We start from the raw sequence: 144,179 nt of genomic DNA, 5'->3' as shown, positions 1-144,179 counted from the left end.
AAGCATCTGAATACAATCTGTATCAAAGCAAGATCTCTACTAAACAGAGCTTATCTCAGTATATTCAGTTTTGTAACCAATTTTTGTCCCATTTCAGATGATACTAGTAAAGAAAAATAAGACAGATGCTGTGCTCATCAGCTAGGCAGCAGATAGACAGCAAGCCATAACCCGAACACTGAAAGCCCACATTTATTCCCTTTATCTGCCTAACCTATTAAATGCTATGATACAGCAGCCTGGAATAGAATGACTTCAAATTCTTTTCTTTATGCTATTACAGATTCTGTGCTTAGTGTTTTTATGCTAGTGCTATCACAGACAAGTGTATTTAACCTATTAATATTTATATTACTTCCATTAATATTTCATCTATTGTACTGGAAAATAAACAAGACACGAATTAGGCTTTTTCTTTTTCTTTTTTTTCTTTCATTTTCAATAAGGTGAGAAAAATAAAGATATTTGCATAAAACCTGAACAAAGCCATACGAACCTGCCTGACACAAGCAAGGACAGTTTGTCAATAGGTGTTTTGCCCTGCATGGCGTAACAATGTTCCTTCTCCAGGGTAATCACTTCTGCATCGCAGCACAAGACAATCTTCCTGTACACAGTCAAGGAAATCCCCAGAGGCTGGAAGAGAGCACTGTAGAGTTCCTGGAATTCTTTGTCAAAGGCAACACTCCGGACTTGGTAGGTAACATAAACGAATTGGACGAAGCATATAGCGAACAGTACAAAATTCCAGGAGAATATATCAGCAGCACACACATCCAGCCAAGCCCAGACAGAAGAGCAGAGAAAGCCCAGTCCAAGCAAGCTGAAGACGTAGAGGAGCCCAAAGAATCCACTTCCACCCATGAAGCCCACAACAAAGAAAATACTGGCTAGGTGGTAGATAGATCCCTCTGCCTCTTGCTTCCAGGTGGTACACGTAGGATGTGCATATATCAAACTTTCCCAAAAACTTGCATTTTCTCCCATGGCTGGAATAATTTTTTCATTCAGCTGAATCTTGAAAATTTTTATTTATGAGATGCACCTAGTTTTGGTTTTCCTTTGGTTTTCCATTCTTGCAGACTCTGCTCAATGATCACATAACATCAGGGTCTCTTTTGGTACTGAAGTCGCACTTAGGATTTCCAGCAACTAAGCAGCTAACTTTCTCAGTGCTGTTTCTCATCAGTTCATGCATTGTTTTGACTTTGGTCATGTCATCTGTAGCTTCATCTGATCTGGACAAGTGAAGAAAAGATTAATTACTTACAAAATTATTTTCACCAATTAAATTGTATCAAAGTTTTATTGCATAGAACCACAGACTGCATTACAATCCAATTACCCTTGCAGCTCTGTGATTCCAGGATCAAACTTTAGTATGAATGCAGCTGAAGATCATGTTTCCTGTATCTGTGATCCCTGTAGCAACCATTGAACTGCCACTGAATCCATGTAAAGCTGTGTGTTGCATTCACAACATCCTGTGACAAGCCTTCGTACAGCCTCACTGCTGAAAAGGTAGTTGGATTTGTTGATCCAGACCCTGCTCCCTGAGAGCCTTTTAAAATGTCCTACATGGCTTTTTAACAAGGAGAGACAGCGAATTCTTCTTCCTTGTTCACCTCCTCCATCTCTGGATTTCGGTCAAATCATTCTGATTAACGGGGTGAGCAAAGCTGCTCTCTGTTCCTGGAGACAACAAACTCCATCCACAAACACCACAACAAGAAAAAACCCAAGTGTCACAGGGGATGGTCTTTTCTACTCCAAGGATAACAGGCAAAAAATCCCTGTCATATGTAAGGAAGACTACAAAGCTTAAGGGCATCTTGATACAGATTATGTTATTAGAACATGAAGTAAGTAGTCCTGCAAAATAAGACTCAAGGGACATTTACAAAGCAATTTTATAACATTCAAAGCTCTACATCATAGAATTTCATGCCATGGACCACATATTTTTATCGTTACTCCAAAAGGTGAAACATGCTATTCATTTTCATATGGTGATGTATTCCTAAGAGTTTTAAAAGGAAAACACAACCAAGAAGCCAGAAAGAAACACCAATATAAATCTAAAAACAAAAAATCAAAACCAGCTTTCCATATCTATCTTTTAAAATAAAAATACACACTTCAATGTGAGATTATAAATGGTAGAAATTGCAAGACTAGAATATATTAGTGGTGTAATCAGAATTGAAACCTTCCAAAGCCTTACTGTCTGGTTCTTTTCCTGGTAGAACAGCAAGGAAACTAAGAACTATCTTGTTATCAAAATTATCAGATTCTCTAGAATATCAAAGTAGTTTGGGGTTTTTTTCCCCTCTCAAGAGCCACAGAAGTCAATACTTTAAAAGCACTGCCGTTGCAGTGAAGCATCCAGCATCATTCATCAGGGCTTTCAGAGGTGCTTCTTTTACAGTGACAGGTCTAAGAAATTAATAAAGAAAATTTGTATCGTATTTCCTAGCCACCACAGCATTACTTCTTTAAAGTTTATTCAAACCTCAACATGAATTCTATGATTGAATAACACTGGTGCTAAATAAAGACATAAAATCCCAAACAACTGAGCAGCAGAGCTCAGAAGAACAAGTTAGGAGGAAACTCTCCCTCTCTGGGAGTAGTGATAGGAAAAGTCACTGGTCCATACAAATACCACAGTTAAAGAGCACAGAATCTCTCCAAATTACAATGCTCAAAATCCTCCTGCAGTGTAAGAACCAGCATTACAAGAATATGGTGGTTTACAACTATAACTTTTTCAGTTTGTTTCTTTATCTAAATATTCTCCTCTGGTACAGGATTCCCCTCAGATTTAGGATTTATCCCTTGGAAACCAGGAGATGGAAATTGCATCAGCTATAAAGAAGCTACCTAGGTATGGTAAGATCATGAGGTATTTTGGTGGTACTTCTGCGATCAAGGGGTTTACGATTTTTGAATGAAAATAAAATAAAACTGGAACATGCAGTTCCCAGACCTTGTGTTCTGATTTCAGTCAGTATTTCCATTACATGGTCAGAAATCAGTGGCAGAAATTTTTTGTTTGACTGATTGTTTGTTTTAAAGGGAATCACTGATAACAGTGATTTTGGATTATTGCTATTCTACTCTCCTGCCAACATTTTGCTCCAAGCAGTTTTACTGAAGACCCTAATTTCTGAATAAGAATAATAAAATCCAGTGTTTTGAAGGGAACTATGACTGAGGAGTTACACTGGAAACTGTATGCATGCCACAAACAAAATCACGGTGGATCAGTAATTTACTTTACCAACATTTTTTCATCATGTAATGCCACACATTGCAATAATTTGACATGACATAATAGCACTTTCACAGAATGTATGTACAGTTTTTAATTCACTAACTGCATTCTCAGTCTGCCCACACTACAGCTCACAGAGTTTCTGTAAAGCATCTATTAATGACAAGATGGGCCAAAATAATTTGAAAAGAACAGCACACCACAAGGATACAGATATAGGGTCATAATACGTAAAAAACAAAGTCCTGAGAAAACTGTTCTGCATTTGTAACTGTTCATTTTCAGACTGGGATCTCTCTTCCAAAACCACTGTGTGGAAAATTCCCACTTATTCCATTAGTTCTACACAATGAGAACTTTTACTGTGCTGCAGCATCTCCCAGACTGGAGAGGGCCTCTCTCCTTCCAGGCAAGAGGAAGGGCAAAGGAGGGAGGCCAGTGCTAGCCCAGAGCACAGCATTACCAAGACAACAATCTCCTGAGCTACACAAGGTGTGCAGGCAAAACCAAACCCTCTGGAAATACTGACAAAACCTGCTCCTAATGGGACTGATTTCTCAGGGTTATGGTGAAGGGCAGGCATGCTTGCTGCCAGCAAACTGCTGGCAGAAAGAGAGGATACAGCTCTTCTCAAATAAGAAATTATTCTAATATTTGGGAGCTAAAAATTGTTGGAAATTGTAAATAGAGCAGAGACAATAATAGGTATGGGCCTTAGTATAGTAAAATTTCCAAATTTGAAATGTATTTAGTGCTAGAAAAGGCCTTTCACATTTTTCTTTATAGTTCCTACAAGTCCAAAATTTAAACTCTTGAGGGCTTTGGAACAGTCACTCCAATTAGGCCATTGCAAGTGAGGTTGTGGAGGAGAAAAAAAATCCCCCAAACCAAAAAACCAAACAGATACCAACTGAGCCATCCTCCACAGTAGCACAACATTATCATTTGTAGGCACCTGGAGGGGACACCATCCTGTCACTGAGGTGCTTTGGCCTTCTGCTTTGTTTGATGTCCTGCTTCAATTGCCCAGGCTGTGGTGAACAGTTATTGCTACAAGTTCATCTGATGGTGATGATCCAGCAAGCAGGAAACTGCATTTAAAGCACATGTCTTGGCTTATAAGGCTGAAGAACTGTGTCTTCCCAAGCAAACACTGAGTACCCTCTCCTCCATGCCCTGTCTATGGAGAAGGAGCACCATGCACAGCACAGTCCCTGCCATGGGACTGCCGTAATCAAAGCGACACACACTGACATCTGTAGGCTGCCAAAACCTGAGCTTCATGCAAGATGAGTCCTCCCAGCTCAGGAAGATGTGCCCTGCCAACACAGGCTGAATTACTGACGTGCTTCCAAGTGTCTTGTCCCACCACACATCCCACCTTCTCCAGCAGGAGCAGATGAAGACATGCGAAAAATCAGCCCAGACTAGAGATGTGAGCAATATACAGTGGCATGGACTTCTTTAAAATAAACAGCAGTGCTGAGAGGACTAAGTTGTCCTCAGAAAGTGTTAAAATCACAGAGTTTGCTGGAGTTTCAAAGCAGAAAATGGAATGTTTCACTTATATGCTACCAAATAAATACCTGCTGGAAACTTAAAATTTCATATAAACAGTACACTAAGACAATCAAAACAGGAAGAATTTGCATTGCACAAATACACATTACAACCTTCCCCCTCCTCAAATGGGTGTTTTGCCCCTACATTGCGGTGTTCACACAGTTACCTATTATGTACATTTTTAATTTGCTCAACAACCATGTACTTTACCCCATTTTTGTCGCTGATGATTCAAATTCAACTCTGAGAAGCTCTAAGTGTTAGCTACTGTGTCTGGATCACAATAATTCCTGCAAATAAAGAAACCCTAAAAGTCCTGAGGCCACCAGCAGTTCTCTCTTTGGTCTTTTTTATTTAAGTCAAAAGTAAAGCTATTCAGAGTTTGAATAGTCCATTCTTTAGCTGCCTTATCCCAAGCACTCTGAAAGAAAGCCCTCAGCACTTTCACACTGTACATGTTGACAGGCTATAGAGCTGTACATGCTAATCCCGTAAGCAGACTGGATGAATAGTTTGCTACAGGTTTGGAAGCAAAAGGAAAGATTTTCCTTTACAGCATATACACTCCTTTGCACAAGATGAGATTATGGTGGAGTTAGCACACTACAGTGTGTATGTTTACACATGAGCTAGGAGTCACAGCCTGGCTCAACACTCCAGCAACTCCACCAGGGGCAAGGCATTCCCTCCAGCCAGGGCGGGGTCCTCCTGGCCTAGACATCCCCCCACTTCCAGAAGGATGAGCTCCAAGCACCCATCTAGGCTTACAAATTCTATCTGATGTAACATGATTTAGATTATAAAAAGAAACTGCTCCTTAATTTCATCAAGTAGTTTCACATGCAAAGTAAAGGCATATGTCCATTGAGACACCCCTTCCTTCCACTGCCCCTACATCTCTGGAATCCCCTCTGTGGCCCCCACTGACACCTGTCACTCCTGATCCCCGTTTGTGTTGCACACTTTCCCCAAGCCACTTTCCTTCTGCAGTGGGGCTAGATGCCCACAGGGACCAAGAGAACCAAACCCTTAATTGCAATGCAGTGTCTATTTTAGGGCACATAGGAGCTATGGCTCCGTGCCTCTAGGCAAATATGGGCAGGTAAACCAGCTGTTTTCAGTGATAAACTGTCCCTGGACCCACTTCCGGCGGAGAACATGCATGCAGCAATAAGGACTGTAACTAACAACACAAGCTACATTTAACTTAAACTTCTTGAGACAATAGCCTAGAGAAAGCTGTAATTATAATACCGGAAAACACAAGGTTTCCCCAACAAAATGCAGCCTGCAGGAAGGTGGAAGGAAGATGAGGAAGAAAAGGATGACCCAATCTAAAAGACAAGATATCTAGTCTTGGTATCTTGATATCTAGGTATCAAGATAATCAGTCACTATGAAACGAGATATATTCAGATTTCAAAGACACACAAGCATGCATAGAAAAGGTAATTAATTAGCAGGATGGCTTTAAAGACTTCCTTTGCTAGGAATTAAGTTAAGATGCTGTCTGATCCCTAAGATAAATCTGGGTATATTATTGGGAAAAAATTATTTACTATGATTCTAATTTTTATGCTACAGGAAATCACATTAGATGATGGCAACAATGTCTCCTGTACTTTTGTCTTGAGTTACTTGATATAAAAAAAAGTTGTATGTACCTAGAAAGGTTTGGAGCTGGTCTTCCCAGAGAAATCCAGAAGCCTATCTCAGATACCAACTAACAGCTACTTTAGACAGCAGAAAACACTGAAGACAGGTGTATCTCTGAAATGATCCCTCCTGTAGGCATTATAGATGAAATCTTCATCCACTTGGAGCCAGCATCCCTTCCTGTGAATGGTTTTCAAAGAAAGGGATGTGTTCAAAGAAAGGGATGTGAACATTTTACCGTGAAGCCTGTCTGCAACCTGAGCAACCAAGCCTGAGGATCCTACTCCCTGGGTGAGCATCCTCTTGGCAGAATCAAGAGGGATTGCAGTGCAGTTCTGTGTCCCTTCTGCACAACGTCACAGCTGCAACAAGAAGGGCAGCAAGTGACCCACCCACATGAGTCAAAATGAGCTACTGGGAGCACACTCATGGAAGGAGTGAAGATGGATTAGCACTCTGGTTGAGGCAGGCATCCCATGTCCCATCCATGTCTCATTGCTGTCTCACCCACTGGATCAGTGCTCCAAGCAGAGGCTGCCACATAGAAGGTAAAGTTTCTCAGGCCTTAGGAAAAGCAGTCAGACTACACTCTTCCTGGTCCTTCCAGTACCCACTTGGGCTGCAATTCCCAAACTGGACCTGCCACACCAACATCATCCATGTGACGTGATACCTTCCCAGACAGTAATCCGTCTGGGAATGCTCCCAGCAAAATAGTCAGCTAGGATATGTCCAGCCAACAGTGGTACTTCACTGCCTTCAGGGCAGCACTGAGACACGACCACCAGCCAAGCAGGACTTTCCAGGGCCAAAGCTCTGTTCTGGTCAGGCAGAATTTAGGCTACCATGCTAAAGTTTGTTCATACAAGCAACCCCTTGAGCCAGCAGCTGCCCAACCCTGGAGACACCCCAGTGCCACCTCTGCACTGAAGCCAGTGCTCCACATGAAGAACCCACCAAAAGGCACAAGGCCAGTGACTGCTTGTCCTCCTTGCTAAGCTGGGCCTGTCTCCCATCTCCCTGTTGCAGCAGATGCAGAGCTGCTGTCTCCAAACCACAGCTCTTCAACAGGAGATGTTTCATAGGACTTTCCACTCACTGAGCTTGTTTGGGTGAAGCTGGGAAAGCCTGATTCTGCCTACAATTTGCTTATATTCCTACTAATCTTTTTAGGAAGTGGAAAAAAGCTGGGTGGGGGAGGCCTCAAGAGAAAAAGAAACCCCACAATTGTACAGAAAGAACAGTTTAAGGCTCATTAGGAGCTCTGCATACAATGAAGCTGGTATTTAGTCTTTAATTATTTAAATACCAGCTAACTATACACAACTTCCAGTACTTCAACAATTCCTCATTTATCACTGTACAATATACAATGCAACCCTCTGTGGTTGCAAAGACAATGTTGAAAATGCTATTTTATCATCTAGACAGTGTCTGAAATGAAAAAAAATACATTTTTCTTTCAATTTGAATCAATTAATGAACCATAAGTAGACGCAATATTCCCACCAAATTAAGACGTATAATCCCCCTCTCTCATTTTTTAAAGTTCTTTTGCTCCTAGAAACATTAATACAGAATGGCAGTCAGACTTTTTTTTAAAGATCACCAGCACTTGGATAAATTTGAGCAAGGCTCTTGAATACTGAATGGCATTACCAAAAAACAATTCAGAGAGTCTGTTTTATTGTGTCTTAGAATAAAACTTGAAAGGAAGTACAAGTTCAGGCTTCTCTGCAGTTCAGCTTTTAAATTAATAGTGGAGAAAGCCGCCACAAGGCAATTTCACTTTAAAAGTGGGTTAATGAACTACAGCTGAACTCTGCAGAATTCCACTTAAATGAGTCTGTATGATGCAGTAGTGCCTTTCAGTGGGAATGTATTCCCATGAAACCAACCACCTGACATGAACTTCATTTCCCAAAAAAGAGGCTTGGTTCACCACACCATACCTGCCTGTACAACTGGTTTACAGAGATGTGCCATGAGCCATGACTCCAAACACAGAAACACATCATCTGAAGACACTGACCAAAGCTCTGCTTCGCAAAGTAGGGGAACACACTAAAATGACAAAATAAAATCCCCTCTCTGAAGAGCCCACACTCTTAATAAAAAGATCAAACGTAGCTTCAGTTAACAATGCTTTTCTTGAATCCTTAATAAACAAATTGTTCTCAACTTCTGTCATAAAAGCTTTAAAGTATCTGTGAAGGCAAAGTTTGTGTCAGGAACCACAACTGACCACAGTTACCGTTTTCTTCTGTTTCACTAGAGGACTTGCAGTGTACTCACTATTTTGCAGGCAAGGCATTTCTTTAAAGCGTGACATTTTAAGCTACTTTATTATTTGGCACCACACAGAACTTTGTGGAAAGCCTGAACAGGACCAGTTCTGCAGAAGTGGAAACCATCCCTTTGTTTTTCTGTGGTCAGTGAAGACATTTTAACTTGTATGTATAGAAACATATTCCCATTAAAGAACAAAGCAAGAAGCCCTAGTTCTGGAACCCAGGCTTCATCCATGACATCTCTGTAACACTATCAGGTGGTCTGTGACTCAGTATTACAGGAGATCTGCTACATAAAATATTTGCCCATAAAGTGACTGACAGTCTAAAGACACACAAAGATTTATAGAACAGATGAAAAAAATGTTACAGTTTGGAAGAATGTGTTTGGCAAAAAACCCCTGTAGTTTGGGGAAGAGAAGTGCTTTGTGTTGCTCTTTCTATCTTTGGAAAGGAGCGACTGCAAATGCAATTTCAGAGTTCATCTGCTCTTACCATTAGTTGATGGAGAGGGAGAAGAATCAAATAACGCCAACCCACGAGGCAAACCCCCAGCCGGAGGAAGAAATCCCCGGATTTCGAGGTGGTTTTGTGACAGTAGAGATACTCCCCGAGCCAGCTCTTCTGTCAATGAGCTGCAGCACTCAGGCAGAACCAGAAACCCCGCTGTCCTAAGGGACAAAGCCTAATCCGAGGCACACAGCGAAGGGTCCCACTTCAGACAGAGCCCTGGCGAGGAGAAGCGCTGTGCAGGACGTCGCGCTCCTCTCTAGAGGGGACACGGCAGAGCTCTCCAACTTCCAGGCAGGGCTGACTCGGGAGCTCCGGTTACCCCCGCCGGGCACGCAGGGAGGGAGGGCTTCCCTCTCGGGACAGTGACCCCTTGTAACCCCCGCTCAGGACGCCGCCGAATCCTCAGGGCGAGCAGCCCTCCCCGGACCGCCGCTCCCGCCGCCGCCCCTTTCCCGGCGCGGGTGTCCCGGAGCGCGGCGGTGCCGGAGGCGGCCCCAGCTCCGCTCGCCCCCGGCCCCGGGCAGGGCGGGCGGCGCTCCGAGCGCTCCCTGGCTGGACAGCGCCGGCGGGGGGCGGGCGGAGGCAGCGCCGGGGCTTCTGCCCGCCCCGGCTCGGTTCGGCTCGGCCCCCGCCCTGCCCGCGCCCCTTACCTGCCCCGCGCCCCGGGAAAGTTTCCCGGCCGCCCGGACGGGACGGACTCGGGCTGCCGCTCGTCGCCGGTGGCGGCCCCGCGTCCCGCGGCGGGCACAGAGCCGCGGCTGTGACTAAAATAGGCAGAGGAGCGGCGGGAGCTGCGGGCGGCGCCAGCGGGGCCGGCACCGAGCGGCCGCAGCGCGCAGGCGCCTCCGCCGGGCCCGGGGCTGCGGGCGGGCGCGGGGCAGCCCCGGGGGAGCCCCGGGGAGCGGGGCCGGGCCGGGCCGGGGCAGTCCCGGGGGAGCCCCGGGGAGCGGGGCCGGGCCGGGCCGGGGCAGTCCCGGGGGAGCCCCGGGGAGCCGAGCCGGGCCGGGCCGGGCCGGGGCAGTCCCGGGGGAGCCGCGGCGGCGGGAGCTGCCGCCCGTCCCACAGAGCCCCTCCTGCGGCGGCGGCCCCGCTCCCCCGGGGCTCCCCCGGCCCGGGCCCGCTCCCCGGTGGCCGCCGAAGCCGTCGGGGCGGGGGTACGGGGAAGGCCGGGCCGCCGGCGGCGGGGAGCCCTCGGGGACGGCAGAGCCCTGAACTTGGGCACAGTAAAACCCGCCGCAGGCGCAGCCCAGGTGCCGGGCTGGACGGGCACGCTAAACCTGCCGCTCCTGGCACGGCGGTCTTGGGGTTAAACTGTCTGCAGCTGCTGGTTTGGAAAAAATGAAATTATAATTCTCTTCCCTTTCACCTACTCACCCCGGCAAGGTGGTTCTTCAGCAGGGAGATGCACGCCTTCAGGATCGCCTTCATCACAAGGCTGGCGCAGCATTCATACCCCGTTTTCAGTTCCTTCGTTTCGGAAGAAGCAAATGCCTCCCCAAGAACACAGAGGTGTCGGTGCATGAGCCTTTCAGTGTGCTGGCTACGCACTTGTTCTGGTCACCACTTTGTCTCGGGAAGAGAGAGTTTATTGACGGGGGAGGAGGAGGAGGTGGCAGATGTACAAGTTGTTAAGACAGGAAAAACCACAGCCTATTAAATGTGCAACTCCTGTTACTACAGCAGCTATTTGTCAGTTACTGGAGAATACGCAATAACATGTTTTAAGTAGTAAGAGTGGAGAAGCCTGTGTGTGTGCCGGTGGCCAGCTCTGAGGTCCAGGGCAGGCTGGCACACTCATCGTGCAGCAGGGCCATGCAGGGGCCGGGCGCTGACGGCACCTGCTCCAGAAGTTAAAGGAGAGAGCAGCCTGTCCTGCTCTAGGTAAAGGGATCAACGCTTCTGATAACTTGCTTTCCCGAGGGCGTTCTTTATTTTCAAGGATTTGTTGGCTCCATGTTTGCCAGGGAAGAAGATGCATACAATTTTGGAATAATTGTCTTAAAACTTGGGAAAGCAATGAGCCAGAGCACTTTAAATTATCCTGAGTTACATATATTCAAATCTTCCTTATCTGATTGCAGTACTTATTTTTACATTTATTATTTTTGAGGTAAAAATTATATATCTATAAGAGTACTTATTAAGGTTCTTGTAGTTAATTAAACATTTAAAGGGTTTGCAGTGCAGCTCCAATACTTACCTTTCAGGCATGCTTTTTCACAACTAGTTTATGCTATTTTACAACTAGTTTAATTTTAGCCGGGTAAGTTGAGAAGCTTTATACTAGCAAAACTGAGGCAATACTGATTGTTTTTTCCCTTTTTGTTCTTTATACTTGGGTGGAGTTGAAAGCACTTATTCAAATTTATCCCCAGTTACATTAGGCATTAATTTGTCCATTACATTTACTCTTCACTGGAATGATAACAAAGGAATGAGGGAATATATAATAAAAGAAGATTGCTAAAGTGTTATTTTTGATATGTGTATCCGCTGAGATTACATTATTCCAATAAACCACTGTTACATCAATTAAAATATGTTCCCTTTAATCACCATAAAAGAAGCAAGAAAATACTGGTGGCATGTCTGTAAGATATTTTTTGAGTTGTACTTAGTTGGAAGCAATGCCCATCAGAATCCTCCCCAGATACATAGATCACCAAGGAACAGGAACCATTATTATAGTTTTGAATTTAAATCAGTCAACTCCACGTCAATATTATCTAGTGCTGTAAAACTGATTCTACCTTCTCAATCTAGCCTTGGAAATCAAAGCTGGATGAGAGATCCAAGGGAGGCAATAATAAGATGGCAAAGCTGCCGTGTGGTACAAAGAGACTGGCTCTGCCCAGTGTGCTTTGAACCAACCCCTTGAGTCATCAGACTACACTGGTATTTTTTAAACTGCTGGTTGTACTTATATAAAAGATCGTTTTCTAAAAGGTCAGATAATCTAGTAAATGTAAAGCCAAATTATAACCAATATTATTCTTTGCAGCAGTGTGGCAAGATACAAAAGGTCGTACTTAAAGGTAGACTTACAAGGGAGCCCGTGGTAAGACTCAGAAATCCAATATTGGACTCGAGAAGCCATAGGAGACTTTGTGGCCCTGGATCAAGAGGGAGGCTCAGCTGTGGCAAATACTCTGCACAGAGGGTAGGAAGGCAGCTGGCCAAGAGGCCTCAAGGGCCAGCTGGGAACACATAGCAGAAAGGGCAAGATTAGTTCCAGTTGGTCTGGACAGGAACCTGAACACTTGGATGGGCATCTTTGGGCCAGTCCCACTGCTTAGCCATGAAACTGGGCATCATGAGCTTCTGACTGTTTGTAAATAGCTCCCTCTTCTCACACCTGCTATTGGATTTTTGGACCTTAGAGACACGCCTATACCTGGACATGACTCATCCTATGAGAAGCCTGGCAGCTCTATAAAACATGCAGAAAGCCTTGCTGTTGGCTTCTCCGCTGCCCTGTCTCCACATGCCTCTTGTACTATTGCTGCAGCCAAGGCAGGATTACCCAAGCAGGCATCCAAAAGTGCCCCCTCAGAGCTGGTGCCAGACCTTCCCTTGCGTGTGCTGGAAACTTCCCCCAGAGAGAGGGAAAAAAAAGTTCCGCCTATGATTTCACTCTCTAGAAAACAGGCCCATCTATTTCCTCAGCAAGTGCTTAAGGACGGACTGACTTACAGCATCAGATGGTTGCCTTCTGCATTATCTCTGAGGTAAAGTAATGCTGTTCCCTACATCATGCTGTCCTCTAAGAGGAGAAGTTATCAATAACTGTTTAATGGGAAGTTTTTTTCTATTTCTTAGACTTTTTAAATGTTTAATACATCTCTACTACATTTTTCTTTCCCTGCATTGTCCTTGGTCAATAAAAATAAGTTATGAAGCATGGGGATGTGGTAGCAGGTGGCATGATGAATTACCTCTTTAAGAAGCGATGTTCTTTTCCACTATGGATGTAATGTTCTTCCCAGGTAGTCATAAGAGGGTTCTTCTGTAGGAGCTCTTAGTCATTTTGGAAAGAGAATTAAACTCTCTGTGTACTTCAAAAAGGTTTTAGCAGACTTATGTGTAGTTGACTTCTAACGAAACTCCCCCTCCCTTTATTTGTGAGTAATGAAGTAAATAAAATCAAGTTTGCATTTCTGTAGTGAACTAATTTTTGTTGCTAACACTTACAAGCAAGACATCACCAAGGTGTGTCATAACACAGCGTAGTACTGTAATTATAATATCCAGCCTGCAGAACTGAGCAGAATTAGAACTGGAAACCTTTGTTAAAATGTCATACAACTAACAGCATTTCCTGCCAGGTAAAGATAAAAGAGTTTTAATTTATAGTTTAAATTTTGGGAAAAGGCACGTTTTTCTTGTTTTTTTTTTTTTTTTTTCCTTTACACATCAGTAAAATAAAATGCTAAATAGTACATATAATTTTTTATCTTTCTATGTGTAAAGGCTCTCAGATAATGGACTTGGATTTGGATATCTCTGTACCCTCAGCTGGAGTTAAGGTGGAGAGCCTTAGCTGCTTCTTCACACAGTTTTCCATTAGGAAGGGTGTGGGAGACGTAGCTCACTGTCCAAGGGGCCTCATGCCTTGAAGCAGCCTGACCACATACATTTCTCCTTCTGGAAACTGGCTCTTCGTATCCTGAGCTCATTTCAAACACTACCATCTATAAGAGGTGGAAGAAGTACCCAGTGTAGGATTTGGCTGTAACCAACATACCTAAATCCCAGTCAGTGTCTGCTGTTGGAGATGTTTAAATTCAATTAGTGGGTGCTTTTCTGAGTTTTGGTTTGTAAAGGGTCCTCTCTGATTTCTGTATGTGGCCAGAGTCACTCTGCTCAGGGCACTTTCCATAGCCCTTGCTGGGCTGGACCACAGCAGAACCAGGGTCAGGCTCAGAGCCTGCTTCTCTCACCCTCAAAAATTAGAGCCCTGCAAAAATTTCATCTGATGTCAAATGCAGGAACAAGAGAAGGGTCTAAGAATTCTATGGGACAAAAAGAAGGGTGCAAAACCCAGGGATGTGTTGAAAGCCCAGTGTTCAGAGCACTCAGTGTGGGAAAGACCTGCATTTTTTCAAGATTGTTTCCACTTTGCAGCTAATGTAGTTTAATGCCAAGTTACAGAATCAAATCTGGAAGGTAGCACTAAAGCTGGACTGTGTGGCAAAGCCACTGCCCCATGGCATCTCTGCCTCATTCAGATACATCCCACAGACACTGGGTAAGTCTGGGTTAGGGTTAGGGTGTTCAGAAGCTGGCAAATAGAGCGCAGTAAGTGCTTGTATAGGGTAAAAGGGATTCAGATTTGAGTTGCTCAAGACCTCCAGCTGCTTGGATGGGTGCTTTAACTGTGGGTCTGTTGGGGATGTGGCTGATTCATGTGAGACAAGCTGCTTCACTGGGCTGATGTTTGCTGGCATCGCTGCAGAGCTCTGGTTTAGTTCATCCCCCGAGTAAGGTGTCTGCTCAGGAGTGAGAATGTAAAGTTAAAAATACAGAGTGTAAACCTAAAAGCTGTTCAAAGCATTATGTAACTGTGGAAGATACCAACTGTGAAGGCGAAAAAGTTACATTACAGTCAGGCAAATAAAGCAGGTACTTTCCATCACAAATATTTAAAGACTTCAGGAATGGAGATTATTTCTGTTAGCAGTATCTGAAACTCTCTCTGGCTGAAGTTCTGAGCTGTCATCAGCCTCCTACTAGATGTTGCTGGAAAAAGGAAGGAAACCTTTAATTCCCAGCCTAAGCTTGCATGTCAAATATTCCAGTAGTTACATAAAGTTTTCAATAGTTGTTAGATTTACACCTTTTATTTTTAACTCTACACTCTCACTGCTCATTTTGCTTTTTCACCTTCTTCTGGCTCACCCTTCATTTGTTCCCAGAAGCCTCCTGCCTCAGTCCTTACCAATCAAGCTACTTTCACAAGCACTGTCATTAACAATAGATAAAGATCTTTTAAATAAATTATTATCTTTACTTCTAAAGATCCAGATGACCATATGTGCTAATGCAAGAGATCTGTTTGCCTGGGGGAGCCTGTGTTCTTGTTAAAATCAAGTTTGGACTAGCTTAGATTTGCACCAGTTTCACTTGACACACATGCAATGTCATTTACCTTTTGTTTCATCCATTGTAGCACTGTGTTATGGGGGTGTATCTACACAGATGTGTTAGATTAATTGCAGGTGGAAAGTCTGGGTAACATAAGTCACTGAGCCCTTGCAGCGAACAGAACCAAGGGGAGCCCTGGTGGGCAGGCTTGTCATGGAAGCTTATGAAATCTGAGAAATAGCACGCCAATATTTATCAAAAAGCCTCCTCTTCAAACCAAACTTTTTAAGTATTCAAAGGGAGAAAAACCATGTAGCACAGCAAGCTCCCTGTAGGTACAGAAGAGTGACATGGCACATGGAGAATTCTGCCCATACCTGGACCCATTGAAGTGCAGCTGGAGTGTGAAAGAATCATTGTAAATATCTGTTCTTGCATGTGCTTGCCCTGCTTTAGTTGTAGACTTACCTGCCAAGCAGTTATCAGTAATTCTGAGATGTGGGGCTGAATTCCACCACACATTCCATATTTCTGATCTGAACAGTTGAATTCAATAATCTTAAAGGTCTTTTCCAACCTAAATATTCCAATGCTTCTATGAATCACGGTCATCAATACAAAGAAGACTTCAACCCTGCAAACAGGTTCCTCATGTGATTAACTATCTCCATCATGATCACTGTTCTTACATTCTGCCTCAAACACAAAAGCTTTGCAGAGAGCCACAGATAGCAAGGATGCAGTTATATTTAATTCAACAGTATAAAAATAGGAACTGAGCATTCCCTTCATTATGTTTCTAATGAATTATAAAATGTATATCATCAAAATAAATATTCTTGAAATTGCTTCCTAATGAATCACTTACACAATGTGCCTACTCAGTTGTGTCAATGATTAATTATATTCTTGCCTCCTTCCTGGAATACAAATGCTTTTATTAAAGCAGTCCAACGACAGTAAGACAACAGACTCATTCTTATGGTCATTCATTTGGTTGTGGATTGATAGAGTATTCCTTTCAGTGTCTTTAGAGTGCATCTGAACAGCTGCAAGTGACTGTGACATAAATGAAAGTTCATGTCACCTTAAGCAGAATGAGATGAAAGACAGTCTATTCATCCAGTTTCAGCTTATCAGTGCACAGTCATTAAATACTAATATTATCTGGAGCACTGTGATAAATACAGAGCGTACCGTGCCAGCTGCGGGCGTCATCAGATGAGAGCCTTTTTACAACATTCTGATGCACAGAGGTGAATTATTCCAGATTATTAAACATTTCATTAGTTCTCAGCATCAAGATACAGCTTTAGAAGTGGCCAGTCTCAGAGAAAAAATCATTATCATGGAATGCAATACTTACAAATTGGTATTTGTGAAGTTCAGTGACTATGAAAGAGCCTTAGAAACCTTTGTGTAGGTGAGTGACATTGTTCTGCAAGGCTGAAAAGCAGTTGCTTATTTGCATAATGGCATTCACATCATTGTTGAAAGATTAGGATTCATTTAATGAAAGTGGTCATGGGCAGAGAAAAATGGTTTTGTACTGAATTTAGATAAGCCACTCCTGAGCCTAGGTATTCCTCTTTGGCTTCCTAGCAGAAGTCACATGGAAAACCTTGACTGACAGCTGTCCTTGGCACTGATGGGCTTAATGTCAGTGAAGATAATTAATAATTTTTTTCTGATGCCTAACTACTTAGACGTCAGCAAGCAGGTTCCTTTAGTAAGTCAACATCTGCAACTACATGGAAAGAAAGGAGCACTGAAGAATTCATTTAGTACAGTCTGTCTTGCATAATGCAAAATGGCCAATTTACAGTGACAGGAAATGAGGAAGGGTGGTATTAACTAGGAATATACCACATGTGGCTGTGGGCTGCAATACTTTCAAGGTATATGGTTTAGTTAAAATTGGTGAAAGTTAAAAGAGAAACCAAAATACAATTAGGCCAATTTGAAGAATATCCAGACAAAGAATCCATCATTTATGTACTCTCTGTATTAAAAGCATTTGATATGAGTGAAATTTTAATAAAAAAGTGCTCAGAGTTACCATATACATAGGCTGCAGCAAAACAAAATCAGTAACTTAGAGAAGAAGAAAGCAAAGGTTTTTAAAATGTGAGTAATTTGTAAATGCTTTGGATTAGAAAGAAAAGGCAGAGTGCCTGAACCACAGCTGACTGCATTTGATAGTGCTCTTTTTCTTCAAAGTGCAACAATTACATGTAGGGAAAATGACATTTAAAAGAAAAAAAAAAACCACAGCACAGAAGAACACAATTTCCTTCACCTATTAACATTCCTCTGTCTTGGTTCAATCCTGCCTTTGTTTTTGCACATGCATTTCACGGAATTTAGTTAGTAGCCCTTTGGATGACCCCTCTCCAAGTCCATTATGGAAAAGGAGACTGAGTTCTAGGGAGTTTAGGGGCAGCTCTGGATGAGGAAGGATTTGGGGTAGGTCCTACTGTTGAAAATCACAGGGGGCAGAACCATGCCCTGTTTGCTCTGATTCTGCCCCTTTCAGCAGTGAGGTCCCTTAGCCTGGCCAGCCCAGACAAGGCAGGCTCTCACCCTGGGGGTGGCAGGAGAGTGGAGCCCCCCAGGCCTGTGCATGGTGGGGAGCAAGTCCCAGAGGCAGGGAGAGAGGGAAGAAAAAGCTAAGTAAAGGCTCTGTCCTTACATTCTGCTGGGGTTATCCTGTCCGGGCAGAGCTGCCGCTGGTGTCTTGGTGCTGTGTATGGAGCCATGAGAGGGAGGGGAGAGGTGCTGAATGCAGGGGAGCAGCCATCTCCTCCTGATGCCACGCCCTGGCTTGGTACCATCTCCACAGTTTGCTTGGGCAGAGAAGCCCTTGCAAGAGCTACTCGGCTGTTTCTGGCAAAATCTGCTTTTCCCTGATACTGCCAGGAAGCGCCTGGCTAGCCAGGCTCATTAGCCTGAAGTAGCATCTGTGACCAGCTTCCTGACACATTAATGGGCTTGTGCCTTCCTCATTCATTCAGGTACAAATGAAAAAAGATACAAGCATTGGGGAGCCAGCCCATTGTCCGTGTGGTGTGGCATCAGGACAGCTGCTGTTTCCTCAGAAATACTCACCTGGGGCTTCTGTGGCACCAAAGAGCATCTGGCTCCTGGAGCATTCCCACAGGTCACTGCCTCCTCCTCACCTCCAGATGCTTGCCCAGACTCTGGCCATATGCAGGACCAGACTGACCACGGGAAACAGCCAGAGAAGAAGCAATTACTGGGTTAATGATCTCTGCTGTGACTACAGAAGCAGATTTCTGTGCCGTGGAAATCAGCAGAAAGTACAAGTGCAACAGGATATGAAAATCAGTGAGTACTGGTATGTCAAGGCTTGGGGACTTCTTTTCCCCAAATAGGAAGATGCTGCTGTTCTCACTGAGCAGCATGTCTGTGAAGCACCTCTGCTGTTGGTGTATTAGCTGTACAAATATATTATATTACTGAGACAGCCCGGTGGGAAGGAAAATGGATACATTAAGGGAGGATGGAGTTCAGAATATGTATTTTCATACCAGGCACACATACACAGGCTTAGATAAGAAAATGGATAACAATTGAAATTCAGTTTAGGGACTTCATGGCTTATTTTTTCTGGAAAGTGTCATCCACTTCAACATATTCCTTTATCTTGTTCTCCCTTAATAAGGATATTGTCTTTCAATTGAGTTAACTCTCCTTGTTGCTTAATTACTTTAAAAGAGGATCTCAATTACTCTTTTTATGATCCGCTGTCAGACATGTTTGCCTGCACTTATTTATAGCAACCGAGAAATATTTTTCTTTAGTCTTTTGTGGCGTTATCTTTACAACTTGCAGTGTATGCTTTGGATAAACACATTCAGCCAAAAGAGTAACACAGACAGATCTAATTGCAGACATATAGGCTAAAATGTAGCTTCACTGGGATTGCTCTAGAAGATGAAGCTGTTCAGAAGTATTTATGAAAGTGGCAACTGAATTGTGTTCCTGAAGGCTGGAAATTTGGGAAGGTCATTCTTCTTACTAATGTGGATTGTCTGCCATAATGCCAACAGGCACACATAAAATCACACATATCACTGCACACATAAAATTAATAAATGCTACTAAAATCTGCACTGCTTTTGCGGTTATTGCATGCACAGAAAATTATTAAGAGTATCTGGGCATGGATGACATGCTCAAATACTACAGTGATTGGCTGCATATGGAAATCAAAGGGGAATAAAGAAAAAGTACCATGCTATTCTTTTTTTTTCCTGCTTCAGAGCTTTACTTTCTGAAGTAAACATGTGTGGACAGATACATATCAGAGATTCATCCAAGTTAATTTTCAAATCACAACCCTCTGAGCATGCTAATTTACTGTGCTATGGTATTTCTGTCCAGTAGCTGTAAAGCAGATGTACCTGGTTTAGCGTGAAGCTAATGCAGAGCTGTCTGTGTTTGCTTAGTCCTGCAGGCACATAGATGCACTACAAATCACGTCCAGAACTTTTCAAGAAGCAAGATGGAACCTAGGGGTTTAATATTTTACCTTTTTTTGGTTATTATTTGTACTGGTTACAAAGCATTACACACACTGGTTACAAAGCATTACACAAAAAAAAAAAAAAGAAAAAAAAAAAGAAGAAAAAAAAAAGAAAAAAAAAGTGGAAACACAATTTACTATACTACATTTTGCCAGTCTGTGGACTAAAGCGACAACAAACTAAAAAACAACCTCAAACAACCTCAAGAGACTGATATGGCTGCAGAGCTCGAAAATATTTCCCAGTGTGCTGATCAGCTCATGTTTATCATTAAACAATACTGTAGCACTAACTGTCATACTCTGAATAACACAAGATTCAACTTGAACAGTGTGAGAATCTCATCCTGCTGCAAATTGCTAGGAAGGGAAGAGAAAGGAAGGGGAAGAGCAAACTAATGTGAAAAACATGCAAAGCACAAACATTAGGCTGGATTTAAAGAGCTGCAAGTTATTTTATGAGCATTATAAACTGGATATTTTGTCATTTAAATGAAGATTTTGAGATCTCGGCTAGCTTACATTATAACCCAAGCATCAGCATTAAAATGAAGATCAGTAAGTGGTTGAAAACATTTGCAGATAATCTAGTCTCGGTCTTTACCCTGATGCGCAGGCCAAGCAAGCAGTGCTGCAGCGTGGTGATTAACAGGAAGCAATTCCTCTCTTCGGCTCCGTAGCCTGCAGCTCCATGCCTGGGGAGCGGCCAGTTCTCCTGCTAACACACCCTGTATGTAAGCTTTGTGCTCCTCTTTGTCAGATGAAGCTCAAAGGAAGGAGTATCCAGAAACAACGGGATCACTCCCTATGTGAGATTTCATCCTGATCTTTTATACAGAGATAATAATTTAATGCCTTTTTCATGAGTTTCGATATCTCTTCCTATACTAGTGGAAAACAAGCAGAAGAGCTTTAACTGTGGTGGCCAAACCTTCTTTGGAATCTTGCTGACCTCTTGATGTGGGTGATTTCCTCTGGAAATGAGTTCTGGATAATAAGTTATGTGGAAAATCATCCATTTCCTCAGTGATAGATTCCCTGCATTGTCATTTCACCAAGGAAATTTTCTTGGCTGGAATAACAGCAATCCCTTTTGCTAGAGAATAATTGTTATAGCTTTTATAGATGAACATTGCCTTCTCAGACCTTCAGTTCTTTGAAAATGTCAACAACAATTGGATAAGAAAAAGCTGGCTGTGCTGTCTACTGTAATTTCCAAAAGGCTTTCAGCAAGATCCGTCACCAGAAGCTTTTAAGGAAGCAAAGCAGCTGTGGGGCAAAAGGCAAAGTTCATGTGTGGATAAATAATTTATTAGAAGAAAGAAGCCAAAGGAAGGGAGAAAATGGTCATTCTTCACGGTGAAGTGAGGTTGTAAGGGGAGTCCTGCAAGAAATTCTTACTGGCACCTGTGCTTTTCAACACTGTCATACAGGACATGAAAGCAGGGTGAGGAGCAGGATTTGCTGAGAATATGAAGTTAATAATTTATTCTGGACAGCAAAGATGATTATGCAGACTTGCAGAAGGAGCCTGCTAGATTGAGTGGGCAATAAAATGACAGATGAAATTTGATGTAGACAAATATGAAGGTGGGAGAAAACCAATTCTGTTTTCATATATAAAAAGATGGGTTGACTGCTTCCCTCAACAGCAAAAGCTCTGGGCTATGACAGATAGTGCCATGAAAACTATTCATGCTTGTTATCAGTATGCAATCTAAGGAAAAGCAAGTGTTAACAATTTGGCAGGAAAGAAAGAAAGAGAAGACTGGACGTCATCATCATGTCACTTCATGATTTCTCAGTCCTATTCTGCGTGCAGTTCTGGTCTTTCTTCCTCAAAAGGGTGTAGAGATGCAGAAAAAGTTTCAGAAAAGGGCAACAAGGGTGATTAAAAGTATGAAACTGCTTCTGTATGAAGAACAACAAGAGGAAGGGAGCAAAACAGTCTGAAAAAGAGTCAATGAAATAGCACAGAAGGGAGCCAGCACAGAAATTAATGAAGTTATGAAAAGCATTGAAAAAGAGGATCAACAGAACACTCCTGGTAGAAGAATGAGGCGCTGCCAGATGGAAATAGTAGGAAACAGGTTAAGCTGACAGCACCAGTGTTTGTTCCACCCTCAGGGTGTCCCTGGGCTATGAGACCCTGCTCATAGATGTGGGTGTCCAAAGTTTGCATGTACTCAAGGAGAACAGAACAAACTCAAGGAAAAGGGCTTTTCTAAGGATTATGGGATGCTGTGAGTCACTTGCATTCACTGCTGGACACAAGGCACCACCTTAAGAACCTTTCTGGTCTTATGTTGCAATCAGCAGCTTTAAATGTTGAAAAAAAAAATAAAAACAGAACTTTTTTTTTTCTTTTTTTTTTCTTTTTTTTTTCCCCCTGGAAGTGATTCCTGATCTGAAATTTGGAAACAGAAACCTACAGTGAAAAGACAAATGCTGTTTGACCCTTTACATTTGAGCCTGGTGTTGCACCCTTCCAACTTACTTTCCTTCCTTGTCTGTACCAGATGCACTGTACCAGAGCCCTCATGGGGAATCCCTTATTTGAGTAAAAGCCATATTTGTGGCCACTGTGGTCCCTGAACTTGTTCTACCACTCGACTGCAGTACAATGCAATGTTATTAAAAGCACTCGGTTTTTCAATAAAGGTGGGATTCCTTTGGCCAAAACCACATTAAACATGACACTGAATCAGCCTGGGAGCTATCAAAATGTCCCAATCATTTTTAGCATTCCTACCCACCTCAGCACACGATGCTATCTATCCTTAAGAACTTAGCCAAGAAAATACAATTGTGTAAAAATGTACTGAGCATGATTTCAAGCTGCGCAGGAAAACAGATAACACTATGAATTGGAGTAAAGCCATGCTTTTACTTAGAACTAAAAGCAACCTAAGGCTAACCATGAGTTGGTTAGACTAAGTGCTGGGCTGTGTTTAAGGTCGTGTTTCAGCTGCCATTTGTTAGGCCACTACATTTCCTTTGTGAAGGAGAAGCGTTGGTCTGATCAATTCCTTTGCTGCTAACGATGAGTGAGGGATTTTAGAAAGCATCCCCAGGGTACAGAGAGCCCTGCTGGGCTGTTTGCCTTCCTCCCAGAGCTTTCCTCTGGAAGGGTACAATATAATTCTTTGGTTTTAGCAGATAATTTACATCTGTTGCTGTCTCTCATTTGTTATTCCTACTCCCCACGCCTGAGACTGTCATACTTTGTCCTTTGCATAATGGGTTTCAGTGAGTGTGTCTGATGTCATGAAGAGGATTATTAGCTTCTAAATTATGACAAGTGAGAGCAAATGAAGACTTAAAGCAAAGATATCAGTTCCCTGAGAAAAATACTAGGGCAAAATTAAACCAGATAAGACATTACAGAAATTTGGAATAGGAGGTATAGACAAAATTGTTTATAATTAGCTCATTGGGTTCTTTTTCTGTATAGACTACATGTACTTTGCACTATTTATTAAATAGACTAATGACTTCTCTGTGAAACAATCTCTTTGAAAACAGTCAGAAAGCCTTCTTTGGGATCACTGTTGTATATATCATGCTGGCAAACCTGGCATGCTGCCTGGGAAGCTGCCTTCACCTATGTCACACCTGGGATGGGGCAGGTGTCTGCTCTGGTACCACATCCTAGCTGTGTTTTCATGCAAGGGTTTGTGCGTCAGCCTTGTAAGACACAGGAGCTTAGGTGTGGGCTAAACTCAGAACTCGCATTTGCATGTCCAAAAGATGACATTTAAGAAATTTGTGCATTTAAATCTAGATGCTTGTATGATAGAACTGGAAATAATCCAAGTAAAGATTTCCAGTCTATCTCAGCATTGCACCTGGGGGGTCTGTGGAAACAAAGGTTGGTGCCCAAATGCCTTTTGTGGATCTCTGGGGCACATCAAAGCAGGCGTGGAGTGAGTACGCAAGAATTTTAGCCAGGTGTAGGATGAGATCTCTACTTCTGATCCAGTGAAATGTATTTTCTTTATTCAACAGATGAATGCAGAAAACATGAGTTTAAAAACTCAAGCCACTTATCACTTAGAAGCCAATATACAGCAACTTCAGTTTTCAGGTCTTCAAAGCATTCATAGATGGTTTGTACTCAAAAATGGGCATATGAAATAAACTCTGACAGCAGAGGCAGCATCTGAATAGTTGAACTAAGCTGCCAATCTTTGAAGTACCTTCTAAGCCACCATGAAGTCCACACTCACAACAGTAACCAGAAAGCTTTGCCCTACAAAGCTTCAGATGCTGAGACTTTGGCCTTGAAGAGTCGTCAGTATCCCACCTTAATTCACTGTCATCTCAGGAGAAAAAACATTTGAAAATAACAAAATGCCACCTGATAAATAACTGTATTCATATTTGTAGTTGCTGGACAGTTTCTATTTTTGAAGCCAAGTGGGTGAGTAGAGTATAAATTCTGTATTTGTGGCAGCACAGTAGTACCAAAACATATTTAAACACTTGAATTGTAAAGTTATGAGTAATCTCCTCAGAACAGGCATATTAGTGTCAGAGAAATACGACTGGGCATCCACTTTCAAGTCTGCTCTGTCAGAGAAGGTAAAAATAAATTTTTTTTTTTTGGAGGGTGGCTAATTCTTGGGTGACTCAAGACGTTCCTTCAAAAGTGTATCAGCCTCACTGTCCATGTTGTGGACATAAAGTGCACTTACAGGAGCTTAGATAAGGCTCCCATTATGGGCCTGATGTAAGAAAGTTGTTCAGTTTGAGATGCCCAAGGGCTCTGTGATGTCTCAGCAGGGCTGGCAAACACCTCCCGAAGCCTGGGAAACCTGTCCCCTTTGGGAGAGCCCCTGGAGGCTGAGGCAATGCTCAGGAACACCTCAAGTGTCACCAGACCTGTGTGGGCAACTGAACTGCTCTGCTAGTGACACACCATTGATCAGGCACTTCTTAGCAATCACACATGAGCTCATCTGGCACAAGGGCTATGACAGACTTAATGGGTTACTTTTCTAAAGATCTTTTTAAAAAGTGTATTTATGGAGCTTTTTTTTTTTTTTTTTTTTTTTTTTGGTGCATCACAGAAATATAAAGCACACACACTTGCTAGCTGAATTACATTTTTAACAGGGTGTCCTAGCAGACTTCATGAAGTCTCCATTCTCTGATTTGTTTATCCATAATCCTACCTTTTACTATTCCCATTGTCCCTGCTCTATTTATGAAAGAAAGTGTGCTGAAAACACTCTGGAGAAGTGTAAATCATTGTAGCTTGCTTGAATTTAATGAAGTTATAAGAATTTTTATTAGGGAAGGATTTTGCCTTTTCATCTTCAGTTGTCATGGGTTTCTCCTGCTATCTTTGCTGTGAAACCCAAGGGTGCAAACTTATATGATGAAACAATATTGTGTAGTTCATTCAGATGGTTGTGATTTATCTGTTCATTATAAATCACAGATTTCTGTTCAGAATTGATTAGGTTTAAAGATCTTGAGAAAAAAAATTCTTTGTGATATTTTGATTAATTCTGATGTGATATGAAACTCATCATATGTCTTCCATAGAACACACTCCCATATTAGATGAAATCAAGACTTTGAGGGCAGTAATGGATGTGTGGTCCAAGAGTAACTGTACTGATGTGGAAAAATATTCTTTGTGTAACAGAGGCATCACAGCCTTTAAAGACATCATTTTTTTGGGTACGCAAAATTGAAGAAAACTTTTTCCTTTCAGCACAATGGAATCTTGTCAGGAAATATGAAGCACAATTTTTCTTTTTCACGTTTTAACACATTACTAAAGAAATGGAATTTTTTGCTTTTGACAGAGACAAGAGCTAATAATTCACTGTGAATGAAAATAATACCAAGATTGGACAAATCTGCAAAAGACATTGTTAACAGAGCTGACAGTAGCCGTTAATCTTAACTTTATTTTTTTTTTGCAGCTGGCAAATGAAAAGATATTTTCCATTTCCCTCTGAAGATGTGTCTGTGAGATTCATTGCAGCACTATGACAAGCGGGCAAAAAGAAACTAAAAATGGGATAATATAACCTGAAGGGCTTAAGACAAACCTTCCAGTAACTCCTCATAACATTGTCTTGAGCATCTTTAAACTGAGCTCAGTGCACATGTGGCTCCCAGTAAAGTCACTGGGAAACACAGCATAGCGGTAACTGCATCCCATTGTCAATTTCACTGCTGGAATCATTCCTGCCTTCCCCTGCACGTTCAGCATCACCAGTGTTCCTGACAGGAAAGGCAGCCCTTGCTCGATGAGGTCGGGTGGCCACCATTGAAGGTGAGGCACCCAGGCCTGGATGATGCCTGGGTACAGCTCAGATGTCGTGGGGGAACCACAGAGCCCTGCAGAGGCTGGTGGCTCCTGCACTGCTGCTGCTGCGTTGCTGTGAGCCAGGCTTTGTTCTCTGAAAAATGGAAATGATGAAGGAGGCTGAAACCCACAATTTCTCACTACTGTTTCAGACTTGTCCTGGAGGACCAGAGTTTTCCCTGCTGCCTCTGTCTGAGACTGTAAGAGAAAGGGAAACCAAAGCATTGCAGGAAGGGGAAAAGAAGAAAGCCCATTCACTGGGCAGAACCACTTGAAGATGAGACTTACAATGAGGCAAAATCTTGCATCCAAATATGAATTTAGGAGTACTAAAATGTTACTGCTACAGATCCAATGGAGGACACATGGGGAAGTCTCTTGATCCAGCAGAACTGTCACTGCAGTTAAAATAATAAGCAAGAGGTCACTGATTATGAATGGAGGCTGAGAAATAATCCCCCAAGTGCTGTTTTGAACTGGCAAGAATTTGGCAGGAAGCACTGATTAATGCTATTGTGCTCTAGCTCCTGTTGAGAGCTTATATGTTTTCAGCAACAATCTGGCAGGAAAAAACAGAGGAGCAGCAGCAGACCTGTTCTTTGAAGAAACCTTATAAAGGTAAAGGTGGAAACACACAAAAATCTCTCACAGGCATATAAATGCTTTCGAAAAAGCATGGGAGTCTTATGGTAACGCAGAATTATTTAGAGCAGGAAGGACAGTGAACAGATATGCTCAAACAGGACTCCTTATTTTAGGACCATGCAGTGATATGTTCATGACACATTCAGTGAAGTGTTGGAAAAGAGCCTCACAAAACGTTGGCAAAATCAAGTAATTTCATTTTCAATTTTCCTCCCTTTTGTGATAGATGTGCCTAATTTTTTTTTTCCTGGACAAAAGACAATTTTTCTGCAATTAGATATGAATTTTAGGACATGCGTTTTGGTGAGAGAAAAAAACAAACAGCAAGATATTGAACCCATAACATATGAGTCTGACCAGAATACTGAAAACCACAATAATTTTGCACAAATAGCAGAGGTGGAAAATGGAAGTGAAAAGGCAGAGACCACTGGCATCAATCTACAGCACAGTCAGTTAAGTTAGAAGAGAGAAGGAAAAAGAATGAAAGGAAATCAGGTTGTCAGTTGTCAAGCCAGCTTAAAATTAAGTGTGAGTAGAGCAAAGGATGTTTAAGTATTTAAAGGCATTTCTAGTAACGAGCTGGCACTAGAAGCTTAGTTTTGTTTTGATCAGAAAGCAAAGAGCTCAGGAAACTCCTTGATAACCCTTGCATGAATCCAAGTAGTAAGGAGCAGTACTAATGAACAGGTACACACATGGTCCTTAGCATAAAACCATCTCTGAGCATTTTACCTGTTTCTATCAAAACACTGTGCTGCTCAACTTTCCTACAGTCCAGCAAAGTCACCTCAGATGATCACAGGGGATGAAGACACACAAGGACTGAGTAGAGAAGTGCATTCCCTTGGTTGAAATATCCCAGCAGTGGTGGGGTGTCACATTCAGAGAACATGTGATCTTAGTCTTTATAATCTTATTCCTTTTTATATCTTAAATGGCTTCAGACTGCAAGAGCTGGAAATTGTTTAAGAATGAAGGAAAATGTTTCCTTTCAACAACCATTTCCTCACTTTTCTCCCACCATCTTTCTAGTGTGAACAATCTTCAGGATGTGTCATGGAGACTTGAGAACCATGATGTTTGGAGGTTTTCTTCCCTTCTATTTCAACAGTAAATTGTACATAAAAATGATTTACTCCAGTTCAGAGGAGATTGTCCACTTTTGTGGTAAGGTTCAGACCTCCCAGGACTTGATGTGAGCAGGTGCAGCAGTGATCTCAGGCTGCCACTTTTCTGATGCTGAGCCTCCCCCAGGAGCAGGACTGAGAAGGAGATGCTGTTAGGAATACCTGCAGGGCTCCCTAGGGTGAGCTGCTGGCTTGGAGTCAGGTAGGGAGCTTCCTGGGAACAGGGCACAGCTCCCTGGCTTCATCCCTTTGCCTCGTCCCTAACATGTGTTCTCACCCGCCCGGTCAGTAAGGGTGGCTGTGATCTGCAATTCTCAGATTGTTCAAGGACTCAGTTAAATATAGGCACAAAATTAGCAGTGGCAGAACTACACTACTGAGGTATACTGAAATATCTCAACAGGTATTTGAGGGCTCTTTGGTACCATCTTTGCTGCAGCTTCACAATTACACTAGTGTGAAAATTTCCCTGCTGTTTTTGGGTCTGATCTGAAAGTTCATTGCCAAAATGGGAAGATTCACACGGATTGTTGTGCTTTGATGAAGACTGCCTTCTGCTGCCAGTCATTTTTCAGCTTCCAGTACTGAAAACCTTGTGTTGGGGAGATGGTGATTCACTTCGAGGAATCCCCAAACTCCTCCGTTCTGTTGGATTTTGTTTGATTTAGACCTTGCTGGCTGTGTTTTCCTGAAACAAGAATAGGGAAATGCAGTGTCAGACATGCTATTTGTGTGTCTGCAGGAGATGCTGTAATGAAAACAGCATGGAGTTTGCAGGAGGAGAAGCCCACATTATGCTGGGGGGCCTGTGTCTCTGAGACAATTACTGGTACAAGTGGCTGCTGTAGAGGTGAAATCACCATCAGGGCTGAAGGCTCATGAGCTGCCCATCTTCCAGTGTGGAAAGCATACACAGGGAACATCTTTTCATTTCAATTTCAATTTCAAGTAATGAGATGGAGGAGATGTGCAAGAGGTGGCAGCAGCCTTTGCGGAGAGCTTGCCCCAGTGAAATAATAAACGAAAGAAAAAAACAACAGAAGCTAAACCACAGCTAGTTCCAGCTAGAGGAGCTGATTGATTAAACAGACCAGGAGGAAGTTCAGAGCAGCAGTTATGTCTTGGGCATTGTTTGTTTACTAAGAACATCCAATTCTCACAGAAGCAACTGGAGAGAAGGTTTTTCAGAGCCACAATAAATGTTCCAAAAGTGTTCCTTTAAAAGGCAACAGCTGGAGTTTGCAACAGATGGTGAAAGCACAGTGAAAGCAGGGATTACAACCAGAGGGCAAAATGGGAATTGTTATGCTAGTACCAAACATTCCTGAACTAACATTTGAGTGAAACAGTCCTTAGGAGGGCCAAGTATGTGGCAACCATATGTCACCCAAGGAGAACAGCTAATCTTCAGAAACTGGCTCAAGGGATTTCTGAATTTCTAATCAGTGATCTGGAAACAAGAGAGAAAATGAAGCAAAAGCCCAAGGAAAGGTCTCTCCCTGCATATGAGTGTGTGTGTTAGCCTGCAGCTTGTTTTGCCAGAAGCTTTGTAGACATTCTCATATGCTTAAGCTCCAGGTAATTCAGAGAGTAGACAAAGTTAAAAAGCAAGAAGGTCAAAGAATGAAAAATAATCAGGTGTAATGTGATTAGGAAAGATGAGAACACCTTTTGGAGCTCAAAGGCAAAGAAAATTAGGTATTCCTGTAACACACAAAACAGTGTAGAGAGAATGGGATGGAAGAATTAGGACAAAGCTGTTGCTGTAAGATACGGGCTCAGAGTCAATAGGAGGATCTATGTCAGATAGGCTTTAGGCTTTTTAAGTCTAAAGCTGTCATTCAGAAAACCCTGTAGTTCATTGCTTCCCTTCAAAAATCTCTCTCATGCAGGCTAGAAATGTCTCTTGGTAGCTGGAGGTCTCTGCTGTGCTAAAGGCCTGACCTGAGCAGGACTTCTCTGCATGGAATGACAAGCCAGGCTTAGTTTCCTGCCAGCTTCATGCTTTGCAGGACAGCAGGACAGCTGAAACAAATGAGCCAGTGGTAGTTTTGGTAAGCCCTGTGGAAACTGGGGCTCCCCAGATTTCCTTGCCTAGACTGCTCTTGCTCGTCCAAGGGGTCTCCTTGCTTGCAGCATCTCCATTATCTATAGGTCTGTGTGTGTCCTGGGTTGGCAAGCTAGGGAGATCAGCTCCATGCTTCTGTTGCAGGGAAGACCCCTGGAAAGCTTCTAAACTAAACTGGTATTTTCATCAAAATCTGTGTTGGAGATAAAGATGACATGTTCTCCCAAAAGGTTTGCGCAGCCTTCGAGGGCTTGACAGAAGAGTAATTAGCTTCCCTGGATGTGTGCTGTCATCCTGAAGAGTGGAGAAAACCCACAAATGACGTGAGCAGGCTAATAAACTTGGGGAAAAAATAGCTTTGAGTGCAGATGTTTAAAGAAAGAAAAAGGTAGCCTGTAATTTGGCAGCATTCAGTTCTTTTGCTGAGGCAGGGCAGGTGGTCCTAGAAATCTCAAATTCCAAATTTATTTCCCGAGTTCCTATGTAAGCCCATTTTTCTCCACAGCCAAGACCCAGGTCACGGAATTAAGCACCCAGAATCACTTAGGTTGGAAAAGACCTCTAACCTTTGACTGATAACCACCTTATCAACTACACCACAGCATTAAGTCCAGTTGTTTCTTGAACACCTCCTGGGATGGTGACTCCAACACTCCCCTGGGCAGTCCATTCCAATGCTTAACAACCCTTTCTGTGAAGAAATTCTTTCCAATGTCCAATCTGAACCTCCCCTGGCACAGGTTGAGGTAACAACCTCTGAATTTTACCATGGCAGCCAGGCAAAAATGATTAACACCAGACTTCTTTCTTGAACCTTAATTCAGGAGAGGCATCTCCCACTAATCGGATCCTAACAGGGAACAAGTATCAAAAATAATGAAAGCAATCCAAAATCTCCAATGAAATGTTCTCAATAACTGTCCAACTCATTAGCTGGAAGCAATTTTGTAAATTTGGTACCCCTCCCCCTCGTTTGACTTCCTCTGGCAATCACAGTGGCCCTGGAAGGCTCCACTAAGCAGGAAGAATGGGCAGCAGGCCCGTGGCAGCAAACTATTTAATGACTGGGTTGTTGTGCGAGTGACTGTCATCTGTGAGCGGAGGATGTTTTCCAGTTTGTCCTTGGCAGCCAAAGCTTTGCTGAAGGATAACCACATTGCAAAGACAGGGAATTTCAAGAACTACTTTTGCTTTTAGGCATTTTGAGTGATGTGTGCCCTTATAAAGTTCAGATTTGGATCTGTACTTCCTTGAAGCTCAAGGAGTGCTGAGCATCTCTAATTAGAAAAAGTAATCCCTTTAATTTCAAAATACAGCTGGAGGCTTGTTTACATTGTTTACATACAGTCAACCATAGAGGTTTCTCAAGATCTTCAATTTATAGGCAGTGATCATTTACGGTTATTTCACTTTTTTACTCTAATGTGAAGTTTTTCTAGTTCAATCTGGGAAAAAAACAGCTTTGGGCTGACCTAACTGTGGCCCTTCAGTACCCTACAGGTAGGAAGCCTACAAGAAAGATAGAGAGAGACTGTTTTCAAGGGTGTGTAGTGACAGGGCAAGGCGGAATGGCTTCAAACCAAAAGAGGGCAGGTTTAGATTGGATATTAGGAATAAACTCCTCACTATGAGGGTGGTGAGGCACTGGAACAGGTTGTCCAGAAAAGTTGTGGATGCCCCATTCTGTAAGTGTTCAAGACGATGCTGGATGGGGCCCTGAGCACCCTGGTCTAGTGGAAGGTGTCCCTGCCCAGAGCAGGGTAGTTGGAACTACACGATCTTTAAGGTTCCTTCCAATCCAAACCATTCTATGATTCTACCTGTGTCTACTCAGTGAAACACAAAATGAAGGGTAAACCTTTCAGGATCTGAAACTCAGGTCCCCTATCAATGGTCTTACGTCTACAGCTTTACATCATTTATGATGAAAACATGGTTTTAATGCTGAGAAGCTTTAAACTAAACAAAAAGCAATTTCAGCAGCAGAATGTTAATTATGAACACTAAGTATATGAAGTAGGAAGTATTTAACAGCTTGGCCCAGCTACTGAAAGAAATATCTGTCTGCACTGAAAGAAATATCTGCACATATCTATATCACAAAGCTTGTTTTACTACAGCAGAGCTTCCTCTAAAACAGCAGTACTACCAGAAAACAACATATTTTGTTGAGAAGTAACACTATTTCATTTGAAACAATGAGAAGACAATAAGTATTGTTCATCTGCTTCTGTTACTGTTCCAAAGGATTCTGAAGAGTGAAATGCCCAAGCCCTTTATTCAGTTTCTTCCTCAGGAAGGAAACAACAGTCCAAGTCACAGCATTTTGTCACTTGCTGTCACAATGACATGCTCTTGTTGCACGCCAGAAACGGCCTAAAAGAATAAATCAGCATGGGCAACAGTTTTTCACCAGCTAAACACTCCCAAAATGTCTAAAAAATTGCATTAACTGGTGTATAACTAATGAATAAACTCTGTTATTCAGTATCTACATGGTTGTTCAGTAACTCTTAGGTGGCAAAGCAAACTTTGTTTTTCTACTGCTCTTGTCTTCTGACACCTTCAGTGTCCCACAGCAGAATATATATATTGATAGAACCACTGAAATGCAATGTTCCTTCGTGTTCATCAGTTCTTCTGCTGAGATGTCAGAGGTTAAATATGGCTGTTCACAGGGCAAGAAAAACAGCATAAAAATCATGGTGCTAAGAACTACATGAAATTACTACCTCCTTATTAGTACAAGGGCTACTGCTGAACTTATGCTTTTCTGATTATTTCCCCAGTCCTTTAAAAGTGAGGCTAAAAGATAAAAATGACAGATAATATTTTGGGCCTAGTAATGCCCTGTGGAGATTATAGAGAAGTATCGAAATTAATGCTTAGTTAGCACTACCACATACCTACCTAGTACACATCTAGCTTAAAACAGCATGTGTCCCCCCCCCACCTTAGGGGCTTCAAGAAGAGTAGCTCCTCCCTTTTTGCACAGAGAGGGCCCGAGAGGCATTGAAAGCAGTGCACAAGCACAAATTAGAGTTTCCTGAGCAGCACGTGGCCAGCTGGAAAATGTCACATTTGCAGGGATGTCATCCATCCACTGACTCCAGCTGTCGTGCTGCATCTGCTGTGGGAGCTGGAAATATTTAGTGAAGTCACCACACACTGACTCTTGCTATTCAGACTTTCAGCATTAAACTTCCGCTGCAATGGGTAAGGGCATGAGCACCAAGTTTGTCCCTTGCCACTCTTTCTTCTGGTAACAAGGCAGAGGGATTCTACAGAAAAGATTCTCATAGGTTATTGCTAAGCTTTGGTTTAAAATGTTGAATTTTCAGTTATTCTTATGGAAAAATTAGGAGAAACAGTCAAATCACAGTCCTCCTCATCCAGCATTTTAGTTAATTTCTGTGCCAGTAGCTAGTCCTGCTTCCACTGAGGGACTCCGTCACTAGGATTGCTCTGCCATGAATAAACTGAACACATGAGCTTATTCAGAATTTTCTATTCATGGATAATGTTATCTTGAGGACACACTATAGTTACCTTCAGGCACATAAGAATTGGAAGGCTACCCCACATCACTCTTCTGCAAGAGCAAGCTAACAAAAGCTAGAAAAATGTGGGGATTTTTTGTTTTGTTTTATTTTTTTCTCCTGGCATGCCATATCTGAAGGCAGAAGTAATTAACACAAGGGAAAATGAACCAAGTTGCCAAACCTGGCTGTTCAAACCAGAAGGACCTATCCCTATTCTGAGAGGTCTGGACAAAGAGACGATTACACAAAACTGGTCTACTAAAGATTTTTGAAGTAGAAGAGCTTGGCAGAAAATTGTGTGGTTGTTTATTAGCCTCGCTTCCAAGTCCCTCCCTTGGCCTTCCCTCTAAATCCCTGCCCAGCCTGGAAAACCCCTTTCACAGGAGAGACTGTCAGGAAGTCTGTAAGCAGATCTTTAGGCAATCCTGAGGGGCAACCTCAGACTAAAAATAAATAAATGACTTGGCAACATTGATCTTTGAAAGCTGCTGCTTGCTGTATTGAATCCAGAAGTACTGCTGCTCATGTTTCTGCCTTCCCACAGACAGATGGCAAAGTAGAGTCAAGTGAAGAAAATCCTGGTCAAGAAGCTCTAGGTGCCAGGGACAGGTATCTATCTCCAAACTCTGTCTTGAGCACCCTTTATTCTTACATACCCACAGGCCAGCTGTCCTCTTCCATCCCTAAACTACAAGAGTGCAGCTCCCAGCTGAAATCAGTACATACATACATGCACACACACAAACACATATACCTATCTATCTATCTATCTATCTATCTTTTTAGCAGCTACCAAAATCTAAATTAATTCCAATGCAAAGGAATTCAAATATCTCTTTCTGTAAAGAATATGAAGACTCTCAGCTTTAAAAAATACTTCTGACCTTTTTCACATAAATCAACCCTAATGCAAATGTACACTCAGGGGAGGAAAGACAACTAAGATACCTTTACATTACCTGTGAAGACTATTAGGAGAAATATGTAAAAAAGATCATTCATTTCCACATAAAACCAGATTTTTATTTTTCTTCATGTTACATAAGCCTCTCACACGGCTTTTTTTTTTTTTTTTTGGGGGGGGGGGTGTTTTAAATCTTGGCACAAAACATCAGTATGTGGTTTTCTAAGCTGGTTTTGAAAAAGCAGATAGTTAGGAGGTTACCTTGCCCAGCTTGTGAATTTTGCTTCACATACTGGAAACAGATGCCACAAAACACAAGAGTATCTTCATAAAATAGTGTTTCCACTACTGAGAAAATAACTTAACCTTGAAACTAGACTAACAGAAATTTCATTATGTTTTATACAGCAGGAATGGTTTGGCTCCAGGTCTTTAATCAAAACCCCGAAGGTTTCAATTCCAGTACATTGCAAGAGCATTACTCGTTCAGACTTAATTATAGATTCCAGTTGGAATATGACCCTGTGTGCCTCAAAAGCAGCAAGTCAGATAACAGGACAGCTTTGCAACATCGTTTTTTTGGGACCCGAATCCTGAACTTGGCACAGTGGATTAAGATCAAATAAATTTTGGCATGATGACCCTGTTACAGAAACACAATGCCTTTCCAATACTGACACCAGCATTCCACAAGGGATACTCTAGGACACTTACTTTGTGAGTGGTGTCTCCAGCAAGCAGCTCCACCTTCAGTACTACGGACTGCCACTCAGAGAAATGTTTGTTTCCAAAGTCCCCACATTATGGGTCATCTGTCATGACATTGAGTCATTCAGGGAACTCAGCTTCAACAGAAGGCTTCAGAAGGAAAAGGAGTTACTTTTAACCTGTGCCATAAGTTTTGTGCTTAAGCTACTGGAGAACAAGGAAAAGCATTTTTAGGAACAGACCTAGAGATGACTGAGGTGGCTGTACCCAAGCATGTGCAATTCAATGCACTGACACTTCAGCTCTATTTCTTGAATAGAGAAATAGGTCTGAGGACCATGTTTCCACACACCCTATCCTGCAAAGCTCTTTATCAGTGGTGAAGGTCTGCTCTCTTGACAGTAACTATAAATTCAATAGAAGCATACATGCCACAACTATGAATATTACAAATGGAGATGGCACAGCTTTATGTGCTTTGTTTCTGGGAAGCATGTGGGGAAGCTGTTGAAAATTTCTAGATGATCAAAGAAAGCAGTTCATATTCCTCTGGGAAAAGGGGGATGCTGAAGCTGCACCCTGTTTTCACAGCCTGGAAGGAAAAAATATCAACCCTCCCTCAACTCCCTATTCTGATTGTTTAATTCAATGCTGTGATCAGAGTGCAGAAGTCTACAGAGTATCTTGTAAACAACTGCAATCCCCACGAATCCCAAATAAACCCCGGATCACATACAGGTTTTAGGTGTGGTATTTCATATGAAAGCAGAAATAATTTTTTATTTTCCCCTACAATCAAATTAGGCATACATAATAAGGGCCTGGAAAGGAAGATCTTCCCTGGACTTCAGAGGGAATGAAAAGAAGTTCAGATCATGGGGGAAACAACAGAGTGACTCTGGTACAAATTTATTTTTATTTTTGCTGCTCTTCAGAGCATCCCCCTCTCTTTTAAATATCATTCCCTCCTCTTCCTGCACCAATACATTGTTTGTTTATAGATAAAACTCTTGAGCCCAGAGTAAAAATACAGTCCTTAGGGTCTAAGTATGAATGTAATGACAAGCACGGTTCTGGAAGATTATATCAGTACCTCCAAAAATGAGAAAAAGTGATGTTTTCTGGAGGGGCAACAGCATTAATAACAGTTGATAGAATACTTTTTTTCTCTGCAAAATCAAACTCTAATTGCTGCAGTGCATCAGAGATTAAACAGTAGGCAAATACTCACATCTACTTTATAGCTCTACAGCCTAGATGGGAAAAATGGCAGTTCAAATAATGTGCCTGTGTCAAATCATAGGGGAGTCTGACTGCAAGATCTTGCTGTTTTGAAGCCAAAACTAGGTTATATATATGAAGGTTCAGATTTTGTCTTTTTAGAGAATGTCCTGTCAGAAACATCAGAAAAAAGGTGAACCTGAATAATCTGGACAAAGCTGTGGCTTAGGGTTGGGCTTGTTTTTTCTTTTGTGTTAGTTTATATTTTGTTCATTTATTTAAATCAGTGCCTGGTCTCTTCAGAAACAATTAAAGAAATAATTTCACATGGGTTGTTGGAGAGTATCTGTATAGCTTGACTGAAATTACAGTGCGAATCTAAGATTTCTTCAAGTTTTTCAGCCTCCAGTTTTCTCTTCTGTGTAGAAAAAAACGGCCAAAGAGAAAACTGGTGACATTTTGAAGTCTCTTTGGAAAGAAAGAAAGAACAATTTAGCAACATCATTATTACAGACTGTAACATGTTTATGAACAGAATGTAATATAAGCTTTTTAATAATATTTGACATAACTGGATTACTGTCTTTTCATTTTTTCATGGATCACTGAACACCTTCAATTTACATTCTTAAATAAATTACTGTGTAAATAAAATATGCTCAGAGTTCTTGTTTGTGAACAGTACTTACATTTAATTACAAATGCTCTGGATATGTTTATAGGTGAAAGACATTAAAACTGTTTATAGGAAATAAGCTCAACTAGCACTAATTTTGAAACCAAAATTTTCACAACAGTACTGAGAGTAGCTCAGCTATTTTTTTGAACATGCTTTTCAAAATGGAATTTGGAATGCAATAGAAAAAACATCAGAGAAATGCCAAAAAAGAGGGAAGCACAGAAGATCAAAACTCCCTAGCAGGTTGGATCAATAAAATATTAAACTGCAGTTCTTAAATGTAAGTACTACACCAAGTAGTAATGTGGCTGTTCTTAAGTGTTAAAGCCCTTGTTTTCTAAAGGAGACAGTAATAAGCATTTTGCCTATTCAATCCACTCAAGATTTAGACAGCGTGCTATAAAAGCAAACATGTCTGACACTTCTTCTATAACTTTAGCAGTTGGCTTTCCTGCTCCATGCCCAGCCTTGGTGTCAACATGGATGAGAAGTGGGTTGGTTTGTTTACTGCTTCGGCCCACAACGTACTGCAGGGTAGCGATGAACTTCAGTGAATGCAGAGGGACCACACGGTCATCGTGGTCTGCTGTGAGAAGTAGCGTGGAGGGGTACTGGATGCCATCTTCTTCAGGAAGTTTGACATTGTGAAGTGGAGAGTACCTGAGAAAAACACACAAACGTTTCCGTATCTTTTTCCTCAAGACCCAAAATGATGGTCTTTCCCTACTGAAATCATCACAGTGGCATCTCTTAGCACTCAGAATAGAACAGTTCTCAGTTACATTAATCAGAATTGCACTAATGGAAACTGACACACAGCAGTGGCCCCAGATCTCTGGCTCTGAAAGGTGAAGCAAGTACATTTCTTTATTTTCAAGGGAGACATATGTGTACATCTCACAGGAATGTCCAAAATATCAGGAGTAGCCAGCAAAGAAACTGCAGCAAAACCTGTCAAGTCCATAACAGGATCCATCCTGCTGGAAACAGGGAAACTGAGACTCAACAGAAGCGAAGAAATCAATTAAGATCCTATTATGGTCTAGTGCTATTCAATTCCTACAAGTAAATCCCACCCGCACTGTATAAATATACAATAATTGTATATTGTATTATACAGTGGTGACTGTCTCTCCCTCATGGTAAAAAATACAATTTATGTAGTGGTCCACTTGAGACTGTTCTGTTGTAATAGCCTAAAAGAGTCATTATTCAGAAGAAAACCTTATGAACTGGCAACAGCTGCTAGGAGAACAAGATCTTTGAAAATAGGACCACTTGATTCAACACAGCTTTGAAGACAGTCTTTGATTCAAAACTGACTTGTAAGGAAATGCTGAACTCCTCAAATTCAGTGTGGGAAAGGATGAAGTAATCATTAAAATAGATATTGATCATGACAACCGGAAACTGTTGAGCAGAGTACGTGTTTTAACAACCACAGAAAGTATTTAAAGGCACTTACTTGTGCAGCCATTCAAATTGCTCTTTACAGTCAGAGCAACCATAGTCAGTGGTCCAAGCATGGCCAATGGTGTACTTGTGGAATTTGAGCATGTCCATCACTCCCACTTGGGCAATAGCACAACCAAACAGGTCAGGGCGCTGATTGGCACAAGCAGCTTCAGCAGGAAAACGATTCTGTTAGTATTCAGATCTTAAAGAATGAAGTTCAACAGTAAAAGGTTCACTACCAAGTTGTACTGGGAGTAGTCTGTCAGTGAACACGAGGTCAAAATAGACTTTCAAGCAAAACTGTAAGCAAATACATAAATGGATAAAAAACTAACTCTGAAAGATGATATGTTCAAAAGAACTTAAGAGCCATGCTCTTCAGACACCAAACATGCTGTTCTATGAGCACTGCTGTTCAAACCACCAAATTGGGACTGAAGGAGAAATGAACTTTTTAAAGCATGTGAGATTTTGAACTATTGAACTGAAGGTACCTAAACCATTCTCTGTTTAAACTTTTAATATTAGTCTCAAGAAAACGGCATTAAGGATCAAAAGCTCTTCATTTACTGATTGAAGTTTTCTTCCATAGTTACTATGTAAAGCCATAATAAAAGAGTTTTGATTAAAGCAGACTGTTACAAAATCAGTGGAAGAACCTCAAATTAACAAAGTGAATTTCTGCTGTGTTTTCTTGTTTTACTATTTTTATCTTCCTACAACAGGAAGGGACAATTTATTTAAGAATAATGCTTGCCTCATATATTTTAAAAACAACTGCAGTTGTTCAATGTTCAAGCTCAATGTTCAATGTATAAGAGTGGCAACTGGGAGATATTTTCTGTAAATTATTATCTGATGAACTAGTTATTTCGGTTTTCTCTGAGTTGGAGTTATCTCCTGCCATCCTATAAGAAAGCCATCAAAACACACATTCGCTGTAAATACAACTGTTTCCTCTCTTAATGTTTATTCATCCAGTGTTCATCATATCCTGTAGCAGTAAGTTCTTCAATTCCAGTTCCTGTTTCTTGACTTAAACCTTTTCCTCAGTGATTTTACTAATTCTCCAGCCTTTTTTAGAATTTTAATAAAATTCTAATAAAAAATTTTTAGAATTTTAATAAATAAATAACTACATAACTACTACAATGGATCCCAGAATGCCTTAATTAATTGAGAACTATCCACTGTGCATCCACATGTAAGTATAATCATTCCCAAATTATTCTTATCTCCCCATTTTTGTCCACTGTGAAAATGGATTGATTATTGCCAGTCTTTGCCTCCTGCTAACCATGATATTGCTATGACATGACTTTGCTTCCAGCTCAGCAAGGACTTTCTTTCACAGCCTTATGTGAGGAAGCTTTTGAAAATGCAAGAATAGCTCCTCACCTAGATAACTGTTACAAGCCCCATATGTAGTCTGACTCCTTCAGATAGCTCTAATACATTTGAAAGCTGCAACTTCAGCCTCCAGAATTCTTTCTTTTATGTCAGCTATTATTTATTGGTTTCAACTAGCTTGCCCATTAGAGAAGTAAGATTTACTCATCTGCATCTCGTGGATCACCATGAACCATTTAAAACTTGGCATAACACTTGCCCCCTTCTGTTCCTCAGATATTCAGGCTTAGTAGCCTGTAATTTCATATCAGAGTTCACTTTGGATCCTGCATGTGCACCATCTGGTCCTGGCAACACACTACTTTTCATTGGATTGATTCATTCTAAAACCTCCCCTGATGATGCCTCAACTGGAGTCAGCTCCCCAGAATATTCCCCATGAAGACAGACTAGTGCAGGGAACACTCCCCAACTCCTCAGGAGGGAATATCAATACAAACAGACCATTTAGTTGTTCTGCTTTGCCATTATTTTTCTTTTATGCTCCTTTTACATCTCACTAACCTGCAAGTCCCACAGATCGTCTGGCCAGCTTCCTGCCTCTGATGTGCATAGAAAAATGTCATTGCTAATCTTAATATTGGAAGCAATTTGCTCATCAGTCTCCTGTGGTCTGTCTGTCCCTGCCAAGAGTTTACACTATACCCTATTTTCTTCATTTAAATGTGATTTTTACTTTCTGAAAAATGAAATTTTACTTTTGGTCATCTCTGATATGTAACTATGCCAACTCTTCCTTATTTATGAGTCATTTCCATAAGGTCTGTATAAAGCCTTAAAGAGATGCTGTGTAAAAGATCTTCAGGTTTAAATGGAAGCTTTTGATCAGATCCCTCCCCTTCAAGCTATTTTCTTTTATGAAAATAAATTGTATCATGATTGGAACAAAAGCCAAAACAACTACCAAAATACTTTATTACAATACTCTTTATTTCAGAGTGTCTCTTGAAGCACTGTCTGTTGCTCAGGATTTTGGAAGAAATTGCTCTTTACTAGTTCCTTAAGTAGTTACTTCAGAAAGAAATCACCTATGGAGACACTTATCCATGCACACTGCATCTTTTTAATTAGCCATAACACTTGATTATATGCATTAATAAAGTGTAATCTGGAACAACAATTTACTTGTGAATTTTATCCCTCTATACATGACTTTGAGCTTTAAAAATCAGTATGAAAATAAGCCTTCAAAACATCAGAACTAGTTTTGCCTAGGCAAACATGAGAGGTCAAACACTGCATTTGCAGGAAGGTTTTCAGCTCACAGCTGTGCTGCTCTGCTCAGCTTGGGGATCACACTGCAGGACAAGGAGGTCTTGTTTTGCAGTTGAATGAGGCAAGACAAGCTCAGGGCTCTGCAGTCCTCAGAGTCACCTCCTGCTCATCTGACTGAAAGGAAACAGTGTTTTGGAAGAGTGACAATACTCTTCCTTGTCAGCTTTTTCTTCAATAAATAAGAACAAAGAAAATGTGGCAGTGGGTCCTTGAAGCTAATTCACCTAAGTCTACTCAGTCAAGGAAGATTCCTATCTGGCTCATCAAGAGCATGGAAATCCTGGTTGACTGTAATCTACCAGTAAATTCAAGGAAAGGATTCTAACAAGAATTTTTAGAGAGAGGTCTAGATTCCTAACACCAGTCTCCCACCAGAATGATGTATTTCCTGCAGTTGTCCCCTTATTGACACAAGGCGCCCAGCTGAATAGTTCAGCCAGTAAACCAGGGGGTTTTATCACTGAAGATGGGTAGGATGAACCTCATCCTGACTGAAGCTGAAAACCACATAACAATAAAATAGTGTTTTCAGAAGCTATGTAATATATTCAAAGTTTAACTGCATTTCCAACTATATATTTAGGCTCACATAAAATTGACTTGTGCAATGCTTGCATTCCCAAATGGAGTACAAACCCTTTAATCCTTTATCATATTCACCCATTTCTATTTTCAATGCACAAACACTTTCTGCCACTTGTTATTGAGAAGCATTTAAGCAAAAACCAAAATACAACTTTACAAGTGCTTGTTACTTGATCTTTAAAACAATTGCCTTCTAAAAATAATAATGCAGGTCTAGCCAAGATGGCTTATACTAACGATCTGCATAATTCCAAATCCTGTTTCTTATGCTAGATGCTAATTCACTGAAAAATAGAATAAAATCAATATAGTCAGTATACAGTAGCAGATAAATACAAAAAGAAGAGTAAGCACAGTGGGCCTAGTAAAACTGCTCATTTTCTATAACTCAGTGGTTCATGAAGTTGAGGTGCCTTTTTTACCCCCTTCCCACATAAGCAGCTCAAATATGTTATACTGTCACCTCTCAGGCTGCTTAAAAAACAGGCAAACAGACCCCGATACTATTACTTTGTGTCTCCTTTTCCTTTCAAAATTGCATCAAAAAATCACCTTCTTTTTTCTTCTGTTACTTTCAGATGCCTTCAGATAGGGATCTTATCACATATATATTTTGTAGTTCTTAGACTGCTCAGAACACAAGATCTTTCTGTGACAAGACCTCTGTTTAAGAGAAGGCTATTTATGTCCTTGAATTTAAGAACACAGCAGCGAATTTTAAGTGAACAAGATGCATTTGTAACAGACCACACACAGTTTTCCAATGCCACATAAATTAATAGTTCAGTAGACATTTTGTAATGGTTAACCGGAAGAAAGAAAAATTTAAAAAAACCTATGTTTTTTAAACCATTCCTACTTTCTCTGTGATTCTACCACACAAGTCCGTGTGGCTTTTAACAGTCAGCCTTTGCCAGAGACTGCAGAATTCCAATATCCTATTCAAACAGCAAATGAAGTACTACTGTACATATTTAACACCTTGTATACATTAATGCATTGATATTCTGGCAACTTTTGACAGGTAGATCTCATCAATTTTTGTCTGGTTACTTTAATAAGCCCAGCACCAAACCTGGGAAATAGACAAGCAGTTCTTACCAACTAAGAGGCCCCCATTTGAGCCTCCATTAATAGTCAGCTTCTTTGGGGATGTGTAGCCTTCCTTGATGAGGTATTTGGCAGCACACTGAAAGTCATCAAAACAATTTTGTTTGTTGGCCAAGATACCACCTAGCATGGAAACAAAACAAATCAGTTGATTCCATAAAATCCTTTTGATACCATCTCTTCAGAAAAACATGTGTGCAAAAATACCTGGGAACAATTCCAGTTTCATGAACATTTTAATAATTGATGCAGCTCATAAAAACAGCAAAAATGAAAGATTCTGTCAACACAGAGAGGCTATAAGATGGTTCTGTCAATAACTCTGATGCTTTCAGAAACTCTGAATAATACATACCTATACTGTGGAGTTGAGTGCCAGGTAATGTTCCTAACCAGTGAAAGGAAAGCCAAAAGCTTTGCACAGCAAAATATATACAAAACGACCACATACAGCCCACTTGAAATTTGAGTTAATAGAACTTTAACATCATTAAACTCAGTGACAGTTTCTTAAGGCAATAAATATTCAGCTTCTAAAACAAGCTGCATAAAATAAGCACTTCTAATTTACTGGATATATAATATGTGGCTGGTAATTTACTTTTTTTTTTTTCCTATTAGTTGTTTTCAAACCAGATGATATAAAGCTATGGTCAAAAAGGGACTTCAGAGTTGCATTTTGCTTTGAAATTTTATTAACTTTCAACATGGAAATGCTTAAGATACTGCCATCATGTTGAATGAAATTCCAAATGTCATCAGATGTTTAAGGGAATAAATAATGACAGAAAATGTTGATTCAAATTACATCATTGATAAGACTTTCAGGTTTGAAAAAAAATTTTTTTGCAGGGTAGGACAGGGAAGGAGAAGGATGGTTTTCCCTACAATCTTTCAATTATTTTAATAGAAGAGTATCAGCTTAGTGAATGCACAGTTATCCAAATCTTGCTTGTTTGGTAAGAGACTAAAACTATATCCTATGCAAAGATTATCCTACCTAAAGACCATGGTAACCTCAGGCAATTAAATACTAACAAGAAATGGGAACTAGGAATTCCTGTAGCAAAGGCAGTGGCCCAGGCAGTGGCCCAAATCTTGCTTGTTTGGTAAGAGACTAAAACTATATCCTATGCAAAGATTATCCTACCTAAAGACCATGGTAACCTCAGGCAATTAAATACTAACAAGAAATGGGAACTAGGAATTCCTGTAGCAAAGGCAGTGGCCCAGGCAGGCAAGAAGAGTTTAAAGGATGCAGAAATGGAATTCCAGTTTCTTCTACTTTCTTTAAAAGCTGGATATTTATTCCAAGCTGATTGTCTAAAGTTATCCCTATGATCCAGGAACCTCCAGGACAATCAATTTTACCCTAAATTAAGTGAGAGGAGGTACAGTCTGGAGGTGTCTCTTTATCTTCATTCTCCATCAAGTGATCCTAGACAACCAGTTTACAATGATTGCTTTGTTTCTATGTCACACATGTTTAGCAAGGTAAGTCTGACATTTAGTCATAAAGATCTCCTAGAACTGAAACGAACACATTTGTAATTTTTTGTCTTTTTTTTTTAACAAATACTCATCATTCTTGTATTAACACGACTGTTGAAGAGAGACATACTGGGGCAACAAAAAAGACTTCAAGTATGTGGCAACAAAGGAGAAACAAATCTTACTCCTTGCTCAAAACACCAGGCTGGTGTAAGGTCAGAATCCTATTTATAAAATTAAATCTAAGCAAAAAAAACTTTCGTAATTGCTTCTGGAATTACAAAAGAACAGACACATATTTTATTTCAAACTGCAATAAAAGTCTTGGGTCAAAATCAAGCAGGAAATAGGTGGATCAAAGAAGCATTACCATATTACCATAAATTTTATTAAAATCTACTACAAATCAATCTGAAAATTAAAATTAATGAAGGGTACTTCATCTTTAGCAATAATATCCTGTATCTGCAAGCACATACAGCTTCTATTTATGAAACTATTACATAATTAACTCAATTGTGAGGAAATGACCCAGACAAATAGTTACCACAGATGAAATAGTAAAATCAAGATGCAATGATCTGGAAATACCATTTTGTCTGATAAAAAGATATTATGGATTACTGCCATGGCAAATTGCTACATCATAAGCACCACTGTTTTGCTACATTTGCCTTGCTGACAACATTCCCAGTAACTTATGCACCAGATTCTTGGAATCTGGTGACAAGTAAAATGTCACCATTAAATAAGTTAGGTATGTTCCTGAGATAAGAAGGACTTTTTCAAGTTTTTTCCCCAGTGGAGGAATGTGGACAGTTGTCCACAATAAGGCAAGTGGACAAAGATAAATAAATGATTAGGACAAGGACTTGATAGGAAAAACATGGACAGAAATACATCGAAAGTGTTAAGAAAAGGGGAAAAGAGATTGACAGAGCTTTTCAGTGTTTGACTGAGTTTCCCTGTGACTTGACAGTCAGCTTAAAAAAAGTCTAAAAGGTCAAATGGTTGCCTACAAATTGGATCCCCCAAGAGTGTGGAGGGGACGATGTGAACGCACTTCTGGAGCTGACGGTTTTCATATGAACTTCAATCACAGAATCACAGAACCATTTAGATTGGAGAAGACCTTTAAGATCATCAAGTTCAACTGTTAACTCAGCATTGCCATGTCCCTAAGACACACCTATGTGTCTTTTAAATACCTCCAGGGATGGTGACTCAACCACTTCCCTGGGCAGCCTGTTCCAGTGCCTGACAACCCTTCTGGTGAAGACATTTTTCCAGTCACATTCATCAAATATTTTAAAAAAAAAAAAGTTCTATTCATAAATTATGTAAAAACAATATAGAAGAGTTATGCTCTGAACTCAAGAGTTCACACCTTCTGTAAACTTCTGCAATTTTTTTTTTTTTTTTTGTGTGTGTGTGTGACACTAAGAGAGACTAAATAGTCAGTGCTGTTGTCTTGGGGATTTAGAATTGGGCACCTGCAATAATTAAAGAGGTATGTGAAAGCAAGCCAAGTCTTTTGCAATAAACAGACATTTTTTGTAAGATCAGTTCAAGATGAATAGCTGCATTTTCCAATGTTTAAGTCCTGGGAACTTGATCTTGCTTAAAAAACCACAATGATTTCTTAGGAAAATATTGTCTTTGTCCAAAACTGTTTTTAGGTAGGCCGCAAAAATGAAAATAATCTAATGAAAACCATCAGATTAACACCGGACAACATACAGATCTAACATATAAGTAAGGAAAAAGATCTACTTTTTTGCAGAATAAGTAAAATGCAAAAGGAGATGTGAACATGGAAGAGGGAGTGAAAAGAAGATGTTGCAATTTTCATTGCTAAGCCTGCAGTTTTGTTCCTGTGCTTTGACTGACTTACCTTTGTGCCAGGTCTCTCCATATTCACCCCCGCCCCTGATGTTTGCCACTGCTAGAACACCTCCCAGGTGTCGCACAAAAATAAGTCTTGACACGCTGAAAAAGCAAACAGGTAAGAGAATTATTTTTATTTTCCAATATTTATACACCTACCACTTCTGGAAAATTCTTTGAGGAAAAGATCTCTCCCAAAATCAATCATGAAACTGTGACTTAAGTCCCTCTTGATGGCAAACCTGAGTAGTTAAGGCTTTTTTCAATGATTATCCATGGAAATGAAACTCCCAGCAGCTTTAGGAGAGGAAGGAACCAGTGCTGGTCTGTTCTTCCTCCCTTAGTACTGCTCTTTGGAGGAGAGTGGCCAGCGGTTTGGCCTAACAGATGACCACCCAGAATGTGTCACCATTTACAAAAATTATCTTCAAAGCCATTAGTCTGCAGACTACAGTTATGCAGTACCACTGGACCTCCATAGCGTTCAGAACTGTTCCTCTTTCATGGGACCTCCACTTCTTCAGAGAGGAAAGGAAGATTTAGCCCGAAGGAAGAAATCAAAGAATTGAGACAAGATCAGCATTTGATCTTGTTTATGAGCAGGTATTTTCAACCTAACTTCTGCTTAATATACTTCTTTTGGACCTTTGCAATACTGTATTTGCAAAGAAAAATTCTAAATCTACCATTCTTTTGTGCCATGGTCAGCAGTCAAGTCAGCAGCTGGCCAATCCCATTCTTATTAATTTTCCTCTCACATTGCTAAATACAAAACAAATATTATAACATAAAATTACAGGTTCTACCTCCCCTATTATCTCCTGAACCTGTCTGAAAGCTAAAATAGTTTATTTTTTAAAGAAGCCAAATTGTGAAAGCAGCAAAGATATTACTTTTTCTTCCCAAATGGACTGAAGTAATTCAAATTATATTCAACAATTAGAAAATGTTAATTGTTGATCTGTTCAGACATTAGCTTAACATAGCAGAAGCTGAAGAAGGCCAACCACATATATGCTAACGAGACAAGTAAAATATTAAAATTTAACCTCAACAAGTTTTTTTATCCCCCTCTAGTAGGTTTAATTTTTTTATTTACTTGAATTCTTTGCTCATCTAGAAACCACTGTCTGCAGAAAATAAATTTTTTAACCACAAGGGCAAGGACTGTGCCTTTTTACCTTTAAGTCCCACTACTGCTTATCAGAAATGGCTTGAAAAATGATAGTCCTACAGTGTGTCTCATGTGGATGTAGTATCACAACATTTGAAGTTTTCATACCTCCCAAAGCAATTACCTATGTACTGGCACATGTTCTTGAGAGTATATATCAAGGAGTAAGGAAACAAAAAGAAAAGCACATGGATAACTGGTAAGAGATTTCTGTATTTTCATAACCATCAAAGGAAAACCTTCCACCTAGGTTCATGGCTAGGCTCAGGATGCATGATTACCTCAGCTTCTGTAAAATCAATTCTTAAGATCATCATTGTGAATTGCATTTTCCTTAGATTGCTGTGACATACTGATCAAATGTAAGATTGATACTCTATAAGCACATTGTGCAAAGGTCAGAGAGCATTACTCTGTCGAACTTCAGGACTCTTTAGTTTCAACGTGTTGCTACAAAGCCAGTGTGGAGTAACCTGACAGTAGGTTGCCTCATGAGACTGTGGCTTCTTAATTTTTGGTATGCAGACTCACAAAACCTCCCAAAATATTCTGCACTTCCTTTCCCTGTCTGCCTCAAACTTTGGACCTCTTGGACCAAAGTTACTTGATTCCCTAATAATCAGAAGTAACAAGTAAGAATTATAGGTAAGGTAGGAGTTTGCTTCCCAAACATATTGCCTGAGAATACCTAAAAAAATTAAATATTCCACAACAGAGTCTGTCCTCTTCCATCCGCTGAAAGAAACTGTGCCCATCTGAAGGATCATGGTGAATCAGGACCCTAACTTGACCAATACTTGGAGGTTCAAGCTTGTAACAAACTTTCTCAAAGTTTTTCTCTCTAACTTTACTTTTATGTTCAAGGAATCAGGTTTCATAAGTATAGAAACCCAAACTTAGTACCTTTTAAAAGAGTGAAAATTCCAAGTGATCAGACAGCACAAAGTTCAGGTTTCACACACAACCCTACTACTGCCTCCTATGTTTTTCCAGGTGGATTCTTGCTTCCAGTTTTGATTTCAAGTCAGTTTGGTGATTGAGTCACAGCAAACTGCCCAGTCAACCTGCATGGCTATGAAATGCCTCATTCTGCAATGCAAAGTCTTGGGTCCCTGCTCTTCTCAACAGTCTCCGTAGTCTTCTCTCATTATCCCTGTTTTTCCTTCTGTCCTGGAAGCAGGGTAAAGGAAAGGGCAACAGGGTTAGGACAGTCAGTGGAGGGATCAGAAGATAGTTCCCGCCCTGGAGAGCTCCTTCCAGACCCTCTAAACACTCTTAAGGAGCATAAAACAAAAAATAATGAATCAGATATTATTTTTTACAGTAGAGACCAACGTGAGGAACTGTGCTTCACAGAGAAAGAACACTTCCCCAGAATTACTGATCTGCTGTCAGGTATTAGAGTTGACAGAAAAATGCAGGCTAGTGCACAGGTTATGCGGCAGAAGTCCTGAGCCACTGGACTTGGATGCTTTTTCAGCTTTTGTGGAGCTGAAGAGAGCGGCAGCAGAATAAGCAAAAGGAGTAATCCTCCACTCTGCACTGAGGGCTGCTCTGTTGCCTGACCTTTCTCCAGACTCACAGTCTCTCTTCCCTGCACCACCTCTTAAAGGCTGGGAACAACCTGGCAGTGAAATGCAATTTCACAGTCTGCTGCACAACCAGCTGTATTCCAGGATGAGTTAGAAATTGCTTCTCCTGTACCCACGCAGGCACACAGAGAACAGTGAAGGGAAACATGTTGGTTCCTACAGTGTAGTTAGTCAAATCGGAGACATTAGTGGTGGGTCTGCCAAGTCACTGGTATCAGTTCCATCAGCCTTCACTTGCTATGTAGGCTGTATAATTAATGACAGTGCTCTAGCAAGCACCATCTCAAGATGCCGTCAAATGCAGCTCTCCAGTCCAGAGAAGCATATGAAAGATGCATGCTTCCATTTAAAAATAAACCACTACTGTAACTGACTTAATGACTTTGGCCTATCATTCTTGCACAGTTATTTCTGGATCCTGTAACCTGTAGGTTTCTTTTTATTGCTTTCAGTGAAAAAGATTTTTTTTCAGTTTTGATGTGAAAAGGAACACCCATTTGTGAATTAAGCAGAAATATGCTCCCTAAACCAGAGAGCTGGGTGTGAAATACCAGTAAGAAAATACTGTACAGGCGGGAAGTCATACAGGACAGAACTGAACCACTGGAAAGGAGAAGATGGAGTGCTTTGTGGAAAGTTTTAAGAGTCTTAAGTTTAAATAAAAAAGCCCAGGAGTATTTAGCCAGGATTTTTTTGTTTTTTTAAAGGTAAGCTGGCTACTACTTGGTTACATTTTCATGGCTACATCTCAGCTCAGATCTGGGTGAGTGATGTGGCAAGCCTCAGCCTTGGCCATCCTGTGGCTGCTTTCTAGAACTCATGCCTGTGGTCATCAGAAAAAAGAAAAAAAAAAGATTAAAAAAGAATAAGACCAAATCATGGTGTTGGGCTGTGGATGGAATAGCACTTGGACTTGGGAACTCCTTGTGGAGTATAGCAGTATATAGTAACAGGGATGGAGTAAAACATTAGTGGAATCTGCCAGGTAAAGGGTGAACTGGCATAAATTCTGGCATAAATTCTCTCTTACAATTTCATTTCCCTGATTTTGTTTGCCTACTTTTGGAATGCATTCCCATACCAAGTACTCAATTCTCAAGTTATTAGTCATAAACATGTATTTGAAAGCTTTTTTTTTTTTCTTTTCTTTCTTTTAGAAAGAGAAAGCTGAGAAATCTTATCTTGATATTAGAGGGAGAGAGTAAGGCGGGAGGTATGGCCAATCATGTTTTATTTACATCGTCAGTGAGATAATTTATTTTGATCTGGAGGTCACTGATAGTTCTCTGTGCATTTACTTTTAAGGGACTGTTACAGATTCATATTCTTAATTTATGAACTGTTTAAAGAAGGTTTCATAGGGTTCAGGAAAATATAGGTCACTGCTCCTACCTCCCATCTTCCTCTCTTCTAAATGTCAGCTGCACCCTCTTGCTGCTGTTTGCTGGACTCCTACGACAATCAATTTTTAGCTTGCCAAAACGGCAGAAAACCACCCACTCCGTTTTGCTGGGACAGTTTTCTGTCATTCTTGCAAGGTAAATCAGCTTAGCAAAGGCTCCAGCAAGCACCAGGGCCAATAGATGAGAGGTGGAAGTAGGCATTGTGAAATAACTTCTCTTGCCAGCAACCAGCTCATGTCAGCTCTGCAGTATGTGAATTTTTACCTTAAATCAACAGATATGTAATATTTATTTTACATTCTTTAAAAATGGTAAGTTTTATCACAGCTTTCAGCATCTACAATAAACTGTAATAAATCAGTGGTTGAACCTAAGTAAAAAAGAATTTTAAAACTATGCTAGTTATATAATTGTGTCTCTCAAGAACCACAGGAAATTAAGTGTAGCTTTATGAGGCAGATAAAAACCTTGCAAATAATCACAGAGCACAAGATGGGAGGTCCACTGTTAGACAAGGTATTTGCCAAAAAGAAAAAGAAACTGTAACTGCTATTCAGAAATACAATCACAGCAAACAAGAAAGCCAAGCACTACAAAGGATTTCTTGAATTGTGCTAACTCTAAAGCAAGACTGGTAGCACCTAAACTTAATAGGATTGTTTCATTATTATTTTTCTGTGGTGAGCTGCTCTTTTGCTTCCTGAAAAACTGTTATCTATTCAGCCCTTTCCACTTCTGTTTTCCTCTGCCTCACCTAGGAGCACTTCTTAGGTATTCAAGCACTGCCTTTTGGCAAGTCTATTCAAATTGCCTTGCTTAAGAAATAAGCCTTTTCTTTAAAGAGATCATCTATGCATTAAAGCTTATGGCTTTTGAGAGCTACAAAGTCTGTTCAGAACACAGCATTTTTGGTTTACAATGCATTGCTTTGCATTTGTGAACACAGTATCATTTGCATCTCAAGACAAAATCCTCTTTCCTGATCATATGGGACACAGAAGGATTTTGTTTCCTATGTAATCTCAAAAGTATAACATGAAAATGCAGCTGAGTTTTAATTATTTACATTAATTTAGCCAAACATTTGATTTTCTATAATATTTAGACAAAGGTAATTGTTTAACTTGGATAAAGAAAACTTCCTATGTTATTAGCTCAGCAAAAGACTCAAATATTTCCTTAATATATATGTTCATGTTTTTCTGTTGAACTCAGTGACAGAGCAAGAAGAGGTTAAGATGTAATCCTAAGGGCAGGGTGACTGTTGTAAACCTCAGGAGAGCAGAGCACTTCTCTGCTCTGACATAATTTCTTCTGCGAGCCTGGATAAAACCCTTGAATTCAGAACTAACGAAGCAGACAAATAATGCCTGGGCAGCCCTTATGGCCCCCAACTTGCTTCTTAAGAACCTGAAATGCATCCTGTCAGATTCATGGTCCACTCTGCCCACAGTCTGTGACAGATGTTAATACCAGATACTTCAGAAGGTGTGATCACCCTGCTTACCTGTAGCTCGGTGTAATTGATATGTTGAAGCCTCCATATCCATACAAGAAGGCAGGATGAGAACCATCTAATTTAATTCCTTTCTTGTGAATAATAAACATTGGGATCTTAGTGCCATCTTTGCTAGGGTAGAAAACCTAAGACAACAGAAAAAGAAATATGAAATGCTCTTAGTGCTGTAACTTTCCACAAATGCTGTTAACAAGAATCAGAGGTGATCATTTCTATGGTGTCTGATGGGTAAAACCATCTGAGCAACTTGCACCTATTGCCCAGGTCAGGTTCAGTAATGGGTACCACCCGCTTGGTTGCTTAGCAGCTCTGGAAAATGTACCAAAATGAGACAATACAAAGAGAATGATGGTATCACCTTTAAGAATCTTATCCATCAATTCTACACACATGAGGGTTTAAGAAAGTGTTACAAAAAGAATACAGTTCCCGGCAAGGGAAGACTGTGAAAACACAAGGGTTGCATGGTCCATAACATGTGAAAGGAGCAAAGACTGAACTGGCATAGAAAACAAACAGTGCTAAAACCATATTTCCTGCACAGATGAATTCACCAAGGCAAGTCTGGTGAATCCTGCAAAAGCGGACTAAGCATTACTCAGTCTTTCAGGTTGTCTCACAGACACTTCAACCTCATCAGGGCAGTAACACAAGCCATGACAGAAACTTTTGCAGCACTTTAGTGCATTTTCAGACATTACTAGGCAACTAGAACCAGGAGACCCAACCTTGCAGAATCCCCAGTCCATCAAGTAAGTCAACTGAACCGCCCATTGGCTTTCTAACTGAAAGGAAACCAACACCAAGTATCCACACAGCACATGCTTTCATATGTCTTTCTATTGCTGCCACAGCACTGTGTGAAGTTAAAAGCTGAACTCCATGTACACAAACATAAACTATAATTGCTTAACACAGTTCCCACATCTTCTTGCTTTGATGCATGTCTCTGCCTGCATACTCTAATTCGGGATCCACTGTGTCATATTTTGCCAATCAAGTAAAACACGTGGCTGTGAAAGCAGTTTATTACTTGTCCTAAAATTCTGGCTGATTCCTTTTCACTTCCTTGCTTTAACATTGTTGCAGCTTCTACTCTCATTAGAACAAAAATGTAGTAAATGAAGAATGACACATTTTCATAATTTAGCTGAATGTTTACAATCTCCACTTTTAAAGGAAACAGTCCTATCGTGAATTGTAAAACGCACGATCAACAGGTTCTATTTTTACAACACATAAACCTCATCAGTAATATGAACCTATGCAACACATTTATTCTGAGCATTGCCTGTAATGTGAAACATGTAAATCCACATGGCACGCTGAGAACAAAGTAATCGCATTTAATTTTAGTTTAATCATTGCTAAGGAAATGTGAGAAATTTCAAATGAAATCACATCTACCTCCAAAGGCTTTACCAAAACTTCTAGACATATTACAGATGAAAGTTCAGTATTTCACAGTGCCCAGTAGATGGAAAAAAAACCCCAAAAAACCAAAACCAAAAGCCTAAGGGTGTTTTTACATAGATGAAATCACTGTTTCCAACTGCTGCCATAGCTGTATCTTAACTGACAAAGTGCTTCACTGACAAAGAGTATAAAGGATTTACACTTTAAATAGTTACTTGAACACTATAAAAAAATAGAATAACTGACGAACAGGAGAACTTCTGAAGCTGATGATGAGGAGTTCCAGAGACTCTTCCCTAAAACACCATCCGTCAACTCCAGCTGTTACTGGCAATTCTCAGGAAGCAAGCACCCAGCCTTTCTACATTTCCAGAAACTTACTGCTGTTGACCATTCCTTTCCTGATGATTAAAGCATGCCAGTAATTCTACAGCTGGCTTCTGAATGAGAACTTTATCTTTTCTCTAACAATTCCCTGAAAACTGATTTTTGTAGGGCTTTTATTGTCATCAGTTAAGATAAAATAACATACCGTGAAATGAAATCTCAACAGTAAAAAAGATGCATGTCAAGCTGACATTTGCAGTTTAAGGGTTTTCAGTCCTATCTTTGCTGAAATAATTATTACCTCTCCCTCCAAGATGAACACACGGAGGGGGGGGGGGGATCAATTCAGTGAGAACTAAGATACGTGAAGCTATTTAAGCTTCTCTAAATAGACTATTTTCAACAACTGATTCAATCTCACCTTTAAATTAGCTGCTATCTCTGAAGCAAGTCCAATGGTTTATTCATGTAACCAATAAAGGGACATGCTTCTATCTCAAAGATTAAGGTAAACTGCAAAGGGCAAGCCCTAAAAAGGATTTCCCAAGATGGTGTTTCATGCCTAACTTTAGATGCTGTCAGCTTCTACAGTAGTAAATGCTCATAAAAGGGTACTACCTTTTCCTGCTTTATCACAGACAGGAGATCCACTTGTGTCAGTCACATTTTATTACTCATTGTTCATTTATTTTCCAGTAAGATCTTAAGTCACTAAAGTCAGCATATATAAGAAGAGGACAAGTTAGGAAAATAAATTTGAAGAGAAAAGGATGGAGAAAAACACTTCAGAAATACTATTATGAATGCTGAAGCTCACCATTCAAGGAGGGACATGCTAAAAATAAGCATCTTCAGCCTTTAGGAATGCAATTGCAATGTTGTGCGGTTGACAGCACACTCCTGCTACGTGCAACCCTTGGTGCTATTCTAGGATCATAGTGCTAGAGCAGTAGAGCAGCCCTGGAATTGTTGTACCTATTGGTCTCACACTAATGTCCCTGTGTCACATGGTAGGGGGGTCTCAGTGCCAGAATCACTTTCAATTTGGAATGGAGAACCTTAAGCATACATTTATAGCCTCTAGTGATCACCTATTGTGATGGAAGGAGAAAGCAACACTGCACAGTAACTCATTCCTACAGATTACATGAAAATTAAGCTACATAAGCAAAACAGAGCCCAATCTTAATCTTTCTTCTTTAGTACATACATATATATTTGCATGTGATGTGTTACTTTCTTCTGATTTTCAAACTTAGCATGTGAAAGCAATTTACACACCATTTTTACCAGAAAAAGTCAATGCATGTTTACACCAAAGACAGTTTACAGAGTAAGTTTTACAAGCAAATACAGTTAATAGCTCTGTGATCTGGCTTGTAAATTTACTTAGTGGTTAAGCAGGATAAAAATGTTCAAACACATTCATTGCTGAGAAGGTCTCTGTCCTCCTAATTATCATCTGCTTTAAATGTGCAGTATTTATACTAGGAGAATCTTCACTTAGGGAAGAGGGGAACTATCAGCTAGCATTGTAGACACAGACCTATATTCAGAAAGGCTCTATATTTATTCACCTCTGCCTCTGCAATGGCAGGAAGCATCCTCTCCATCTTAGGAGGCAAACCTAAGTTTTTTAGAAAACCAAAAGGTTTGAAAAACAGAGGCTGCAGATTAAGTTTTCTTTCATTTATCTACAGAGATAACATAGCCAGACATGGATGCTTATACACAGAACTACAAATAATCCTGGCAATCATCCAATATGCACTTCTCTTGTGAGTAAATATGAAATCAGTATCTTGGAATGTTAAAGAAAGTGACACAATCATCCCAATAAATAAATAAAACTAACCCGTCTGCATATTCATAATGTGTCACATAACTAAAAATACCTAAATTCACAGACACTGAAAAGAAACTTCAATTTTTAAAAATTAAAAACCTCATAAAATTCAGAGTATTTAGTTTCACTTTTTCTCCCTTTCAGAACTATTTTATCTGTTTATATAATGGAGAGATTGAAAGATGTATGCAAATATAATTGTCTGGGTAAGAAAAGTGCACCTGAAATCATCTTGCTTTTACAAAACCTAAAATCTTTCTACACAAAAGCCAACTCCAAACCTGTATACATTTAAAATTGACCTTCCAAGGTAAGATTCAACACAGGTTTAGGGATGCATTTCCCACACCCTACAAGTGTTTTCCATATAGGGAAAAGTTTAAGATTCACCCCTTAAGGTAAAGAACCCAAAAACTTGGATACCCTCCTGACAGGGATTGGCTCAGCACCAGCACAAGAACATGGATTGGGCTCTGAGAGTGTAACTCAAAGCCTCTTGTTGATCTTACTGGCAGCAGGCCAGATTATCCCTCCTAAAACATTCAGTATTTAGGAAGGAGCACAAAAGGAAGAAAAGGCTTTTTGGAGTGTTTTAGCAGTGTGTCTGAGGTTTTATCAGACACCTGTGCCTGGCTTATAATTTGTTTTCTCTAACATTTGTTATTTTGTTATTTTTCCTTATTAAACCTTTTGATTTACAAAACACCTCCGAGGAGCAGTCTGGCTCAAATTAATATTAGCCACTTCTCTGCAAACACTGGTCCCTCAGAGATTGGTACATCAGCACCTTGCTTATTACGCTCTGGCAACGTGTTAATCAGTATCACACGGGTTTTGAAATACTGCTGTAAAACACAAATCCAAAATCATCTTGTCCATATGGGTCTAATGTATGTAGTTTTTGAACAGTGAACAATATCTGAATGTTGAGAAATCTTTTATCATTTGCCTGACTTGCTCATTAATGGCAAAGCATTAAAATCCAGTTAAAATGTGATTAGTTTGTCTTGTCAGGAAGAGTTATTTCCTGTAGATAAAACATGAATTTTATACACGAGAAGAAACTTTGATTTCTGAGACTTGAAAACACCCCCTAAGTCACAGCAGGCTAATTATTCTTAGGAAGCCAGTAGTTATTCTAATAACGTCTCTATCAAACTCTCTTTCAAGATTAGGTATTACATACCAGAAATAGCAATTGTTTCCATGTCTACGTGTGCTTGATCAAAACCAGGTAAGAATTACACTTGTCATTAGACTGACATCCATTGTGTGAAAAGCCGAAAAATTTTGCAAAGAGTGACTAAAATGGCATATAAATCAAGCTGGAATGCTCCTTATTAAAAATTCATGTTCGATAATTTAGGTTTATTAACACCATAACAAAGCCTTTAAAATAATTTTTTCCAATGTCTCCTATGTAGTTTTTCTGAGATAATTCCTTTTCATTTGAAACAAACACAGGATTTAGCAGTTTTGTGAAATTAAAGGTTTTTTTTCTGCTTTTAGGTAAGAGCAGCTGCCCTCAGACACTGCTGCAGCCACCACAAAGTCACAGACAGCACTGGGGAGGCAAAACACTGTTCAGTCCCAGCAACCCCTGGCACAGGGGCTACAGGGAATGACTACTTCAGGTTTTACTTCTTGGAACTGAATTGCAAACATCCAGTTTCACATAAATTATTTCCCTTGTTAAGTGAAGATTTCTCATCACACTTACACCAACATTTGCGTTTTGAAATTTGGGGAAGAAAAGTATAAGGAATTCATTATACTCATATATTCATTCACTTACACTAATTCGAAAGTATAAGTAAATTACATATTATTGCCCACATTTTGTCACAAATACTTTGTTAAATGTTAAATGTTCACTGTTTTAAAAATCCCACACCAGTATCTTTGAAAGGTGACTGGAACAGTAAACTTAAAGGAATAGTCCATAGTGAAAGTCTTCCTTCACAGATGGTGGCATCAAGGTATCAAACCTATGTTTGTTTAGGTACAGAGATAACAGTGCCTGAGGTTGAACAATGCCACACAGCAACATCTCCTTCTGACAAGTCCTAACACTCTGTGCTTCAGGAAGGCAAGTCACAAAGACCCTGCCCCTCACAAAAGCAAGTCTGAACATGCAGCACCGGTAGACAAGGAGAAATCCTCTCTTGGATGCCAGGACAGGAAACTCACTGATTCAAACAGAATCATGTGCTGCCTTCCACACCATTTGTCCTCAGCCCATTCCATCCCTCACCACCTCTGACCTTACAACACAGACACTAGTCTGGGGCTAAAGACAATAGCACATCACAAGCAAAATTTATTGCAGCACTGGCATGGACTTAAGTATAAGATCTGCAGTGGCCCCATAGGCAGCTCTGGCAGACAGCCAATGGCCACACCTAAGAGCAGCTCTTACTAAACACCAGTTTTTGTATTATTATTATTTTTTATTATTATATAGAACGTGAATCAGAAGTCATGAAAAATAACAAGAGAACTGTTACCACTACAGAGCAAATCCACAAAATCTGAGGTTTCCTTTCTTCAGAGGGGAATCCTCATCAAACTTCTTTAAGCCTCTTAAATTAGCTTCAAAGCAATTCTGTGTGGGTTGCAAAGCTTGCTTAACACAGAGCTGGAGAGGGGCCAAAGTAACTCAGTACAGTAAGAATTCACGCAGGTAAAACTCAGAAAGAAGGACACCCACCACAGACACTTGCAAATGCACTATGAAAATAATCAAGAAACTGCGCAGAAGAAATTGTTTCACCACCCACCCACCTGCACAAAAAGCAGACTCATGCTGACAGAGGCAAAGTGCCAGGAGACGGTCTTTTAGAAGAAATGTCTCCTTGCTACTAGGTTCAGCTGCCTAACTGCAACTGACTGCAAGGAGATACCTCACAGGGTGGTGGGAGGATATAGGGGAAGAAAGAGAAAAATACAGGGGGAAAGATGAGAAGTCCTGCAAGACCGGCATGGCAGAATTAGTTTTAAGTCACTCTTTTCTAGGAGAGTTAAAAGGTATCATCCCACTTACATAAAGCCTTAGTGGCAAATGGGATCCAGTGAGACCACCCCCCGCTACTACTGCAACCAGAGAGGTTTCTAGGTTTCTCTCCTCTTCTATTTATCCTTTGCCCCTTTCACTGCAATCTCAGCACTTCCAGCAGCAGAGTAATTAGAATATGCCAAGTACAGTTATTTCTTTTCATTCATCAATTTGCCTTGAAGACTTAACGTACAGTGTAGGGACAGACAGATATGAGACAGATAAATTTACCTTTTCATTTAAATATACACTGTAGTAATGTTGAACAGAAAAATGTCCCAGGGGCCTTTGTAAGTTACAGTCTCTTTTTCTGAATTACATCCGTGTTTATGCATTCAGGAAATGTGTTACTGTGTAGTATAGCATGAAACAAGTAAAGGGATGTCTTGATGGAAGTAGCACACCGTTATGAATAAAATCATAAACAACAGCTGCTAGCTAATCCATTTTTTTTTTCATTAAATCAAGCTTTACGTCACTGAGTGGACTGCTCTGACAAGACACACTCACTGGAGTAGTGTGTAGGCATTAGAAAGTAAACACTACTCATTTTTACCATGCTGGAAATCATTTCAAATTGTAATGAGCAACACTCTAAGAACAAAAATGTAGAGGCAACTTACCATGGGGTAAGCAAGAGGGAGAACTTACTTCTTCCAAGCTACTTCACAATAACTATTCTTATTTATGGTTTTATGATGTGGTAGATGCACACACCTAATCCGATGTGCTGAGAGATACATTCACTCAAACTAGCTAGTAACTAGCTAATCCACTAACATCCACTAGTAACTCATTCACCTTTCCTGTTTTTGACTCCATCTTGCTTCAAACTTGTATGGCCATCTCAACGTAGCTTCACTGCTGAGTGTTTACAAGCCTCAGGAAAACGACACAACTACTATTGGATTTTCTCCGTAACATAAGGGCATCTACACAGTTCAGGGTGCTCAAATACCCCAAAATTCTCGCATAGAGAACGTTCAGTCTTGACAATGGGGATGTCAAGCATCAGATTGTGTCAAAGCCTCAAGAGAATCCAGGCATTTGCTTATATGGCCAAGAAGCCTTATTCATGGCTTTCCAAGGCCAGGCAATTTTAGAGGGCTCTGCCCTCTCTTCCTTAGAGAATCATACCATATTTACAGATGACAAATTGGCTACCCAAAATCAGAAGCACTATAAATGACTATAACACCCTCAAAAATTCTGTGTGTGGCTAGTAGAATATTAAAAATCCATTCATGCTTTTTGGTTTGCATAAATAGAGAGATCTTCTACACCAGACAGTGCATGTTTCAAAATCAGTTCCAAATCACTTTCCTGTTAATATTTATTCCAAAGTACTAACTGAAATAAATAGGTCATTAAAAGTATTGTGAAGCAGTTCCGTATGCATTTTTTCACTCAAATTGTAGCTACATATAATTTACTTTCTGAGATAAACTTGAATTTAAAGTTACTCATTTGTGCCCCTACATGATTTAAAAAAACACCAAAATGGTAGCAGAAGGGGGAAAAAATCCCTTGAGAATGGTCAAGGAAAAACTAAAGTCCTGCAAAATATCTGGGGTGCTATCTTAGAAAAAATAATTCTAAGGTTCAGATGCTATTGATTTCAACAGTTTCCTGTGGAGACAGTACTACTGTTTTCAGATTTGTAGAAATAATTTGTACATTGAAGAAAAATCACTCAGTGAGTAGCAAGAAGCAGAAGAAAAGTCTGAGTTTTCATTCATTGCTGTAACAATGCTTAGGGAAAAATTATTTCAAATCTAATATAAAGCAACCCAGCAAAAATTTCAACTGATGATGTAGTTTTCAGACAGATGTCAAAACCAAGACTTGAAGGGACTTTGTAACAGGAACACCATGGAATTACTGAAGCACCTTTGCAATACTCTTGGAACAGGGCAGAGAAAAATGAGTAACAAAAGAGGAACTTTTTTTTTAAAGCCCTAAGACTAAGGACAGTTTGCAGCAATCTTTCCTTTCTTAGGCAAAACATGAACAAGACAGCAAAAGCCAATAAACTTGTATCAGACATCATGTAATCCACAACTAATAATCAACTCTCAATAAATCAACAGATGAAATTTCTAATGATGCCAGATCAACTAGAATGAGTGCTATCAGTTCAAAAACCACCAGTAAGCAGAAAGAAAAAGTCACAGGTGTCTTTGCTGGTAAAACACGACTCCCTGATTTTAGGCATTATATTTGGAGCTTTTCTGCATCCAGACTGTTTTTATCGGTTAGCAGGGATCTCTGCACACTGGTACTTTCACAAATAATTGACAAATTGAATGAAAAGCGAGTGGTTCAAGGAGTTGTCAGGGAGAATTTATGCAGCAATTTTTCCCTGTCTGTGACAACAGAACCTGGAACTAAGGAAATTATCTCTTTCTTCATATCATTCATCTACACAGTTGAAACACTAGTTACTGTGAATTATACTAGTTCTAAGAGGCTTCCCTTGTCCCGTAAATCTCCTGGGAGATGACTCAAGGGCAGAGCAGAAATAATTAATCTAAGGGAAGATAGTATTTTATCAGTACTTCTGAGCAGTGTTGATAAAATCAAATCAACTGCTAAATGAAGATGCAAACTAGATTACCATTAATATAATTGCACACTGATGAATTTGCGCTGCACCATATGCAGACAAAAGCCCAGAGAAAATTAGTGATTCACATGTTTCTGGGTAGAAAGTGAACTGAAAAAGAACTATATTCCTTTCTTTCCCTTCAAAAAAAATGTTCTTTCAGAATGCCCCAAGATTTTGTGATTTTTAAGTTTTTACTACTTCAGTTCTTAAACTGAGGACAAGTAAGAGAGGTCTGCAGAACAATTCCACTCACGTGTTCCACTTACACAAGTTCACAACTTTGCATCTCTAGATACTCAACAAGGCACTTTATGTTTAGCTTGTCTTTTCAGCAGTGAATCCAATTTAAGAAGAAACAACCCACCAAAACTGTTGACAAAGCTATTGACTAAGCATTTTAAGGTCTGCCTTACTGTTAATAGTGCATTTTTTTTCTGTGTTTGGTATAAATGGAGACTATGCCCTTCCAAGTGGCCAGCAACACCAGTGTATTACTAAGAGGTGTGATTGTGCAAGTGAACACCGATAACAGAGGGTCTGCAAAATCTCCTCATTACTATTTAGCAAAAATTATTTTCTCTGTGTAAACTGGTCATAACTACTGTATGATCATCTGGGTTAATATGCATCCTTTTATAAGGTAATCATGCTCACAGTGAATGCAAGAGTTGTAATTTTGGGTTACAAGATTTGCTACAATTTGCTTCCCTTTCCCCCTTTCAATAGCAGAATCTGCCCCAAGCAGTGGCCACACAGACTCAAACATTCTGCAGAGGTTTTCATCTTACATATGTCTATGTAAGACCTCACCAAAATCTGAAATTGTTGTCTTCCACTCTCAAGTCTATTAATCTGCTTTGCACCACGATGATGAATGTTAATTAACAGCAACAAAAACCCTAATCCACCAAGCAGTTCTGACGCTTGATGAAGACAGCAAGTATACTTTTATTGGGCTGCAGTGATTGTGTGTATGTGTGTGTGTATCTATCTATCTATCTATCTATCTATCTATCTATCTATCTATCTCTCTCAAGAGTTTATCTGCATTTTTTACCAGTTCTAATTTGGTTTTGTCTCCTTTAGGTAGTTAATGCATAGCCATCATTATTAATCTTCCAAATGTAATTTGTTTCTCTGTTCTGCTTCAAGCTGTGATTAGTAAGGGCCCTGTGATGGTCTGCATTTCCATGCTGCCCAGCACACTGTTGAACGTGGTCCATGATAAAGACTCTTAAGGTCCTGCAATAACCAAGGAAATAAAGGAGCAACAATCTTCTAATTTGTTCTCTGCTGGCTACACCACCTCTTTAAACGTCTTTGTAACAGTTGCATGCCAAGGCTAATAAAAAACTGCATAAACTAGTTATGAACTTGTGTGTGCCTGGAGGCCTGCATCTCTGAAACACAAACCTCCCAGCTCTGCCAGAGCCACATCTATTCTGAAAACTCTCCAGTTTCCCAGTTGCCTACAGGGACACTATTCAGAATGAGAGATGCATCCACTGTAAAGTATTTAAACTGAAGTATGGAGCTGTGGTAAAGCCTAATTGCTAACAGGAAACACTGAGACACTGCAGAAAAGAGGGGACAAGGGAGTGCTTTTTGAAAGGAGTAACAAACTCAAGGCAAAACTACTTGAAATAGTAAAATGCAATCCAAAAAGGTCAGATATACAACATACTATAACCTGACAGATGTAATCACATAAAGAATAGTGAACAGCTCACTAAAAAGTAATTTAGAAAAGTATCTTAGAGTTGGAGACATGCCAAACAAATTGAACGATGAACTGTTAGCGAAAAGGCAACGCCTATATGACATATAAAGGAAGTCTCACCCACAAGGTGTTTTGAAGTAACCCCTCCTGCTGCATTCAGAGTTGCAAAGCCTCAGCTGGAATGCTTGTTCAGCTGAAACCATGGCACACCGTATGCTGAGCAACTAAACAGACTCCAGGAGGAAGATTAGTGATAGGAGGCCAGGAAATACAATCCACTAAGAGAAAATGAACAGGGTGCAGATTTTTGCTTTTGTTTTTATTGGTTTTAGTCTAAAGGAAAATAAAATTGAGGGACACAGGGTGACAGTCTTTAAACATGCAGTAGTTGGCCATAACTAGAAGAGAACCAACTGCCTTCCACAGCAGTGAGGGACTGTACTAGATTGAAATCAAACCAGTGGGAGATCGTAAGTCAGAATTATAATTTTATAGGGAAAAAATTAAAAGAAACAAATAAATGCAGTAGTACAAGAACACTGACAAAGACAGAATACAACCTGACACCCTATGGTGGTAGCAGTCCAAGCAGAGTGGTTCTGTTGAAGCGCTGATCCTGTAGAAATAATGGGTCTGAAGATCCAGCAGTAGCTCTTGTCCTCTGGGAGTCCAGCAGGTAAGCGCTGCTCTGGTGTTCAGAGTCTCAGCTTATATCCAGGCTGGAATGCTTGGTTCTTCCCTCTGGGCAGAGCATCTCACAATGGGATGATGAGTCATATGATAAGGCCTGATGGGCCCATTAACAAGAGATATTCCAGGAGGGGGTTATCTGTGAGTCATGTGGCAAGGTGCTGATGGGCCCATTAACAGAAGGTAATCCAGAGTGGGGAAGACAGGGAGCACTGCCTCACCTGGTTTCAACAGTTCATGAAGATGGTGATAGAATATACTTCAACCCACGACAGGGACACAAAGCAACACATTTCTAACTCAAGAAGGGAATTCAGGTGAGACCTTTAGATGGTGTACCCCTAATTCCCTGCAAAAGATTTTTAACAGTAAACTCACTGAGAACTTGGGACAGATTGCCTAGGGAGTGTGAAGGCTTTTAAATACAAGGCAGACAGAATGCAGGCAGGAATGGTACAGGCAGAAGTGACCTGCCATAGTGCCCATGACAGATCAGTCATGCCCATGTCACCACCACATCCAAACACATTCAGGCACGGTACTTTCTTCCTTTTCTCAGTCTTTTTGCTCCTTGTTTATTACAGCAGCTCTGCTACAAGTTTTTCTGTTCACAGCAGAACAGTCACCTGTTGGGCAGTAGAAGCTGGTTCCTCTCTTCTTGCAGGAAGAGCAAGTATCCTACCTCCTGGGACTCCAATGGATTAGATGAACTTCTGAGATTGTTCTTATACAGATTTTATATGATTTCAAGAAGAGAAGCTACAAAAGCAGAAGTGGAGAAGACAGACTCTAAAACAGAACAAGTGCCTCCCTTCTCACTGCCTTTTGCCTTTCATAAAACCGTGACCGAGAAATGTGAAGGCCATGTAAGGAGCTTATGTATATATAACAAAATCTACAGGAACAGCTGGTGAGAACAGAGATATATTCAAAAATCCACCACTTGCATTATGGATCTGTATTAGTTAAATCTAAACTTGAGAAAGTGGTTAAAAATTTAGGTATAAAACATGTACATGTTAAAACCAAAGAAAAGATTTTTAAAACTTGCCCATATGTATAATACAGATGTGCAAACACCTATTAACAGAGTGCCCAATGTGTTATTTTCAAGTAATATGAGCTTCATTAACAAATAAGTGACTGTAATCGCTACGGTTCTGGAAATCTCTTTGGATTTAAACACTGTCTTGTGGCACAGACATACCTAGGTATCTAACTCTTACAAAGAGTAAATCCCCTTCCTCAGAAACTTAATGACTATTAAATGCACTTAAATGACACTGTTAGCACGGTACTGAGAAATATAACCAGAAAAGTCTGCTTTTCTTGGTGAACTGGCAAAGACAGTCAATGTGTGTCCCTGCTAGGTCAGTGGCTCAAATGCTGGCCCAGGCCAGTGATGACTGACAACTGCAATCATCTAACCATCTTTTGCCAGCTGTGTGAATAAAACTCATGATTGTGGTCCCAGAGCAATCTGTCCTCACTGCAGCATTATCATCACAATTAAACCCCACCCCCCCCTCCCGGCCAGGCTCCATGAAGCAAAATGATGGGTGGGCAGATGGATAGAAATATTCCTATTCTGCAGAGGAGCACTCTCGTTCTGAACAATGCTGGCATGCCAAAGTTTGACATTTATACTCTTAGTGAGAAAAGGGGTAGCTATTGCTTTTTTCTTTCAGCAGAGGACTATGCTGAAATTTCCCATTTTTATGACAACTTGGTTTAAGCAAGAATTAAACAGCTATAAAGAGGCTTTAAAGCTTCTTTTTTTTTTTTTTTTTTTTTTTTTGTGGAAGCATTCTGTGTTTGACCCTCCACCGTAGATGGTATTGGCCATTCAATGTGCACTATACAAGACACACAAACACCATAATGATCAAGACTGTGTGCTGTCAGCCTTTATTACTATTGGATATATCAAGAGGGGGGCTTTTTATTGATGCTGAAAAATTTGTGCAAGATTTTATTAACTGTCTTAAGTTTACAATCCACATCTGAAAACTCAACTCTGAGGATCAGCAAACCACTGCCATTAGAGCAGCAAACCATATCCCCAGAGCAACACCTCATCAATGTGAAGCCATGGACAAATTTCATTCTGAATGCTTCTGTTCCTGTAGAATGAAGTTAATAATATTCACTGCCTTTGAGAAATAACATTGATAAGCCTATACAAATGGGAGAAGAAAAGTTGGAAGTAGATTCCCACTAAGGAACATTAAATAGAATTCTTAGTTATCCTGCGAGTAAGAGAGTTAATTAAAATAGCAATGTGTTCATGCTTAATTACTGGAGGGGAGTTCAATCAGAGGGCTGAATATGAAAGCTGGAGGAAAAGTGAAGGAAAGAAATTCTTCAGTGACTTGTGTAGAACGAAGACAAACCCCATGTATTTTTACTACAACATTATCATTTTAGTATCTCTATATAAGCAAAGAATCTACCCACTGAAGTTCCTGAAGACTTCAGCACATTCATTTAAGGAGTGAATGACTTTTTAAGTCTTTTTGATGGCAAAAGGTTATTTTCCCATTTACTGTAAAAATAAAAACTATTTTTTATTTACAATCAACAATGCAATTATTTAAGACGTGTGAGGCAATCCTTTAAGTTCCACTACAATTGCTTAAGCTCTTGTTTAAAACTCCTGTGTGCAAAAAGGAATTCACTACGCTACGTTTAATGGTTACAGGTCTGTTTCAATCTGTGTTATTTTGCCTTGTGTTTTAAGGAATTCTGTGAAAGAAATGGAGCATGGAATGCAGCATGGGATTAAGTAAGCCAACTAACATCTCCCTTCACTAGAAAAGTGGAAAAAAAACCACTGCAAGTTCATACAAAAGTTCTACTGAGTAAGGCATAAGAATAGTATTTCATAATGAGCTTTAGTTAAACTACTAAGCACTCACATCTCTTGTAGGATTGAAAGAAATGAACTTTTCATCAAGTCTAGAGCATGAAGGTTCAACAGATGCTTCCATTTTAAGAAGCTCTCCAACTTCCTGCACGCTCACCAGAAAAATAAACAATTTAGTTTTAAAAGCTTGGAACTAGTGCATCACAAAGCCTATATGACAATTCAAATGAACACAGAGAGTATTATTTAAAATATTTTAGAACTATTCCCCACATTGTGAGGTCAGTAGTGTGCTAATTCCTCCTAAGAGCCGTTTTGCACTCCCCTCCATCCCAAAGCACATTTCCATTGTTCTGCATTCTACTGAACAAAAGCTCCCAACTTCCTAAACTATGCATCAATCCCCAGTGGTATATAAGAAGGGGACAGAGAAAATCCAGAAATTTAGACCTTAAAATAGGATTTGAACTGGATTGGTGAAGAAAGCAAGGCAAAGTCTATCACTTCATCCTCTTATGTGGAATAGAGAGATGTGTTTCCTACTGTAGATACCTAAAGAATATCTGAACTGCATTGGATGGGACTACTTAAATTATTATGGATGTAGAGCCAACTGCTATTCTGCTACTCCAGCCATATGGATTTCAAAGTTCAAGAGCATTTAAGGTCATTTATAGGAAATCCATCTCTTGATACTCTATCTAGATGTAAAGTCCTTGATCCTGACGATTTCCTCCCTTAAAAAGGAGTGTATGTGGCTGCAAATATTTAACATATTTAATATACAATCTCTTGGCTTTCAAGAACTACCAGAGCCTTTAAAGTAAACATTTTTCAGTTAGTGTCTCTTCACTGACCTCCAATTAGAAGAGATAATGGCAGTCTAATGTGGTGTTTGTAACAAAAACATGCCAAGGGTGTAAGATATTACATTCAGACAGGCAACCCGCCAATGCTATCACAGTTGTCACTGGGATTTTGCTGAAGTCCTCCAGAGTGAGACTGGTGCCTTGGTGCCAAAACACTAGGTGAGATCAGAGCCAAAGCCTTCAAGCTCCTTCCTGGGAGCCATGAAAGAAGTGGCTCAAAGCTTATTTCCCCCCTGCAGGACAGCAGGTGTCTGCCATACTGTGGCAAGCACTAAAACTGTGGTCTTTGTCACATTCCTTCTCCCCCCAGTATTTCACAGAATTACAGAATATGCTTAGTTGGAAGGGACCCACAAGGATCATCGAGTCCCACTCCTGGCCCTGCACAGGACTATCCCCACGAGTCACATCATATGCCCAAAAGTATTGTCCAAATGCTTCTTGAACTCATTGTCTTCCTTACTGCAATACAAAACCTCAAGGAAATATAACTAACGAAATAGAAACAAACAACAATAAGCAACTTGTTTTCCCCAAGCATTAATTCTATCCTCTCATCCCAGGAGGTCAAGGCAGGATTCAAACACCAAATACTGTGAGAAGAAAGTCAGTCCAACTCTTCAAAAATCAACTCCATTTTGGTTGTGATGGATTCTTAGGAGAGGAATGAAAATGATGCCAAAATTACCTACTCCTCTGTAGAAAGGGGGGAAATTATTTGTCTCTGCTCAGAATCAGTTGAAAGTACATGCCTTTAGTTCTCTGGTATGAGAATGCTTTATTTTAGCAGACAGATTCAAAGGTACTGAATTATATTCTCTCCAACTTGCAATGATCTATTCATACAGGAAGTCACACTCAGAGTTCTGGTTAATGGGGTTGGCATTTGGGCTGGCACTGCATTACACCTTTGTCAGCAAAATGGACAGTGGGATTGAGGGTCTCCTCAGCAAGTTTGCTGATCTCAAGCTCTGCAGTGCAATGGACATGCTAGAGGGCAGGGATGTCAACTACAGGGACCTTGGCAGGCTTTAGAGGTAAGACTGTGTGAGCCTCATGAAGTTCAACAAGGCCAAGTGTAAACTCCTGCACTTAGATCGAGACAATCCCAAACACAAATACAGGCTGGGTAGAAATGGACTGAGAGCAGCCCTGAGGAGAAATACTTGGGGGTGTTGGTTGACCAGACACTCAGTGTGTCCCAGCAATGTGCACTCACAGCTCAGAAAGCCACCTGTGTCCAGGACTGCATCCAAAGATGCACGGCCAGCAGGTCACCACTCTGGTGAGGCCCCACCTGGAGCACTGCAGCCAGCTCCAGGGTGCATAACATATGCAGGACACTGACCTGTCAGAGCAGGCCAGGAGAAGAGGAGAGACATAGAAGACCTCTGATAGAAGATCAGAGGGCTGGAGCACCCCTCCTATGAAGACCAGCTGAGAAAGCTGGGGTTGTTCAGCCTGGAGAAGGCTCTGGGGTAGCCTAATTGTGGCCTTCCAGTACATGAGAGGGGCCTATAAAAGAGCTGGAGAGGAAACTTTTTACAAGGGCATATTGCAATAGAACAAAAGGAAATGCGTTTTAACTGCAGGAGGGAAGGTCTAGACAATAGATTATGAATAAATTCTTTACTGTGAGGGTAGTGAGGCACTGGAACAGGTTGCCCAGAGAAGATGTGGAGGCAAAGTTCTTGGAAGTGTTCAAGGCCAGGACGGATGGGACTTTGAGCAACCTGGTCTAGTGGAAGATGTCTCTGCCCATGGCAGTGGGGTTGGAACTGGATGATATCTGAAATCTCTTCCAACTCAAATCATTCTTTGATTCTATTATATATATGTGGGTAATGGGAAAAAAATAACGTTAAGACCATCTCTATAACTACACTGAAAAAAACAGAGATAATTATAGTATCAGCTCTTGCATTTCTTAGCAGGTTAAGTTTACTACAGTTTTCAGAGGACACTGCTTTCCTCTGTTATTTTTATATTAATGAGGGAATCTAATGCTCATGGAATGATACCACCAGCAACAGCAAGATCCAGGAATAGCATGGGCAGGTGCTGTGCACAAGTTTCTCTGCCAATCAATCTCAAGCCTGACTCATCTTCTCTCAGTGTTGTATTTTCCTGAAGCAGAGATTAATCACTGTGCCAAACTGTATGGTGTAAAGTTCCACTTGGAATGAAAATGACTGTAGACAAATTTTCCCTATCAATGCCTCATAACTTGAAATCAGTACTGCAAGGGCTTGGTGATGGGAGTGAAAGACTGAGCAAGAAAAGAATAAAATTCTCACAAAAATTACTTCACCTGCAAAAGCAAGGTGGAAACTCATTCCAGCCCAAAGAGATATCTTTTTTAAGACCTGTACTTCTTGCATCTATGCTGCAGTATCTAAACAGCAGCTGCTTTTTAAATCAAACTAAGTTGTACAACCAAGTTGTGTTATGAATTTCACCTTCTGGAAGAGATAATCCAAAGTGCATCTGTCAGTAGCAACATCTATTTTTGGTTCATCTCAAAGTATTTTAAGTACTGGAGGGTATTCAAAGAATGGTAAAAGGAGCCAATCAACATTTTTATTGTTGCAATTTTAACACTTAAAAGCCCACACATAGCCTAAAAGTAGGTGAGCTGTGAGCCACACCAGAAGACTGTTTATCCATGATTAAGTGTCACTTTGAGGTGCTAACATGGAGTGGCATATAAGAACATAGTTGGCAGCTGTACAGAGATAAAATAAAGGCTTTTTATTTAAAGCAACAGTTGAGTTATTAACACAGTAAACATCTTAAGGCAAGTGCTGTTCTTAAGTTCCTGTAAAAGTGGTTTTTTTGTTCTGTAAAGCCCACCCCAGGCTATTTCCTGAAAAAGTTTGTCATTGTGATAGATGGAAGTACGCAGGGAAGCAAAACCAAATTTCAGTAAGTGCTTGGCAGGGGAAGAGTAATTAATGCAACTTAATGTATCATTTAACAAAAGCAGCCAGGATAAATTTTTGATGTGTGGCAAGCATTTTAAACTGTTTGACTTTTTCATAAAGGTCACAGAGTCCTTCAAGGTAAGGGCATAAGCACAAGCTACAGCACAATAAATTAGACTATGTACTTGCAGGGTGTCACATGGAGCCAATAACTCACAAACATGCTTTCACCCTGGTGCAAAAGTCTGGTGTGTTCAAACAGCTCTCCCTTCAATGCAAGTTGGCTAATTTGTTCTTAGTTTGGGCTGTCAAAGTGTAAGATCTTAACCCTAGGTACAAATACAGCAGCAGCTCTACCACAAATTTTCTTAGTGTAGTAAACTTTATCACTAGTCCACCCTTGCACTTTACAACATACATCCAATACTAGAGATTAGATTCAAAAGGCAAAAAACACAGACACTGGGGCAATTTTTCAATTGCCATTACTTCAGGTTTCATATACACATGACACCTTACATTTCAGTTCAAATCTTGACCCAGTTATATTCAAAGACTGTTAAAGAACAACTCATTACAGTCTCATATATGCTACACAGCAAAGCTGGGAAGATTGTTATTATTAGTAAGTATTTATTCAGGTACATGAGAATAAAAAAAGAACCTTGGCAAGAGACCTACCTTTCATTAAAGACATGGATTAGGACAGTCAGCAGCATTATCCTTTACTACATAGCAATTATGATGGAAATTAAAATTATTATATAGATTCTGCAGCATTGTTCATTCTCCTATAATAATCAGGGTTTGTCTCCTTTCTGTATATTTCTTGCATTCTTATTTTTGATTTTTTTTCACAATTCCCTGCAATGTTGCCTATGTTTTTGAAATGGCTATGTGTTCATCTAGGTTGACTACCATTTATACCCTGCTTTGATACCCTTCCATCCCCTTTCCCTCCTCCAAGCAGAAGCATCATCAAGGCCCTAAGTGGGACCACACAAATGGAAACAAAGACTGGAGTTCATCTCACCTGTGCAGCATTGACAAGCTCAGTTACTACAAACTGGCAGGCAGTCCCAGCCCCGGCCTTGACAAACAGCCTTTTTCACAGCACAGCTGAGATTTCTCCATGGAATGAAAGATATCAAAAACTAATTTCCAAGAGGTTGCCATATTGAGATCATTTGCCGGAATAAGACAAAACTGGATGACAGGTGAGCCAAGAGTGCTCTTTATAAGCACTGATCCCAGTGTAACTACACAAGTCACATTTCCCTAGAGCTGGAACTGAGCAGGAACTGAGTAAGGAGAAAACCAGAAACAGTGATACTGACTTCCACCACATTACAGCCTAGCAGTGAATCTCTGCCAGTGCTTTACAAAGTGAAGGTTTCCAAGGGCATAGCAACAGCATGCTTCCTCCTTGAAATTATTTATACTAACGTTCTATTTTACCTTAATTTAGCATGTAATTGATTTAAGTATAAAATGAGATTTTATTTTTCCAGACATTTATTTTATAAAATTTGATTTACTAAAAAATACATTTTTTCTAATTTACAGCAATCTCTTCTATACCCTTTTTAATTACATGGGTATTTGTTTCATTATTATCCTTCTGGGTTTGATGGCAGCATTACAATTGTACCAAGTTCTTTCCTAAAGAAAATGTAGTTTTCTTTTTCTTATCCAGCTCACTCTGCCCTAAAGCTATCCTGAGGAAGTCCCTTAATGAATTTGAGTGAAGCAGCAAAAATGCATTTTCTGTGAGAACATTTCCAGCAAATTGTTCTCTATCACTCTTCTTTCTGTCTGGAGATGCAGAGACAAACAGATGGGCCTGTTTACAAGCACCTCATGTCCACATACTACTGTCTTTACACTTTTAGAGAATGTGCCTTGTGCATGTATCAGAGGCATAATTAAAAATAAGATATTAAGAGAAGTATCTAATCTCTTTTCGAAGGCTCCAAGCCATGCTGTCACATGGCTTCATGCTGCTTACCTTCTACATAATTTCACCACTTTGCAGGCTAAGCTTATTCGAGTTCTGCTTCTGGCACTAGATTTTGTTATGCCTTTGTATATAGAAAGAAGAAGCCTCTCTATTCCATTCTTACTCTTAGTCAGAAGATGAAAAAATCATACATATAAAAGATTGAATCCACCCTTCAATAATTATTCTGTAAATCGCAGATCTTAAATACGCTAAGCATCCCAATGTAATGACTGTTTTTCTAGACCCCTAATAATTTTGGTTGAGTCACCATCCCTGGATGCTTTTAAAAGACACGTATATAGGCATTTAGTGACACATTTACTGATGGACATGGCAATATTAGGCTCATGGTTGGATTTGCTCTTAAAAGGTCTTTTTCAACCTAAATGATTCTATAATTTCAACAAATTTCCATGAACTCTCTCTAAAAGTTCCATAAATGTCTTAAAAGTCCTGACCAGGGCAGAGTACTTTATCAGGGTTTTACCAAAGCTATGTTTAGTGGAAAGATCACTTACTACTTAAAATGTATATTTTGTATAATCTTCTTAGTCACAATATTTGTTATGAGGTCAAAGCAGTTGTCTATGAAGAACCCTGTATTTTCCTGAACCTGTTCCATATAATCTGTATCTTACACTTGTTTTCCACTGAAGTAAATTCTCTTAACTATATAAACTTTAAATTTAGCTAATACTTATACACCATCACTATGCATAATAGGCATCTCCACACTACTGCACTGAGGTACCTGTCTGAGCCTTCAGAATACCAACAGTAACATTTCAGTTCAAAACTAAACCAAAGCATGGTTCTAAAGCAAGTCTCCTCACCAACAGCCAAGTCCAACTGTCTTGAGCTCTTGCATAGGTCATTAGAGTAAGACAGTAGGGTTCATGTTTATTACCTGAATTGTCTGGTAAACCGAAGGATCAAATCCTTTAACAGTCACTTCTCGGAAAACTCTTGGCTCCAGTTCCTCTTTGGTCAGATCACAGTGATATATAATACCTAAAATACAGAATATAATGCAAGTTTGTCAGCTTAGTATACATGCATCATTAAAAAGATGTCAGTTTAGGCACTGTGATGAAGTCATGAATGGTAAAGGTAATTCGGCAAAATGAAAAACAGTAGTTCTGGACACATTTTTTCATTTATGATACAGTTTAACACTTACATATATACATTTCATCTAGGAGGATGCAAAGGCTTTCTGTGCAGAAAGAGTAATTCTCACCGTTCACACAAAGCCAGGGGGCTTAAGCAAAATAGGGGAAAATCGTTTACATTAAGTTAGAAAGGACTCACTGAGAGCAATAATGTTGGTAGAAAGAAATATAAAGTCAAATTTAAAACACTCCCTTTTAGATCCACGAGACTGAGAATAAATACATCAAGAATTTCACTCAGGTCAACAATTTTCTCCTTACGATAAAATATTTCCAATTAAAATTCAAATGGCCCACATAACAGAAAGAGCTAAACATCCACTTGAAATTGTGGCAGACTAGCACAGATTACCTATGGAACTGAACAGAATTTGGTCTTGAGGAATTTCTTTTACATCCTGATCCTGCAGGTTTGAAGACAACTTCACTTGAGTTGTACATATGATTTCAAAATGATTGTGCACGTGAAAAAGCTTATGTCTATAAATAGTTTAAAACTTCTAGGTTGCAGTAGAGGTGAAAACACAAGGAATGCAGCTATCTAGACACTACACAGATGTGTAATTATCCAAGAATAATTTTGCATTTAAACTACAAAACATATTCCCTGTCATTCAACCCAAATAACATAACATTTGAGTATATGTAATACAACATAACTATCATGTTTGCACACTGCTTAACATACTAAAAACTCCTAGTATTCATGCCTGTACTACAGATACATGTGATACATAAACTAACTTGAGTGTTAATTATTCTTTGTTTTTCTCCTTTACAAGCTGGTCCCTGCAAAATCTGGAACATATATAAGGGAAAAGAACACTAAAAGGTATGGCAGTAAGCACTTTACTGGGATCAATGTAATAAAGTTAACCAAGGTGGACAGGACTTAATTGAAATCCTGCTGTATTGTGTGCATTATAGATACATTCAGGAAATAGAAGTAATTACTACAGAGATTATAATTATAAAAATTCATACTGATTAAAACATTAAATAATGAGGAAACTTATCTGATACCAGGGAATTGCCTCCTTAAGTTAGTTTTATAGACTGGAAAATCAGGAAGATAGAGATTGGTAAACAAATGCAGATGTAAACTAACATTTCTAGCAACTGATAAAGCCTTTTTCCATAACAGTGAAGTAACAATGAATTGACTAAAATTAGCTAGGACTACCCTAGTCTGCTGGGATTTCTTTTTCATTTATCACTAAATGACTAGCAAGCCTCATCATGTTGATAGGTGCAAACCAGCATTAAGGCAGCATTTCCCATTAAGATCAGGATCCAGAAAATGCTGCAGAAGTAAGTGGTGTAAGGCCCTCCAGGCAGCAACAGCAGAACAGCTGTTTGACACACAGGCAGCTGCCCAAGCTGGGGCTAACACTGCACACAGAGCAGGCAGAATTGCCACATCTTAGCAAACCACATGATGAAGAATAAGCACAGTCACAGACTGCATTTCCAGAGCAAATCAACCTAACGTTACAATAACATGCGATTCAAACCCTGCTACTGCATCTCTTGCTCCGTTGTATTTTTAGTGTCACAGCAGTTAATATAAAAAGAAAATGTAATATTTAAAACTGTTTTGCTGGGTGCTAAATAAATGCCAAACGCCAGAGTGGTCACCTAAACATCTGACTAGAGTGGACAGGAGGGATAACCATATTTTTCAGGGAATAACAAAAATTATTTTATGGTGTCAACATATATAAGTTTAAAACAGTTTTATTCATTATTTGATACATATGTTTATTATCACTTCTGTTGTAGGTATTAAACAGGAGTATGTTAATTTGTTTCTCATTAGAAAAAAAATAGTCCAACTTAATACAGGAGCAAATTATATTGATTTTCAATAGTAAAGTAGGAATATCTAGGTTAACCAAGGATCATCCCCATACGTTTTGTATGATTATTCCACTGATGAGGTGAATGGAGGTTGCACACAAACTAAAAAGGATCTATAAACCTACCTAAAAATTACATTTCTAGTCTGCTTTCCTCATTCTCTCCTTATTCCTCCTTTCTTTTCATGCAGCCTACCTACATTTCTTACTTCTTTTTCTTCCAGATTCCAGGTCACTCTGCCCCAGTTAACAGAGCTATGCCATAGTGAATTCTTTGTAGATGTTAAGCAAATGAATGAAAAGGAGAAAAATAATATGCCCAAGCAACCAGCAGGCAGTGAAAGCAGCTATTGCTGGCCACTTGGAAAGCCACAGGCTAAAACAGATCACAGCTCTTCCCCTACACATTTTTAGCAGCTGCAGAGACTCTACTGGCTCAGCTGAGACGAATGGTGCAGGCCTGTAAAACTGGAAACTTCTGGCCCACAGTGTGGGTGAGGGAACTATGAACCATCAAGCTGGACCAAGTTAGGGATAAATGCAAGAGTGTCCTCAAGTTACTCTCCAGCTGCAATGGCCGCAACAATCTGAATGTTTAAAAGAGGAACTGAAAATAGATCATATTTCTGTTTATGTCAACAGTAAGATAATAGGCAATTCATCACACTTCTTATCTGCTAAGATTGTAACCTAATTTTGAAAATCTGATATAATCCTTTCTATCAAAACTAGCAAACTTATCTGAAGTATTTTACAGTCATTTTGCAACGTAATGTTGCTGTGCTCCAACTGAAACAAGCAAAAACATAGGTCAGATGCTACAAGAACATTTTTTATCCCCTTATGATACAAAACCTTGGAAGAAGATAAAGATCCTGAAGCCTATCTGCCGCTTCATATTTAAATCCTGTCTTGTACTGGGTATTGATTGATTGGGCCATAAAGAAAGAAGAAGAAAAAAGTGTGAACAGTAAATAGATTTTCTTGTTATATACTACAGTGACGACTTTGTAGAAACTCCCTTACTATGCAAAATCGTAGAATATTTACAGTTTTGCCACACCTGTATTATGTAATGCTTTGGACAGCTCCAGCTTTGCAGGACTGTACAAAGAAGATTCCTAGAGCAATCCAACAACACCAAGTACTGTAAGGACAGACAGCAATGATGCTCAAATAAGGCCATCCATAAATGAATCACAAAATTGTCATAGAACAATTTCCGTGACTTTTATTAAAGTTGTTTAAAATTGTGATTAAAAAATCACATTAAACACATTAACAATTATCTTTTACTGAGTTTTTTTATCTTTTATCTTGCTGTATGAAACAAGAACCGTCAGAATGCTACAATTTTATCTCCAGTACAAGTCAGTCTTGAGTCTTAATGCAGGTGTCACAAATACTAGTAGGCACGTTATTTGATGGATCAAAGGCTTGATGGATGAAAGACTGATATATTTTTACGTGCACAGTCACTACTAACATGGATGGAAGCAGTTTAATACCAGTATACCAAATAACTATTAAATTACAAAAAATGAGAAAGACACTGTTCTCAGGAAAAGGAACAATAACGAGAATAAAAACCTTACCTGGAGATAAAAAGGAAGTAAACTGGTAGAATATTTCAGTGTCCTTCTTTTGGCCACTATATCCCACAATACTACCAACTTCTAGGGGAAAAGTCTTGAGATGTGTACCAGTGGCTAGGTCATGAAGCTGCAGGATATTCTTCACATCATGCAGGTAGCACAAAACCAGGAAATTGGACCTCACACAAGCAACCCATTCTGCACAGCGTGGAAAAGAAAAACAAAGCCACGAAAAATACAATTAAAAAACGTAAGAAACAAAACAATCAGACATACTCTGATCCTAAAATTCTTTAGCATACCTAAATGCATGCAGCAAAATTTCTGACACACACTGCCTTTAACTCTTAAATCTTTGTAAATGAACCCAAAATAAAGTCTGACATTCTCTGGAAATGCATTAACCATGCTGCTTAAAGTTAATTTATGCAGACACAAGAATAAAGAACTGCTTAATCAATATGCTTATGCATTTGGGATATTTATAGGTCAATACTGCTCTTAAATATCACATATTTCAATGCATAACCCAAGCAAAACATTTATCTTTGCCACCAATACTTATGGAAAGTCATGAAAATCAAAACAATCATTGATTTATACTCAAACTAAACTCATAAAGAAAAAAGATGTGATCCTGTATTGCACACTGAGGTATAGAATCTAGACATTACTATTTGTCTTGGTTCTATTGCTGAAGTAACCAGGAGACTATTCTTGTAAGCAAGCCCTACTGGGTGTAAAGACAAAAGGCTATTCTGGGGTGATAGTCTCATCATGCCATTAAAAAAAGCCCCACGTGCTTATTCAAGATGCTAATGTTGCTAAACAGCATTCTTGAGACTGTAAGATAATAGGAGCAGGATGCAGCACAGTGAACTCAATCCAGCAACAGGATCCAGGAACAAATCCCTCTGCAGGGGTTCATTGCCTTTATGTCTCTCCTGGCAGTCCTAGTTCTAGTCCCACCTTGTCTGTGCAGCTGTGCAAGAATGAGAGCTTCTGCTCCACAGAATTTTTCCCATCCTGAGTTTGTTCCTTGAAATAATTACTAGACATATGTGAACCTTTATTTCATGGCATGCTCATTTTTCAATTGGACTTTAGAAAATTAAGGCAAATTAAAATAAAATATCTGGGCTGTCAATTTCTAAAACTATCTGTGGTTCTACTGACTATCCCCCTTCAATCTCCATCTCTATAGCCTGTGAAGTGTAGAAACTCTTTGGAGCTCCAGTTCACCCATGATATATCATGTAACATATTCTCTCCTGTCTCCTGTGCCATTGGCTTTACATCTCTAGTGACAAGTCAATTTGTTTACTCATACAGACAAGAGAGAGATTAGAACATCTTAATCCTGCGCAGCATTTCTGTCATTTAAGAAATTACTTTGCAACAAAAGTATTTTAACTTCTCATCAATTCACAAATTCAATACAAGCAAGACAAAATAGAAGCAAAGTAAAAAATTAAAGAAAGTACCCTGAAGGAAGTAATGTGCGACATTCTCATTTGTTTGTAAGCCTAGGTGAGGAGGTGATTCTTACTCTCTTCCAACTACATAAACACAACTTCTTCTCTGACAACTCAGACTGGAAAGCTAAATCATGGGCAAAATACTAGTGTTGGACAATGGCTTTTTTTTTTTAATCTGCTGGAAGCAAAGAATAAGAAGATGGAACTAAATGAGCAAAAAGTCTGTGGAAGGACTGATATGGGTACACTGTAATGCCAAAGTAGCACTGTCAGATGGAGTTTAATGTGACAACATTGGAGGAAAAAATGTCAGAACATAAGCAAGTAAAAATTGACAGAATTTCAATTTTACACCATTTTATGTTATTCACATCTTTCCAGTTTCCTCAAAGTCCTATAAAACCAAATAATTTGAATTCACAGAGTTGTAAAGAAGACAGTCTTGTAAATGCATCTGTGCATATTCAGGTTCCAGAATAAAAGTTCTGACTTGTATGATGCGCCCTTTCCATTAAGGGTAACAAGTTTTTTTGAACTGAAGGTCAAAACTCATTATTCTGAAAGCCTCCTATATGCTTTCATATAGAGTTCAGGTCTGTCATAACCCCCTAGAGCTCAAAGACCTTCAAATCCTTTTAGCTTGTTTCTGAAGGACCAGTGATATGTAATACTTGCCTTTCTAGACATATGAAGTCACATTTCATAAACACCTAAATAAAGCTTGACTACTCCCCTCTTTCTGCACACCACCATTCATTCATTTTTTTTTTTTTTACCCTCAAACTTTTGAACTCGCTCATGAGCTTCCAGTCTAAATTTGGGAATTTTCTAACCAAAGCCCCAGAGAACATTAACTGAAATTTCAGCCATAACCTGAAATAATACGGTACAGCATAACATAATACTGTTTACAAATTAGTAATTGATGGGTAATTTTAGCTCTAAGGTGGCTAAAATTTTTTAAGTGAGAACATCATAAACATTGTAAATTAATAGTTCTATTCAATTACACATTTTGAAATACAGAATCATTCTTCTCTGTATATACAAGCAGAATATGTAGTAATTTAAAATATTTTTTGCATTGGCACTGCATACACAGGCAGAATATGTAGTAATTTAAAATATTTTTTGCATTGTCACTGCACAAATTTTCCAACATTTTTATGTGGTTTATTAACACAAAATGTGAATTAAGAACTTATCATCCCAACAGTAACAACCTTTTTTGCATGCAGAATTATTGCCTCTGCAATGAGGATGAGATCCCAAGAACTCCACTGGTATTCTCAGCAATATCTATAATTAAAATGTCCAGTTTTACTCTCAAAATTTCTTGAAAAAAGTTTCACAAAATGGATTATAAACACCCTCAGATCGACTTCAAATGTATATAATATATAGCTTTGCCTCAACAAAAGAAATTAAGGGGTTTTTATTTTTAAATAATGTTGTGGTGATGCCTTAATTCCTCACTAATTATCTGATTAAACAGTTCAGTTTAATGGATTTTTTCATTAAGAGCTGATGTACATTATTACTTTGACTTACATACTTATGAAGAGGTATTACTCTTTTCATTAAAAAGATTCAATTTCTCAGGAGTAAGGCTGCTGGCTTATGTGGGGATTTCTGCTACCAAGGAACTTGCCTAGGAAGCAGCAATATCAACTCTCCATCACCTCTTTGGTTTACAAATTAGATGCTCTCAGGTGAAGATAACAGATCAGAAGCCAATGCAAAATATTTTTAAAACATTCCATGAGATTTAGGAACACATCTTCTGTGTACAGTACCTGTATTATAACTGATTTTGATGCATTGCTAACTGCCTCCAAAACTTACAGTAATGGCAGCTACAAAGAAATGCAGAAATCAAAATAGAGCAAAACATTGAAGCAGACTTGAAAGACCAGAAGAAAAAGAAAACACTAAGAACCAACACTTAGATACACAGCAAGTTAAACAATGCTGAATTATTAACAAGAGCTATTTTTTGACTGCAAGCTTTAAGCGGAGTCTCTGTTATTCCCATGCTCAGCACTGAGAACCACAGATACTGTTGGTGTGCTGCATTAGCAGCCAACCTTTTGGCTTTGCTCATGCACTGCAGAATGCATCCTGCATGCCTCTGTATTTTCTAGAAACGTTTAAGACGGCATGATTTCAAATCTCCTGTCTAAGCCTGACATCATTGCTGTAGGCATCCTTTATAGACAAATGGGGAGAAGAAATAAGCACCTTTAGACAGTGCAAGTGAACCATTTATTTTGGATACTCTGCTCTGGGATACTGTGAATAGCTTGCTGAGCAGTTTCACTCACACAAGTACTGTTCTTTCAAAATCTAACTATCCAAAACCTCTCCAGTGTATAGGAAAATTTATTTTTAGTTAATACCAATGAACAGAGCAATTACTCTCCTGGTTACACCTAAATTTATCAACCTACCTACTTCCAACATCCATCAGGCACAGGATTTATATTACTACACAATAAACACTAAGAGGTTGCCTTCTCCAACCTGAGCATCCTGCTTCAGGCATCAGAGAGAGATGAAAACACTTGGAGGCAGTCCTCAGTACTGAAAGCAGGTGTGAAGAATTATCCTTGGTACTGGCCAGTTCTCTCTGAAGAGCACAGTGACCACTTTGGTGACCAAAATAGGTTGCTTATACACAATTCTTAAATAGCTAAATTTGGGCTAGAGGCTACACTTCTTAATAAGGCCTAGAAAACTGAGCTCAACCATGTCTAGAACTTCTAGTTCAGCCTTCCAGAAATTCATGTACTGCTACTTTCCAAAAAGTCTTTTTTTAAAATTTGGGCAGCTGCCATTAGTCACAAAGCCACTAACTTGGCATCTGCAATGTTGCTATGAACAACTTTTTGAAATAGTTTCAGGGAAAAAAAAAGGGTTGAATCCTCACACTAAACATCTGAGCCACTAACCTTAATAACTTAAAACAGTTTTGACCTTTCCTTTCTGCAGCAGTAACTACAGCACATTAAGTGTCCGAATGTACAAACATAGTTTGACAGATGCAGGCTGAAATGCTGATGGAGAGCACACCACACTAGAAGAGCCAAGCAGCCACAGAGCTTCAGCAAGAATTGCTGAGTTACTTGATGAACGCTGTGCTTATGCGTCCACTCAATGCTTGTACTAGTGAGTGAGAATAATTAACGCATTTCAATGGATGGCCAAAGCTGTAGCTGCAAGACAGACCTGAAAGGTCATGGTGGTTTTTCTGGTCATCACAGACAGTGACCATAAACTTCAGTGCCTCTGCAGATTAACAGGTACCAATGCTCATCTCAACTTGAATGACCTGTAACCATCACTCAAGGCTACTTAGGAGTAAACTTGCAGGTAAAGCAAGAGCAATTTACAGAATAAAACATGAATAATTCTGAAACATGTAAGTAAATGTTGACAAGCCCTCACAATATAAAGCATATATCTTCACACTGAGACCCCATCCTCAGTAGCAGCCTGCCATGTTAAAGTTAATGAGAAAGCTTCCACCAATTTCAACAAGTCAAGGATTTGGTGCTCCTTCCAGACTTTCCCTCCTGGCTTCACTACAGTGCCAAAACACAAATTTCAGCTGCAGTAACTCACCCCCCCCATCTCCTGAGCATTTATGAATTAGCTAGCAGGTTAAAGGTATAACGAAAAATACTATTTTACACTTGGGAATCGTAGCTGAGGGAAGGGAAGCATTTTACATGCACTGAGTTTAGGTGTGCAGATCTGTACAAGGTACAGGGAACACTGCTAGCGTTGCCTCTGCTAGTTAAGTGGCCAACTGAGATTCAAGGAACTGTTCAAGATCCTCTCCTCATCTACAACACATTCAGGAATATGTCTTACTGTTCAGCCTTCCTTACTCAGGAGATCTATTCTGCTTTTCATTGCCACAAGGAAAGGGCTGAATAGTAACTGGCTGGATACTAACTGCTGCTCTGCAGTTGCCCTGCTCTACCAGGGCACTTTGGGTGCAGTGGTGGATGTCACAGTTTTCAAAATGAATCATTTAACCTTCAAAACATAGCAGGTTTATCCTGTGCCTTAGAACTAGGGTTGCAGGTCTGTTATGGTCAGTTGGCATTTATGGTTTCATAGCTGCCTTTCAATTCAGCACACTTCTTGCAGCTACATGGTCATTTAAAGCACAAGTCTAATGTCAGATGTGAATCTCTCCTGTGGTTTTATTTCAGACTCCCTGAAAATTAAAACTAACACTTTATAAACAAACTCCAAAGGGAAGGAAATTAGTCTCATCACACTACAATATGCTCTGAAGCGCCCTCTTTAATTTCCTTTTAAAACAGGTGTCATTTATTTCTTCCCCTCAGCTCAGAGAGTAAAGATCTAAATTTACCTCATTTCTGTGTAAAATCCCTGCTGACAGTTGTAAAATGAAGTGCATGTACAACCTCACTGCAGGAATATGCTTGGTTTTTCCCTTTATTTCCCAAATTACCTCATTTATAAACAGTTCTTGAAAAAGAAAGGGTCAAAGCCAATAGAAAAGTCTATCTTCAAGAATATGTTGAGGAAAACAAATGACATTCACACCAACATGTAGATTGTTTATTTCTTGGTTAGATTGTATTAGCTGTAGCCTCTTTCTAAGAATACAATGGTACTTTGTGGAACGTCTCCTCATGCCAGTGACGGATGCTGGTAGAGATTCTTAATTCTCAGTCCTGAATTTATTATTTCTAAATAAATCTATTTCTATAACTGCAGCTTTTATGAAATTGAATCTAAGTTAAGGAACAGAAATGAACAGACTGTCTTCCAGGCAGGTCATAGCAGAGTAAAACACATTTGTGACCTAGGGTATCACGAACTATAATGCTTGTGAAGAAATACTAATACAGCTAAATTACTTCTTGCTAAAATCACTTCCACATGTAAGTAAAAAGCAGGAATACCCATTTACCCTCTGAATCACTACTGTCTTAGGTTTTGCAGAAGCTTCCTTACACTGTCATCTCTTTATCACCCAAATCAAATTCACTTGACTCTAAGGTTTTCAAGAATGAATTATTAACTGTCAATGCTATAATTATGTCTTCCTTAACAAAGCTTGGCTTGATCAAAAAAGCCTGACATGGAGACTGGCTTGCTTGCTGGCTACATCAAATGAAGGAGTGAGGTTTTTTTATTCATTCAGGACTACAACTTCCTGACCATGACAAAACTCCTATATCCTGGTGCTAAGGATACAACACAAATCTGCAAGTGTCTGTAACAAAGAAGGAACTGAAGAATTTAAATTTACTTTATTGTATCATCTACTATAGATTTATTAAGATCAACTTAAAACTCATCTTCTTATGGAAACTCTTTAGTTCAATCCAATTTCTTTTCATACTGCTCCAAAAAGCTAAAGAGAGAAGTAGACATGTGATTGCCTGTTCTGGCTTCACATTCAACTACAGCAAAAGATTAATGACTCACAGTATATTCCTGAAAGTCACCCTGATGGTTTTATATGACAGATTATGTTTGCTTTCAGGTGTTTAAGAGCTGAATGCCTGTTGGGTTTACAGCCCAAAGGCCAGTGTCCCCAGCAAACCCATTCATCTCAGCTTTCAATTTTTTTAGTGCAGTTCTGGTTAAGTCTGTACTGTCAAGGCTGTCATGTATAAGCCATTAAAGGAATATCGCATGCATTTTTTTCTTCTTATTTGTGCATGAACATGAATTCATCATGACTTTGCCTTTAGAATGAAACCAAAACGGAGTTGAGCTAAATACCACAGTGTAGAGAAGAGCAGATCTGGCTTTTATCTTACTGGGAAGGAACAGATAATCAGTGCTTATAGAGCCACTGGTCAAAGCTCCTTTGGCTGCCTAGACCACTTTCCAGTTAAATACACACATGACAACCACATTTCATGCCAGTCACACATTTCTGTCCCATTCTGTTTATTCATTTACCACGTCCACGTGAATTCTTCAATTTGGTCCCACTTCAAAAAACTGCTGCTCCAATTAACTTAAGCATAGCTTAACACACTGTCAGTGAATTTGCACATGACCAAAACTAAGACTTGGAAGCGATTTTTCACTGACATCTATTATTAATTATCTGCTTATGACTTGAAACATACTTCATTTAAGATGCAAATTGCTCCTGATTCAAATAGTTCCAAATTTTAAGAAAAGATTTGTGCCTCACCAAGCTCTAATTTGCTACATTTACATTCACTAAAATTCTCTCCATATTTTAGACCCCAGTCATTTGCAACATCACTACAATTCTGGATATGTTCAGAATCAACATTTATGTCACACTGGGGACATCTAGGCTGCGGCAGAAACCACACAGGACACATTGTGAACTGCAGGCAGAAATAAAGATTTTCTTTTTAAGCAACAAAAGCCTTAAGATGACTTTGAAATAGTACTAAAATAGATTTGTCTCTGTGGAAAGACAGAAGTTACTGTATATTCACGTATCAAATCATATACACAAACAGAATTCTACTCATTCTATAAATCAGCTCTTCACTGGAAAAGTAGCAAACATGAAGGAATTCATATAAAAATTGATTAATAAAAAACTCAAGAGTATTTTTGAATAACTAATTCTGCTAGTCAGATAAATCATAATTGTACCTTGTACTGTATGGAGAGTAAGCTACATAAATGTACACTAGGCATCTGTAAAAAAAAGCTAAGGGGAGGTTCTTCTGTATTATCTGAAACTAATTATAAGCTTTCACAGAACTTTCTGCAAAATTATAGGATTAAAAAAATCCCACTTTTAATTATATGAAAACCAAAGATTTATGTTTTGAACTTGTTTCTATACTTTAAAAATTCCACACCCCTACACTTTCCTGAGGCTTCTTTTTTTCAAGTATTGTTTACTCCTCTTATTCCAGGAACAAAAGAAATCCTGTCTCAAGTTCTGACCAATTCTGTTCAAAGCATGCTGCAGTACTGCCAGATTTGCTCTTTCCCTTCTTTCTGCTTACAAAGTCCCTGTTGTTGTAATCCCTGACTATCTAGTAAACATTTATTTCACTGACACGAAGCAGGAAAATACTTTCTTCCCGTTTCTTACAAACACAGAATTCAAAAAAGAACAGATGAAGCAACTTCACTAGGGCCACACAGGACGTTGGAGAGAGAGAGAAAGAAATATTCTGGATCACTTGTATCTCAGCAAGTCTTTTAATTGCAAATCCTAAACACAGTTTAAACACAGGAAAAAAGCAAGAAGGTCTGTAAAAGATCATTCAACAGACTAATTACTGAATTAATTTGGAAAAAGCAGAACCTAATGCCTTTAACTTGACATGAACTCTTACCTAGAACATCTTTTTCATGTTCCGGGACGAGAACTTTCCATTTGGATTCCTCTGGATCACTGAAGTCAATGTTGATTAACCGATAATTTGGAGAATGGCGGTTTGTCTTGAAAGTGAACACTGTTCCTTCGTTGGTGACATACTCATACTCAGCCTCAAAGTTATCTATCAGTTTCACCCATTGAAGAATTCCTGCAAGATCAAACATAGAATGTCAGTTCCTCAAACAAAACCTTTCAACACCTGAGGGCAAGGCCTTCCTGACAATTGCTGTAGCCTCTTCTTTGAACAATGGCAATGACCAGAAGCAGTCCAGCTATGGAAAGGCCTGAATGTGTACCAGGTATTAAGAACTTCCAAAGAATGCTCCAGATCAATAGGCTGCAGTGGAAAAATGCCAGTTCACACACATTAACCCGACTGGTTTGGAGGAATTTCTAGCAAAAGAGTGACGGAATTATGGCTCTTGTTTCCTAGGGGGTTTCTGGAGAGCTCAGATGTTTGCAACAGAAATGCTTCTCCCACAGTGGCTGCTCTAAAGCCAATGCTGCTGAGCACATCAGGTTCTTGTCAAGGGAGTTCACAAGTGCCCCCTTCTACAGACTTAGAATGAAGGGCTGCAGCTGAGTTGAAAGACTGCACTAAGCTTTCAACTGCAATTTTATTTTTAACAGCTTTTCTAAAATTACTATTTAATTATAAAGAAATATTTGGGGATTTTAGTTCCTGCAAAAAATTTTACTTTGAATCGAAAATTTTCCGTTCTCCTTGAAAGCCCAGAACTTCCTGCAGAATAGAAATGATGCTATTGGAATGACTACAATAAACTTCAACATGAGGAATTTCCCTTTCAACTCAGAAACAACATTCCTGAAATGCTGTTCAGCAGAAATTTGTCACCACCAAAGGAGAACTACAGTTAGCAAAAACATCTGAGTTTCTGAAGAATGAAACCGCATTTTGCCTATCAAACTCTTAGAATATCACACTCAGTAAAAGAAGTGGACTTCTCTCAAAAATGGATTGCCTCAGTAGACTGTGGTACAGAGTAAAGATGGAATTTTAAGACTCCACTGCTTTTTATTCACCTTTTCCCGTTTTGCAATAGGTTGAGAGGCTAGTAGAAAGAAAAAGCAGCAAAGCCAGATAAGATATGTGATATACTTATGCCCACAACCCAACCTGTCATCCAAACTTACTATTGCAAGCATCATACATTGGCTATGCTGAAAAATCAGAATCCTTATTGACATGTGAAACTAAAGCCCTTATATCTCAAAATAACATTTAGTGCACTGTCTGCCCTTTTCCTAAAGCTACAGGTTGGGTCCTCGCTTTTAAGTATAAACAAAGAAATTGTTCATAAATCTGTTTGTGAAACTCTATAATGCAATGTTTGTATCAATAAAAAAAGCATTTCAACTTATTTTATAATATTAAAAGCTGAGCAGAATAATGCAAGTAGATCATAGCCTAGCTGCAATTACTGTAAACTTAAAAAAAGAAAAGAATAATTGAGGAAGCAGTGAGATGACTAAGGTAATTTAAAACCCATTAGATGTAATAACAGAGTATAGTAAGGCCTGGTACATTCATAAAGTTTGTGTCTCTTAATTGCCGTTTCAGTTTATAGAAAACTTCCCTGTCTCTTCATGCAAAGTGATTAAATTCTACTTTGTGTACTGCTGTAATAGAAACTTTCCAGACAATCCAGACAACTTAGTATCCTGACTTGTCTCAGGACACACTGCTCTTAAATTTTGATTTTTACTGAGATCCAAAGTTTTGCCCTTCTCAAGAGATTTCATGTTGAAGAAAAATCCTGCTAAGTCACTCCAGTTACTGTGAGTTCCACAGAGAAAACCTGCTTTGATCCCCAGTAAAACCAAAGCAAATACAGCCTACAGTGAACTCTGACAAACACCAGTGAAACCATTTCAAGATCCCAAGCCACATGCATAGGCATTTTAGTAAATAAGAACTTTAACTGCAGAGTAACACCATAACAATTCTGGTATCTGACAGAATGAAACCATCATACTGAAGTACAAGACTTCATAAAAAGAAATCACCAGACTGTTGAAAAACCCCACTTTTTTAATGTACATAACAGTTGTAGACTCCTTGAGTGCAACAGAACTGGGACTCCATGAAGAAAAAGGACAATAACGTGACACTAGGGATTTACATTGCTTCCTTGTAACTCATTAATCCACTCCTAAATGAGCAGCTAGTAAAAAAGTGAGAGGGTTGATGTTCTGCACGGGTACACTTAGTTGTTATTATACAAAAAACAAGAGCATACATCTTCTTAAAGTGGCTTTTATGTAGTCCTTAGAAGGAAATATTGCAGATGAATTACCTCTAAACCACTGTCCTACTGAAGTGGTTAAATACACCAACATCTAATCCCAGATCAGAGGTGGTAACGAGGCAACTACAGGCAGCCCTTACATCAGACACATCATTGCTGTACAGGGAATGTGCTGCAGCTCTCCAGTGAGAGGAAGAAATTCTTTGCAAGAACACAGATATCAGCCATAAGAGGATGCTTCCTTATGGCTGGTTAGAGGTGACCTAGTTGTGGCTGTGACTGAAAGGGGTATTCCAGCATTGCTTCAGATCCTCCTGCTTAGCTTTCTCCTTTGGGCTAGAAATAACAACCTGATGACAAACACAAGCAGTACACTGGGAACTAATATGGCTGAAAAGTGATGGGGACAGACATCATTGCTCCGCAGGTGATGCCAGCAGCAACACAAGGGACAGGACCATACAGTTCACTAGCATGGCATTGCCCCCATGTCAAGCACTCTGGTCTTGCCTCTCAGCAACAAAAGGAACAGTACGTCTCTAAGTTACGATTTCAAAAACTACTTGAGAAACAAGGTGAAGGATGGACATTCAGTCCATTCTTCAAAAAAAAGAGAAAAGAGCTGAAGAACTGGATCTTGATAAGACATTTGCAAGTGTAAAGGTACAGCAGCCCTCTGAGAACATGTGTCCTTGAGAAGAATCAAAGTGGCATTTGTATAGTCTAAAGCTACTCTAACACCTGACATGCTGAAGACTTCAGTTTAATCCACATAACCATACAATGAGACAGATTTATTATACACAGGAAAAGCATGACAGTTTCCTGTATACTGCTGCTATACTCAAATCCTTTTCCCTGCCAGTCCGTCTGTTAAAATACATTGCTGAAATGATACAGATGGTTTTGCCTGTATGTTTTATACCAATCAGTTATTCATAGTCACATAACTGCATTACAATAGGAACTGCAGGTAGAATTCAGCGGACAGTAAAGCCATGCCACACAGAAAATCATAATCCTACAGAGTGAGGCTTCTGCAAAAGACAGAAGCAACATTCAGTGTACAGACAGAATTTTTAAACAAAGTTTTTGGATCCATAGAAGATCAAAAGAGAATTTTTTTCAGTAAGCATCACAGAATAAGCCCTCAGTCTTGTACTGGTCTCTGAACACAGTAAAGTATTCCATGGTCTGCTGAGAGCTCTGAGCGATGAAGCAGAGCTGAACTATGACAACTCCAGGAGAAGGAAAAGCTAATTTGAACAAATTGATAAGAGCATGAATTATCACAAGGTCTTGTTACTAACCCTCTTTAGACAGAAAGGAGACTGGCTGAGTGTAGGGATGCATTTCCCACACCCAGCAAGTGCTTTCTGTACAGAGAAAAGTTTAAGACTCACCCCTTGCATTTCTTAAAAGGAAAACCCAGAAACGTCTTTGCAGTTCTGACAGTGATTGGCTCAGTGCCAGGACAAGAGAATGGATTGGGCTCCAAGAGCACAATTCAGAGCCTCTTGGTGATCTTATTGGCAGCAAGCCAGGTTATCCCTCCTAAAATATTCAGTATTTAGGAAGAAGCACCAAAGAAGTAAGAAGCTTTTTGGAGTGTTTTAGCAAGGTGACAGAGGTTCCTCAGACACCTGTGTGTGGCTTATCATTTGTTTTCTGTAACGTTTGTTATTTCGTTATTTTTTTCTTATTAAACCTTTTGCTTTACAAAACACCTCTGAAAAGCAGTCTCACTAATTAATTTTAGCCACTTCTCCACAAAGGCTGGACCCTCAGATTGATACATTAGCACACAGTTTATAAGACTCTGACCAGGTGCTAACCTGTATCAGCTGAGAGTCATTCATAAAAAAATGTTCTTGATACTTCCATTTTTCATGTTTCATGGAAAGGCAAACCAAACAATTAATGGCAAATAATCACTTGTCTGTGCCTACTAGAGAGACAGGGTTTAATGGCAGGGTTAACTTGACACTGGGAAAAAACATTTTCAAAAAGCAAACACTTGCATTTGGCTTTTTTCACGCGCTCTAACGATCAAAATTATCAGGTGAAGATATAAATGTACATCTCCATAAACTCCATTCTGTTTTGTCATTTTTTGCAAGACAGCTTTTCTAGAAACGGGGCAGTGCTGAGAAAGCTCAGAAAATGAACCAGGAGGCTTGGCTTATAACAATAGGACAGGTTTTCTAACCCAAAGAACGATGCCACATTTTATTATGGTACATACATTGGGTAAATAAACCTATACCCAAGGAAAGATCATGATTTTTTAACTCCTGGATTTTCACAGAATCACAGCATAATTTGGGTTGGAAGGGATCTTAAAAGCCATCTAGTTCCAACCACCCTGCCATGGACAGAGTCATGTTCCACTGGACCAGGTGCTCAAAGCCCTGTCCTATCTGGATTTGAGTATCTCCAGGGATGGGGCATCCACAGCATCTCTAGGCCACCTCTTACGGTGTTTCACAGTACTAATCCACACTAGGTTTTACATACAGTGGAAGCCAGATAATCTCATGGTACACAGCATACATCAGATTGGAAGAGACTGTTTCAGGGCCCCCGTGGCACGTTCATAACGTATTCTGGGAACTGAATGGCAGAATCCTTCACTCAGACACCCACTTCCACATCAGAATCTAATTTCTTTTTGAATCATGCAATACCCAGCTTGCACTCAAGCCATTGTTCTGAGTGAGGCAGCTAGGGAACTCAGGTTCTTTTTTCTTTAAAGCCACAAATATTTGTCTCACTCTGCTCTCCTAAAAAAGGCAAGAGAGATTTTCAAACAATTCGGACTCTCTTTAAAAGCAAGATCTCTTTATGTCTTGGGACCTGACTTCATTTATGAACATCTGAGGGAGAAAATACTGTAAAGGAGATATTAAGATGTTCCTGAAAGGAATGCAACTTTTGTATTTGTATTGAGAGGGTACCACTCATTTTGCAGATGATGGATGACAGCTACTTAACAATCATGGAAAGTTATTGTATTTGCCATCTAAAATATAAATAAATGGAAGGAAGCAGTATTCATTCCTTTGAGTTAAAAAGTTCAGACATGTCAAGATATAGTCAAAGATTAATGCAGAAGAAAAAAATCAAGCACTTTTATGAACAGACATCTCTCAGTTTCAAGGCTCCAATTTTACTTCCACTGGGATAATCATTCAAAAGACAGGAAAAAAGAATATATATGATTAATTTTGAGAGAGTTATAGCTCATGCCCTCAGACAGGAGAACGTAGCAAGTGAAAAGCAGGCATCAAAGATAATCTCTCTCCCTCACACTGCATTGTCTCTAATATAGAGAGATAAAAGCACAAATACCTCATCTAAAAAATAACTTCATTATGGATACTATTTACCCTGGTGGTGTTCAAAGCCAGCTTGAATAAGGCTTTGAGTAACCTGGTCTAATGGAAGATGTCCCTGTTCGTGGCAGGTAGGGTTGGGTCTGGGTGATCTTTCAGGTCCATTCCAACCCCTCAGCATTCTATGATTCTGTGACTCATAAATGTCCAGTCAGACAGTAGCAGCAGGAAGATGTCCTTGCTCAAATTAACAGCTATTTAAACTAAAAGCTATTTAATTTCATAGAATGGTTTGCATTTGAAAGGACCTTTAAAGGTCATCTATGCCAATCCCCTTGCAATGAGCAGAGACATCTTCAACCGGATCCAGTTGCTCAAAGCCCCATCCCACATGAATTTAAATGTTTTCGGCAATGGGACATCTATCACCTCTCTGGGCAACCACTTCAACTGTTTTAACACATTTACTGTAAAAACCTTCTTCCTTCTATCTGATCTAAACCTACCCTTTTTTAAAAAATTTAAACCATTACTCTTTTTGTCCGGCAACAGGCCCTGCTAAAAAAGTTTGTCCCCACCTTTCTTATAGACTCCCTTGAAGTTATGAGGCAGCAGCAAGGTGTTCCTGAAGCCTTCTCTTTCTCCAGGCTGAACAACCACAGCTTTTTCAGCCTTTCCTCATAGGAGAGGTGCTCCAGCCTTCAGATCTTTATCATGGTCCTCCTCTGGGTCCATTCCAACAGGTCCCCTGAGCTGGATCTTGTGCTCCAAATGGGGTCTCATGGGAGCATGGCAGAGACACAGAATCTCCTCCCTGATCCTGCTGGCATGCTGCTCTGGATGCATCCTAGGATACAATTTGCTATCTGGGCTGTGAGTGCACATTGCTTGCTCAAGTCCAGGCTCTTATCCACAAATACCAAGTCCTTCTCAGACCCAGCAGGGCTGCTCTCACTCCCTTGATCCTGCAGCTTGCATTGATAAAGGGGGTTACCCTGACACAGGTGTAGCATCTTGCACTTGACCCTGTGGAACTTCATCTGGTTCCCATGGGTCCATTCCTTGAGCTTGTCCAGGTCCATCTATATGGTATCCTGTCCTTCAGGTGTGAAGCACCACTCAGCTTGGTGATGTCTGCAGACTTGCTGAAGGTGCACTCGATCCAACTGTCCATATGGCACTGCTCCCAGTACATATGGTCCCATTAGACCATAGACACTTGCCACCCATGTACACTGGGACACTGAGATGTTCACTGCTAGCCTCTGGATATGATCATTCACCTCATCACCCAAGAATGCACCCATCAAATTCATATCTCTGCAGTTTAGAGAGACAGATAGTGTACGGGACCATGTCAAAAGCCTTCAAGAAATTCAAATAGGTAACACCTCAGAGGGCTTTTTTATCACTAATTTTATTTATTTTTATTGCTAATAATTTGCCTCCAAAAATAAACACATAAAAAGCATTCATTTATACTTATACTTATGTATAATAAATAAAAAAATAAATACAGTGAAAGCAAAACTCTTTGAAATTGACCTTTATCAGAGATGAAATATTTTTCTTAAACACTCTATTGTTGATCCTTCCACATATTTTTCAAGACAACTAATTTTTTTTCTCCCCATTTGTTAGGATACAATAGCCTTGTTTTGATATTCATTTTTGAAACTTTTTTTAAAAGTTACTTCAATCACGGAAAAGTTTTTCAGAACATGGAACAGTATTCTCCCTCTCACCACATTCCACTTTATGGCTGATGTCTACTGTCCCCTCACTGTCTCTTTTCATTTTCATTACAAAGGTTTTGATCCACTATTTCAGGCTATAAAGCCTGACAAAGTGACTCATCCCTCTGATGTTACTGTACACAGGACTGTTCATTGCTTATTTATTTATTAAGAGAGCCTGATAAATTGCAAGGCTAAACTCAAACACAAAAGGCCAAACAATCCTATTCTCGCTGAAGTGGATAAACATTACCTTTTTCCACCTGCCCTCAAGTCACCTACATGCTTTTTTAGTGTGGGGGAAAAAAAAGAACAGCATTCTAAATAAAGAAACAAAATTTTAAAAACTTCTGACTGATAGCATTGCTCTTAAATTCTTTCTTGCAACCTTTCCCTGTCAGTCTAGTACAAAGCAGATCCAGCTGACAATGACTAAGCAACCAGCAAGCTGTGAACTTATGTGTTTGCTCAATTTTAATCACATCTTTTCAAGCCAGCGGTTCTCACATATTTTTCACTATCTGATATTCCCCTACAAGCGTCCTCCCACCACCTCACACTGTTCGCACCAGACCTAAAACCTCCAAGCAGCCCAGTACCCAAGCTTAAGAGCCCCTATCACTGTTCTCTCTTCTGCTTAAAACAAGCCTGTGTTTAGCTTCCCTTCCAACTACTCAGGTGTGCTTTCCAATTAGCCAACTGTTTCAGCTTTTTGCATTCCAGAAATCACTGCAGCTTTTCATTAAGGCTATGTTTCTACAAACCCAAAGGCTGTAAGAAGAGCCATGTCTTCTGCTCCCCATGCTGGTTTATATCCCTTCTTTTTTCCCCTCTGCTCTCATTTTCAGGTCCCCCAGGAGGAGCAAACTGGGGCTCTGCCCAGAGCTCTGAGTCAGTAACTCATAAAACAGTTCTATAGTGTTCACAAGAGAATCCTGATTTTTTTCATTAGGCTTCCTAGCTGCTACCACAATACAAAATAAAGAAAAAAGGTCAATATTAAGGACAACTTCAACAAGACCAATAGGCCATGTCATGCTGGTCCAAGTCCATAGCCAAGGGTGATTAAATATCTTTCATTTATTTCTTGTTGAACACCAACAGATTGGTGCTAAATTTCTTCTTCGCAGCACCAAATCAAATATTCAAAAGAGTAAACAGTCAAGGCTGACAATCTAATCAAAAAGAAAATCTCATTTCTCAAGGGAAAAACAAAATTATTACCAGGCACAGAAGCATGAAGAGACATGCTACATGAAAAAAAACCTTTGGTTTTATGGTTTGGTTGGGGTTTTTGTTGTTTGTTTGGTTTTTTGTTTGTTTTTTTAATTGGTATTTGGGGTTTTTTGGTTGGTTTGGTTTTGGGTGTTTTTTTGGCAAGGTATACAACAAGGTTTGCTAATAAATAATTGGTTGATTACTGTGTATCCAGCTGTTTGGCTACTATGAGGCATTTTTAGGTATACCAAGAACAGTAAAGCAAAGTGATTAATGAGAGTTTTCTTGTTTGACTGGTTCAATGAAAAAGCAAACCTGAGTGCCATCTGTCTTTTGGAAGACAAGTTTGATGAAACAGCTACCAAAAATTGTGCCTTACAGTGCTCAGCTACGGGGTAAATATGTGGTTTTTTAATAAATACTTAGCATTAGATCACTTTTAAATGTTTCTGACAGGAGCCAAGAGTTGAAAAGCCTACTAGCAGCTTAGCAAGGTAAGTAGGGAAATCTGGAGTACTGAATGAGGGAATAACCTTCTGGCCATGAATCCACAGTGCTGTCCTTCCTGACCCAACAGGCACTGCACTCCTGCTACTGATTCATAAAGCAAAATTAAGGCATATCTGTTGGCTGACAGAGTGGTCAAATCCGGACAAGAATCCCATCATTTTGTCCCTTACCCCACACGGAACTACAGAGGCAAGCACAAAGGGAAGAGCTCCCATAACCACAGTTACTTGAAACTGAGTACGGCAAGAGAGTTACCCCAAAAACTTAAAAAGCAGCCACTTGTCTTCTCCTCAGTGGCGTCTTCTCACAGCTTTGTCTTGCCACAATACTGTGAATTACAACCACAGGTCTTGAGAATGGATTATTTGTAAAACACTGATATGAGGTAAAAATATTTTTAGAAGTCTTTTTGGTTAAGTTAGTTGTAAACATAAAATTCTGGTTGGTAAACCTGGCTATTTCTAACACAAAGAGTTTTGTCACAAAAACTGTGCCATAAACTGGGTTAATCTGGTGGGATTCACAAGAGGCCTATGGTAGTAGGGGAGAAAGGTAAACAACATCTCCCTAAATCTCTTATCTTTTCAGACTAATTTAAAATCCCCATTAAAATGAAGTATTACATATTTGTTACAGGTTACCTATCACAGTGATTTTCTATTCTAAAAAGGAGCACTCTTGGCACAAGCAGCTCACAACGGCCTGCTTAAAAACCTAGCAAACAACCTGAACATTAGAAGAGGAAAATGTCTCAGTCTGTATACAGTAGAAATCGTGTGAAGGGGGGAAGGAAAGCATGAAGAACATTTTAGCTAATCTGGGAGGCAGAAAAGATGCTCAGATGCTCCCTGTACTGTTCATGAAAAGGAAAAGAAACACTGCTGTGTAGATTATCTTCTGAGGAAAACAATCTGACAAGGAATATCACAGGAGACTGCACTGCAAATTCGATTAATCTACAGCTGTTAACAAAAATATCCTGACATACAGTAAAGGGGTAGAATCTGTTGACACACCTAAATTTTCAGATGTAGAAATAGACAAGTTAAATCCTTTTAAGTTTCCAGAACATTTAGAAATAGTCTACTCTCATTTATTAGATGTAACCTCCATTCAGAGACTAAGATGATTTCCCACTCAACACAGGGCAAGTTAACAGCCACTGAATGACAGCCTGGGAAATACATGAGTGATCAATGAATGCACAGGACATGACTTCCCTCACTACAACAGAACTAATAAAATGTTCTCTCATCCAGAGAGTCTTTGATGGCACCATTATCACCTCACTTATTATTTAAAGGCAGTATATTCAAAAAGAAGCAACAACTCATGCTGCGTAGGAAGGTAATAAAATGCATTAACTCAAGATTACTAAAGTAATAATTAAGTGGCAAGTAGCAGACAAACCATGTTTCATAAAAAGCTAACTTGTGAGAAAGTTAAACCAGAGGTTTCCTCTTCATCAAAGCAATTTACTTTAGACTGTTAGCAAAATCATTCTGTTCCATTTCCTGATGATTCTTATGGAACAATCTGGATCTCCCCTTTCAGTGTCTCAGACTGAAAAGGTGCAAATTTACTTTTTTATTTGTATTGTCTAGACAGACGACAAAAACGGGATAGGCATGTAATTGTGCATAAATGTGGAAGAAGCTCACAATTTAAGAAGGCAAAAAAGGGTTTTACAGCTTTGTTTTTTTTTACTGAATGAGCTTATCTGGATTAATCTTTTCAAAAGAGCCACAAACTGTTGAATTTAATTTGAAATTTAAAAAGAAAATATTTTCTTGCTATAAAACATGTCATATGTAAGTAAGAATAAAAATGGAAGACTACACGTTCCTTTCACCTACTGTGGAAAGAAATATCTGAGCTCCTGTAAGCTTGTTATGGGCTACATTGTGTTGCCTGATGATTCCCACAGTAACTGACTCATCCCTGAATTCATAGCCATCTTCCAAGTTCTATCAGGCAGATATTTATTAAGCATTTTCTATTTCCACACATGAAACACACTGTTTAATCGTGCACTCCTGTTTCTTCTTTCTTTTCCCAAGATGGATACCCCTCCTTTTTACTCTACTGCTCCACTCTACCCTGAAAACGTAAGCAAAATAATTCAACCAGCTACAGTGCTCTTTGAGGGAAATGGCCTTTTTTTGTCTCTTAGACAGACAAAATAAACTTTATTCTGAGCAAGAAGGTCTCCTAACATATAGGTAAAAGTATTTTTTTTTAATTGCGCCACATTTCTAACCTACAGAAAGTTAGAAACAAAGCCCACAAATGAGCTAGCCGACCTTAATTCTAACAACCCTTAAGAACAGCGCATTTACTCCTTCTAAACTATGACTTTACAATACAAATAAATTCAGAAGTATGAGAAGTTTGTTGACACCAGACTTGAAATATTTCATGAGTATATCATTTCATATGCCCAGCTGTGTGCTGAAGTAGACTAGTTCGGCTAAATCAAACAAGTCCCCAAAAATGACAATAATTAAAAACTATACCAAAGTCTATACATGAAAGAGAAGACTTCAATTTTTATTTTATCATACAAAATCTGCGCATACCAACCTCTATATATCCTGTGCAATACAGCCAGATTGCATGAAGTTTTCAAAATCTTTTTTTTTAAATCCTCAGTGAAATGAGAAAAATTATAAAAACAATCACTACTTCTAAATAAGCTGCACAACATACTGTCAAAGGGATCCAAACTATGAAACACTTCATGGAAACACAAATGGCTTTCACTGAATCCAAAGGCCTCAACCTAGAAACCACAATATTGCTATTCAGTACAAATAGAGCTAGTAACAGGTAACTAGCTTATAAAATGCCTATGACAAGAATAGTTTATTATCATGATCCCTTCAGAGCTGAGGGAAGTCTTTTGTTTTGCTTTGTTTTGCTCCATCCAGACAAGGCAAGGCAGGTCTGCCTATTCATCCTTGCTTCGACAGCCAGGATGCTGCTGCAGAATGACACAGTCATTGCACAAGTCTCTGTACCTTGAGCACAGGAGCTTCTGCAACCAGAGCGTGGCTTTAGTCCCTAAATACATGTGCGCATTTATCTAGACCTGCTGCGCAAACAGGACTCAAATTCTGATGTATCTCAAAGAAATTAAACAGTATTAAGGACACTTCTATAACCAGCCTCTGGGATTTTAAAGGACAGGTCCAAACACTGGAAGTGATATGAGGAACACGGATGCAAGAGGTCTACTACAGAAGGATGGAGAAGAAAAAAAAAAAAAAAAAAGAGGGGGACAGAACAACCTAAGTACAAAATTACCACAAGATTGTAGTATCAGTTGTGTCCCTTCAGCTCTGAGGTACATTCCATATATTAGGTCCTTTCCCTTGATTACTAGCTCTGTTACTTTTTTCTTTGTCATTACAAACCCATAGTCCTGTCTCTTGACAGAAGCTTCCCTTGGTCAGTCAATTTCAATAATCCAGGAAGTAGTTTAGTCAATATCACCTTAATAAGGTCTTAAAAACATAACTAAGAATTCAATGGTCATTTTCAGCTTTGAGTTGCAAATTCAGACTTATTCACACCTCTGTCTTCAGCAAGCATCTCCAGGATGTAAAAGCATTTTGACTGAAATAATCAGAGCCTCTACCATGTTATTTCACCTCTTCTTTAAGGTTACTAAATTGGAGTTGCACTGTCAAATCACTCCATCCTTAAAAAAGCATCTGTATCAGGTATGCTACCTGCTAGATCCTAGGCTACCTATAATATCATCCATTTTCTTTCATTTTTCAATTTCCCTCATTCCCTCTTTGCCAGCCACTACAATTTCTGAAATAACTACTAGTCACTCAAATAATCCTGCAACTGGTTCTCTTTTTTTTCTGACAACTTCCTCACAAACATCTGTGTCTCAGATCATTTTCTCTCTCCCCTCAACTTCGTACTTTTTTTTAGATTTCCTGCTTTTTCAAGTTTCTTTCAGTTTTGTGGTAATTCTCTTTTCTTTTTCTCCCTTTAATCTTAAAAGCATATGAGCTACAAGCCATGGGCAGTTTTGGCAATCAACACAGGGGTCCAAATCTGTGCAGAGGGATACTTGCATTTCACATGGACTGAATCATCCTGAGGGAGCACAGGAGAGCAGGAGCCTCAGCTAATGGTCTAAACAGGTACATTCAGTCCATCATCTTCTTATCACACCTACAGTCTGGAGGTGAGTCTCACTTTACGTCCAACACAGAATTTGGCAGCAAGCAGAGTCCTTCATTACAGCATAAGGTAAGAAAATTCATTAATCATCTCATCCACTTTGGATCTCAAAGCAGTCAATGACGTAAGAGCCATTGGATAAACATGCGGCTTAGAGCAACTTAGCCTTGTTATCACATACCCAACTCAGCCAATAGCCCATTCAAGGAAACAAGGTTTAGAAATTTAAAACCAAACAGAATGACTCCACTTATCCACCCTACAGGCCCTTTAAATCATACACCTATCAGCCAATATTACTTGCCTATGATATTCCAGCGCATTTTCCCAGTATAGCTGTTAGACTTTATTTAAACTCTGAGAACACGCTTGTTTAACACACTGTGAATTGATCTATGACTTACAGTTGGCACTTCAGGGAAAAATTAGAATGGAAAACAGGTTGTTTAAGGAACTCTCTAGAAATGTAACTGTGCTTGTAACTGCTCCTTCTAATCCACAGATAGGTTCTGAAACTCCATCTCAGGTCACCACAACCTCCCAGTGATGACAAAGCCCTGCTGAACACCATAATGATCCAAGTAAACAGACACACAGGAAGGGTGCATCTTCCAAGTCTTCTTAAGTGAGTACAACACACAGTCTTGTGTGCAACAAAGAGACACAAGTCTCTGAACGCTGGAGACAGTAGAACCTAGTGGTGTATGGGTTTGTAAAAAGTAATTTGACATTCTACCTCAATTTGTATTAAGATTCAGCATAAACAGAGTGTCATCTAAGAATTCACACAGGAGAGAGCTGTTATGAATATTGAAGTTGGAAGACAAATCTTCATTGACTTTCATATCTCTGATAATCCACAGGGGAGAGAACTTTGGTTGAAAGTGGCTTAAGTCTAAGATGATAAAAAAATTCTTCTGAAGCCTTCTCCACATCTCAGGTATCCATAAGGGTGCTCATCTGAGTGAGTCTTCATGGTATAACAAGATTAAATTTATGCCACAAGCTTATGTTCTCACCTCTGCCTGGCCAATTGACCCCAATCGTGTGGGAACACATTCTTGTGAGGGCTGGACCACTGGGACTCCTGCTTTTCCATTACCAGTGACTGCATTTAGGAGCCAATGCTTCAAAAAGCAAAGTGGGATTAAGCATCTCTTATTTCTGTAGAAAGCAGGCTGAAAATAAGGAACAGGAGATATTCATCGATACACATCCAAGTGAAAAACCAATGATTCAGCAGCAATTCTAGGTTACCCCATTCTGTGCTATTGCTGCACTGTTGTCTACTGGATTAAGCAATGCAAAAGAATCCTTGCAGGTTAGATATCCCAGTTTTCTTTAAACCAGAAAAAAAAAAAAAAAAAAAAAAACCATGAGAAAGAGATTCTTCAACAAGGAAGGAAGATGTAGATGGGGTAGGCAAGCCAAGAGCCTGAGTGATAAGAATGAAAGAGAGACAGCAATCAACAAAACAGAGCTTAAGTGGAATCTCTCCAAGCATAGGCATATAAAGAAGTCTTTTCAGAACAGCCTCATGGAGAAATAGGAAAGAGGATTTACCAACTATCATTTGGATTATACTGCTACTCATCTTCATGAGCTGAGCTGCAATCCCTGCTCTTGGCTCACAAATTTACAAACTGACATTTCGTACTAGTAACCTCACTCAAATCTCAGAATGCATTCATGGTTCAGCGTAAGGGTTACAGTTGCAATGTCAGACCTGGTTTCCCACATTTAAGATGAAAAGGGAACATACCTCAAGAATTTCTGAGATCTGGAATGCCAGTCACTGCACATTTCCCTCATTAAAATAATTACTATCATTTCGAACAACACCCACTGGTAAAAGGTAAGCAGGCCATAAAGCAATTGCAGCTCTTAAAACAACATTTAGCATGTGTCAAAAGAAGACACAAGAAATCCTGTAGCCTTTCAACTGGCGCTTTTAAAAACCTTCAGCATAACAATGATTTTACAGGCATAACACAGCATTAATCCCTAACAGCCTCATGGAGAAAGCTCTGAAATCTGTACTGAGGAATCAGTACACTTGGGTGCCTTGCCTGTACTGCCTCTACACTGATGCACACAACATGGGAACAAACAGGAGGGAGTTAGAAGTCTGTGTGCAGTTTCTGGACTACAACCTCATTGGGATAATGGAGACACAGTGGGATAGCTCACAGGACTGCCGTGCTACCATGGACACACAAAGGTTGTTTAGTAAGGACAAGTTGGCAAGGTGAGGATGTGAGTTGTCTTTTATGTGAAAGAACAGCTGGAATTTGTGGAGTTCTGCCTTGGGACAGCTCAGGAGATGGTCAATAGCTCCGAAGTTAAGATTAACAGGCATACCAGCAAGGGTACTACTGTAGTGGTATATACTACTATGTGCTATAGAGCTGCAGTAGTAGTCTACTGTATGTAGTAGTACATGCTATGGAGTTCCTAATTAGGAAGGAGCAGATGATGCCTTCTTCAGACAACTGGAAGAAGACTCATGTTCACAGGCCATACTCCTTACGGTGGAAATTCTAGCCACTGTGGTGTCTTCTGTGTGGAACAACAATGCAATCTAGGGCTCAAGCAATCTAGAATTCTACAGTGCCTTGATAATAATTTCCCAAGGTGATCATGAAGCCAAGGAAAGAAAGAGCCCTGCCTGACCCGGTATGTACAAATAATGAAGAATTGGCTGTGCATGTGAAAGTTGCTGGCAACCTTGGCTGAAGTTTGGTTGTAGACAAGTCAGTAATAGTGTCCTCTCCTTAACCTGAAATATTTTGTTAATAAACAAGAGAACAAGTTTCTTGAGATCCAATATTCAGCAAAGAGCTACTGCAGTATTTATTCTGTTTCTGAAGAGAGGAGCTGCAAGAATGGAAAAAGCTAAGTTTTGTTCTATGCAAAACACACATTGAGGAATACCTTTCAATAACCCAATACTCTGGAAATACAAACTACCCATCAGTAAGCTAGCTAACTATGCCAACCATTAAAAACAGCCATATGGTGCAAAGTGTTATACTTTCAGCTCATACCATTGCAGCTACAAAGCCTAAACAGAAAAGCCAAAGGCTACTCCAACTAGAAGGCAAGGAATAAGCACTTCATGAAAGCACATTTGAAATATGAGCTGATACTTACACTGTGACAACAATGGTGCTACCAAATAATACTGGAGGATTTTTATTTCCTAGTACTAGTGGATAGAAAAAAAATGTTATCTATAAGCCAGTCACCTTTTGTAAAGAAGTGCTATTAGCACTTGAAGGGAAATATGTGAAATGTTTAAAATATGAGAAAAAGTTTAAACATGGAAAAGTATTAGTGGTGTAGAATGAAATGGAACATACACTGGTGTGGCTGCTTATACTATACCAACTTTTCCTTGTGACCTTTTAAACAAATTACAGAATAAAGAATGGAGTTTTTCATCTACTGATACACAGCAGAAAATGGAATGCTAGCAGTGCTTATTTTATCTAATTTGCACATTAAGCTGGTTGAGCAATACATGCATTTGAATATATATATGTTTTAAAAAATATTTTTTTTTCATTCAAATATAAGGTATTTCGAATCTTATATTGTCTTAAAAGGAAGCAAAGTCACAAAGCAACACATACCTGATATACCCTGAGACTCTTTCTGTAGATCACAGTACCACAGTCTGTTCACTGGATCACAGCCTTCTCTGATGGACAGCAAGACATACCGACCATCATCTGACACCTGTAAGAAGTTACAGAAAAATCAAAGACAATTCATCTTCTGGAAAAAAGAAGTCCAACTCAAAAAGTAAGTTCACACATGCAGAAAAATCTAGTGCTCCTATTAAATGAACATTGCAAGCTACAACCACATTATAAACTATCTGATGAAGATACTTGGTTTGCTTTTGCACATGCATGTGGTACACATAACAGAATTTCTGAAATGATGTCTGCTAGGACAGAAAGTCATCAATTAATCCTTTTTGCTACTCAGGCTTTGCAAACATACCACATTTCTTGACAAAGTTTTTGAAAGTGCAAGTCCAACGAAGAAAGGAAAAAAGTAACAAGAAGTCATCAACTTAAAGTTTCCCTCTCCTGACTGAGCTGTTTTGAGCATATTCCAAAATTACCAAATTTTGATGTTTTATTAACAGAGCTGATAGAGAAGGCTGTTTACTGTCCACATTCTTATGTGACCATATCTAATGGAAATTTAAACTCCCAGTCACGAAATACAAATCGGGGTTCTGGAAATTTTCCACTTGGCACTATACACAGCTTCAAAACAATTCTTACATTGTAATTACTTCTCAGATATATTTCAGTTTCTATTTGTAACATTTGTCATGCAAAATATCTGCAGAATGAGTTGCGCAAAATAAATTTCAGAAGAATTAGGTTCTAATTGTACAGCTATTCCAACAGATCCACAATTTTAAAGACACAAGAAAGGTACCTAGAACAGAAACAAATCTGTGTACGAAAGTTAACAAAAAAACCCCAACAACCAGACACTCCCTGAAACAAAAACAATCCCTAAATGAGTGTTTCCAAATCGTATTTTTACAAGCATTTTGTTAAGAACTAATTATACCACAAAAAAGTCCATACAGTCAAAAGCTCACAAGACAAGTAGAAAAGAACATCTATGATTCCTACGGTAGCCAAAAAACACTCCATTGTATGAAATAGCAAAGACATTTTTAACAGGGCAGCCTGCAAAATTGAGATATTTTGCCTTCTCCTTCCTAGAAACAAGTATATCCAGAAATGGAAACCAAGATTACGTGATCTTTCTTGAAAGATACATCTTCAGTGGTTTTAGGTAAGCAATAATTGCAGGTGTAAATTTTAATTAAGAAAATGATTGCAATATGCTGCTTAAACATCTGTCCATACTTGTGAAAGCACCAAGTTCCCTTCACTTTCTCACCAACTGAAAAAACCTAACAAATAATTTCAAGTTGTATACAAAAATACAGATTTCAATTAAACTCAAAGAGTGTGACACACAAAACTCTTTTAGTCACGGTCAGAACCCACATAAATTTTTTCTCTCAGTGAGTAAAACAGTTAAGAGAAGACTGATAACTTTACCCACGAAAGAAGAGAGATGTGCAAATTTCTGATGTTATTACAAGGGCCATTCAGAATCTCTGATAACAGTGAATCTGAGTACATCCAATTTTTTCTTCCATATTCCCAGCTGGACTAGTTAAGAGTTGACAGCAGTTTATGTTTAATTTGAAGTAAGAACTCCCAAAGCATCTTGCTGGTGGGATACCAGCAATGTGTGTCTCTATCATTAAAGCTATTCTTATACCAATGAGTTCTACAACTCCAAGGAATGTGACAGAAACAGGACAAGACAGTTGACTGCAGCACGCTAAAATGTTCAGTATTATACTGCAGATTTAGACATCCATATTGCAAAGTTACAGTTTGATGAGCAATCCCGGCAGCAGCATCAGCTTATGCAGTCTCCACCTCTAGCTCTTCCTACTGCTGTTGTTGCTTGTGTCCATGCTAGTTCATTCCCCATGTAATGCCGGTACAAGCATTCACCATTTGTGAACTAAGACAGTTCAGGGAACTGATTCAACTAAAAAAATGGTATGTTAAAAATTTTAAAAAATTAACCGTCCAAGAAACAGGAAAGAAAAAAGAATCCAGAGGAAAAAAACACCCAAACAAACAAAACAAAGAGTCCAGGAGGGGAAGGAGAAAGAAAAAGGAAAAAACTTCAAAAATCCACAATAAAAAAAGAAGAATAAAAGAAGGCCCTCTGCCAGATTAGTATCTCAATCAGTTCACTGTTCAGTTGCACAAATGGCCAAGCTAACACACAGCACCAAACAGCTGGAAACATGAATAACGGGCAGAGATTGCTCAAGGCAGCTCAGACTGCATCACTGCTGAATGTGTAATCACAGCCCAAATGCCACTGACCCTACACTGTAAACAGACGAGTATGGGTTTCAGGATGGCAAAAGGAAATAGGATTTACCAACTATCATTTGGATTATACTGCTACTCATCTTCATGAGCTGAGCTGCAATCCCTGCTCTTGGCTCGCAAATTTACAAACTGACATTTCATACTAGTAACCTCACTCAAATCTCAGAATGCATTCATGGTTCAGCGTAAGGGTTACAGTTGCAATGTCAGACCTGGTTTCCCACATTTAAGATGAAAAGGGAACATATCTCAAGAATTTCTGAGATCTGGAATGCCAGTCACTGCACATTTCCCTCATTAAAATAATTACTATCATTTCGAACAATACCCACTGGTAAAAGGTAAGCAGGCCATAAAGCAATTGCAGCTCTTAAAACAACATTTAGTATGTGCCAAAGAGGACACAAGAAATCCTGTAGCCTTTCAACTGGAGCTTTTAAAAACCTTCAGCCTAACAATGATTTTACAGGCATAACACAGCATTAATCCCTAACTCAGCACCAGTAAAGGAAGGATTATTTCAAAGAGCCGAAGTTGGTATAGAGCTTTTAGTTTCAGTACTACTGTCATTCAGTCAGTTGGCAATGTTGAGTTTGTTAGATCTGCTATTTCTTAAAACATCAGTTGTGACCATCATTACACCACAAACATTTACAACAGTATCACTAAGATACTCCCAAGTACTATTTTATCTAGTTTTCCAAGCATTAAAACCTTTAAATTCTCCTTTAAAGGAGAGTTTTGGTTTATAGTGGAGAGTTTACTGTGGGTTGTTTTTTTGCCTAGTGATTTCATTACAATGTTACCTGTTCTCTCCATTTTGATGAACAGTAACCACTGCTAAGACAAACATTGAGAGAAGAAGTGGTTTACCTGTAACTTCAATATATCAATGAACACCAAAATAAGAAAAATTATTTGAAGTCTAATTAGTAAAAAGAATCTTCGAACCACTTAAATCCTGTCATTTGTTACAAAATACAACTAATTCAGTATATGAGCCATATAAGGAAAGGGTTATGAGGATCCACAGTAAAACCAAAATATTTTGTCTAGCAGCAGCAGCAGATTTCAGACCAAAAATTCATACATAATTGAAAAAGCAACAACAAAAAAGAATGAACACGAGAAAGCTGTTGGGTTTTTAGACTTCCTGGCTTTATGTATCACTCAGCTAAAATGTCAATATGAGAAATATTAGAGTGCTCTACTTTCAAGTCACGTGCATACCACCAGTGAATATTAATGCAAGTTCTGTGAACACTACCTGGACAGTCACCACTGCCAGATTCAGGCTAAGGAAGAGCTCTCTATATTTAGTTCACAAATAGGGGCCCTTAGAGTACGTCATATTCTATTAAGGCAACTATATACACACATCATTCCTTTACAGATAATAAATTAAAAGTCTTACTACCTTCTCTCTTTTTTGTTATCAAGGTGGAAAAAGTCTAATCACTGCATAATTTGTTTCTGCATAACAAGGTACTAAAAATAAAATAAATAAAATTCAGTTATTAGATCCTATGCCTGTGTTGAGAAAAAGAAACTCCCTTCTTAACTGCAGACATTAACACTATGGTAATCTACAATGTGATCTGCATCTGCAGTTTTTTCACAAACTATGCTCTTCATGCACTGATGCTCTTTGCATATGAAACTGAGCAATTGTCATTGCTATCTAATGCATTTCCAATGAAGCACAGCAAATGAATCACCTACCAAAAAAGAAAAAAAATCAAAGTTCACAAACGTCAAGACAGAATCAAAGCTTTCTAACAGAGCTAAAAGGTCAAATTACTAACTGCAATGTATCCAGCCATGAAAGATCAGATCATCCAGAAAAAGAAAGATGTGTGGCAATAAAGATGCAACCGTGCAATACATTGGCATTAATAACCAGGAACTAAAATCTCATTGCATCAATCAGTTGGATTTTAACACTGCTACAATTTTCACTATATGCTATGGTTGTAACAGCTTAAAACCACCCAGAGTGACTGAATAGAATTTTTTTAAAAAAGGATTTATTTAGGAATGTACCTAGTCACCACAATAAAAGAAATTCATGACAGCAGTTACTCCCTTTACTTTAGATATGTGCTGCACGAAGACTTTTGCATAACATCACTGACCCTGGATATGACCCCACTAAGAAAAATTTACATGCAAGAAACCTTTCATTTGCTGCAGAAATTACCTCTTGTTATTTATGAGTATTTTTAAGCTTTCTATCAGATGAACAAAGGAAAATGTTAAGCACAAAAATCCACAAAGCACGTGCGTTCTACAGAAAAAAAAATTACTGTAAAATTTGCTGAAACATTTGGCAAGTAAAGAGCAATTACAGTGTCTGAACAGCTTCAAGTGTTCTACTATCACAGATGTGCACATATGCCTGTGCCACAAAGATCTGCCTGCATGATGACAAAGAACCCCCACAGTAATCTCCCAGCCATTCAAATTCCACTTTTATTATCTCACTTTTTATTAGAAAGATCAAAGCTAATTTCTTTCCTAGAACAGGAAACCCTTTGGTAAAGAGTTGTGGGATTTTGTGGGTTTTTTAATGGGGGTTGTGGGGTGTGGTACTGGTTTGTTGTTTTTTAATGAAGGGAAGATCAAGCTACGTTCTGACATTATCTTTGTAGTGGTACCAGAAAGTCACTGAAGCTTGCAAATATCTCCTATCACATTTTATGTTCTCACAGTCTTTTGAAACACTGAGGATTGGGGCACGAACTCCTTCCCACAAAGCAACCTCTTGGGACTGCCGGCACAATCCAAGCCACCTGAAGCTGCTACTCTCAGGCTGTAAAAGGTGTTGTTTTCTTTTCTGTTCGCAGTATATCAGTTTCAGGACCAACCAGATTTCAGAAGCCCTAATGATGGGTGATCACAGGAATGCATCATTTCAGGATGAGGTCCAACATTCTGAGGCACGCGCCGGTCACATTTTATGCAGGACGTGGACACGGCTACATGCAAGCAACATTCTGATGTGTTCTATCCACCCACTCCTCAGGTTAAACAACTTGCTCTAGGCATTAACTCAAATCCCTTATTCCAGCTAGATTTTTACTTTTGGATTTTAGATACAATGTGCTGGTACATAGAGCACTTATATCCTTTTGAGCCTCTGCTAATTTTGAGGTTGAAGGAGCCCTACCAAAGCCAGAGAACAGCCTAGATCATCATGCTTATGACTATTACAATTCCAACAGAACACCAGGTAGCCTTGTTCCAAAGAAGAACACAGCAATACCTACACACATATTTACATGCATTCTCTTTCCTAAGTCTAGCACAGAATAAAATCAGTAGCCTTCAGGGGTGACAAACATCACTCATAATTTTTACTGTGGCTTTCAGGTTGTTTTTGAGCAAGGAAAGCACCAAAGCATCTGCAAGCTGGCTATGTAAGAGTTATCAGCTCCCATAGTTCTGTGTGCAGCCATGATTTACCTGCCTCTTTCTTAAGAGTAAAATTCTCTGGTCTTACTGCCAGGGCTGTAGGAAGATATTCATACTAGGCTTCTATTCAAGATTCATATTTGACTAGGAGAGTGTAAGGCTCTAGAAAAATTCCCACAGCTCTGTTTTACCCAACCATGTGTCTCACTTGAACGAACTGAATGGCTTCAGCCCTTCCCCTCTATGCTGCTCATTGCTTCTGTGTTGCTGCAGTGAAAACACTATAGCCAGCACACATCTAGCACAGCCTACTCCTCTGTGCTCTGAATTTCATGTGCAAGATCACCTCCCTGGTTTAGAACCACTGATTTTAACTAACAGCTCTAAATATAAAACCAAGAATTAAAAAAAAAAAAAATTTGTCAATTCAGAGACAGTGCACAGTGTTTGTTAGAAAACATGAAAAACTGTACTTATTTTACTGCTGGCAGAATTGGGATAGGAGGACTCCCCTCACCCACTCCTTTCTGTTTACTTTCCTGATGGTACCACAGGGACTTCTTGCACTACCAACTGTGAAAGACCGTTATATAACTTCTTGTTTAACTTCGAGAATAACAGTCTGTCTGTGAAAGAGAGATATGCTCAGTCAGTCTGGAGAATAAGCAAGAAAATGCTACTTAAACAGAGAAGCATGGGAAGCTCCTGTTTTCTGAGTACCTATGACATAGCCAAGGTTTTAAAAATCTTCATCCCAGACTGCCCTCTGCTGGGCTGTTATTCAACTAAATTCTATCCCTGCCCTTCACAACTCTCCCACTATCCTAGAATCTATACCAGAAATGCATACGCTTTTTTCTAGACTAATGAAAAGATTTGATAGTGTCTTTTTCCAAACTTGCATATCTGACTAACAATAAACAGATTTTTTTCCTCACAAACAATTCATTCAAGCAAAGAGCTGGAAATGCATCTATATTTCTCTGCCAACACCATTTTCAGCACCACAGATTTTGCTTAAATCGAGCATAGTTGGGGCTGGTGTTGAATATGTAATAAGGAAAAGAACCCTGAAGCTATTTGCTTGCATATTGTCTTGTAAATATATTAAGCTAACAAAATTTTATACAACCCTCTTATGTCCTTATGAATGACCTAGTTTCCCATCTCCACTGAGAATACACACCACTCCGACTCCCTACAGCACACCTGAGATCATTTTTACTGAAGCATCATGGTAATATTATTAATTTTGTAGTCTCTGAAGGATCTCCTTGTCAGGTGCTTTTCACTTGCAAGTGAGGTATTTCTCTTCCTTGACCTTGGTTGCAAGACCTGCAAATTCTGTCCAAACCTAGGTATGAAAGTTCAACTCTCCCCCCACCAGAGAGAAAGGTTTGGTACTTGAGACTACAACACCCACACCCTAATTCAACTGTTTTCACTGATGCTTGTGCAAAACATAATGTCTCTACCTAATGGGACCAGCAAAGCTGGTAAAACAAAAACATTTTTTTTATTCATCTGACAGGAATGCATTAAAGCATGCATTTTCTAACATGATGAGCTGTGCAAAGTTGCATTTTAAAATCTATAGCAGCATTTTAGCACCAAGGAAGTATATTCAGGACAGCACCAAATAGCTGTATAATTTGATTTTGACTAATGATACTTTAATTTTTCTCCCATTACTTTGTGGTCTTCCACTTTCTTAAACACTTAGAAAAACTGACCAGAAAACTTGTTGAAATGGCCCGAGAAGAAGATTTTTGACCCACTGTACAAGGATGAAACCACATTTTGCAATTGCACTGTTTTGGGTTTTGTTGGTTTTTTTTTTAAATTGCAGAATATTTTTCTCCTGACCATTAAAAAGCATTTTTTCATTAGCATCAGTACAACAAAGCCATGTGTTACAGCTGGAGCTCACAGCACAACCCCAGAATATCAGCTGTTTTAAAGTATTCTCATTTAGAAAAGTTACTGATTATTTACAGAGGTGAATATCTGCTTTTCTACTCCTCTCGAAAATAACATTTCTTCTTAAATACTAAGATCTCTGGAAGTTTATGTCTGCTAGAGGTCACAAAACCCACCACAAGCAGCCATACCCATGCTGTAATATAAATTTGTTAAACAATAACCCACAGTAGGGAGGGGTTTCTCTATGCACTGTCCTCCCCATTTCCACAACAGTACTGGGGCTGTTCCAACTCCAGTGGTTTCAGAACTCATAGCTGTGCTACATTCCTTTACCCCCCTGTTCTGCAGCAAAAGTCCAATTAATCACACTGCAACAGTCCTTCCCCATGGAAAATGAATTTGCCTTCACAACATGTGTAGTTAGGTCATGATACTGAAAAGGAATAACAATAGTAAGTATCACTCGTGTGAATCAGGGGATACATCATTACAGGACATCTGTCACCAACAAAAAGCCCATTTATTTATTTTCGTAACTAGGGGAAAATAAGGATAACAATGTCCAAATTCCATTTTATTGCCAGTTAAAACCCAGAACTGGCTCATTTTTGAACAGTTAAAAAAAAAACCAACCCAAGTCCCATTTGCAAATTTTCAGCGATATTCAGGTCAGTTGTTAAAAATACGTTTCATGAATACATGAGATTGTGTAAATGAGGTTGTGGTTATTTGCAGAACCTACAATCTGATTCTACAATGCAGAATCAGGTAAGTCTGATTTGTTACAGAAATCTCAGTCTTAACACAGCTGGGAAGCCCTTCACATTCTCACCGTCTCATTTTAAATCCCACTGTTCAAATTCTTTGAAAGAACCTTTGTTTCTAGCAGCCTACAGCAAAGACACCCCTAACATTTTCATGGGTTAATGAGTTAAAAAGTGACATAAACTGAGGATCACATTTTTCAAATGAGGTTTTTACAGAGAAAAGTATTTGTAGGGACTGAGTACCCTAAACCAGGCTAAAAGCTTCATATTCATCAAAAGTGTCAGACAAAAAAAGAGACCAATACAGAAAGAAAATGTACTGATCAAGCATAGTAGGCAGGAGAGTCCAGAGTATTACAAGTAATCATCCACAGGAAAATGTCAGTTCTCTGATAAATGGAATGACCACCACTACATTCCAGCAGCACTTCAAAACAGTGCACTCCGCTGCACATTGCTAAATCTTATATGGGGAGAAAAACACATTATTACAAAAGGTTTACTGGGACTTTGCACTATATAGTAGTAGTTCAACAAAATAAGCTTAGGAAATCAACTCCATTTCCAATAACACAGTCTGTACCATATGTGTGCTGATAAACTTGTTGTAGGGAAATTTAAGAGTTCTCCAATTAAACAACACAATATTAACAGATTTTGACCTGTATATCTCCATTCCTCAGTTAAGCAGAACAGATATATTTATTTTTCAGGAAAGACATTGCAAAATTAAAAATAACCAAATAAATACATGGCAGGGAATATCCAGATTATTCTGACTATTAGAATAAGCTTTTTGCATAGGAACTAGAAGCTGGGGCTAAACACTGACCAAGAAGAAACAAGAACACATTGTCCATCAAATGATCTTCTCCGTCTTGGAATGCGTATCAGGTAGAATGACCTCAGTGAAGAAAAAGGGTATATGATTGCGCATTGCAGGCTGGAGGAGAGATTTAAAGCAAATTAGGCAGTCTTGTTCTCAGGAATTCTTAATTAATGATTCTTAGTTCAATTGTCAACTGCACAACACTAAAAAAAAAAAGTCCTCTTCTAACAAAATGTTTTCAAATTAATATCTGCTATCAATTGTTAGAATCTTAAAAACAGAACATGACAAAGTGCAGGACGTTTACCATACCTCAGCTCCACCCATCCATTTTGGTTCATCAGGAAATTCAGCACATAGTATATCTTCTGACTGGTTGGTTCCTAATACATGATAATACAGCTTTTGATGCAGATTAGTGGAGGTCTCAGTGCCTAGTGAAATGCAGATATTTAAATCATTAAGTTCTCAAAAAAATTCAACAATCATATGAAACCCTTAGAAACTTCTGTATCCCTTTGTATATAACAGAGAAATCCAGAAGGGAGAACTAAGAATGGTTCCGAGCTACAACCATTCCCCTCCAAACAAACACCCTTGTACAGAACAAGATAAAACTTCATGCTGGAAACCTGTTTAAACAGTAACCCTTTCCTTTTATTGTTACTAATACCTTTTTCAAATATGAAGATTTATCATTTCAAGCTTTGCTTCCTAGAAATAAAAGCAATCAAAGCGAAGAAGAAAAACAAGAATCCCTGCCACCCTCTAATACCATTTTCATTTCCATTTCACCCAGAGCAACTAAGGGGAGATTTATGCTAATTAACATTCCTAGAAACCCTCATACTTCCATTTGCTGAAAATATAAAAGTGATGTATTTTAAAGCACTGCATGAGGTGCCACTTACTATATAATTTATTTTTTTTAAATTTCATTCTTGCAAGATTTTCCTACACTTGAGCTTTTGAACTGCAAACAGGAAGTTGAAACTCAACAAAACAAGGTTGGTATCTATCTTGCAAGTCTGGCAAAATTACAGGCTTCAAAAACAAATAGAGGCAAAATTCAGGTGCTCTCCAGTTTAACAAAGAGCACATCTCCAAAAGAAACTTTCCAGTAGCTCTGCCTTATAATAAAAGCTGCTAAATTCCCTCCCCACTGATGCTCCCCCACAATTTATTTCACTTTGTGCGGTGCCCCTTGAATTTTACTAACATAAACATTTCGTTTTGCTTTGCTGGGAACCACACATGAATTAATGTGGTTGAACAACAAAAACCTTATGCCTCACACTGCTATTCCTCAGGTCAATCTTCCAAAGCAGTTTATCTATGCCCACACAAATGCATAAGGGGAAAGATCTAAGTAAGCTGCCACCAGACACCAAATTCTAGCCAACATCACCAACAATATGGAACCTAAGTAAATCACTCCAGAGAAAAAGAAAAGGAGCAGCAAACTTCCATGAGAAAATGAGGAGCAGGCAGGCAAGAAGTGACTCATAGTAACTGAAAAAGCAAAAGTGATTTTGCTTCCACATAGCATGCAATTAGAACAGTCATACCTACCATCACTTTTTCCATCTTGTTTCGGGTAGGAGTTATAGAACATGCCTTTTCCATCATGGGTCCATGCCATGCAACTGAATTTAACTCTCTCCAGTGTATCTGGGAGTTCCTCAGGACCTTCTACTTTCATAAACTTGATGGTAATCCAATCAGAGCCACTAGAACTCAGGCCATATGCAAAGTATTCACCATCTTCACTGAATGCATAACCTAGGAAACGGGAACCAAACAAAATGAAGAGATACTAAATTGGGATACTAGTTAAAGAAAATGTTCACCAAACACTAAGAGAAGGTTTATTTTCTAAAAATCAGTGCAAGATACTACAACTGGTATCATCCTGGATTCACACCACTTTTCCAGTCTCTGTGGACTTCTCAGTTAATTCACAGATCCAAGTTTAGGTGCAGATTCTCAGTAAGTGTACCCATGTTCAGTAACATAACTTATGCTCAACATCTGAATTATGGTTTGAATCATATTTCTTCTACTTTCTTGAGCTTGGCAGGAAGAGCTAGAAATGAAATGAAAATGAACACAGGTAGAGAACTTGAGTGAAATTTTAGGAGAGAAACAGTACCAAAGAAACTAACAGAGATGCAAGCTATGTATACTGAAATAGTTTAAGTACCACTTTAAAAATGGAGTCACTGAAAACCTGACCCTTTAAAACCCTGAAAACTGAAGTAACTGGGAAACTTTGCCACTAGCATGCAAATGGTTAATTACTAGTATTCTCAGCTAAGACATGTGATATGTATTTCACTTTATCCAAACAGTGATGGAAGAGTTTCCATTGTAGTTGATAAAGATCAAATTCATGCTTGCAAATCAAGTCAGGTTACAAGACTGAATAACCACGGGCCTGTACAGACCTGAAAGTATCTACCAAAAAACAACCTAAGAAAAAGTCGCATTTCACAGACATGACAGTTTTGCACCACTGTGTCACACCAATATATTCTCTCCCATAAGAACGTAAGAGTGGCCATTCTGATTCAGAACACAACTCCACCAAGCTGTCCTCAGGAGTCACCACAATGTGATGCCTACACAAATAAGCACAACCATATGGAATGGTTTGGGTCGGAAGGGATCTTAAAGATCATCTAGTTCCTACTTTCCTGCTGTAGACAGGGACACCTTCCACTAGACAAAGGTTGCTCAAAGCTCTGTCCCACGTAGCCTTGAGCACTTTCAGGGATGGGACATCCACAACTTTTCCAGGCAACCTGTACCAGCACCTCACCACCTTCACAACAAGGAATTTTTTCATAATATCCTATCTAAACCTATTCTCTTTCAGTTTAAAACCATTCCCCCTTGTCCTATCACCACACGCCCTTGTAAAAAGCCCCTATCCAGCTTTCTTGTAGGCCCCCTTTAGGTACAGGAGAGCTACTACGGGGTTGGTCATTCCACAGCCTTCTCTTTTCCAGGCTGAACAATCTCAACTATGTCAGCCCCTTGTCACAGGTGAGATGCTCCAGCCCTTTAATCTTTTCATGGCCTCCTCTGAATTCCCTCCAACAGGTCCATGTCCTTCCCACAGTGGGGGCCCAGATTTGGATGCAGCACTCCAGGCAGAGCCCAGTGGAGTGGCAGAATCCTGTCCCTTGCCCTGCTGGCCACACTGCTTTGGATGGCAGCCCAAGATTAAATCAGCTTTCTGGGCTGCAAGTTGACATTGCTGGCTCATGTCCGGCTCTCATCCACCAGGACCCCCCCGAGTCCTTGTTAGCCAGAATGCTCTCAATCTCTTCATTCTCCAGCCTGTGCTGATACTGTGCAATGCAAGGACAAGAATAAAATGCAGGAATAAATGCAAGAACAATACAAGCACATCTAATGTATCCCTCAAATATTCTTATCACCTCCAATCATTTTTAATTTAGTAGACCCCTTTTTCCAAGCTGTAGTTGGCTAATACTCCTGAATGCTTCCCTCCTCCTTGATTATGTCCAGCTTCACTTTTTCCACCACCACCATCCATTGGTAAGGAGTTCTACAGATCTACTTCTTGCAGCACAAACCATTACCTTCTTCTGTTTGCTTGGGACCTGTCTCCCACTGCTTTCATTTGATACTTGCTCATTCTTGTAATAGAAAAATGACTAATCAACCCTTAGTCTGTCTCTCCATCCTATCGCATGCCTCAAATGATTCTGCAGACCTCTAATATCCTTGCTAAACTGTCCTTTTTCTAAGCTGATTAATCCAGGCACACTCAGGTTTTCCTTTGATTGTTCCTACTGCCCTCCTCCTATCTGTATTTCAGAGCCCCTTTTGAGCTGAGGAGACTGAGACTTGATTTAGTGCTCAGTGGTAAACTCCTGGGTTGCTAATATAATGGTGTCTCATGTTTTGTTCTCTATTTCACAGGATCACAGAATCATTAGGGTTGGAAAAGACCTCCAAGATCATAGTGTTCAACCTTTGACTGATCACCACCTTGTCAACTAAATCACAGCATTGAGTGCCACATTGAGTTGTTTCTTGAACACTTCCAGGGAGAAATTTCTTTCTGATGAATAAATTGGTATTTGATGTACTTGACGGGTTTCTACCAAGAACCAAGCTGACATTTTCATGGAATTAGGTATTACACTCCAAGCATGGTTCCCAAGAGGTCATCCTGAGGCTCAAGAGTTCACTTCCATCCATTCCTCCATAAATGAGGTTAGGATTGTTTGTCCCCTGTGCATCACTTAATTTACCTGCACAGAGACTTTAACCTGTTAATTTATTGCCCACTTATTATTATTAAGGTCTTCCTGCAACTCTTCAGTCATTCTTCAGCCAGGAGTAACTTTGTACTGTCACCAAACTCTGTTACCTCACTGCTCACTCCTTTTTCTAGTATCTTCAGGATGTGAATGTTGCAAATCCTAGCATAGTCCCTGACAGGATTTTACTGGTGACTTCCACTTGACAGCCCATCAGTTCTTCCTTTCCCTTCTGTTAAATCAATTATTAATCAACACCAGGAGCTTTTCCTCTTGTTACACAGCTGTTGGTTTTCCAAGTGCATTTGGATGCAGACTGTGCCATAAGACTTCTAGAAATACACGGAGATTATATGAATGCAATATACACAGATTAAGGCAGGACTTCTCCATTAAAAAAGCCATCTTGATTCTTTGCAACTCGGTCACTTTTAGAGAAACATTCACTAATTCTGTCCTCTGTTTTTATTAACTGTCCTTAAACAGAGCACTTTTAGGTCCAAGAGTCTGCTTCTACAGATGAGCAACTAGGGAGTGTGAAAATGGACAGCTAAGAGAAGTTGCAGCCCTAGTGAACGCAAACAATTTTGTGATCACAGATCACCACATCACCACAGATCCTCTCAATTGTGTTCCTTCAGTCTCTAACTCATTGGCTTGTGTTAAAAATGCAAAATACAATTTTAAGAGAACAAATCAATATAAATACATAAACCTTTTTCCTTGCTGTGGACAGCCTCAACAACTGCTCATACTTCATTGGAAACTTGTTACAGAGTTGTGAAAAAAAGCACTGGGAAACCAAAGCAAGTTAATCGTGGAAAAAATGTAGATTTATAAGTGTTCTTCTGAAACACCATATAAATCCACATGGGGCTATTGTAATTACTTTGATTAAATGTTCAACTTCTGCTGAAGACTCAGACTTAGTCAGCAGAAACTGCTGTCTCACTAACCTCGTAAGGCCACAGTGCCATCATCAGAAAGCTTATTCGGATCAAGAAAAACTTTGGCATCGGCATCCAAGGAGTCTTGTACATATAAAACTCGCTGATTCTGAAGCCCTGTATTGTAGAAGTGAAAGTACCTAAAAGAACACAGGAGGGAAAAATTAAGTAGGAAGAACTCTGATTTTCAATTAGGCAAGCACAAAAAACTTGTATGAGGTTGTTATGAAGTGAATAAAAGACAGATGAATAGGTTAGGGGAAACACAAGTAGGAGTCATGGCTAGGATGCATCCCAAATATCCTTTAAAAATAAAAGCTGCATTTGCCACAGTGCATTTCAAAGAATTCTAAGTATATTATAAACTCCACATAACTGTCTATGTTAAACATATCTAGCAGCTGCAGCATTTCTCTGTTACAAGTACTGGCACAGGTTCCCATCCCTTATGTTCTCAGCTTTGCCATTCATACAGCTGCTTTCAATTCATACTGAGTGACAGACTTATGTTCAAATGAAACAGAACCAAAACTGTTTAAATGTCCCTACAAATGCGTGTTTCAAAAAGTTGTAGGAACAGACAATTAAAGAGTTGTCTTTAGCGAGTGATACTCTTCACATCCTAAGACACTACAGAGCTCAAAGAAATTAACAGCCATATTCCTAGAACTTGACTACACAAACACAACTGTAATGCCTGGGTTTTTTCATGCTGAAGACCAACACATTGTGTCTTTCAATAATCGGAAGGTCTAAGAGATGCAATTAAGTCCCTTTACTCCCTTTTTTCTAGAAGCTTGCTAGTGTTTCTAAAAGAAGTCACACTAAATTCAGTAGCAGCTGCAGTCTCCAGACCTTGGGTAAGACACAGAAACACCATCTCTTCAGCCACAGAATTAAAACAGGGATATGAGTAGGTTAGGCACTGGAATATAGCAGGATTTCTCTGTTCCTAAGAAAACAGATCTTTTTACATCAGATGCTTTAAGTCCTCCAAATGATTCTTCCCACATACCCTGCAGCTACAGGGACAGTTTTTCACAAGGGAATTCCTACTGCTTTTCACTGGCTATGACTAAACAAAAAAAGCCAACCAGCTGCTCAAAGAATGACCAATGTAAGAGCAGTGTTCTAGCAAATATGTGGAACAGAACACACATGATGGGTGCATGCTGTTTTCAGACTACATGCCTTTAGCAATACTGACAGTGACTAAGCCTTTCTTAAAGGAACTCCTCAAAGCATTACTTTTGCAACAATTATTCTACAAAATTGTCTGAGTTCTGATAAACTCATAAATTCTTCTTCTTATTAAAAAAAAAGAAAACAAAAGAAGAAGATAATATGATTGGGAACTGGAGAGAGTGAAGTACCTGGTGCCCTGCATCACACAACCACACACGTTAACATTGACTTAGTTTTCTTACTTCCCAACTATAAAGAAATAAATACAAGTATAATTTATAGTTCATTTCCCTAATTAGTAGTTGCTTCTGTCTTGTTTCACATTTATCACCACCACCAAAGACATTCCTCACATACCTTTTTCCTTTCTTGAAGTGGCAGCTGTACTTAGGATAATCATAGAGTTCAGTCATTCGTTCCTTGAACAGTCCTCTGACAGGACACTGCTCGAGGAAGGGTACTGTGAGCTTGTTCTGAGCCTCCACAAATGCCTGAAAAAAAAAATCAAAAATTGATTCTCAAGCAGAAATGCCTATTTTCTACAGAAAACATTTTCAGAAGCAATGCATCACAGATGTCTTCCTCCCATATAGATTATGCAGTGTCACACGTGAAAAATCCTATGTGCTACTTGCATTATGCCACAATTCTTTAATAAGACTCAACTTATATCTTCAATGACTCTCCAGGGCATACACTCAGGTGTGCCAAAAGAGAAGACAATCCTGCCTTTCCCCCTAAAAAAACCCAAAACCTCAAAACAAAATCCCAACAACCAAAGAAATCCTAAACAAACAAAAACCAAAGCACACCAAAACCCCCAAAACTAAAGTAACAACCTCCAAAAGCACATCATGCTTTTAAAAAGTCTCATTTTTCCTTAAATTACAAATATTGCCCACATCCTTAAATTACAAATATTGCCCACAGACCGTATTATTATTTCAGGAGCTGGGAAGAGCTTTAAGACGACACAAAATGTCATGTGCATCATCTGTTCATATTAACATAACACACAGAATTAGTTGCAGTCAGTAGTTCATGAGAAGCCCAAACAACTGTTCACAGATCAGTTCTTAGGAAAAAAATACTAATCTCTGGAAACTTTAGGAAGTCAGGTTTCTTTAAAACACTCCAGCTCCCTGTCACAAACACATAATGACAGTGATCAAAACCATTACCACTCCAGCTGTTTGTTGCAGGCACAGAAAATCTGGTGCTCTGTTGGTGTTTCATCACCCCTATTTATAGCATGGTACATTAACACAAAATTAATACCTAAGCATCTTAAGGTGAATCACAGCTGCTAACAAACAGACGTGCAGACTTTTCTGTCTCTACAATGAGGCAGGTAGGACAGGACACCGTGTGTGTGGCTGTAACTCACAGCCAAATGTTGCAGGGTCACCTTAGACTCCAGCCTCTTTCCTCCAGCACAAAATCCTGTCCACTCATCCCCTGCTTACACGGGGCACTTTCCCAGAAGAGGTTTGAAAGAGTGTACTGTTTCTACCTGTCCTGAGTCTGTCAGAGGGCCATCAGACCAAGACATTGTAACATCTGGGTTACACTTCATTGCAGGGTGTGACCCATAGGAACAGCAGGGCCACAATCCACATGGCACAACTTGCGTTTCACAGATCTTGAGAAAAGCTAGCTGCTGTACAGGCAGAGAACCTGGCACACACTTACCAGCTGCTATCAGTATTTAATCACTATTAATTCTTCAGGTGAAGAATTAATATGTGCACAGCACATCCCAGTGATACATCACGAAGCCTCCACATTGTATCGCTATAACCGTACCCCCATCGGATGCTGAAAGAACCAAATCAAATCCACCCAAGAATTATATGTATCTGAATTAGTTTTCTCTAAATGAAAGCACATAAATTTCAAAGAACATATACACAAAACTAAGGACTGTGGATTCCACACAAATAAACTGACTCCCAGTCCTGTGACATTTTCTGAGAAACAATGGCTTATAAAAACATGTGTAAGACCATCCAGTGTACTGGATGGCCAAAAACACTTTCCAGTTACATGTAGGGAACAGAAACTAGCATACATCTTTGTTTCATCCACCAATAACATGGCTAAAATGACATAATTGCTGCAAGGGTATACTGGAACTGTGTGCTACTCTCTTTTAACTGCACAGACACATCTTACCGCATCTGCTTTCGTTAGTCATATTCAAAGAAGAAACACAGACTTTTCCTTAGAAGCATTTGTTACCCAAGAGCATGCTCACAGACTAATTATTACACTCACAAATGCATCACTAGTAATTTTGCTTTTACAAGAACTTAATATACTATTTTTCTCATTCCAAATAGTATGCACCAAAGATTCCAAGATCATTTGTAAAAGGAATGCCACAACTGTACAAAAAAGGAGCAAGGAATTACAGATTTTTCACAGAATTTTACGGAGAATACAGTCCAATTTGGAAACTTTCTGTTTCCACACTTTTGAGCATGAGGTCGCACTCACATTTAAAATGCAATACATAATTGAAATATTGCTCTAGATAAAGTACAGGAACATATGTCAGCAGAAACTCTCACAGTAAACAACTCCATCCACCACACTGACCTAAACAGATGCCACCCAGGCTACAGGACGAACAGTAACTGTATGCCTCCATGAACCTAGAGAGAACTATTTTTATTGTACCTGTGGCTATCTGCATCTGACAATGTATCATAAGCCTTGAACCAGGACAGACTTTGCTAGCAGAAGAAAGGACAGAATAAGGGTCCAAGTAAGACAATTTCTTACGGCTGTTTTAGAAAAGAAGGCAATAAAAGCAAAACAATTTCTAAAGCATTGTACTAAGAGTAAAGATGGTCTTGAGGCTGAAGTGTCTGGCCATTAAGTAGGCCAACTGTTATTCTATAAAAATAGTCAAACTAAATTTCATCTAAGAAACACATGCCACAAATTCTTTTCAACCACGCTTTTTTACCTTTCTACATTCAACTAATCTACTCTATCAAGGTAATTATTCCACTGACAGCATACTTTCCAAGAAAAATCCTCAGAATAGAGAAACTGTTTTAACATGACCAGTCTTTGCTATTACTCTGCAAAGCATTTACAGAACATATACATATATATATATACACATATTCAGTCAAGAGTAGTGCAGCTCCTACAAGAGAGCACATACCTTTCCTACACATTACAAAAAAAAGTTATCAGAGTTCTTGTGACTTGCCCCTGAGCATTAATTTTTTCAGTGTTTAACAGAGGAATATTGAAAGTGCAATTGGGAAATTTATCAAAACATGAACAAAACACTGGTCTATTATAACTACAAATGCATTCAATTGTAGATTTGAGAATTTCAGTTCTAGTCCTAATTCAAATACACACATGCTCAGAATAGTACAACCCAGCCCCACATGATCCCTGCTTTTTCATGACTTGTCCATCCCTTATGTCTGGAACAAGCTCAGCATGACTGCCTACACTGTCAGTGAGTTAAGGCACTGTATATGACTGACACAGCAGCAAAAGGCTTTGCTGTAGTCTAAAAACGAGCTTATTTCCCACAAAGTGTTAAAACACACCAAGAAGTTGAAAGACCAACAAAGACAAAGCCAAGACAACAGTGAAAGTGTGGTGTTGCAGTTGTGGCCTATGTCATTACCGCAAGTGTTTCACCAGCATAGCACATTTCAGCTGTGCCTGGGATGTTTCCTCAACCTGTCGTAGAAGTCAACGGCCAAACAGCAGCAGAGTATGAACTCACATTCTGCATTTCCTTTCCCCAAAGTGAGAGAGGAACTTCCCCACCTGACCAAGAATTCATTTTTATTTACGTATCTGGAGGAGAAAGTTTGCTTATAGCTGCCATTAACTGCTCCAACCAAGCACACATACGAGAAGAAAAAGAGGTTCAGAAAAGCACATAGATTGTGAACATGGAGGTGCATACTTCTTGAACAACAGCTTTTCCACAAGAGATTGAGGATATGACTTAATGCTTAGCTTTATCAGCCCTAAGAATGTGCACTGGACCTGCCCAGCTACTTGCACATTTCAAACCCCTTCTTTTTTGTAGCAGATAAATGCATAGCATACATAATAAGATCATCTTTGTGACCTGGCAGGAAAATCTCTAGATATATTTGACTTTCACCTAATTAAAAGTAGACTGTGGGTGGCTGGAAAAGGAAAGATCCCATTCTCGGACCATCTTAGATCCAACTATCATTTGGTCTTGGGATGGCCTAGACTAGGCATGTATGTCAATAAAAGACTAATTCACAAAAGTGTTCCCTCCCAGGACATCACCTTGTGATGGTTCTACCCATGCAAGGGAGGGATATTCACATTAGTGCAAGAAGGAGAGAGAAGGCAGAGAGAAACCACACAACCACTTGACTTAATGGAAACCTGCAAACAATAGCAGATCAGGTACAGCACCATCTGTACTCTACTTACACTGCAAAAATACCTGATTTAGCCAATTACAAAAAAATGTTCTTCTACCCTTCTATGTTCACTTGTTTGTAAACTGCTAGCTATCAAGAGTCTACACAATCATTTGGACTAGTCACAGAAAATAAATACAATTTTTTTAAACTCATAGCTGTTGTGGGTACTTTCCTTCATCCCAGTCCCTTCAGCTCTACAGTGGACATCAGGTGAAACCACCACGGACATTTCAGAGTTAAAACCAACCTCACATACCTTTGCTTCTTTCTCCATGCTTAGCAAACTATGTTCCACTGACTCAATACAGAAACTAAGTGAAGCCTACTCATTTATCTTCTGTGAGCACACCAATGTTTGACATGTCTATTCCTGCTACACCTAGAGAAGCAGAATTTCAATGTATTTGTGTATCTATTTGACAGCATTTTTTTCTGACTTCTATGAAAGAGGTAAACCAGAAAAACACTTTAATTCCTTTAGTTCAGTAACTCCTGAAACTTTGGAATATGATATACTTGCATACTTACTTACACAGGAACTCTATCCACTCCTTTTGTCACATTGCAATTCTGCACTGCAAAATTCTGCTAAGGTGAGTGCTTTTTCCAGTGTAGGCAAGTAAGATGTGACGACCTTCATTCCACCAATATAACAATTGTGTCTGGGCTGCTGGACTTTTGCGAGGTTGTTATAATTCCCTACTCCTTATTCTGCCTCCTATACAAATAGCAAGCTTTAGAGAATGTGGTACATTATTCTCCAATTGTTCTCACCCAAGCTGTTCACAGTATGTGGCTACAGTATTGAATATAGGGACACAAGAAATCAGGTCTTTGCATTTTTCTCAATCCCTGATCTTTCACAGGATCCCAAGAAACACTTCAATAGGTGTCCGTAAGGCATGTCTAAAACAGAGACATATCCATACCTCCCACACATACATTCCTCTCAGTCTGGCACAAAATTATCCTGTGTTTACTTCTCCCAACTTTCTAAATAGCTCATTTTCAATAATAACGTCCACTGCAGTTTTTCACTAAAACCCGATGCCAAATCAACCTTTTTAAATACATGAGTATTCATACATGCTAACAGATTTGTAAGTAAGGAAACAGCTCCTAACTGCACACATTTTATCTTGCTCTTAACAGTTACTGTAAGCTCTATTTGACCAACATCAAGCTCATGAAAATGTATAGGGTAAGCACTCTTGCAGAAGAACCTAGAAGGAATCTCACTAATGTAAAGCCACATTGTTAGATATTTTTGAACTGAGATCATACCCTTCATCAACTTCCTGATACAATCATGCATAAAAGGTAGAAGCAAGTGTTTTGGATCTGGAACTACAATTATCACTAAGTTGGTAGCCAGTGCAGAGAAAACTTCCTTCACACTGTCAGTTATTGCTTTCTGGCCATCATCCCTGCAACTCCCTACGCCATGAATATCAGAGGAACTGGCTCACAGTCATCATTCTTCATGATTCTCTGTCAGTGAAGGACCAGTTCCAGCAGCGCATTCTCGCTATACCAGACTGCAGGCTAAAAACACTGCAACACCTGCCTTCTGTAATAAAAGACACAAACAAAACCCAACTTTGGGGAGGTTGTTAAGCCTCAGGAAGCTATGGAGCCTGACCATGGGTGATAACACTCTCCCCTGGAGAAAGGAGAAAGCAGCCCCTGGGCTTCAGAGTTGTGGTAAGCCCCCTAGGGAAGAAATCTTAGGAGTATGCTCTCTCCCATAAGGTGTGTTCCCCCTTCATAAAGTTTGATCAGTACCAGGTTAATTGATTGTACCTCATTGGTTCTTCCCCTCCTTCCTCCTCTTTACCCCAGTTCATTGGTCTGATTTCAATCCTTACCTTGGTTGGTGCACTCTTCAATCCCTAACCCAACTGGCAAAGTTGTGTAACCCTGCACCTGACTCCCCTGTATAAAAATCCCAACTTTTCCTGGCTCTCTGGGTCTTCTTGTCCCCAGATCCCCCTGAGGAATAAAGCTCCTGGAGAACCCCACCAGAAGGCTCCATCCTGTTCTTCCGTGTCACCCAAACAGAGCTGCTTTCACAAGAGAGTTAAACCGCTCCAGCAGTTTGGACATGCCTATGCCCCTCAGGATGTCCTTTTCAGGATGCCGCCAAGAAAGGTCACGGCACACCTAACCACCGGCAAGCGGCTACAACATAACTTCAGGAGGAAAATGTTTCTGGCTTTGCCTTTAGAAAGGAGTAAAAATGCACCCACACACTTTGTCAGTTTTTGAAGAAAGCAAGTCCAAGTTTTTCTTCTACCACTTCCTAACTATTTTAGTATGGGAATTTTAGATGTACTTAGGACAGTGGACAAAGCACCCTAAAACTTTAATGTTTCTCTTCAGTAAGACACCGCCACCTTGAGCATTCAAAATGGCCAAGAAAAGTGGGTGCAAGATAAGCACAAGTTTAGTTTTAAAAATTCTGTAATCTAAGTTATAGCAAGTGTTCCAGACTTTAATAAAACCATAGAATCGTTTGGGTAGGAAAGGACCTTAAAGATCATTTAGTTCAATGCCCCTACCATGGGCTGGAACATTTGCCAGTAAACCAGGTTGCTCAAAGCCCCATTCAAGCTTTTCCCCATTAAAATACAGGGACAAAACAATGGCATTGCTGTTGGTGCCATGAGATGTCACATGAACTACACTTTCGTTCACTATGCAAGTTTTCAAAAAATATTGGCAGGTTCTTCAAAAGCAGAGAACCAATGCACCTGGTTTACAAAAGAGAACCGTGTGAAAACAGCCATTCTCATGCAAAGAAAGGTTACCTTGGTCTGTTCGCTATCGGGATCTTCAAGCCAGCAGTACGGATCGCTGATTTTACATCCATGGTAATCCGACACCTGAATTTATAAAAACCAGTAATTTTAAAAAAAGGAATGCACACAAGTAAACTCTATCCAAGAAAGCATGATAGCACAACGAAGGGCATTTGGAATTTCACAAAAGCATACAGTGCTAAGTAGCAAAGAGAGAACCAACACACTGCTCCCAGGTGAGTTACTAGTACAACCATTCTTTGGTGATGGCACCACAGCACCTGCGTAGCTCTCAGAAAAAAACAAAGAGCACCAGAGAAATGGAGAAACGCACATAAATCCCTTCCACAAGACAGACTAGTAAACAAAAATGAAACCCCACTAACCAAACCAAGACCCTTAAGGTTTTCAAGCCAAATTATAAAACTCGATTACTGGACGTAGCCAAAATATGGTTCCTGGTTACACGAACAGTCTCTGGTTTGGCCCTCCCTACTACTGCTGCCCACAAATATGGGCATAATGTATACATATAAAAATCAAAAATTAAAAAAGATCAAAAGCCCATCCCCAAAACAACAAACAAGCAAAACAAATAAACCACAAAGATTAATCCATGTGGTTGAATTTACCTGCTTTTTTCCTCCAGAACACAAAAAAAGACTAGATACCTGCGACTAGGGCTTGCACAGTTCAGCCTTTCAGTCAACTAGGAAAGTAAATACTTCAGGATGTTTTCCAGCTTTGGCTCATACCAGCAAACAGTTTGGTTTAAATGCAATGCAAATCCTTCCTGGTCGATGCACAGTCCACAGTGCTTTGAGGAAGGGAAAGAAAATCGAACCCATCTTAGCCAAACTTACACTGTAATCCCTTGAGTATCCAGACACGGTGGAAACACAGGGACATGGGGCTATATTACAGATGTACCATCCTATATAAACAGCCTATTTGTTCCTCTGCTGAGGCTGCTGCAGCCCGGCGGAGGCCTGGGTTTCCCTGACACACGCACCGGTCCCGAAGCTCCGGGATGTGCCGTGCGGCCGCTGCTCCCGCACTCCCGCTCCTGCCGCCCGCCCAGGACCGGCTCCCGGCCCCGCACAGGCGGGACGTGCCCGGAGGCACCGGCGCAAGGGCCCGAATCCCGCCCTAACAAGTCCCCGGCAGCCGCCACGGCCCGCGGGCGTGACAAACCCGAGGCCCTCTGCACAGAGCACGCCGGGCTTTCGGCGGCCGCAGCCGAACAAAGCCCCGGGAGCCGAGGCGGCACCCCCGCCCCGAGGCGGCCCCGCGGCGGAGAGCGACGCGGGTGCCCCGCGGCCGGGCCCGGCGGCCGCCGCACACCGGGGTCTGTCCCAGCCAGCGCTGTACTCACGGCGGTCTCGTCGCGGTACACCTCGGGGTATTGGAAAGCCGGCATGACGAGCTGCGACGCAGAGCGGCGGGAAGCAGAGGAGGAGGAGGAGGAGGCAGAGGAGGAAGAGGAGGAGGCTAGGCGCGGAGGCGGCCGCGGGGCTGGGGCCGTGTTTGGGGCCGTGGCGGCAGCAGCCGGCAGCAGGCGCGCAGCGCGGCACAGGCGGAGCGCCGTCGCCGCCATGTGGCCGCCCCCTGCCAGCGCCGCCAGCGCAGCGCCCCCTGCCGCCTCCCGCCGCCCTTAGTCTCGGCTCGGCAGCGGGGCGGGGCGCCATGGCGGCGGCTGAGGGCCGGCCCTGCCGCCCCGGCCCGCCCCTGCGGCCCCGCCGCCCTCGGGCTCTGCTCTCCGCTCCTGGTCATCGTGCTCCGCCGGGACAACCCGGGTTTCATTGTCCTTACAGTAAACGTTTGAAAAAAAAAATAAAATCTGCGGGTTTTCATTCTTTTTCCGCTCGACTCCCCAGCCTTGGCACACAGTGAGGGAAGAGGCTCGGGTGTGGCTTGCAGAGCTCCCCTCCGTGCTGGCCCGAAAACAGAGCTGCTTCCTTGGGGGGGGGGGGGTTGATTATTTGATTTTGATTGCGTGACTCACGCAGCTTGAAGCCAGGTCACGGAATCACAGAATCTATTAGGTTGGAAAAGACCTTTGAGATCATTAACCTGTGACAGAACACCACCTTGTCAAGCAAACGGTGGCGGTAAGTGCCATATCCAGGAATGGTGACTCCACCACCTCTCTAGGCAGCCCATTCCGATGTCTAATCACTCATTCTGTGAAGAAATTCCTTCTGATGTCCAACCTAAACCTCTCCTAGTGCAGCTTAAGACTATGTCTTCTCCTTCTGCCACTGGTTGCCTGGGAGAAGAGACCGACCCTGACCTGGACAGAACTTCCTTTCTGGGAGTTGTAAAGAGCGATAAGGTCACCCCTGAGCCTTCTCTTCTCCAGGCTGAACCTAGCTTGGTCCACTCAAACCTTTAGTGTGTTTCCATTGAACATGCCTCTACAAGTTTTCAGTGACTCCCCTTCACCCTAAAAGCGAAGGACAAGTTGGCCACCTGGTCCCAGTGAAGATAACCACTCCAGAGGCTGGTGCTTGTCACCCCCACCCCCAGTGTCATGGTGTGTAATCCCACGTGAGTCCCCTCTCTGGCCTGCACAACCAGTCTGGATGAAAGGGCAGCCAGTAAAGGCGTTTCAAGTGGATGACTTCGGGCTCATCCATGGGGTGTTTATTTTACAATAGTATTTCTTGGGTCAGAAAACTCGCATTTTTCTTCCAGGGAGCAACCAGGTGTAGTCCTCCCGCACAATGGAAACATGCAGCGGACAGGAGGTGGTTTGGCAACATGCCTGAACTGCTTTTATTCTGAATAAAACTCCTGCCCACAGCCTTTGCCAAGCTGTCTTGTCAGCCTGGGGCGGACTTCACTCCAGCTCTTCATCCAGGGTAAACTCGTGTATGCATGGTTAATGGCAGCTGGAGACATGGAGGTTTGTGCGTGGTCTTTAAAGGTGTGGTCAGCCCAAAGAGCACTCATGGTTGTTAGTAAAGTAACCACCTGGAATGACCATGGCCTAAAGCATTTTGGAAATGGCATCAAACCTTTATAGTTACCAGCCCAGAACTGTGATTGCCTTCTCTTAATGGAAAGAGTTACCATCTCTAATTGGGCATTCTGTGTAGAGGCTGAAGGTCGTGTACATATGAAATATGCCAGCCCCATAATGGTCAATGTTACTGAGTGATGTAATTGTGCTCATCATCTTTGCTTACATCCTAAACAACAGCTATGTGGCTTCTTTTCTCTCATCCCTTCTCTTTTGGTCATTTTTCCTTCTTACCTTGTTTCTTTGTTAATCTTCTCCCTTTGCAAGGCAGCAGGACAGCTGCTGACTATGACTACGCCTTTTGTTGTGGAGCTCAAGAACGTGCCCCCAGCAAGGAGGTTAATGGCAATGCCTTGACATGCTCAATGCTGATGAAAGCTTGCTAATTGTCTGAGCAACTTGCTTAGGTAGATACCGGCAAGCTAAAGCTGTTTCTGTCTAAAGCTTCCCAGACAGAATAGTATATGCGCACAAATTTGCATCATGGGGAGAATTATTAGTTCAATACCTCTGTCAAGCATTCTGCTTGCCAGTGTGCAACACAAACAAGCTGTATGTGCACAGTTTGTCTGGGAGTTTTGGACAGCCTACTGCAAATTCATTTTGTAGACGACAGAGTCCTCGCATCTGATTCAGATCTGCAGTTTGCCTTATGAAAATGTCTTTTTCAGCCTGAAAGTGTTGTCTGGGATGAAGGTATTTATGTTTGCCCAGAATGCCTGACTGTTTAGCAGCAAGGTAATCTATAGTATATCTGACTGAATATCTCAATATTCTGGGCATTTCCACAACGTCTCTGAAGATCAGCTTCGTGCTGCAAAAGCAGCCAGTCTGAGTTGTAGTGGAAGTTTTGGGCAGCTGTGCTTCATCCACACAGCTGGAGGTCCCTTGAGCTGGCGGGAGAGAGCAGTTTGGCCACACGGGTGCTCCACAGCTCCACACGGCAGCGCCCGTAGTTCCTCAGGCTCCAGCAGCGCTCTCAGAGCAATACCTTTCAATTCATCCTGGATACAGGATGAAGTTGGGAATATACAAAAAAAAAACAAAACAAAAAAACCCCCACACAAACCAAAAACAAACAAAAAAAACCCCCAAACAAAAACCCCCAACAACAACAACAAACCTCCAAACAAAAAAAAACCCCGCAAAAAACCCCACCAAAACACTCCCCCCCCCCCCCCCCCAAAAAAAAAAACAACAAAAAAACCCACAAAAAAACCCCAACAACAGCAACCCAAAAAAACCCAAGTACATAGCGGTCCAAGGTAATATCTTTGGACCTGTAATTTTACAAGCAGTAATTTTCTTCCAAAGGGTGAGCACCAGGGTCAGAAAGTGAATTTTCTCTGTACTGTAAATTTCTCCCCCTTTTTTTTTTTTTTTTGGGGGGGGGGGGTGTAATAACGGGGGGAGAAGGAAGTGAACAACAGCAGAAGGAGCAAATCTATACTGCTGGATCTTTTCTTATCAGGAAAGCAGTTAATACAGGTTCACATGGTGTCTAAAACACTGCCTAAAATACATCTTTCTTTCCAGACACCATGCACCCCCTGTACAAATGAGAGTGCACTGTGCAGTCTGATAACAGAAATTCATACAATGAAAGGTGTAGCACTCTTCTGCCTTTTTCAATATGTTTGCTTAACACAAAATTAAAAGTCATTCACATTAGGACTGTGCTATGACTGAAAAGCTATGACTGAAAATTTAAAGCCTATCTTAATGTTAGTGTTGTAGCAGAAAATAAATTTCTAATAAAATTTTACCTTTTCTTGACCCTAACCAACACCAACAGAGTTCAGCTTTGATATTTGCTGTGTTTTAAGGATAAATTGCTGAGTAAGCAAAAAATTTATCTTCCTATATATAAAACAAAAAGTTTGAAATTTTATTTTCCTATATATAAAACAAAAAGTTTGAAACTCTCTCAGTAGCGTTTGTCATCTTATCACACTCCCATGTTAGCATGATTCCGATCATTTGCAAAACAGATACTGGTCTTTGCTGATATTAATTATAATTTTGCTGATCATCCAGTCATTAGCAAATCTCTTTCAGCTTAGTCAGCATCTCCACAATGACTCACTGCAAGTAATATATTGACTCAGTAGGAAGTGAACTCATCATCTTGGTCAGGGAAGATCTGACAAAAAATCTAGCAGCAAATTTTGTTTTTACCTTTCCTTGTCGCCCTTTCCCCAACCTTACTCACATTATGACTTACCAATAACGGGAAACATTTCTGTTATAGAATGAAGACACATCTGTACCTTTCCTCCTGTTTTCTATGTATGTTTTTTATTTCATTTACTTTAGCTGTGTGCCATCAGTTCTGCTGTTCAGAGGTTTACCAACAGGTGTCAGTAGAACCTCAGTCTTGTGCTAGCATGAGCGTGTGCTGAGATGTACAAATAACTCCAGTTTCCGAGGAATGTGACTCTCAAATTGTCTGCTCTGATGGGTTTCTATTTTGGAAACCCTGACTCAAGAGCCTAAGTCCTGTTGATTTGCAGTGATCCTTTGATTCCTAAATTATGTTCATCTAGTCTTCACATTAATTATGATCATTTTGTACTATTTATAGGTAATTAAAGGATTGCTTGTTTTTGAGTTGAATTAGGAAGTGGCTTACATAATAAAATATGGTTTTATTATCTCAGTCACAGAAACTTCTACATGACATAGGTCTGGTCAATATTTGAACGTACAATCAAGCAAAACAATATTTAATTGTGGCAAACTTCTCTGTATGCCATGGAACAGGATGGGTAAATTGAAGTCAGTGTCACACTGCAGAATCATTCTCTAGCTTGCCCTGGGTATGTGCATTGGTGTGCTTTACATGTGCGTACACTGCTGTGAATTCAGTTCAGTGATGTAGAGATGTCCACGGAGCACTAGCATGACATTGCAATTACAAAGTAGTATTAAAAGGTATTTCATCAGGTGGGCAATCTAAACCAACATATCTAAACTGTTGTGGGAAGATGAACACAGAGATCATCGTATAAGTACACCCAATCCAAAGTCACTTTTCTGTGAAGGAACTACTTCAAGCAGATGAAAGTTGAGGTGTTTTAGGTTCACCTTTTCCTTGTACAGTGACCTGAGGTGAAGAACAAACAAAATTCTAATTGTAGACAAGATTGATGACCAAAATTTTTTCATTTACTCTTTTTTATTATTATTAAATTTTAACATATAATTTTCCATTAAAAGAAGGATCTGCCAAAAAACAGAGATCACATAGTAAAATCTGTGCCCTTGTGTCCTTGTGCCTTGAGTAGACAGTCAATACCCAAGTCTCACTGCATGTGGTGTGCTTGGGTCGTTTAGTAAGTTTTCACAGAGACCTTCAGTGTTGGCAAGGTTTGTAGGTCTGGTGCCTACTTATGCACCAAATCACTGTGTTTCTGATACCTAGATTATACTTATTTCAGCATTCCTGGAAATTAATCCTAATCTTATACAGTTCAGCTGGGACTCATGGCTCAAGTATTTTGCCATATTCTTCTCAAGAAGGCTATTGCAGAAAAAAACTTAGAAGGAGCTCAGCTTTTCTTGCTACATAGTATTTTATTTCCACACAGGGGAAAAGGGTCTGACATAAAGTCCAACAAAGTCTATAGAGGTTTTTGTGTCTACTTTTTCCCCCACACTTATTTCACTGAATCTTAAATCAGCCTCCTCCCACCTCCTCCCACCAAATATTACTCTGAAAAATGAATTATCTTTACAAATATAATTTTCTCTCTAAAGAAATTATGTTCATTTTTTTTGTGTGTGTGGAAAGGCAGCAAATCCATATTAGTAAAATGGAAATACAAGTGTTAATTTTCAGGATTTGCTTTTGCCTTTCCAAAGTATCTTTTATTGTTGTTATTGTATGCTGCAAAAGCACTTTATATGCTGTATATTTGCCTTCAGTGTCAAAAGCAACTAATATAATCTTTATATAGAAAAGGATGACAGTATAAATAATTACATGGCAGTATCTGAAAATGGAGATAAGTATGAATTGGAAGAAGGCTTTTCATTCTTTTCCATTCTGAAAACATAAGGATAAAACTTTTCTGCTCTGGATGAAATTGTCTGCCTATTGAAGTCATAGGAAGTTTTGTCACTGATTTCAAGAGTGTAGGAATGTCACTCCTAATCTTGGCAGTGAGCAAACCAGTAGGCAGCTTCCTGTTAACAGATTATGACATGTTGACAGAATGTGAAATACACTAAACATAGAGAATCTGATTTATTTTTCTTGGAAAGGAAACAGTTTTAGCTCTTTTTAAAAGACTCCACATCCAGAAATATCTTCTTCTGCAGTCAACATCTACCCATGTTAAATATGTTTTGAATGTATGTGTTCAAATGGCTTAGAAATAAACCTTTCTGTTATGCCTCAGAAAACATTTGGTTCGGGTTATAAAAATATAGAAACTATAGATCCCTGCAGAAGGAATAAACTTTGGACTCAGAGCACCAGAAATGTGATTCCAAGTGAGACTTGCCCATGCCTTTGAGAAGAACCACTCGATACTTGAGAAAGAGAAAGAAAGAAAACTACATGCAATTCAGTGATCACCAAATCTGAAATTCAAACTCAATTGAACACTGTGCAAGGTTATTCCACAAAGTAGTGCTTTAGCCAGTCTGTATAGCAATTCATTTAGGATATTACCTCTACAAGTCCACAATGAGGGCAAAAATAAGAAGAATGAAAAAAAATTAAATTCCATAAGTGCTTTTTAAGAAAGGCTCCTGATTTCAGTAGATGCTAAATAATTATAATAATTATAATTCGCTTTTTAAACATTAGGGATAACTTTAGCCTCTTCTCTGAAGGAGTGTGAGTCAAACCTAGTCCTGAAACTGAATAACACATTTCAAAAATATTGAATATCAAATCTCTGTATTTCTAGTACTGCAGACTGTGCAATTCAGATGTGGATCAGGGCTTCACTGTCCCATTTTCCACACACAGCCCAATGATAGAGATGCTCCATGTATTTATGATCTACTACTTTAAATCAAAGTGAAGAACACAAGAGAACAGGCAGCTTGCATTCAGAGACAATGTAGAAAGAGAACATAACTGATGTGAAAAGTTCCTGAATGTGTGGTGACAGATGGAGCCATGGGTTGTCCAAGATGGCAGTGTGGCTGCAGTCTGTACACAGAAGAAATATGTTGTGCTTGATGCCGGGGCAATGGATGGGAACATGGGAGGAGAAAGAAAACCTGCTTACAGCTGTGGGCACAGAGGAATGAGCAGGAAACGGACTCTGTCAAAATCAGAGAGAAGCATCTTGTGGTGAAAGGATGAAAGCTGGACTGGTAATTTTAGCTGTGTGGAAGTCTGAGGAAGGTCACAGCTTTGAAGTTTTGTGTATCAAAATTTACAGAGAACCTCAAGAGTCCTAGACTGAAGATGCTGGACAAGCTCAAGGCCCAAGCAACAGAGCAGCCAGTGATGTTAACCACAGTGACTGGAAAAAGCAGTAGCAAGAAGAGCTTAGAAGACAGATTAAGAGCTCTGGTGAGCCATGCTGAGCTTGAGCCGATGGCGAGACATTCAGAGAGAAGCAGACTGAGCTTTGGGCTTGGACAGACTGGAGCAGACGGGTGGATTTGAGTCATCAGTGTGAGCAGTTGGGCTTGTGTTTACAGACGACCTTCCCCAGAGAGGAGGTGCCCTTTCCAGTGGGAGGAGGGAAACTGATCAAGGACAGAGCCCTTGGAGCTCACAGAAAGCTGCAGAAAAATGAGGGCATGTTATTCTCCTGTTCCAATATGCGATCTGTTGATAAGGAAAGCTTTTAATAACTAATTTCAAACCCTACAACCAAAACTTCTCAAGAGATGCATTAATTTAGTGTAGGGCTGGTACAGGAGCCCTATGTGGTTTATTCAGTAAGTAGTCACTTTTGTAGAAGAATTTGAAGTTTGTCAAGTTGTAATAATATTACTGAAAATGAATGTCTTTCATGAATTCTGTTATTTCCTTCTCTTGGAGAACTGTGCAAGAATTTCAAAGATCCAATGCATATTAGAACAAGTTAAACATTTTTCTGTTTACCTGGAAATTTTAATTCAATTTTTACAAACTATTTTTTTTTAGGTTTTTTATCCCTGTGGTTTCAAATTCTGACAGAAAATGTGAAGAAGGAGAAATTGAGACAAATTTCATGGAAATAAATTCGTCTTCTGAATCTTTTTATTAGAGGTTCTCCCTTTGCATTCAGTCTAGACAGAGGAGATATTTTTCAGTGCCTGGAGCAGGCTCCTGAGTACAGCCAGAAAACATGGAAATTGCAAAAATAGTTTTTTCTACCTTTGAGAAGAAAAAAAATCAACAAAAATTCCTCAACAAAAACTTCCCTTTAATTCATTGCATCTAATTAATCAGATTTGTTTTTGCCTCTTGGCAGGTCTGTTCTAAACTCTGCACATGCCTGAGAGTCACCAAAATGTACAGGACAGGGCCAAGGTAAAACATGGCCTCTGCCCTATAATTTCATAGACCTACTATTCCAAAGCACTGCTGAAATTACCCAGGTCAGAAGAACCCTTTATGAATCTTGAGAAAAAAATTTAAATGAGCATTTGTACTAAATAACAGTGATGTTATTTAGCTCCCCTTCACCCTTTTCCTCTCATATGTAGTGGGATTGTGATGTCAATATTCTTCACCCATTTCTGATGTTTAGCTTCTTTAGAGCCAACAGACAACTGCTACAGGTTATTTGATCCTTTACAGAAATTACTTAATTATCTACAGTTAAATATTCTAGAGGAAATAAAAGTACTTGGGAAAGAAACCTAAATCAGAGAAAAGCAAGAATTAAAGACTAGGACACCACATCTTCGGCAAGAAGGGTCTTGCTTGCCTGCTAGACTTTCTTTGATCTCTAATTATGTTAGATGTTATGTTATTGATGTTAGTGCTGTAAATAATCCCTCTCTGAATTCACTAATTAAATCTTTTAATATTATTCATTCCCTTCTACCAAAACTTACTTTAGTAATTAAAAATGTCATGGTAACTTATTCTGACCATATGACTATTTTGTCAGTTATTTATTTAAATAATTTATTTTATTACAACCTCACAAAAAATTCGTCCTCATCATTTAATTAGAGATGTATGTGAAAAGCCAAGAGGGATTTGGAGTTAGGCTGTATTTGTTCACTTTATTTATGCACTTACTCTTGCGAACTTCAGGGTATTTACAAAGGTATAAAGGGTAACAGTTGTTACCACACCAAGTAAAACTTGCAAAGTATCTCCATTTGCTTCATGATAAGCATGTTATCTAAATCTTGTAAGCACTAAAGAGATCAGAGAAAGAAGTGTACCTTTCTCTTGTGTAATGCTACCTGGATTTTCTTTTTGTCTTGTGAGAGACTGGCATGCGGTAAACCAGCCTTCTTAATCACTTGTGCACTCACTACCCTTTTACTGATACCACTCACATGGAGAAAGACACATTTCTACACAGCTCTTAGGATTTCTCTTTTACCAGAGAAATGAAGGTGGCTGCCTACGCAAGATATTTGCTCTCACTGACATCTCTGAGCTGGGGGTTTCAGCCAAAGATACATTGGGGCATCAGACCCCCTTGCTCCAAGACTCAAACCTTTGGAAAAAACACGGTAAATTTAGTAACCATGCCCCTACACCTACTAAAGAAACTGAATTTGTCTTCTGGTTTCAGGGTAATAAACCTAACAGCCTCATTTCCTGGAGAGTGCTGAAAATAAATTCAGCCAGACCCCTTGTTCCAGGGAGTGGAAAAGTTGGCAAGCAGTGTTCTCCAAGGAAAATCAAACAGAACAAGTCCCTTGGTTGAAAACACAGGGCAGTCTTCCTTTTTCTCTTTGCAGACCACAGAGCTGAAATCATGGTTGTCTGAGTTAACCCTTTTTTATTCCCTGGAGGCAGCCTGATATGCAAAATAAACAGTGTGCCAACCACTGGGCTGGAGCGGGTGGTTTGCCTGCTGAGCCATCCACTTCCTACAGCCCACCACAGGCAGAGGAGGTCAAATCCCCCTGATTTACTCCTCTTAACTTCTCCTTTTCAGGATGATATGCTCACCAGTGAGAAGAGGCACTCAGTGATCAGACAGAGCATTACATCTGAGCCTGACACTTCACAAATCACATTAAAAAAAGAGATTTATCCGTGTCGTCCCCACTGTCATTCAACCCCTCCAATCCCCCTCATAATCTGTCCCTGAATGGGCAAGATCAGGTTTGGAATGCAAACAAGGAAATGAGGAGAGCCTTTATTGTCCAGCTCCCTGAGACTCTGCCTTAGAAACCTCTCAACCAGCCCATGGCTCATGGCTGCACTGGTCAAATTGTTGGGACCATGATTATAGGCAGGTCTTCCATGAAACCTCATGCTTCTGTCACTCCACCAGCTCCTCGCCTTTCCTCAAGTATGTCAAAGGACATCTTCACCATATGTGAGCAGAAATCTTATGTTACCTTATGCTGTGTTGATTAAACTACTTGTAGATCCTTCTGGAGTAACTCAGGGAGGATCCCACCCGTTCTAGGAAAATGGAATTTTGGAACAGCACCTCTGGAGGACCATCAGCAGGTCTGTTGTCCACCTACCAAGCAGTGATGAGTAACTAGCAGGACTGAACACATAACCAAGACACCTAAACCTTTCTGCCCACATCCAACTTAACTGTGAAGTGGAGACATCTTGCATTGTTTTGCTACAAATTTTGCAGAATCTAATGCTGTCCAAAAAGCGTGCTCTGAAAGCTCATTTACCAGTATATACTATGCTGTCTGGTATGGTATGGTTCAAAATGCCCAGTCCCACAAACTCAGGTCCCCTCCTCCTTTCCCCTGCCCTTGCATACCTGCACACTCAGCACTTCCCTCACATAAAGCATGATCTGCCTCTAGGTTTGCTTATCACAGTCTCAAGAGTAAGTACTATGCAAAGTTAAAATCTGTTGAGCACAAGGGCATTTGACCCTGACCACAACCTGCTGTTCCTTTAACAAACAATTAAGACATTCCATGTGTGACTAAATTTGAAAGCAAATCCAAGAATTAACCAGCTTGTTTTAAATAGGGATATAAATAAGAACCAGCCCAGCCATTGCCTAAGAGATAAACCAAAACTTTGGGGTTCAATAAAAGTTCAGTCACTTCCGCAGGTTGAGTATTTATTTAGGGAACAGGGTCATAATTTAGGGAAAAGGTCTTTATTTAGGGATTTTAGGGAACATAATGTCCCCCTGAATCTCATTTCTATTTAAATTTCCTCTGAGTATGGATGATGCTAAAGGAAAATAACAAAGCCAAATCCATTCTTGCCTAGCACAAAAAGTATTTCTGTGGGACTTCTAATTCTAGTGGGAAGTAGCAACAAACAAAATAGTTACAAAGGTATGTGCATAAGTCCACATTATGTGTCTATCTCAATGGCTTATGAGAAGAGAGTGCAGTAAAAAAAAAATCTGCATTTAAATCAGGTTTGACACAGAAGCTTGGCTGGCATAATACAGATTAGCTTTTAAAAATGCTAACAAAAATACTAAAATTTTTAAATTAGTCACACCTTGCTTGATCAATTTCATTAGAATGGCAAATGCTATTTCTTATACGAAATGGTGTATTAAATCCTTGAGTAAGCTAATTGAAATACATCTTCTAATTGTTAATATAGTTACGTGTTACAGTTCTGGATCGTATAACTTAGGAAAACCTAGAATAGTTTTAATGCTCTATCTAGGTAAAAAATGCTATAGTAAAACTGCATCTATCAGGAGAATTTGAAAGTAGCTTTTTAGCATGAAAATTTTCTCTGTGGAAGAAAAATAGGTGTAAGGAGGACTTTGGTTATGCTTAATAGTGTGAAGTTAACAAAATCAGTAATTAGGTTATGAGATCATGGAAAGTGACTATACCCACACAGTTTTCTAGGTGATATGGAGTGCAGAGAGTTCGTTTTTCTGGGTTTGTAGGTTGGAGATTACACATTAACCACTAATTTAACTGATAACTCTATGGACAGAGTCCGTTCTTCTGTGTAACATGGCCTCACTTGTCCCATGCATGATGTTTTATGAGAGCTCTAAAACTTATGCTAGCACTGTTTTCTTGCAAATTATTTTCCATGTAGGTCAAAAGAGCCTTTCCGAAAGGGTTCGCCAAAATATCTGGGGATTTTCACGTAGATAAAATGAAACCTTACATGAAAACTATTACAAGGAGGAGTTTTACTTCAGAATATGAAGTGATCAATTATTCCTGTTACTGTTGAATTTGGAAGAGCACTGCTGTTTGTCTAAGAATTGCACACTAAATCCTATCACTGCAGTGTAAAGCTTGAATACTTGAAAGTATATAAGTACCTAACAGGTATTGTGATTTCAAAGAGACTAGTTACATGAGCATCTTTGAAATCTTAGTACCTTCTACATAAAATCAAGGGCAGTAGCAAGGTCAAGGGGTTTTCATGATGTTTCTGACACTTCTTTTTGTGAGAGATTTTCTCTGAGTAGCAGAGAAATTGTTAATATGTCTGAAGCTGCTGGTTTAATATTCTGTTTTAACAGCAGAGGAAGGTAAGCACATTGTTACAGCAATTAATAAAATGGTAAGATTTGTTTTGAAAAGAAGGAAGATTTCATGCAATGTTTTTAAGAGATGTTTCATGGCAGTATCAGGGGTCAGATGAAAGTCAGAAGATCCATTTGTTCTGTTAAATGCAGGACAGGAAAATATTTAAGTACATAATGGTTTTATTATCTTCCTAATTAAAATATTTATTGTCTCATGCTACAAGTGAAGTAGATTTGTGTAGCCGTTATGGTAAATAAATACTCAGATACAACACAGTGGTATCAATATTGAATTTTATCACCCTGTAGATCCTTTGTGACAGTTTTTTCTTGCAGCCTTATGTAAATAAAGTGAACACATACCATTCTTTAACTAGTACATATTTTTCTGTATAATTTATAGCATTAACAAAATATTCATTTTCAACCACATAAATTTTTATGTCTCCTTTTTCAGAGGCATGCTACAAAAGTGTTTCAGTCACCATGATGCTGAGGTTTCCTATTATTGGTAAAAAGAAATTACAATTATTTTGTTGAAGTCAAAATGATTCAGAGCATTTCAATATCTGTATTTCCAAGATGTAAGGTTACAGAGTCTTTTGACTCACCCATTTACTCCCACTTTACCATCCTAATCCATTTTCATTACGTGGCGTATTTTTTTAATCATACATTTAATATGTGCCTACTATTTCAAATCTACTAACTAATACTGTGATATTTCAGCAAGATTTTCAAGACAAATCAGCCCCAATAATTTGATTGCTTTCCGCCAAATTTCTGCTTTTTGAAGAAATTTCAAATCAACAGCTTTTCTACCATTAAAACTGAATATCTAAATGTAAAAAAAAATTGTCCTAAAAAAGTTTTATTTTAAAAGTAGCAATGGCAATTTTCATTTGAAGTCATTTAAAAATGCATTTCTGCTCTGTAACGTACAACAAATAGATTAAGTTTTCACCCAACTGTGGCAATAATTGTCTTTTTGAAAAGCTTCAAACACGAAAATATTTAGAATGTTTTAATTAACTTCAGAGAAATAATATATTTTTGATTTCCTGAAAACTCACTTGAAAAGGCAGATAGTACCTTCTTGTTTGATTTTTTGCCTCTTTTGAGGAGCTTCTTAAAGATCAGAAAGTTTAGAGGTCAACGAGATGATCTGACCCTTAGTAAGTGAACCCTTAATTATTCCAAAAGACTGAGGCACTGGGGATCTGGGATCTTCATTATTCTCCAAAATGAGGTGTTTCCACTGAGCTCTGTTGAGAGATCCCTTTCCTCAATCAGCTCTTTGCCTGCCTGGCAATTCTATACTTTACATTCTTATTTTGCAGATAAGACAAAATCTGTCAAATGAAATATATACTTGATCTTTCTTATCATATTATTTTACCACAAATGATGCAGTGCATGATATACAATTCTAAAATAGCACTATAAACTATTATATTCTGCTTCCAAAAATGAGGCTGTCTGAAGTCCACAGATGCTGGCAATGCCTTTTGAAAAGCTTCAGGAGCTTGATCCAAAGCCAGCTCAAGCTAATGAGACATTTTCCACTGACTTAAAAATGTTGCTCCTCGGAGTGCAATACATGTTATGTGTTACAAAGAAATAGGTGCATTTTACTTTCAGGCTTTCTAGGGTGTTGTGGTGTGGAGTTTTTTTCAAGTCCACTGGACTCAGAAAATTGAAGCAAGCTGAAAATTCTTTTCTGTGAGTATTAGTATTTCACTAAGGCAAAATTCAGCTCATAAATGCGCCCATCACTTACGCAGCTGACTAGATCCTTCCTCATCCTGCTTTTCCCATCCATTGAAGATAAGCTGACTGGTGCCTATGTTTGCAAAGAAAGACCCTTGTACAGAGGCAGTTTGTTTATAGTTAGATTTAGTGACCTGTGCTCCTAAGCTGTAATGATTAATGATAAAATAATGCAAAGGTTTCAGGCTCTAGACCCCCTTTTCTTTGGGTCTTCTATGAACAAAGTGACAAAGTATTTTCTGACCCATACTCTGAGAGATGCCCATTTTTTCAAGATATTTTATTAACACATACAAACCCAGCTGAAATGAGTGAGAACTGGGGAATTCATCCAATAAAAACAGTGACTGGCCAGGAGTGAGCTCCAGTTAAGAGTTCTGTGTGAGTTAAATATGATGTTTTATTTCTGCACCACTAAACACCTCACTGAAATGAGTTAGTCTTATTATAAAGAAACAGCCAGATTTTTGTCTTTCACCTATTTTATACTGCATGTTCCTGTCTTTTTACTTTGATTTGTATGGCTGCACTGTCTGCTGTGTGCTCGTGTCCCCACAGGACCCTTTGTTTCCTACATTTGAAAACATTCAAAACAAACAAGACCCTTTCTCTTCCCAGAGACAGTACACATAATATTAATGGTTATCTACCTGTGATAAGCAGACCAGTATCATTTTGCATGACTTGAAAGGGTCATCCATATCATCAAGCACAATTAACTTGTCTTACTCTCACAAAATGGGCTGGGGGAAGTAACTAAGAGGCCATACTTCTTCACATTCCTGGAAAACAGTTCCAGGACAAGGAGACACCCAAAAGACACAAAAAGATTCTAAACAACAAGCACAAGAGGCTTTCTACTGAGAAAAGAAACTGTATTGCACCTTTTTGATGTGATACTCTCTGTGGTGCCTGTGTGTGTATTTACTAAGATGATCAGTTGCATACAATTTTGAACAAGTTGAGCTGCAGGATTTAACTTCCTGCTTCTCCCACTTTAAAAGAAAGCAAACTCTTTGAAATACTTCTGGAAAACAGAGTGAAAGTTGTTTTGAGGATATATCCAGACTTCAATAAAAAGTGTTCTGAAATGTCACAGAACTAGCACTGTTTCTCTATTCGGGTTTTAGTTTGCAGCCTACCTAGATCAGAAGAGCAAACTAAGAATGAGTGGTAACTCCGGTTCTGTGAAGGAGGCTTTCACACCCTATGGTACATTTCAGTTCTCAAAACTCACGTGAAACAAAGATTTTGCTTAGAGGAGAAAATGTCCAAGTAACCACTGTGTGGAGAACAATGTTTATAATTCAGCATGGGAGCATATCCCCTCTGACTCAGCACTGAATCAGTGCCCCAACTGATTCTTAGTCCCATACTGTTTCATTCAGATGTAATGATGTTGACCACTTGGGCTGTGGAGAATGGCATAGCAGTTGTCACAATAACACAGCTATTAAATGAGTGACGTGACCAAATGCCATATCAAAGTACTGCCCTAGCCACATACATTATTCCTGCAATTAAATGAAATATATTTCACTTCCTGTCTTAACTAACTGGGTAGTACTGCTGCCAACAAGGTGCTGACTTTCAGCAGAAGAATGATTGACTGTCAATAGCACATCCTTTATCCTTTAGAGTTTTTTCCTACAATGCTTTAGCATCCTTTAGGAGAACGTGACCTGGTTAATGCAATTTTTTTCTTTATTAATAAAATTACAAGTTTGAATCTGCCATTTTCCTTTTACTAGTAATGAAAAAGTATTTACAATGCCAATCATGTTGTGTCTTTTCCCCATTTAATATGCCTGTATAGGGAGATATGGCCAGAAGAAAGCTAGCCTTTCTTGCTCAGATGAAATTTAACATAGAGAAATAATTGAACAATGCCTATTAAAAATAAAAATCTGTAGATTTTTTTTTTAGTATTAAAAAAGTCTTGAAAAGAAAGCAAAAGTATTTCCGAATAATTCTTGTCCATTTTAAATTATTCTGTGATTCTGTGAATCATTTCTTATGTGTATTTTCACCTTGATAAGAAAAGGGAAGTTGGAAATGCATCAGACACCCATTTTCATTCCTTTGACAGTGATTAAAGCTAAACTGGTATGTTTTGGTGAAGAAATCAAAGCGTCCTTTCCTCCTCTTATCCTGTAGTGTCAAATTTTTTGCCAGTTCTACGCTGGGCGAGCGCAGCCTGCATGAGAATCGGGAGGTGCGCGGGGTTTAGCCCCGAAGGGAGAGCGGAGTCCCCGCGGGGCACCGAGCGCTGGGCACGGAGCAGCGCTGTCGGCGCTCGCAGCCCACGGCTGCTGTAACATGAAGCTCGGGAAAGGTCAGCGGCCGCGCTCTGTAGTCTGCTCTCTGCCTATCTATGCCATCTCTTGAAACAACAGCGACTTCCAGGACTCCTTCACCTTCTTCCCTCTCCGGCCCCGACATCCCTTCTCGCCCCAGTCCTTCTCTGGCACACATCCTTCAGCGCCGCTCTCTTTTCTTCCTTGTGCTTTTCCTGTTGTCATCACAAAGACCTCTATGTCCTTTATTGTACTGTGTCCTCTCATTGCCTGGCTCAAAGGCTGTCTCTGGCTCTGGAGTTAAAATCTCCACTAAAAAGGATGGAGATTTAATTTGAAAAAAAAAAAAAAAACCACCATAAAGAGTTAAGAAGAAAAAACGTGCTGGTGCCCTGTTTTGGGAACAAATCCACTCTCTCTTTCATTTAGTCACATAGGTAAAATCAAAAATTCCCCTTAATTATCTACTCTCTCCTTATCATACCAAAACTTCGTGAATTTCCTGAAGAATCTATTTATGATCTGTACCCTTGAAAACTTGGAAGCAGTTCATTTGAGAGAAACTTCCATATTACTCTGCCAAGAGGATTACCAAAATAAACCTGCATTGTTATTTTTGAGTATTCGTGACCCTTCATTAGTTTGTTTGTTTTAAAGGGATTTTTTTTTTGATTGAAGCTGTTTTGCCTTGTAACAATGAAAGTTGAAAAGGGTGTTTTAAGCAATAAAAAAGTAATTATTTAATTTGCAGTGTAAATTATTTCAGAGTGATCTG

General features: G+C 39.6%; 2 protein-coding genes across 3 annotated transcripts in view; both read right to left on the bottom strand.

The window, feature by feature from the left end:
* Window positions 1–10,023, bottom strand: part of POPDC3 (popeye domain containing 3) — a 13,642-nt gene extending 3,619 nt beyond the window's left edge. The window contains exons 1-2 of one of the 2 annotated variants that reach the window (XM_066179486.1): window positions 9,951–10,023; window positions 497–1,238 (exon numbers count right to left, since the gene is read on the bottom strand). In XM_066179486.1, the coding sequence (XP_066035583.1) occupies window positions 497–987 (491 nt within the window). In that variant the 5' untranslated portion in view covers window positions 988–1,238; window positions 9,951–10,023. Of the gene's footprint in view, window positions 1–496; window positions 1,239–1,345; window positions 1,415–9,950 lie in introns of those variants that run through there. The other variant, XM_066179487.1, reaches the window with a different exon arrangement.
* Window positions 10,024–33,719: 23,696 nt separating this feature from the next.
* Window positions 33,720–127,267, bottom strand: PREP (prolyl endopeptidase). Its single transcript, XM_066179482.1, has 15 exons — window positions 127,093–127,267; window positions 125,727–125,801; window positions 118,823–118,956; window positions 117,290–117,420; window positions 113,608–113,817; window positions 112,348–112,469; window positions 102,775–102,880; window positions 85,824–86,015; window positions 77,009–77,206; window positions 73,290–73,393; window positions 52,048–52,184; window positions 46,379–46,473; window positions 42,985–43,116; window positions 38,624–38,780; window positions 33,720–37,818 (listed from the first exon to the last, which is right to left on the bottom strand). The coding sequence occupies exons 1-15, from the start codon at window positions 127,135–127,137 to the stop codon at window positions 37,524–37,526; spliced, it is 2,133 nt and encodes a 710-aa protein (XP_066035579.1). The 5' UTR covers window positions 127,138–127,267; the 3' UTR covers window positions 33,720–37,523.
* Window positions 127,268–144,179: the final 16,912 nt, after the last annotated feature.

Source organism: Chamaea fasciata, unplaced genomic scaffold (genome assembly GCF_029207755.1).
Source record: "Chamaea fasciata isolate MVZ Bird 193981 ecotype frontalis unplaced genomic scaffold, bChaFas1.0.hap1 SCAF_3, whole genome shotgun sequence".
In the NCBI taxonomy this organism is placed as follows: Eukaryota; Metazoa; Chordata; class Aves; order Passeriformes; family Sylviidae; genus Chamaea; species Chamaea fasciata.
This window is presented reverse-complemented; position numbering and strand designations above follow the sequence as displayed.

Bases quoted from the DNA above. Each gene is read 5' to 3' on its own strand.
- PREP (XM_066179482.1), bottom strand. From the start codon at position 127,137: ATGCCGGCTTTCCAATACCCCGAGGTGTACCGCGACGAGACCGCC. The intron at 117,421-118,822 runs GTATGTGAGGAA...GTGTTCTTTTAG, and splicing joins CACTTCAAGAAAGGAAAAAG to GTACTTTCACTTCTACAATA. The intron at 52,185-73,289 runs GTAATAAACATG...CTGTTGTCTTAG, and splicing joins CGGTTTACCAGACAATTCAG to GTTTTCTACCCTAGCAAAGA.